The 144179-nt window shown below is 41.9% G+C and overlaps 3 protein-coding genes across 4 annotated transcripts; 2 read left to right on the top strand and 1 right to left on the bottom strand.

Moving 5' to 3' along the window:
• The first annotated feature begins 7856 nt into the window (after positions 1–7856).
• On the top strand, positions 7857–26546 carry LOC140479655 (coiled-coil domain-containing protein 190). 2 transcript variants are annotated; one of them, XM_072573589.1, is made up of 5 exons: positions 7857–8022; positions 10408–10483; positions 15884–16093; positions 18630–18780; positions 21202–26546. In XM_072573589.1, exons 3-5 carry the CDS (start codon positions 15898–15900, stop codon positions 21872–21874), a joined length of 1020 nt encoding a protein of 339 aa, XP_072429690.1. In that variant the 5' UTR covers positions 7857–8022; positions 10408–10483; positions 15884–15897; the 3' UTR covers positions 21875–26546. The 2 variants fall into 2 exon arrangements, with proteins under 2 accessions (XP_072429690.1, XP_072429689.1); XM_072573588.1 differs by lacking the exon at positions 10408–10483.
• A 25233-nt stretch (positions 26547–51779) lies between these two features.
• mgst3a (microsomal glutathione S-transferase 3a) lies at positions 51780–76662 on the top strand. Its single transcript, XM_072573587.1, has 6 exons — positions 51780–51918; positions 59209–59335; positions 64919–64992; positions 71153–71210; positions 72719–72791; positions 76387–76662. The coding sequence occupies exons 2-6, from the start codon at positions 59219–59221 to the stop codon at positions 76521–76523; spliced, it is 459 nt and encodes a 152-aa protein (XP_072429688.1). The 5' UTR covers positions 51780–51918; positions 59209–59218; the 3' UTR covers positions 76524–76662.
• A 1108-nt stretch (positions 76663–77770) lies between these two features.
• On the bottom strand, positions 77771–135710 carry aldh9a1a.1 (aldehyde dehydrogenase 9 family, member A1a, tandem duplicate 1). The gene is made up of 11 exons (XM_072573586.1): positions 135354–135710; positions 118398–118543; positions 100461–100590; positions 94950–95084; positions 91997–92193; positions 90395–90535; positions 87380–87568; positions 86148–86235; positions 83050–83191; positions 78180–78292; positions 77771–78072 (listed from the first exon to the last, which is right to left on the bottom strand). Exons 1-11 carry the CDS (start codon positions 135517–135519, stop codon positions 77978–77980), a joined length of 1542 nt encoding a protein of 513 aa, XP_072429687.1. The 5' UTR covers positions 135520–135710; the 3' UTR covers positions 77771–77977.
• Between the last annotated feature and the right edge of the window lie 8469 nt (positions 135711–144179).

Raw genomic sequence — 144179 nt, 5'->3', positions numbered from 1 at the left:
GAGAAAATTCATAAAGCCAACGAAGGGATCTTGCTAGTCCAGGATTCTCTAATGGTTAACTTGCAGGTTGATTCCATGATTAAGAAAGCCAATGTAATGTCACATTTCTCAAGATGTTTGGAATATAAAAGCAGCGATGTGCTTCTGAGACTTTATAAAGCTCTAGTTAGGCCCCACTTGGAATACTGTGTCCAATTTTGGGCCCCACACCTCAGGAAGGACATACTGGCACTGGAACTTGTCCAGCAGAGATTCATACGGATGGTCCCTGGAATGGTAGGCCTAACATATGATGAGTGGCTGAGGATTCTGGGATTGTATTCATTAGAGTTTAGAAGGTTGAGAGGAGATCTAATAGAAATTTACAAGATAATACATGACTTAGAAAGGGTGGACGCTGGGAAGTTCTGTCCGTCAGGCAGGGAGACTAAGACCCATGGGCACAGCCTTAGAATTAGATGGGGTCAATTTAGAACGGAAATAAGGAGACATTTCTTCAGCCAGAGAGTGGTGGGCCTGCGGAATTCATTGTCACAGAGCGCAGTGGAGGTCAGGACGTTAAATGTCTTCAAGGCAGCGATTGATTAATTATTGATCTTGCAAGGAATTAAGGGCTACAGGGAGAGTGTGGGTAAATGGAGTTGAAATGCCTATCAGCCATGATTAAATGGCGGAGTGGACACGATGGGCTAAATGCCTTACATCCACTCCTATGTCTTCTGGTCTTATAAGATGGTCCCACACACTTGGTATCTGCCCAGTGGATTTTCGCTTGACTAACTGGTACAATTACAACATTTCGAAGGCATCTGGATGAGTATATGAATAGGAAGGGTTTAGAGGGAAATGGGCCACTGCTGGCAAATGGGATTAGATTAATTTAGGATATCTGGTCATCATGGACGAGTTGGTCCGATGGGTCAGTTTCCATGCTGTACATCTCTATGACTCTATGACTCCAATGCTAGGATATTCTTTCTTAGATCAGGGGCCCAAAATGGTTCACAGCACTCAGGATGTTGTGAAACCTAAAAAAGGTTCAGAAAGGTTTTACAAGGATGTTGCCAGGGTTGGAGGGTTTGAGCTATAGGGAGAGGCTGAATAGGTTAAAGCTGTCTTTCCGGGAGCGTTGGAGGCTGAGAGGTGACCTTGTAGAAGTTTATAAAATCATAAGGGGCATGAATAGGGTATATAGGCCCTAGTGTGGGGAGTCCAAAACTAGAGGGCATATGTTTAAGGTCAGAGGGAAATATGTAAAAGGGACCTAAGGAAGGGTCACACAGAAGGTGGTGAGTGGATGGAATGAGCTGCCAGAGGAAGTGGTGGAGGCTGGTATCAATACAACATTTAAAAGGTATCTGGATGGGTAAATGAACAGGAAGGGTTTAAGAGGGATATGGGCCAAGTGCTTGCATATGGGACTAGATTTTTTTAGGATATCTGGTTGGCATGGACGAGTTGGACCAAAGGGTCTGTTTTGTGCTGTGTGAGTCATAAAGTCACACAATACAGAAACAGACCCTTTGGTTCAAACAGTCCATGCCAAATATAATCCCAAACTAAACTAGTCCCACCTGCCTGCTCCTGACCTATATCCCCTCAAACCTTTCCTATTCATATATTCATCCATTGTCTTTTAAACTGCATCCACCACTTCCTCAGGAAGTTCATTCCACACTCGAACTACCCACTGTGTAAAAAAAAAAGTTTCTTATGTCTTTTTTAAGTCTCTCTCCTCCTCTCATGTTAAAAATATTCCCCCAGTCTTGAAATTCCCCATTTTAGGGAAAAGACAATTACCATCAACTCTATCTATACCTTGCATTATATTATGAACTTCTTTCAGGTCACCTCTTAACTTCCTACGTTCCAGTGAAAAACGTCCCAGCCTTTACTTATAACTCAAAACTTCTATACCCAGCAACATCTTGATAAATCTCACTGAACCCTCTCCAGATTGACAATATCCTTCCTATAACTGGGCGACCAGAGTTGGACACAGTATTCCAGAAGAGGCCTCATTGGTGTCCCGTAACATCCCTCAAGAGGCCTCAAGATAACATCCCAACTCCTATAGTCAAAGGACTGAGCAATGAAGGCAAGTGTGTCAAATGCCTTTTTAACCACTCTGTCTATATGTGACACAAACTTTAAATAATTATGTCCCTGAACCCCTAGGTCCCTCTGTTCTACAACACTACCAAGGCCCTACCATTTATTGTATAAGCCCTACCCTTGTTTGTTGTATCAAAATGCAATGTCTTGCATTTATCCAGATTGAACTCCGTCTGCTATTTTTCAGCTCATTGACCCATTTGGTCAAGATCCCTTTGTAATCTTAGAAAACCATCTTTGCTGTCAACTATGTCACCAAGTTGGTGTCATCCACAAACTTATTAACCATGCCTTCTATATTCTCATCCAAATCATTTATATAAATAACTAACAAAAGAGGACCCAGAACCAATCCCTGCGGAACACCACTAGTCACAGGGCTCCATTCCGATAAGGACTCCTACATCATTGCTGGGATTCACTTGAGTATGTTTGACAATGTTTGTACACTTGGTTAATGTTTATATCAAATTATTTGAACAGCTTATTCTCTTGGTCTCTACTTTGTTGCATCCCCCATTCTCCCAGGACAATATCCTTCAGGTGAATGGTTATGGTTAGACTTATAACAGGAAGAAAGGTTGGGAATGTTCCAGTGGGATTTTTGACTATGCAATGAACTGTTTTGAGGAGAGAACCAGTGAGTTTATGATTATGCTGTCAAATGGCCTTATACACTCAGATGAACTCAAGTGCGCATCAGTTCCTTCCAGGAGTCATTGGCCAGGCCATCAGGGAATAGCCCTTGTCCCCATGGAGCCAGCCATTCTCACTATGTGGTAGTCCAAGAATCTGTGGGATATGACTAAAATCATTCAGAACTGGAACTAGGGAGTTATTATATTTTTCATCACATTCAACAGTATAATCTTATAAAGCAAGTTGATACTGGCCTGAACTTAACTGGGTCACAACATAACGAATCCAGTGCATAGGTTAGTGGGTGTGACAAAGAAATACCTTTATGAACTTGCCTTTTGCTGCTTGCCAAGATTATCCAGGCTTTGAGTCATTAAACAAGTACAGACTCTTCTTACTTTCAAGGCTATTGAATTTCAATTGATAAACTTGCTCCTGTACTAACAATTCCTTCTTGAGCAAGGCAATGTCACTTCTCTGAAGAATAACAATAGACTAGGTCTACTACCCTCTTGCCAGTGTGACTATATTATTACTAAATAGTACACAACAGCCCTGTTTTTAAATGATATTTCATAATAGAAGAAAGTCTGCAGTGAGAGATTGACAGTTCTATTGTTTTTAACACAACCTGGAAAAGTTCTCTGTGTGTCTGTGTGTTACAACATCAGGTATTGCTTATCTGCTGGCACACTTCCACTGCATTAGCTGTGTGATTTTTGATCTCATCAAAGCTAATGTGTAATAGCTATGAAATTCTGAAAATTTTGTTGAGTTCTCTTTGTACCACTATAATGGAAATAAGTATTTAATTTCATTTTGTTCAATGGTAGGGAGAATACAGTCAAGAACCATTTGAATATGATCTGAAACTTTCATGAAATTCCTGCTTTGTGTACACTCCTGATAGGGCAAGCCCAAGGTTTTTGGTTGAACTATGGGAGGCATCATATAGGGGTCTGAGTAACTTGGGCTATGTTGTGATTTGTGGTAGAATCAGACTGAAATTGCAGCAAGGCACATGTCAAATATGGTAGCATCTTGCATATCTTTAATGCTTTTGATGATTGCTGTGGCGAGATTCTCACTAGGCAATGGTAAGTTGCCATTTAAAGTGGATTATAACTTGTTAACTATTTTTTATAAGTGCCTATTAATGACCCAATCTGCCTCACTAATATTCAGCTTCCTATTTTACCAACTGCGCCAAATATGTTAGGCGTCAAAAAACATCAACATGAAATCAGAGCAGGTACATAGCAACTTCAGTTCACCACTTGGTCCAAAGAACATTCATGTTAGACAGTGGGCATCAACATCTCAGGGCATGTTCCATGGGCACCAGCCACATATAAGCCACACCCATAAGACTATAAGACCATAAGACATAGGAGTGGAAATAAGGCCATTTGGCCTATCGAGTCCACTCTGCCATTTAATCATGGTTGATTGGCATTTCAACTCCATATGTATTGTGGGCTGGTTTCCCCCTCGGAACAAGAGAATATCACAGAAAATGAATGTGGGGGGCACACCCACTGCATTCAATGCAAATGAGGAGGTGTGCCAAGCAAATAAGTAGTCAGCAGAGAGGGCATGCAGGATTAGTGATATCGGGGTTGAATTGGGTGAGAGTGAGTTTAAAGATCTTGTTGACAATAGGGAAAGGGGCAAAACATGAGCCTTGTGGGACTGAGTACAGAGTGAGGGTGATGTTTTGAAGAGAAGAAGGTGACACTCGTGCTTGTGGACTGGTCTACTCCCTGTATTGATGTGCGTTCCTCCAAATGCTAAGTCTGAACTGAGCTGGGAGGCAACCTCAGACCAGGTCGATATGGCCTCTTTTACGGGTCCTGGGGAAAGAGAATATGCTGCCTGTTCATCTCCCCTGCCCAGCAGAACCTCAAGGCTTCCGATCACAAAGTGGGCCACACATTTCCCTTACCTGACATGTCAGGGAGCACTTGTCAAGAACTATGGAGGGCAGCTCTGGATAAATAGCATTTGTCTAAGCGCACGACAGCCTTTTAAAGGTGGTGCTGGTACCAGTCAGATCCAGCATATCAGGGTAGCACATTGTTGTCCCAGGAGTAGTGCACAGTAAGGAAGAACTAGAATCAGATGAGAGAGATGCGGTAGGGGTGGGGTATGTAGTTAATGAGATCAGCTTGATAAGATATGGGGAGAAACCTTGCTCAGTGAAAACCCCTCTAACAATCCTAGATACAATGGACAATAGAAAATAGGTGCAGGAGTAGGCCATTCGGCCTTTCGAGCCAGCACCACCATTCATTATGATCATAGCTGATCATCTACAATCAGTATCCTGTTCCTGCCTTATCCCCATAACCCTTGATTCCACTATCTCTAAGAGCTCTATCCATCTCTTTCTTGAAGGTATCCAGAGACTCGGCCTCTACTGCCTTCTGTGATAGGGCTTTCCATATATCCACTACTCTCTGGGTGAAGACGTTTCCCCTCAACTCTGTTCTAAATAGCCTACCCTTTATCCTTAAACTGTGTCCTCTGGTTCCTGACTCACCAATCAGCAGAAACATGCTTCCTGCCTCCAGAGTGTCCAATCCATTAGTAATTTTATACGTCTTAATCAGATCCCCTCTGAAGAACACTTAGATTTCATTGTACCTAACTTGATTCCATTTAGGTAGTAATCTGCCTTCCTGTTCTTGCCAACAAAGTGGATAACCACAGATTTATCCACATTAAACTGCATCTGACATGCATCAGTCCACTCACATAGCCTGTCCAAGTCACCCTGTATTCTCATAACACCCTCCTCACATTTCACCCTGCCACCCAGCTTTGTGTCATCAGCAAAATTGCTAATATTACTTTTAATGCCTTCATCCATATCATTAATGTATATTGCAACCAGCTGCGGTCCCAGCACCGAACCTTGTGGTCACCAAAAAACATCAAGTTCAGCCCCCTTCATCACTCCATAGATGCTGCCAAACTTGCTGAACATTTTCTGCTTGTGTTTAAAATATGATTCACTGGGAACTACACCATAAACCTGCTTAGCCCAAACACTACCCATTATTCTTTGTTCCTTATCCCTCTGCTAATTTTGGACCTAAGTTGCCCCTGTCCCTTTTATAACTTCCCTCAAATCTGTTGTGGCAGCACTGTATTGAAGGCCTTTTGAGAGTCTATGTACACCACAAATTATAGACTTTCCCTCGTCAATTCTCCCCGTTAGTTCTTCAAAAAACTCCAGCAAGTTGGTTAGGTACAATTCCTCGTTAAGAAATCCATGTTGACTCTTCCAAATTAATCCACGTCTTTCCATGGACCCTATGTTCTATCCTAAATAATTGCTTCCAGAATTTATCCGACTATCAAAGTTGAACTGATTGGTCTGTAGCTGCTGAAAGGATCTTTACAAAATGTTTTGAAGTAGAGCGTAATGGAAAGGTCCCTTTCATCAAAATGAAGATGTGACTTTCCCTTTTAGGGATATTTCCTTTCCAAACAGTAGTGCAGCAGCAAATTATGGAAAGGAATTCCTGGCTCTTGGCATTTGAAGTGGTGTGCAGTTGTGATTTAATTAGGGACCAGCAACATGAGCGTCACACTGCTGCCTCTGTTGCTGCCTGATGGGATGGGAAGGACACTGTAGAGCCTGGATGCACATTTAATCAGGTGAACAGGAGAAGATCTTGTCAGAAAAGTCACTTTGAGCCAGGATGGAAACCCTCCATTAAACTCCCCTAAAATAACACTTAACATAAAAATGATAAGATCCAGATCGACATCCAAAGCTGCATAACTATGGGTGAGACAGCTTGGGCTGAGATGTTTGTATAAGGTAACAGTTCTGGATGTAATTTCACATTGGCTCCACTCATTCTGCTAATGTCACACACAGTCTGTGGGTGGAGACAAAGAAATCTGGATTTTGGAATGGCAGATGTTTCTGCACCAGCTCCCAAAAGGGGCTAATATGCAACAAACCATCAGTTCTGAGGAACAGTCACCGGACCCAAATGTCACCTCTGGTTTCTCTCCACAGTTGCTGCCAGACCTGCTGAGCTTTTTCCAGTCCAGCAATTTCTGTTTTGATTTCTGATTTCCAGCATCTGCAGTTCTTTCAGTTTTTGTTCAATGAACCGTCTCGTTATCTAAGCACAGTGCCTCTGCTGTAGATATTCTATAGTGGTCTATCCTCTATTACTAATCGCAAGTGACAGAACAAAGGCAATGAGGAATGATGGCAGTGAACGACCCCTTACTCAGCTCCACATAAAGACAGACAAGCACGAGGCTGGAAGGACACTGCAAACCAGGCAGCATCAGGAGGGAGAGGAATCAAAAAATAATGCAGATGCTGGAATCCAAAGTAAACAAGCAGCAGGCTGGAAGAACACAGCAGCATCAGGAAGTGGAGAATTCACAGTGGTTAGCACTGCTGCCTCACAGCGCCAGTGACCCGGGTTCAGTTCCCGCCTCAGGTGACTGACTGTATGGAGTTTGCACATTCTCCCCGTGTCTGCGTGGGTTTCCTCCGGGTGCTCCGGTTTCCTCCCACAGTCCAAAGATGTGCAGGTCAGGTGAATTGGCCATGCTAAATTGCCCGTAGTGTTAGGTAAGGGGTAAATGTAAGGGTACGGGTGGGTTGCGCTTCGGCGGGGCAGTGTGGACTTGTTGGGCCGAAGGGCCTGTTTCCACACTGTAAGTAATCTAATCTAATCTAATCTAATCAACTTGACTTCTCCACCTCCTGATGCTGCTGTGTTCTTCCAGCCTCCCGCTTGTTTACTTTGGATTCAAGCATCTGCATTTTTTTTATCACTTGAAGGTAGAACAGGCAAATACTGAGCGAGATCATATGGGGAAAGTACTATAAACATTGACTTCACTCTCCAGACAATTTTTCCTAACCATTTTTTTCTTACTTAAATAAGAACTCTTGTTGTCATGACTTGTTTATTCAACAAAAGTTCCTTTCATACTCCCTCATACCACAGGTCTATTTACTTTCACAAAGGGGAGGCGGGGGCTGGTGACACAATTTGACAGACAGCTCATTCCCGGTGGCAATGCAAAATCAAAAGACCAGCGGCCATTCAGTGAGCTGCAGATTTATACGGGGAACTGGGACCAGCAGCAGCGGCTCCTTGCTAGTGAGCAGGGATAGACAGGTCAGCTCCAGCCTTTCTACTGCTCACCCGCTGAAGGTGACCCACAACATCAGCCGCAGCTCCCCAAGTCATCGACTCGCTTTTCTCTTTCTTTCTCAGAGTGGTAAGTAACTTCCACTGTGCATTACAATTGGTGCAAGGGACATGAGACAGCCAGATTGGAAAGGAAGGTAAAAGAAACATAGCGGTCACGCAGGAGTGAGATGGAATGGTTTCAATGCATTGTCTGTACTCCATTAATCCCCTGGATGTGCAATTATTGCACATCGTTTACTAACCTTTCTGTGCGCCCCTGTTTATTTTCTCGTTAAATTGTTTATTACCAACTTTGAATGTTTTGCACTCACCTTATACGAACTTTGCTGTCAGTATTTCAGTCTAAATGCTGTTTATCTGACTGCATGTTGTGTTAATTTTTATTTTAAAAATCACACACAATCAATGCAGGGAAAGTAAGCTGCAGTGTGATAATAACCGGGACACTGCCCAACTTTTCTTCAGTTAACAGCGTGGGCTCATGTTCAGATGCCGAGAAGGGAGGTGGGTCCTTGGTTGAATAACGTGAAGGATTGTACCTCCTATGGTGTTATCCTCCCTCAGTATCATACTCTCCAATGTCAGCGTTGATTTGGGGTTCACAACTTTGGAGTGGGACCAGGACCCGCAGTCTGAGTCACTGCAGAGAACAAATCAGATCTTGAGTATTGCAGGGCATTTATGACTGAACAGCCAGCCTGTCTCGCCAGGAGAATGGACAGAAATTATTCTGTCACAGTGGTTGAGGTTGAGCTCACTCCTTTCCAGCTAACTGGGTAAGACAAAGGTTTTATTTGGATCAGCAACAGGAAACTGGTAAGCTGCTGAGAAACACTCATAAGTATATTAGTGTGGCACAGTGTCAGGGATCCAGGGGTTTGCCCAGGTTTCTTCCCACAGTCCAACCATGTGCAGGTTAGGTGGATTGGCCGTGCTAAATTGCTCATAATGTGCAGGCTAAACGGATTAGCCAAAGGAAATGCAGGGATAGGGTAATCGGGGGGGTGCATGGTCTAGTGGGATGCTCTTCGGAGGGTCAGTGTGCACTCAGTGGGCTAATACAGAGTATCTTTGCTTTCATTAAAAAAAAATTGACGTCTGTGTACAAACGAGGACAAACCCGAGAAACCATGCTTTCACATATTTAAAATGTTTTTAGGCAGATTGTAGACAAATTTCATTGTTGTACTGTCAAGGATAATTTGTGTTCATTTTTACGATGAATTATCAAGATGCTTGTATCTAAGGGTTAGGGCTGGGAGAGGGGAGTACATCATGGTCCAACGTCCGGGGTTAAGTAGCCTCCATTATACTTGGATCGGGGGCTAGTCCAAGCCAGGTGCAGCACCTAGGCCCTTGATTTCTGAGCCGGCACTGCTAAGGGGTGTCCATTTTCTTACCTTTGGAATAATTGTCCCAATTAAATAGTTTCCAGTGGCCAATTTGAATTTTTTTAAGCAAGGTTGTTTATTACCACATACATGCCTCATATGTTTAGAAAGCTGGTGCCTCACTCACTTGAATCACACACAGTGTCATGCACACAAAAAAAATAAACAGATAAAGAAAAAAAGTACATTGTAATTGCTTAAGTGCCTCAGTTTCTTTAATGGCAGGACTATAGTTTATTAGATGAGTTTATGCTTTAGTTGGAATGAATGTCTTGTAAAGCAAGTGACTATTAGTAAACTGTGAGGCTTCCTGCAGTTGAATTTCCAGGACGCGGGTTCTCAGGTGAATGTGAAGTTAGAAAGTTGGGAGGGAAATCTCCCTCCTACTCCCAAGGTACTTGTGTTTATTAACTTGGCTACTCAGTCAGTTTAATGGCTTCCTAATAGAACTCTGTCTGCAAGCAGCTTCTTGTTGAATTTTAGTAGCAGACAGAAACTATGGCCACCTCACCATGTGCCCTCCACCACTTCAAGAAGTTTTTCTAAGTAAGGTGAGGATTAGGTCAATTTAGCCTTTGCTGTAACATTCACATCTTGAGAGTTAAAATACTCATGATCTTTGCATTCAATTTCAATTTGCCTTTTGATTTAGTTTCACGGAAAGGTCTGTAGTCAACATCAGTCTGAACGTTTCAATTTTTACAGACTATGTGAGGTGATACTCTCCACAAAATAAGACAGCTGCTCTTGAGTTAACAAATCAGGATTGATTTTGTTCAAGCATCAGATGAAAACTGCTAATGCATATACAAAAAAAAGACAGCTGGATGGGTTTATGCATAGGAAGGGTTTAGAGGGATATGGGCCAAGGGCTGGCAAATGGGACTAGATTAGGTTAGGATATCTGGTTGACATGGACGAGTTAGACCAAAGGGTCTGTTTCTGTGCTTTACTTCTCTATGACCTTAAACTCCAAAACTTTCTTTAGTTCCTGATGCTGGATAGAGAGCTTTGTATAATCTCGCGAAGATAATTTTCAATTCTGACTGTCTTTTTATCAGATTTGGCGTGAACCACTTCAATCACAGTGAAATTCAGATGCTCCTTCTACAGCCAGCTTTCTTGCAGTCTTTCTTGGTCAGTATTTGAAGATCTTTAGAGTTCAGATGATACATAAGCATGACAATGCGTAAATCCTGGATACATAAACATAGTTAACATAAAAGATTTCAATATTGCTTACAATGGACATCCAATTATTGAAGCTTATAGCCAAGCAACCACAAACAAAGACAAGTTTTTATGGAACTGATATTACAAACATTAGTGAATGTTACCATTGTTGTAGCAACATGACTACCCCAATCTTAAGATTCTGAATTATAGGGTGAATGAAAAAAATTCTTTTATAAGATTAATTTATACCAAAGCTACACCTCCAGATTAAAAAGCCTGAATCCTGAATCTTTTGCTGACAAATTCTTTAGATCATTGGAAAGGGAAGTGTTGAAAAGTCATACACAGCAAATGCTTCCAAGTTGTAGAGTGATGGACATCTCCTCAAAGCAAAAAGAGCAACATGTGCTATCAGGAGGTAAACTTAAAGTGGCATGTCAGACAATTTATTTTTGTAAGAGACAGAATTTTTGGTGTTAACTTAGTAACACTTTGTAAGTGAGCTGCTTGCCTTTTCTTATTCCCAAGGTTCTAATTCTGCCTGATAATTCAAACACAATGAGGGAAGGTCTTTTCTGGGCACTATGTAATCCTAAATGTTTTTCTGAAAAACAAAGGAAAATTGCCCCGCCTCACTACAGTGTGCAATCTGAATACATTTACAAGCTTTCCAAAAAGAAAAAAAATGCAAAGAAACTGTGAAACAGAAACATTTTGCTCAAAGCTGCTTGTTCATTGTATATCAAATGTCTAGTTGTTATAGGAACTGGGAGGTCATCTTGTAGCTGTACAGGAATTGGTTAGGCCACTTTTGGAACACTATATTCAATTCTGATCTTCCTGCTATAGGAAAGAAGTTGTGGAACTTGAAAGAGTTCAGAAAAGGTCTACCAGTATGTTACCAGGGTTGGAGGCTTTGAGCTATAGGGAGGGGCTGAATAAGCTGGGGCTATTTTCCCTGGAGCATTGGAGGCTGAAGGGTGATCTTAAACATATTTATAAAATCATAAGGGGCATAAATAAGGTGAATAGTCAGGGGCTTTACCACAGGGTAGGGGAGTCCAAAACTGGAGGGTGTAGGTTTAAGGTGAGAGGGGAAAGATTTAGAAAGGACCTAAGGGGCAATTTTTTTCACACAGAAGCTGGTGTGTCAATGGAATAAGCTGCCAGAGGAAGTGGTGGAGGCTGGTACAATTACAACATTTAAAATGCATTTGGATGGATATATGAATAGGAAAGGTTTAGAAAGATATGGGCCAAATGCTGGCAAATGGGACAAGATTAATTTGGAATATCTGGTTGGCATAGATGTGTTGGACTGCAGGTACATCTGTACCATACAGTACATCTCTGACTCTGTATGCAATTGCAGAGTAGTTCACGTGAGAGCACAAAGACCAGGAGGCCTGGGTCAAGTCCTACCTATTCCAGATGTGTGCAGGAACATCTGAACAAGTTGATTAGAAAATAGGTTACTCTTTTAAAAATGTTAGGGGCATTTATAGTAACTTGGGCTATAGTAGAGGTAGGAGCCGTACTCCTGAGCAGCTTGACTGGCCTTGATAATGTAATATTAATGTCTAAGTATCTCTATTATGATCAATTCTATATTTCCGTTTAAAACTTTATCATATCTCAGCTTCCACCTTAATTCCTTGTGTAAGCCCCAATCATTTGTTTTATTTAACACTCATTTTTAAAGTTCAGTGCATCTGTGCATTTTACTTCCTGCTTTGGTGTCTGTGAGAATATTTCACCGTGAACGGCTGCTTGTCCTGCTTGATGACATCATTGTTGCTAGGCACCTAGTGATCCCCTTGATTTAGTGCCAGATTCAATTTGACATCTCGAAAGGGTGAACCATGCCACAGAGACACTAGGTCTTTGTGGGCAGTTTTGTTCAAGATCACTGGTAAGCACTGATTGTGTAATCCATGGCATTGAGTAATAAATCCATTGTGTAATAAATGGAGGTGGAAGAAAGATCAATCATAATTAATTAAGCTGTGAGAAATGCCATAGGATTTTGATGGCTCTTTTCACAGAAATCTGGCCCTACGTTTCTCTGAAACTACGATAAAGTATTGTGACTGCTATGACTGGCAACATTCACACTGCCATAAAGAGATTTGACGTGAAGGTGCCGGTGTTGGACCGGGGTGGACAAAGTTAAAAATCACACAACACCAGGTTATAGTCCAACAGGTTTATTTGGAAGTACAAGCTTTTGGAGCACTGCTCCTTCATCAGGTAGCTATAAAGTGATTTGAACAGCAACCGTTCCACAATACTCATTCTCTATCTCTGAGTTAACAGATAAAGATCGATTTTGTTCAATTCCTAACATCAACGAGCATCAGGTGAAAATTGCTAAAGCATATATGATACTCTACCAATTGACTGTAAACTTCAAAACTTTCTAGAGTTCCTGTTGCCAGGATCTCGCTAAGATCATTTTCAATTCTGGCCGTCCGTTTAGCAGCTATGACCCTGAACCACTTCAATCACAATAAAGTTTAGATTGCCAAACTAGTATTCAAATCAGCCTGCCATCATTCTTTCTTTCTCTCTTCGGAACGAACATTCTCAAAACTGTCCATGATACAGTTTTCCCAGTCCCTTCCCCCAGCTAAAAATCTTACTCTAAATATTTACTGATGGCTATAATATGCCAATTGGAATGTTGTTCTTTGTCCCCAAAGGGGACTGGAATACACAGTGATTGAAGTCATGCAATAGTGTTTGCCCTGTTTAGACCCAACTCAGAGTACTTCGTTCAGCCCGGACGTCTTCCTACAGGGAAGAGACATAAGACAGGATGCAGAATAGATTTACCAGAGGGTTAATTTCTAAGAATAGGTTGCCTTGACTAGGTTGTTTCCTTACCTACAGATATGACTAAGGGATGTTCTGTTTGATTATATGAGTTGTTAAGACTGATAACTGTTACGACACGGGGTAAACCTTTCTCCTTAATTTGAAACCAGCAACACAGAAAAGATTTATCCCATGCAGTAATCTGTAAAAATTAGAGTGGTCAAAAACTATTTAAAATAAAAATTAACAACTTTACTTCTTAAAGTATAACAGAGAATAATTAACTATCAACTATTCACAAGTCCTTACTCTAACCTGTCTTTTACCTTCCCTTCTAAATTGCTAGTCCAATAGAACTTTCAATTAAGATTTACAAAACAAAACTTCTTATCTCAAAACCAGGCAGCTTTTGGTTCTTCTATTTGGATCTTCCTGTGTCTTCTTTTCTCCTTCTTAGGCATTCTGTGTCACAGGTTACTGATCGGTAAGAGAGCTATTTTTCAGGCAGTCTGTTTACATGTTGGGGCTTGGCAGTTCTTCTCCTAACTGTTCATTTTTTCTCCCCCTGGTCTTATACCCCAGAGCATCGGATTGTGTCATTGGCTTTTAAGATCGTCAGTATACTCAATTCAAACTTGATTGAAATTTGGTATTTTTGGGGTATTATTTAAACTGATTGGCCTAATTTAAATCGTTTTTTTGTCATTTTCCAGGCAACTAGCTACTCCAGTAGCTGAAGCACATGTTACATTGTGTCTTATTGAGAACACTTGGTGCTGACATTGCTAGCTTTTACTCTCTTAAAGGTATAGTTCCCACATCTTCATAGCAAGAAGAAACTATATCCTTCAGTGGAGGAACTTCAACAAGGGAGCATAGACCTTAAAGTTACTGTGACACAGCTAATGGTGACAGCAAGGAGTAGTTGTTCATGAAAAGGGCAGTGGAAATCTACCACTCTCCCAAAAGGCTGTTGTGACTGGATAATTAGAAACCATTCAAACTGATTTTAGTTGACGGGCTTTTAATTGGCTTTTAATGTTTACAGAGACAAGATCAATCAAAAGAGCTGTTACAGATCAACCATGTTTCAAATGAATGACTGAACAGGCTCAAGGAACTGTATGAAAATTACTCCTGTTCCTATCTTCCTTCCTTTCTAACTTCTAAACAGACTGAAAAACCTTCAAATATCTCTAATTCTGCAAATGACACTCAAAATTGTTCTCCGTGTTGTGTTAATAATGAGATTTACCTGTTACGGCATAGAGACGAAACATTTCTGTTAAATAAACTAAATGCCCAGAAAAGTTCGCCTCACCTCAAAATCTGTTAAAATATGATTGACAGAGATCTCCTCAATTCCACTATTTAAAGAAATAACATCAATTTACTTTCTCACTCTAAAATTGTACATTAAACCAAAAACTATTCACAAATCTATGCCTCCCTTTCCCTTAACTGCTTACTGCCTGACTCCAGCTCTATGGCAATAATTGGTCCAATAAGACACTAATTAAAATTAGATTAACTTAATCGCAAAACCACACAGTCTCTGTCTTCTTCATGTCTTCACTCTTCTAGCTGCTGATCTCTCTGGGTCATCATCTTTCTTTTTACTGTGAGTATGTTTCACATGAAAATGTACCTTTTGATAGAGAGTGTTTTCTAATTTCTTTGAGAGCAAGATGTTAGATTGGCGGTTAGTTCTCCAGCAGTTTCTCTCTCTTTGGCAGTTGCTCTCTGACCAATTTTCAAAATGTCCGTATTCTTATATCCCCATACATCGGATCGTCTGATTGGTTCAATGTTGGCAAACCAATAAATTCAAATGCAATTGGGTTTTAGTATCCTGGGGCATAATTAAAACTGATTGGTTAAACTCGGATTGTTTGTTAAAACAACAACCAACAAAGGAGATAGAAATGGATATATGTGGGAATGGCAGGAGGTAGTTCATGGAACGAACAATGGAAATCTACCATACTCTCCCAAAAGCCTGTTGTGACTGGGTCAATAGAAACCATTCAAACTGGTTTTGGTAGACAGGGGTATTAACATTTACAGAGACAAGATCAATCAACAGAGATGTTACATCAACTATGTACCAAATGAATGAGAGAACGGACTCAAGGAACTTTATGAAAACACGGAGATTAGGTATATTTAAGACGGAGATAAATGGGTTCTTGATTGTATAGGGGTTCATGGGTTACGGGGAGAAAGTGGGAGAATGGGGTTGAGAAACTTATCGGCCATGATTGAATGGCTTAATGGCTTAATTTCTGCTCCTATGTCTATTGGTCTAAATTCAGGTATCCATTTCACAGCCAAATGTTACATATTTTCAATTTTCTACTATGCTCTGGGACCTAGTCATATACACAGGTGTTTGTAATCTCTCAGTTCTGAACAGCATTCTCTCTCTCTTAAAAAGTACAATACATGCCTTCAACTTCATAACAATCCTAATACAGGCAGGATTGTCTTTGCCAGAGTATCAATGTACAGAATGGCTGGTAACGTGAAACGTTTGCCTTGCAGTTTCCACCAAGAAAATGCAACGCCTCAGGTCACACACTTTCGAAGGAGATAGAACAAGGCGGCTGGATGTAGAGATGCGTGCGTCCAAGCGTGCAGAAGCCAGGCTCCAGAATGGACTAAACAATTTGGAGGAGGCAAGATTTTATTGCATTGATAGAATGATCAAAGAACAAAGGCAGATCCAGAGAGACCTGATAAGAATAAAAAATGGTGAGTAACACACACACACACACACAGAATGATGATGGACAGTCTGGGGAGTAGAATACTGATATCCTCAGAGTTCAGCTGTTTCACAGTTTGATGCAAGGTCAATCTCCTTAAATGGAAGTTATCCTGAAAGTCAATTGTTTAGCACAACCTCCATGCAGTCTCCGTGCATTGCTTCCCTTTCTTTCAAAAGGGTTGTCACCATAGGAAAAACAATGGAGTGAAGGAAAATCACCTGAGAATCTCCTGGAAAATATCAACAGGCCTATAACTTAAATGTGTCAATTTCCCTGAGGAAATTCGTGCAGAAGTAAACTTCTTCAGTTGAATTGCCACTCATGAATTTCCTGGGTGATTTCTCTGAGAGGGAGTCATAAAGTCATTTGACACGGAAACAGACAAAAAAAAAAGACATTTTGCTTTAGATAAGTCCTCCCTCCATATTTCCTGCTTCTTTTCTGAAGCAATGTAGATTAATCCAGGGATCCACAGGAGAGGGTCTTCATGGAAAGCATGCATCTTTTTATTCATTCACAGGATGTGGGTGTCACTGGCAAAATTAGCATTTATTGCCTATGCCTAATTGCCCTTGAGAAAGTGGTGGTGAACCACTGCAGTCCTTAAAGTATAGGGATACCCACAGTGCTGTAAGGGAGGACCTTTCTGGCTTTTGACCCAGTGGCAGTAAAGAGATGGACATACATTTTCGCTATGGTATTTGGCTTGCAGGCAAATTTGCAGGCGGTGTATTTCCACGCACCTGTGACCCTTATACTTCTAGGTGGTAGAATGTGGGTTTGGAAGGTATTGTGATTGAAATTTGGTAAATTACTGCAGTGTATCTTGGAACTGGTACACAGTAGTGCCACTGTGATTTGGTGTAAAGGGAGTCAAAGTGGTGAATTGCAGGTGGGGGTGCTAATCATGCAGACTGCTTTGTTCTGAATGGTGTCAAACTTCTTGACAGTTAACCAGGCATGTGGGGCGTATTCCATCACACTCTTGACTTGTGCCTTGTAAATAGTGGACAGGCTTTGGGGCTGCAAGATCTGAGTACTTGCCACAAAGATCCTAGTCTCTGCCTGGGCAGTGGTAACCCTCTACATTTCCTCTAAGTCACCGCACACCATCTTGGAAGTACCGCCCATGCTGATTGACATGGAGGTCTGTGCAATAGGATAAATAGTTAGAGGGGCCATTGCCCGGGATATTGAGGGGTTCGGTAACAGTCATGCCATTGAACATAATGGGATGATGTTTAGGTTCGCTCTTAATGGAGATGGTCATTGCATGGCATGAGTGTTACTTGCCATTTATCAGCCAAAATCTTTTCACAAGTAAGTATCATATTCCATAATTTAAAGGGCGTGCAAACTTCTGAGAGATGTTAAGTATGTGGGTTTCAGTGTGGTAGATAAGGAGAGTGCAAGGGGTAAGGTGACAGGTGAGTGAGGGTTTTAGGGTGGCACATGGCTGAAGGAGAGTGAGTGAGTGAGAGCTTATGCTTGATTGAGAGATTGGATTGGGGATGCGGGGGCGAGGAGGGTGAGCTTTGTTGGATTCAGTGAGGCCAGGCTCTGGGTGAATGTGAGGCTGAGGGGGGAAGAGGGTCTGTGGAGGTCAGTAGGGTGTAGTGAGAGTCTCATGCCCTGTGCTGTGGGTCGGCTGGAGGGATTGGGACATTTATTCGAGAGAGGGCTCGTGTCAGCATCTGCTGGATCCAGGGATGGCGGGGATTGAGGGGGTGATGTTCAGTGGTGGGATCAAGTTAATAGTTACCCAGGACTTGCATCAGGTTTGAATCCACAAATACTCTTATAAAAATGAAATACTGCAAATGCTGGAAACCTGAAAAGAAATAGAAAGTGCTGGAGAAACTCAGCAGGTTTGACAGCATCTGCAGACAGAGAAACAGAAACTGGGAATTCTAAGGAATCCTTGTGTACTCATCTCCACACACCCTTCCAGATCTGATATCTACCTTGTGTCTCTTTGACACAACTTGACACAATATTTAAAGTCGGATCTGATCAGGGTCTCTATTTCAGTGTGTCCCAGGCTGTTTTAGATTTTTTGCAATCTCTCAGTGAGCTGGATGGTAGAGAGGCAAGGTGGAGTAAGACCTGATTCTGCTGGGTGGAGCGGAGGTGGAGTACTATGAGAGTGGGTGCCTGTGAGATCAGGATGTCAATTGAAGACGTGGTGGCCATTGCTGACTCAGAGGTCACGACCCCAAAATTGTAGCTTGCCATCCCTTTGGGGGATTCTGACCTTTTGACCACTTTGGGAAGCTCTGACGTGGTTTGATCATAGATAAGTTTGACTTTTCGTCCACTGTTTTTGATGGGAAATTCAATATTCCTTTGAATTTTCTGATGGCTGATCTGGATGTGTTCAACATTAAGTCTGTTGAGACTCTGCTCTCACTGAGCTTCAAACCTAGCTCCTTCAACACGGTTCCTAATGCTGTTGTGTTATTAAGTTTTACTTCCTATCTGAAGTTCTGGCTCACGGATCTAACACTCCCAACCTCTAGGTTATTCCAAGAAGACATTAGGAAATCTCAGAATGCTGCATCCAGATAATAGCACTTCAACCAGAGGAAAGTCTGGCTTGAGCAACCTCATTTTACCCAGCATTCCGGGTGTGAAGAATCACGCTGTCATACTGGAGACAGGAAGAATCAGGTAACAAAATACTTACCTGCATTTGTGTCAACCTAGAGACCCTAACAGTAATCCATGGTAGTTGCACAACATTAAATGTGAAGAAGAAACCTCAGTGATCATGAGAACTTTATTTTACCTTCAGGTCCAAGTGGTTCAGTCAGAGAGTCAAAGTTGTCCAAATTGCTGTGGCAATATATTCATTGGATAATGATGATAAAAGCTCCAATGTACTTGCCAACAGATTTCATCTACCCTTACCATCTTCCACTGGTATTCTATTAGAATAATTTGCAATGTGTTTGATCATGTTATGAAGGCCCTTTCCTTGACTGTCAAAGGATTGGGACTTGAACACAGAGCTTCTGGTTCAGAAACAGGGACTCTGCCCACAACACCACAAGACCTTCACTGAGTGGATGGGATAAAGATCAAAGGAACTTATTAAAAAGGGACTTCCTAGTCTCGTTATCTGGCGGAGAAAATCATAAGAACATAAAACATAGGAGCACAAGTAGGTCATTCAGCCCATTGTCTGCTCCTCCATTCAATGGACTCATGGCTGATCTGATCATCCTCAACTCTCCTTTCCTGCCTTTTCCCCATAACCCTTGATTCCCTTATTGATTAAAAATCTGTCTATCTCTGCCTTGCGTATACTTAACACTCCAGGCTTGAAAGCCCTCTGTGGTAAAATGTTCCACAGATTCACTACCCTTCTCCTCATCTCTGTCTTAAGTATGTGACCCATTATTCTGACTTTATGCCGTGTGGTCCTAGTGTCTCCCACACATGGGAAAAAAAACCTCTCTACATCTATCATGTCAAGTCCCCTAAGAATCTTGTATGTTTCAATAACGTTCCCTCTCATTCTTCTAAATTCCAATGTGTACAAGTCCAGCTTACTCAACGTCTCCTCATAAGACATCCCCTCTAAACCTGGTATCAGCCTACTGAATACTCTCTGGACTGCCTCCAATGTCAGGATAAGTTTCCTTTGACAAGTGGCCCACAACAGTTCACAATGTTTCAACTGTGGTCTCTGAAAATACCTTGTGTAGTTTTAATAAAACCTTCCTACGTCTACACTGCATCCCCTTTGAAATAAATTCCAACATTCCATTTGCCTTTCCTTATTTCCCACCAAGCTTGGACGTTTATGATTCATGGATAAGGACTAACAAATCCCTCTGTTGTGCAGTCTTTCTCCATTGAAATAATATTCAGCTCCTGTATTCCTCCTGCCGAAATACGTAACCTCACATTTTCCCACATTATATTCCATCTGCCAAGTCTTTGCCCACTTGCCTGACTTGTCCATATCCTTCTGCAGACTGAGTTATTGTCAGTAGTTGCCTTTCCATCTATTTTTTGTCAGCTGCAAATTTGTCTGGAATTCCCCCCTGCCCCGCCCCCGCCATCTCACCACCCACAACCTGCCTCATTCTCCACACTCAGGCTGGTTAGTATCATTGATGGTCAAGATCAAACTTCAATTAGCATGTGTAAGTTAGGACCCTACTAGCTTTGAACATGCAAAGTAGCTGTCTATCGAGGAACCTCACTTAAGTGATTCAGAGAGTTTAACTACCTGTTCAGTTTCCAATGGGGTGATCGGGACAAAGTAATTACACTGCACCCCTGGCCAATATTTTCAGCTCTTCCAGCACCACTAATCCAATATTTTCAGAGCAGCATTTCTAATCTCTGATGCTGCAGCTTTTCACAGATCTACCTATTTTCAACAGAGAAAGTTCTTCAGCTCAGAAATCAGCTGATTTTTAGTTTTGACAAATTCCACCCGTCCAAAAAAAATCTATATTCTTCATTTGTAAGTAGGAGCTAAGAACTCGATGTTCTCACTTCCTAATCACCACCCACCCCCCCATCCATGCCAAATGCCAGCCCATTGTGTGCTATTTAAATTAGCGAGAACGCAGATTCATGAAACAGGGAGAAAGTGAGGACTACAGAGGCTGGAGATCAGAGGCAAACATTCTGGTGTTGGAAAAGCACAGCCAGTCAGGCAGCAGGAGAGTCGATGTTTCGGGCATAAGCCCATCATCAGGAATGTGCTTGAAAATGTTGATCACCCTGGGTTGAGATAGTGCGTGCGTGCGTGTGTGTATATACATACGTATTTTCAAAGTGCTCAGGAAATGCTGCCTATGTGTAGAATCTGGTGTGATTTGGGCTTAATCTTTTTAAGAACCAACGTTTCTTGCTGAAACTGTTCAGGCTATGAAACTCTTGAGTTATCCCTGTTTGCCCACTTCAGTCAGTCCAGTGGGAGCATATTTGAAATGGTTTAGGGATATGGCATGACTGGCATTTTCAGTCTCAAACCAAGTTTAAAGTGCCAGCTTGGACTGGAGCCAACAAGCAAAAGAACATGCCATGATTTTGCAGCTCAAAATGTTTTGTTTTGCTTTACAATTTTAGGACACAAAGCTGTTACCCTGCAAAGGTTGGCAGGATTGGGATGCCACCCAGTGCCTCTCTCGCTTTGCAGACACAGATAAATGACTTCCTCAACGGGTTGAGCAGCAAACAGGAGAAGTCTGATGGGCACTCAGGCGCAGAACAGACCCAGCCTGGCACGCCATCTGGCAAGCTCAAAACCGAACCCTCAATCAACAGCATCAAGTTGTCCTCCCTGAAGCACCCCGATGCCAAGCACGTGAGTGTTCCTGAGAAGCCAGCAGTCCTGGATGAAGCCAGTGGGAGAGAAAACCAAAGGGCACGTGGCCAAACAGAGCAGGAAGCTAGCAACGTTGAGACAGATGGCAGCGATCAGGCCCAAGGGCAAATCAGATCCAGGGAGTCCATGAGCAGCCCACAGCTGTCAGCTTGCGATGGAAATCCCGGATACGATTCAGAGTTTTACGCTCCGGATGGGTTGCCCAGAACCATGCACACCATGCCCAGTTTTCTGGAGGCCTTTGCCGAAGCGAAGAAAGCGAGGTACATCAGGCACCGGGTCAAAACCGAAGATGAGAGGGAACTCTCGATCAGCGAAATCTTTGCGAAGAGAAAGGTCCTTGGTCGACATAACGCTGTCAAAGAGGTGGAAACCAACAAGGAAAAGCTCTTCCCAGGAATCCATGCAGCTTAAAAGAACACTCAAGGATCTATTAAAAGAAATGAAAATAAATTCCCTGCCATAATGACAACATCCTCCTTTTGTGAGATAGTCCCAAAATATGCATGGGTTTCCATTGCAGTGGTTTCTTGACCTTGCAAAGGGCATGGGAGGGCATCTTGTTAGCTTGGCACTGGCAGGTAGAAATATGACCAGACACCCCAAATGAAAGGTGTCAAGTAAAGTTCCCTTTTGACCCATGCACTGGTTCAATCATCCCCAACCAAAAGGATCGATTTGTGTTTCATAGAGTGAAAAAAATTGCTCAGTTGAGCCTCTATATGTGCCTTTATGGAGTATATGTATAGCTTACCTCATTGAACTTGCGGGCTACACTGCAGCATTGCTGTCACACACCCTTTAGATGTTGTACTCAAGTGAATATCAATACATTATACTGAAGGAAAGTCACACAGGACTTGAAACATTAACTCCATTTCTGTCCTCACAGATGCCTGATGAAGGGCTTATGCCTGAAACGTCAATTCTCTTGCTTCTTGGATGCTGCCTGACTGGCTGTGCTTTTCCACCACCACACTCTTCAACTCCAGCATCTGCGGTCCTCATTTTCTCCTCACAGATGCAGCCAGACCTTCTGAGTTTCTCCTGCATTCTCAGTTTGTTTGATTTCCAGCATCCACAGTGTTTTGCTTTTTTTTATAGATATTTTTATTAGAAATTTAACATTTTTACAAGTTTACAAAAATAAACAAAACTCTCATATACAAACATTGATATACAATTAAATCAAATATACAATAGCCAAAATTTAACAAAAGAAAAAAATACCGAAAAAGTAAAGAAAAACAAAACTCAGCTGTCTACTAATCTAACCTACAACTAACCAGAGTGTATATTTAAATCTCTTGCATGCTCGGAATGTGTTAACATCAGATGTAATAAAACCCGTATTTGTGCGGGATTCCTCTCCTAAGGAGCCCCGGACCAGCCAGGTTTGTAATCTCAATTAAATAAAAGCCCTTGTTAAGATAGCCGAAATATCTGTATTTACGTAATTCAAGAAGGGCTGCCATATTTTAGAAAATAATTCGGTCTTTCGGTGCACCATATTTGTAAGGAAGTCAAGGGGAATACATTCCATAATTAATCTGTGCCAATTTGAAAGTCCAGGGGGGCCCTCGGCCACCCAGTTCACCAAAATATTTTTCCTTGCACAGAAAGATAGAATAGAAAATAGTCTCTTCTCGTACATGTCCAGGGAGGGAAAGTTCGAAAAGCCCAAAAGGAGAGATACAGGGTCCACTTTAATTTCCGTTCCTAAAATTTCTGTCAGGGTACTTGCTACTTTAGTCCAATATCTACGGATATTATGACAAGTCCATAGGCAATGTACAAGAGTGCCCACCTTTATTTTGTATTTGGGACACATTGGAGATGTTCCTGCCTTAAATTTTGCCAATCGAACTGATGCTATATGGGCCCTATGAAGTATCTTCAGCTGGATAGCCTGGGTTCTGTTACAGATAGTAATTCTTCTAGCATTTTCCCAAATATCATTCCACGTTTCTATAGAGATTTCTAGTCCGTGTTTTGCTTTTTAATATGTGATACCTATCGCTGTCCGTCTTGAAAGTTGAAAGTGACCTAGTATCTAGAGAAAGAGAATTCTAAATTCCTATTCCCCATTTCACAAGAAACTACTTCCTGATTTTGCCACTGAGCTACCTAGTTTTTGATTCAGCAAATTAAATAGTCTCTCTATTTTAATCCTGTAATATCCTGCAAGTCCAAAAGTGTGGTGCTGGAAAAGCACAGTAGGTCAGGCAGCGTTCAAGGAGCAGGAGAATTGATGTTTTGGGCATAAACCCTTCATCAGGAAAGGTGTGGGAAGGGGGATGAGAGATAAATAGAGGGGTTGGGGTTGAGCTGAGGGGAAGGTAGCTGGGAAGGTGATAGGTGGATGCAGGTGGGGGTGATGGTGACAGGTCAGTGGAGAGGGTGGAGATGGACAGGTCAAGAGGGCAGTGCCAAGTTGGATGGTTAGTTGGAGGGATGAGGTGGGGGGAGGGGAGGTTTGAAAACTAGTGAAGTCAATGTTGATGCCAGGTATCATTTGCGTAAAATAAAGAAGCGTTACTGGACTCGAAATGTTAATGCTGTTTTCTCTCTACAGATGTTTCTAGACCTGCTGAGTTGCTCCAAGTTTGTATCATTCTGGTAAATCTATCCTGCATTCCCTCAAGGGTGGTGCTTCTTAGCTGAGGTGCAGTGACCAGAGCAGATAACACCAAAATTGGAGGTGTAGTGGACAGCGAAGAGGTTTACCTCAGATTACAACAGGATCTGGACCAGATGGGCCAATGGGCTGAGAAGTGGCAGATGGAGTTTAATTCAGATAAATGTGAGGTGCTGCATTTTGCATTTTGGGAAAGTAAATCTTAGCAGGACTTATACACTTAATGGTAAGGTCCTAGAGAGTGTTGCTAAACAAAGAGACCTTGGCGTGCAGGTTCATAACTCCTTGGTCATGTTGTAGCTGTACAGGACATTGGTTAGGGTCTAGATTAGAGTGGTGCTGGAAAAGCACAGCAGTTCAGGCAGCATCCAAGGAGCAGTAAAATCGACGTTTCGGGCAAAAGCCCTTCATCAGGAATACTGATGAACGGCTTTTGCCCGAAACGTCAATTTTACTGCTCCTTGGATGCTGCCTGAACTGCTGTGTTTTTCCAGCACCACACTAATCTTGACTCTGGTTTCCAGCATCTGCACTCATTGTTTTTACCTAGGACATTGGTTAGGCCACTGTTGGAATATTGCATGCAATTCTGGTCTCCTCCCTATCGGAAAGATGTCGTGAAACTTGAAAGGGTTCAGAAAAGATTTACAAGGATGTTGCCAGGGTTGGAAGGTTTGAGCTACAGGGAGAGGCTGAACAGGCTGGAGCTGTTTTACCTGGAGCGTTGGAGGCTGAGGGGTGACCTTTATAGAGGTTTACAAAATTATGAGGCGCATGGATGGGGCAAATAGGCAAAGTCTTTTCCCTGTGGTCAGGGAGTCCAGAACTAGAGAGCGTAGGTTTAGGGTGAGAGGGGAAAGATATAAAAGAGATCTACGGGGCAACTTTTTCACACAGAGAGTGGTATGTGTATGGAATGAGCTGCCAGAGGAAGTGGTGGAGGCTGGTACAATTGCAACATTTTAGAGGCTTTTGTATGGGTATATGAATAGGAAGGGTTTGGAGGGATATGGGCCGGGTGCTGGCAGGTGGGACTAGATTGGGATGGGATATCTGGTTGGCTTGGACAGGTTGGAACGAAGGGTCTATTTCCATGCTGTACATCTCTATGACTCTAGTGTTGGAAGAAATGGAGTCCTCCTCCCTGAACACTCATCACTTTAAAAATTGGTCAGAGCCACGCTCACTTGTCGGAGCACAAATACACAGAGGTTATTCGTCACTGACCTGGGTACATAGATGTCAGTAACTTCTATTCCTGGCCATATTCCCACAGGCCGAGACCATTAACTGCAATGTAGATTCACCTTTAAGTTATACTCTCCAGACAGCTAAACAGAAAGCTCATTTCTTTAAAGAAAAGGTGAAACTCTAAGGTTCGCGAACTCTAAGGTTCTCTAGTTCTGGACTCTCCAACCACAGGGAAAAGACTTTGCCTATTTACCCTATCCATGCCCCTCATAAAGGGACTAGGTTGCCAGAATATCGAGTTTAATGTGTATGCTATTCATAACGTATGTCATTCAGCAATTTATGGTGAGACAGAAATAATCCATGAATTGTGAACATATGGATAATTGGAACCAGTACATCTGTCCACATAAGGGAAATTTCATACCTGTCCATTTCCATTTCTGCCCCAAAACTCTTTGATAGAGAAGACATAGACAGTGTAACAGTAAACTGAAACTAAAGAGAAAATGCAGATTAAAAGACATCTAAGCTTAACCTATTAGTGAAGCTTATTACATAGTGGACTAATAAGTAATGCTGATAAATTGCAACATTAATTCTCTATTTCTCATTTTTACCATCAATGTTAATGAAAATACTTCTTTAAAATAGTTAGGTATGCCAATTATACTTCTAGTTGAAACCTTTAAGTCTAAGTTGCAAAATATAGGTATTGCAAGTCAAAATAGTGGTCTACACCATGAAGTAGCATCAAGTAACATGTATATAAAAACCTGTGGTAGAATAGACTACATCTAACATTTATATTCCAAGTTGGATCCTGCAAATTAAATGCATTATTATAATATCCTATTTTTGTACTTTAAGTCTTTTGAAAATTCACAGCTTCTACTTTTAAACTGTGAGTGGCACAATTTATTAGCAGATCATTTCTCTGGTCTCATACAACTGTGAGATCTTATGCTATAATATGTTGCTATTTAGTTGTGAATTATTTTACTGAGACACTGAGATATATTCAATTTTCTTACTTACATGAACTAAAACCAAAATGAGATGTTTCACTTCTCTCACTGTCATCGTGATAACTTATGAAGTCATGGCGTGTATGAAATAAGGTCATTTTTTTCCAAATTGGGAAATGTAAAAGTGATGAATATAATTCTACTTTCTAAATCTGCACATTATGAAACAAATCATTTGAAATTTCTCATCACAGTTGAAAACTATGTTAAATAAAGTCTTAAGTCTAAATGTGCAAGAGTTTATTATTTTAGTACTCCTCCCTAGAGCACTTACATAGAATAACACACAAAATTACTAAGTACAATTTGCTCTTATATTAACTTGCTTCCCTCCAGCCCTATATATCAGCAACTCTTTTGAAATAAAACCTTTCCTATTCTCTTTCTGTTAACTCAAGAAGTGATAATCTTATATTGGTCATTCCCTCATGACTGATTGTGCAGGCAGAGGAGTAACTCTAATTGACCCATTCAAAACCCTTGACAATTCCAATGAAAGCAGCAGAAATATCTTAAAGGGCAGGATGGGACATAATGACTCATGAAGTGAATGGGTTATAGATTGCTATGTGATAAGTTATGAGGACTGCATAATCACTACCATTGATCTTATTCTCGACATGAGACTCTATATTCTGCAAGTAAGTCCATAGCTGTTGCTGTTTTGTTTATGTTGGATGAAATTCTTCCATGTTTATTGAAATTGGAGTCTCAACACTGAGCAACAGTTTTTCTATGTTATTTCATTGAGAACATGTTGCTCGGTAAGGATACCTTTGTCTGTGCAGCTTGTGCTCATCTGAGAGATACCGTGGGTTGCCATCTGTAATAATGCAAACAGGTTCCTTTTTATGCACTTAACTTAAGGCTGTCCCACAAGCCTTAACACACCATCCAACATGCAACCCATGTCTACCTCATTCCTCCTGTTCCAGTTCCATTTATTCCCAAGAATGGGACAAAACCAGTTCTGTCAGTGCATATTTACAATATTTATAATGTGTGCAATTTAAAAACAAATGGATTGATATAAGAACATTTCTAGAAACCACAGTTTGACTGTGGTAATATATCAGACATCACTTGTTTTTTATTTCACCTTGTGCCCCTGCTCCTTCAGCTCTTGCAAATGACAAATTGTATTACTGCTTTCCACTGTAAAACTAGCTGTGTCCTTGTGGATATGTTACAATTGTCTACTACTTTATTCAATACATGAGCTGTTTTCTTCTTTGTAAATTACATTGCAGAGTCCAAGGCAGAACAAACACTGCCTGTTCCAACATTGATTGGAATGTTTAGGATATTGGCAATTTTTTTAAAGCAGAACGTAAAAGTCATAATTATGTCTCTAAGGGTACATTAGAATGTAAGACATAGGAGTAGGCCATTCAGTCCTTCAATCCTATTTACACGTGTGTACATTTTGTGCATTATAATGTTTATGATTGTGTGTATGCTAGAGACGTATAGATCTGTTTATATATGCATTAGATATATAGTGTATAGTTATATTTGTACATGGTTTCAAAGCCTATAAAGTAATAATGTCCCCAAAGACCATGATGAGAGTTCACCCAAACACAGTGGACAACACAGGCTGTGACTGCAATAGCTTCCAAATTTCAAAGTAACAGAATCTGCTAAAGAACTTAAACGGGAACAAAATTTAACTTTTTTTTTCAAAGAATCTTTTTAACATCTCACAATTGCAGCAAGAAGACTGCATCCAGGACACTAGAACAACTCACTACCTGAGACAATCAATTACTGATACTGGGCAATAGAGTACAAGACCCAGGAAGTTGTGCTCAACCTATATAAAACACCATTTTTTGCCCAAGCTGCAATGTTGTGTCCAGTTTTGGATATCACACTATAGGAACGAGGGAAGAGTTTAAGAAAGTCTCAAGAAGCGATTTACTAGAACATTCCATGGATGAGAGGTCACCATTATATGGTTGGAACACCGAAGGAGACCATTTATTCTATAAAGTCAGTGCCAGGTATTTTGAAGAGTAATCCTGCTAGTTCCAATCCTTTGTTCTTCCCCTAGACCTCTACAATTCTATTTCTCCCTCAAGTATCTATGCAATTCCTTCTGAAGGTTGCTATTAAGCCTATATCTACCATCCTATCAGACAGTGCAATTCAAAACTTAGCGACTTGTTGCATAAAAATATTTTTCCTCATGTCACTTTTTTTGACCAAAGTAAAACTATTCCCTCTCACTAACATCCCTGCATTGATTGAAGCTACTTTCTCTTTATGTACGCTATTTAAACACCTCTACCAAACTTCCCCTTTCAAAATCTCTGTGGAAAACACCATTTGATCCAGTCTGCCAACATAATGGTGACCTCATCCATGGAACCATTCTAGTAAATTGTGTTTTATACAGGTTTAGCGCAACTTCTTGGGTTTTGCACTCTATTTATAAACCTCAGGATCCTAAATGCTTTAGTAACTACTCTGGGAACTTGTACAGATGATAGACAGGATTCGGTGAGTCAGGAGGTGAGCTATCCGCCATAGAATTCCCAGTCTCGGGCTTGCTTTTCGAGTCACGGTATTTATATAATAAGTTAGTTCAGTTTCTGATCAATAGTAACCCTATTACACAGAAACACGCATCCCCCTTTAAGCAGCCTGAATTAGCTTCTTTTGTCCATTCTCATTCTTATTAGCAAAATGTTCATCTGGTAATTTCCTGGATTGAATTTTGTCATTGTCCATCCGTCCCACCACTTGCTTTCCTGCAACACCACAATTAGACAGGTCTCATATCAAATAGAAATTCAAGATGCTCTGTGTCTCCAAGTGTAACTCATTAATCCACACTCACGAGCAATAGTCTGAGTACTGAACCTTGGGGAACATTACTCAACAGGCAGAAATTCATTGCAACACTACAGCCTGGATCTCCCATGGAGTATCCATCGTCATCAGTTTCCAACACTGCTTGAAGTTTTTCTGAACTTGGCATTGCTGTATGTTACTTCCAAAACCTTCTGAGCTTGGGTTTCCAAAAATGTGGAATATAGCATCCAACAAAGAACTCCATCAGAGTAGGGTACACGCAGGGGAAGACAGGCATCAGGCTATTCAAAGGTAAGTCAACATATCAGGACTTCTGCAAGGTCCCAAAGGACATCTTCAGTTATATGGCACTATGATCTCTATCCCTTAGACAGTTTGTATCAATGCTTCTACTGTTTTTTAGCCATGGGTTTTTATTTTGTTAAGAAGCCTATTACATGGCACTTTATCAAATGCTTTTTAAATGTCTACCCAGGTATAAACTACACAGCTCACATCCACTCACTTTGTTACTTCATCAAAAATTTCAATTTATTATAGTCAACACAATTTGATTTTAAGAAATTGGTGTTTGTCTGTTCTTATGAGGTCACAATTCGATCAATCATAAAGCAGATGCTGCAAATTAATACATTTAAGACTGTGCAAGCATATTAGTTATTATAAATTTGGAAGTGGGGATGTTTGGTGATTGTTCAGTCCCATTCACAACTCCACAGATACTGAAGCAGTCCAGGTCTAAATGCAGCAAGACTTGGACAAAATGCAGATTTGGGTTTACAAGTGGCAAATTACTTTCATGCCATACCAATGCCAGGCAATGATAATCTCCAACAAGGAAGAATCTAACCATCACTCCTTGATATTTCAATCACTGAATCCCCCACTAACAATATCTTTGGGGTTACTATTGACCAGAAACTGAACTAACTTATTACATAAATACCATGGCTCAAAAAGCAAGTTCGAGACTGGGAATCCTATGGTGGGTAGCTCACCTCCTGACTCACTGAATCCTGTCTATCATCTATAAGTCACAAGTCAGGAATATGATGGAATACTATCCACTTGTCAGGTGGGATGCAGCTTTAACAACACTCAAGAAGCTTGACACCATTCAGGTGACCTGCTTGACTGGGTCCACATCCACATTCACTTGCTCCACTACTGACACACAGTACCAGCAGTGTGTATCATCTACAACCTACACTGCAGAAATTCAGCAAGGGTCATTAGACAGTACCTTCCAAATCTAGCACTACTACCATTAGGACAACAGCAGCAGATTTGTGGCAACACCAGTTTCCAAGGTCCCTTTCCATTTTGACTTGGAAATATATTGCTGTTGCTTCAGTGCCACTTGGTCAAAATCCTGGAACTCCCTCACTAAGGGCATTGTGGGTCTACCTACAGCACATGGACTGCAGCAGTTCAAGAAGGCAGCTCACTGCCGCCCTCTCAAGGTAAGGAGGAATGGGCAGTAAAGCTAGCCCAGCCAGCATCAGCCATTGCCCATGAATGATTTTTTTCTCTAAAAGTGCTGTCAACCATCATCATAAAATTACACGAAAAGACAAAGCATTGAATCAGTAAATTTGTCTCGCTGATCACTCACCAACAAATCTCTGAATGTGCAGAGTCGTGCACCACTAGTACAGAATGCAGAGAAAGAAGTTAATAAATTAATGGAGCTGGGTAGAAGTTATGGATAAGGAAAGATGATGAAAGTTAGAAGTGCAAAGTAGAATGCATGTTTGTGTTTGAAGAGGGCTAACATCGGTCAGTGCAGTCTCTCTGGGTTACAATGTCAAGGTTTATTGAGGTGTTTGAAGATGTGAGGATGTGGACTTGTGATTGCGTAAGAGTCAAGATGTCACAGTGATGTAGGATCAATATTGGGTCACAGATCGTAATGTGGGCTGTTGGCCAAAATGTGGCATTTACCAGGCTGATTCTGGGCATGGAATGGAGCGCCAGCCAGTCTACCTACAATGTAAGCTGCTAATTGGTGACTCCAGCCAAACATGCTATCTCAAGACCTCTGAAAAGTTCTCTGATTGCTCAAAAGATGGTGGAAAGAACATCAAAAATGTAAGATGATGATGGTTGGAACATTTTAAGTAGAATTCCAAGACTTGAGGCATTCATACCAAAACTCATTATAGAGCAACATTTTTTTTAAATTGTTCTGTTTAGATTTGGAATAACTCCTAAACTACAGCGAGAAGGCAAAACATTTGGTCAGTACATGTGAGGTTTCAGCAGATAGTGGAGCAATTGCCCTTTGCCGTACTGTGATCCTGTTTTTAACTTTGGTTTCTGACTGCCAGTTCTCTCTGGAAATAGTGTTGGAAACAACTCTCTCAAGTCAGCAATGCACCACCAGTGCACCCTGAGGCATTGAGCATTTCAGTGAGGAGGTTTTTCCCTAATCATTAGATGGCAGAAATAAACTGTAGCTACTACCAACACTTACTGTGGCTCTGAAATATTGCTTCTGACCACACAAACTAGTGAAAGCAATTTCACCACAGACCCTGTGTGCTCCTTTGCTCACATCGAAGCTTCCAGCCATAATGTCAATATACTGTTGGTTGATTTTGTATCAGTTGTGCATGTGAAAGGTTTGCTCATTGAAATTTTCTGTGGTTACTTTATGAAAATGCAGCATGAAATAGTTATTAGAGTTATGTAGCATTTGTAACACCAGATCCTGCTTCATCCAACCTCACTAGTATCTTCTGTTCATTTTTCCCCTGCATGTAGGTATCTCCCTTCCTCTTATGATAGTATATGGTTATAACATTGCATTTATCTGATGCACTTCCGTGACAGGACCTAAATATTAGTCTGCACAAGATGCTCGAAGTAAAAAGAGGTGTTTCATGGTCTTGCCACTGGTCAGCATGTTTCAGACAATTGTGGACAAATAAACAGTGAGTTCAGTTGGCTGTTTGGCTAGTTTGTAGTGCAGAATGATGCCAGCGGTGTGGATTTAATTCCTGTATTTGCTGAGGTTACAATGAAGGACTCTCCTTCTCAAATTCCCCCCTCACCTGAGGCATGGTGAAATTTATACCACTACCAATCATCTCTCTCTCTAACCTGGAACTGTAGCAAATTTACTTTTAATACTGACAGAACATAACTTCCAACACCAATTGGCTTAGAAACATGTGAAACTCAAAGTAAACCACTGCACTAATGTAAAAGCCCAACAGTTTCTAAAGAAAAAAAATCATTCCTTTCTTACCCCAAGTTGCAACTCTACACCAACTTTGGTATCTCTCCTCTTTCCAAGGCACTCAGAAATAGCAATTCAAGGAAAATTCTGACACCATCCCAGAACAACTTGGGAAGCAGCAACTATAATTGTCAGTAATACCTTAATCCTGAAAATGAATTTGAAATGTATGGAAAATAATATCCCGTGGTCAGAACTGTTTGTTAATGGACTCTAATGTATTCAAGGAAGGTGAAATCTCGTTTGGTAATATCTGGGGCCATCATGTGGTACTTAATAAGTGTTCAGCTGCTGGATCTGGCAACAAACGACATAGTTTGAGATGAGACACATTTCATGTGGAGACTTATTTCAACAAGTCTGTGATGGGAAAATATGCAAATGAGAAAAGAGCACACAACAGAAATGTCTGAGAGTTTTATTTTTAAAAAGTGGAAGTTGCATGAAATCACGAAGAGAAATTCCATTAACAGCACACAATTAGAGTATGCTGGGAAACTGATGAAATAATAATGTTTGATATATTGTCGTGTGTATTTTGATACAAAATACAGCGAAGAGTGTTGGATAGTGTTACCAATTTCTGGCACCATCTTAAAACACAAACCTGGACCAAAATGTAGAAATCAAGTCCAATTTTACAGTCCTCCTCCATGAATCATGGTTGTTGACGGCCAGGCATAGCTCTCCTTCACTTTTGCCGATGGAACAAGAGTTGCCACTCTTCCATGCCATCTTGTCTAAACCGACTCCCTCACCACTGGTTCCTTGCCAATGCAGACGCCACTCATTGGGTACTGCATCGGCGTTGCGTCCACTTAGGGCCAATGCAGCCGCTGCTGTTGTTGCCGGCTTTTTGTACTGGGCTCAACTCACCGCCACAGCCACCCCCATGAACCTGCGCTGGAAGACCACCTCGCTGGCACCCAAACCTGGTCTCTGTCACAGCAGTTGAAAATGTGTTGCTGGAAAAGCACAGCAGGTCAGGCAGCATCCAAGGAACAGGAGAATCGACGTTTCGGGCATAAGCCCTTCTTCAGGAATGAGGAAAGTGTGTCCAGCAGGCTAAGATAAAAGGTGGGGAGGAGGGACTTGGGGGAGGGGCATTGGAAATGCGATAGGTGGAAGGAGGTTAAGGTGAGGGTGATAGGCAGGAGTGGGAGCGGGGGCAGAGAGGTCAGGAAGAAGATTGCAGGTTAAGAAGGTGGTGCTGAGTTCGAGGGTTGGGACTGAGACAAGGTGAGGGGAGGGGAAATGAGGAAACTGGAGAAATCTGAGTTCATCCCTTGTGGTTGGAGGGTTCCTAGACGGAAGATGAGGCGTTTTTCCTCCAACCGTCGTGTGGCTATGGTCTGGCGATGGACGAATCCAAGGACCTGCATGTCCTTGGTGGAGTGGGAGGGGGAGTTGAAGTGTTGAGCTACAGGGTGGTTGGGTTGGCTGGTCCGGGTGTCCCAGAGGTGTTCTCTGAAACGTTCCGCAAGTAGCCACCCAACCACCCCGCAACAAGCGATCTTCAACAAGAGCTAAGCTGGAAAGAGAAAGAAACGAAAAGTAAATTGAATGGAGCGGATGAGCCATGGGCTGAACATAAATCGAAACTCCACAAGCAATGAATAATCAAAAACAAAAGGAAGAACAGTCGGCTCAAATGGAGCTCTATAATCTAACCCTTTGAATTAGATAAATTCTGAGTATTGTAAAATAAACCCGTTAAGTGTCTGACACTGCTTTTCAATTGATCTATCCCCTCATCTAGGATCCTAGTTCACTCCAGCTAGCTCGGCTTTCCCGTCCACAGGGAGACAGTGAGGACTGCAGATGCTGGAGATCAGAGTTGAGAGTGTGTTGCTGGAAAAGCACAGCAGGTCAGGCAGCATCCAAGGAGCAGGAGAATCGACGTTTCGGGCATAAGCCCTTCATCAGATTCCTGCTGAGGGGTTCTGACCCGAAACGTCAATTTTCTTGCTCCTCGGATGCTGCCTGACCTGCTGTGCTTTTCCAGCAACACACTTTCCCGTCCACAGAGTTGCCCTTATTTAAGTTTAAAATATTCGTCTCTGACCCACTCTTTTCTCCCTTTTCAAACTGAATGAAAATTAAATTACAATTACCGTTTCCTCAGTGCCTTTACTCTACGATCATTAATCCGAGCACATTTACAAAATTCAAGTATGAAATACTCTCTTCTTCCCCAGCTGCTGTTCGAAGCAACTAATTTGCATGCGTTCTGACACTCCTGTTCCAGATTACCAGCGCCAATTTGATTTTGCAGTTTATGAAGAGACTAAAATAACAAATAATTATTGTTGTCCGTTTAGCACAATCATCCAATATATTTTATTATCAACTCAAGCTTGCCCTTTCAGCCCAATTGCTTAGTTTAAAGTCCGCTCTACTTCCCATGTGATACAATTACCTAGAATTCTAGTCCTAGCACTGTTCAGATGCAAATGTTCCCACAATGAAGTTCTGAAAAGTAAATTCAAATTTACAGCAAACAGAAATTGATTGTATTTAATAGACACCAATCAACAGTGCTAAGCCTATTTGATTATTCACCTCTTTGTGGGTTTTATTTTCGCAATTACCTTTCTCTGCATTGCACAATTTTTGCTTGAGACATTTCTGCTTTCTTGCTTGTCAGAAAACTGATGCTGGTCTACAGAACATAGATTTGGCAATGTAAATGCTGAGCAGCTGGCTTACCAATCTCTGGGAAATCCAAGTTATAAGAAAGATATAAAAGGAAATTATGATTCTTTATTCCACAATTTGCTGTTGCAGACTGTTTTGTTTGTGCACTCAGTTGATTCATCTAAAGACTGAAGAGTAGATTTTCACTGATTTGCCAGGGTCCATATCTAGCACTGGGATTCTGTCATCTGTCATGCAAGCTCCCCAATTTATGGATTACATTGGCTGTCAGTAATGAGATGCCAACTTGCAACACCTACACCGAGGAATTAACTATTCCATTGTTCTCCCCTCACAATTAAAGAATGTCATATAAAGGTATAAACTAGAGGATATACCAGATGGAACATTTCACGATTCAGTGCCTGCCTTTCTTTTGCAGATTACTTTTTTTTCATGTTTTACCATTCTTGCAGTAGCATCCATAATTCCACACCCTGATTCCTTCATTGCAATTTTCACTTGGGCTTAGCAAAAGGGAGAATGTCCCAGTTGGTGAAATTTAAGGTTTTCCCTCACTTTCCCTGAAGAAATATCAGGAACCCAGACTGCCTGGCTCAGATTCACAAATAGAGGCTGGATTTCAATAACATACACAAACATGAGAAGTTATGTCCAGGCCGCCTTAAACCAGTAAAACCTGACCAATACCTCTCAAAAGAAATGCTAACACTGTCCCAGAAAACTCAATAGCTAAAAAAGCAATCCAAGATACTAACCCACAAAGAGTCAGAGTCTTACACCATGGAAATAGGCCCTTTGGCCCAAACTGGTTCATGCAACCAAAATATCCATCCACACTAACCCTGCACTTGGCCCATATCTTTCTAAACCTTTCCTATCCATGTATTTGTCCAAATGCCTTTTAAATGTTGTTAATATATCTGTCTCAGCCACTTCTGTTGGCAACTCATTCCATATGCATGCCACCTACTGTGTAAAAAAAAAGTTGCCCCTCAGGTTCCCTTCTATTCTTTCCCCTCTAACCTTAAACTGATGCCCTCTAGACCTCAATTCCCCAACCTAGATAAAAAGACTGAGTGCATTCACTCTATCTATGCCTCTCATGATCTTTATACATTTCTATAAGATTGTCCCTCTGTCTCCTACATTCTAAAGAAAAATGTCCTAACTTGTGTAACCTCTCCCTATAACTTAAACCATTGAGTCCAGGCAACATCCTTGTAAATTTCTTCTGCACTCTTTCCAGCTTAATAGCATCCTTCCTATCACAAGATGACCAAAACTGAACACAATACCCCAAGCCTCACCAATGTCCTGTATAACTGTAATATAACTTCCCAACTTCTATAATCAAGGCCATTGTGCCAAAAGCTCACAAAGCCATGCTGACTACTCCTAATCAAACCTTGTCTTTCCAAATGTCTGTACACCTTATCCTTCAGAATTTTCTCAAGTAACGCACCCAACAATGATGTTAAGCTTCCTTGTCAATAGTTCCAATTTTTTTCTTTGCAGCCCTTCTTGAATAGGGGCACAACATTTGCTACTCTCCAGTCTTCTGGGACCTCACCTGTGGCTAACAATAATGCAGAAATATCAGCCAGGGGCTGTTAGGTTCCCTTCTTGAGATTCTCACATGCTTGACACAACTGCAGTACGCCAACTTCTGTGAACAGCCACAATTTATTTCTGCAAATACAAGCTTTTGGAGGATCACTTGCTTGTCAAGCAAGACTCCCTGAACAAAGGAACTATCCTCCCTTTATACAGGATTTTACATCAGTCAGTCTGTCATGCACAACACAACCCTCTGCCTCTCCCCTGTAGTCACATGCCATCCAAAAGCAATGTAAAGTGATTAGATTATTCCTTAAAACAGTGTGTGATCAGGTTATTCCTCAATCTGCAGCATACAGTGTATGATTAGTCACATCCTGCCTGCAAGACAGAAAAACGCCCCCACAGGACATCCAGTTTGTTACATGTCAGCATAACCAAATAGCCCTTTAATATCTCGGACCCTGCATTTTCTTCTCTAGTGTCTTGCAGTGTTCTTGGATATACCTGGTCCGGACCAGGAGATTAAGCCACCTTCATACATTCTAATATGTCCAACACCCCCTCTGTTGTGATATTAGCACTAACTTTCCCAAGTCTTCATGTCTTTCTCCATGGTAAAGACAGGAGTAATATTCATTGAGAACCTCACCCATCTCCTGCGGTTCTATACGTGTCCACTTTGGTCCTTGAAGGGTCTTATTCTCTCTCTAGTTATTTTTGTTCCTTTAATGTGCTTAAAGAACCTCTTTGGATTCACCCTAATCTTCTCAGCCAAGGCTATCACGTGCCCCCCTTTCGCCCTCCTGATTTCCTTCTTCAGTAAACTCCTGTATCCCTCCAGGGATTCCCTTGATCCCAGCTGCCTGTATCTGAGCAATGCCTCATTTTTTTCTGGTCAAAGCCTCAATATCTCTTGTAATCCAGGGTTCCCTATTCCTGCCAATCTTGCCCTTCACCCTCACAAGAACATATTAATCTTGAACTCTAGCTATCTCACTTTTAAAGGTCGCCCACTTGCCAGAGGTCCCTTTGCCTCCAAAACCATCTACTCCAATCAACCCCTGCAAGCTCCTATCTAATTCCATCAAAATTCACCTTGCCCCATTTTAGAATTTGAACCTGTGGACCAGTTTTGTCCCTCTCTATAACTATTTTAAAATCAATAGAACTATGGTCACTGGTCCCGAAGTGCACCCCCACTCTCAACTCTGTCACCTGTCCTGCCCTATTTCCCAAGAGAGGTCGAGTTTTGCCCTTTCCCCGAGTAGGACCCTCAATTTACTACTTGAGGAAACTTTCCAGAATGCATTTGACAAATTCCACCCCTTCTAAGCCCTTAACACTCTGGCAGTTTCAGTCTATGTTAGGAAAATTAAAATCCCCTACTATGACAAACCTATTGCTCCTGTAAGTCTCCCCAAACTCCCTGCATATTTATTCCTCTAATTCACGTTGACTGTTTGGGGGCCTGCATTACAACCCTAATAACGTCACCATCCCCTTCATATTTCTTCGTTCCAGCCACAAAGCTTCACTGGATGATCCTATAGTTATTTAGGGTTAGTCTATAAACTGCAGAAGGATATGATATATTTGTGGTATGTGGTGGTATAAAGGATAGTATGAGTCAGAGGGATAGATGCTGTTCACTGCAGCCCTGACTGGGAGCTCTGAAGCGTGTACTGCTGAAGTTAGAGACATCTGCTTGTGGTTGGAGTAGGATGGTGGGGAAGGTCTAGTTGCTGTTTTTTTATCCCTACAGGAACCAACAGCATAGCTAGAGGGAGGAATGACATTATGCTGAGGGAATTTAAGAAATTAACATCGATATTAAAATGCAAAAGTAATAATCTCTCAGCAATGCAGCAGTTGCACAGGATTTAGCAGATTAGAGAGTTAAATGCATGGCTCAAGGGTGGTCATAGAATCATGCATAATGGAATCAGACCCTTCAGTCCATGCTGACCAAGTTTCCCAAACTAAACTAATCCTATTGTCTGTGTTTGCTCCATATCTCTTTAAACATTTCCTATTCACAAACCTTTCCAAATATCTTTTTAAATGTAGGCACTGTGCCTGCATCTACCACTTCCTCTGGTAGTTCATTCCATAATGAACCATCCTCTCTGTGAAAATGTTGCCCCTCATGTCCCTCTTAAATCTTTCTTCCCTCACCTTCAAAAATTATGCCCTCTAGTTTGAACTGACTGACCTAGGAAAAAGACCCCTTAAGGTTTTACAAACCTCTATATGGTCACCTCCTATGCTCCAAACAAGTGAAACAAGTCCCAGCCTATCTAGCTGCTCCTTATAACTCAAACCCTTCAGTCCTGGTAACATCCTTGTAAATCTTTTCTGCACCTTCTCCAATTTAATAACATCCTTCCTATAGGAGGGTGATGAGAACTGTACACAGTACTCCAAAAAGGGCCTCAGCAACATCCTGTACAACCTCAACATGACATCCCAACGCCTATCTTCAATGGTCTGAGCAATGAAGACAAGTGCGCCAAATGCTTCTTTATCTTTTTATCTACCTGTGACACAACTTCCCAGGAATTATGAACCTGCACCTCTAAATCTCTCTGTTCTGCAACACTGCCCTGGGCCCTGTGTAAGTCCTGCCCATCAAAAAGCAAAGCTATGCCTCTCATTTATTTAGACTAAACTCCATCTGCCACTTGATCCAATTGTACGCACCAACATCTTCATTTTGGAAACCCCTGATGATCCTAGTCGAGTTTATCCCATATCTAGCAAGTGGAGCGCGAAGAAGGAATTCCAATCGAAGGAATGTCTGAAGTGAATGGTAAGAATACATTCCAAGAGACGCCAGACAAACATAGGATGGGCAGGAATAGATGGTTATGCTAAAGGATTTGGCTGAGGAAATATGGGATGAGGTTTCAGTAAATCATAAGCACAAGCATAGTCTGATTGGGCTGAATTTTTTTTTAGATTAGATTAGATTCCCTACAGCATGGAAACAGGCCCTTTGGCCCAAGTCCACACCGACCCTCCGAAGAGTAACCCACCCAGACCCATTTTCCTCTGACTAATGCAGCTAACATTATGGGCAACTTAGCATGGTCAATTCATCTGACCTGCACATCTTTGGGCTGTGGAAGGAAACCGGAGCACCTGGAGGAAACCCACACAAACACAGGGAGAATGTGCAAACTCCACACAGACAGTCACCCAAGGCTAGAATCAAACCTGGGACCGTGGTGCTTTGAGGCAGCAGTGCTAACCACTGAGCCACCGTGCTGCCCCAGAATGGCATGTATATTTTACATAGTCCAATGGAATCCGATGATTCAAGGATAGTAATGGTACCATCATCAGGAAGAGTCTTTCCCAAAGGTCAACATCCATACCCTTGCCACGACAATCCATTGTTTCCAATTATTATAGCTGTGGATGCTTTATCTACATGCATTAAAGCAGTATCCTTTTGAGAGCAACTAGGTGAATATCAAACAATGGTGCAATACAGTCCATTGTCCAACGTAGAGACATGCATTTCTGAAGAAGTGTCATACCAGACTTGAAATATTAACTCTGTTCCTCTCTCCGCAGATGCTGAGTTTCCCTAGCATTCTGTTTGTTATGGAGACACACCAAACAGTTACAGAGAAAAGAGACTGTCTTGGTCACACAGATGTGTGAGACATTTTCAGATGATCTCCTTGGCCATCACACTGATAGACTACAAATTCTGGTCTCCATGTTAGAGAATGTGCTGTGAAGGATGTCTCCATGGATACCAAGATTTTGACTCTACCCTGTGGAGCTTACCTATGAGAACAAAATACAGATGACAGTGGATGCAACAATAGACACTTACTGCAAACAATGGGGAATTTGCTTGTGAAATTGAGGATATTCAGGACACAGTAATACAGTAGCTAGCAAGCCAGAACAGACTTAATCAAACACAATCAGGAACAAAAGAAAAATCTGAGAATACAGTCCCACCTCTCATCTGATGATAAGTGTTGGCCTGACCAAAAGCTCAATGGATTGACCATGAAGATCTCTTTTTGAGGATATGCAGGTTTTTGAGATTTGTGGGTGATCTACTTATGTTTCCTTGAAACACTGTGCATACCAGCTTTATTTTGGGGAGATATGGTAGAGGTCATAGAGATAGTTGAGGATCACTAAGTGCAGAATCAGTTCTCAATTGTTACTATGGTAGCCAGTGATGTCAAGAGATTCAGCATCTCATTACTACCTGTGAACCCTCCAGTCTGAGCTGCTGACACTCAACACTTTATATGTTGACTCAGGCTTTATATGTTGACTCTATGCAACCCCTCATTTCCAGTGATTATATTAATTTTCACCATTTGCTTATTTGGTTCTTCAATGGCTAAATCTAGGAAGCACACTTCTATCCTTTACTTTAAAAAGTGTAAATTCAGATAGGAAATCGGTGGCCTCCCAATTCATGCTAGAGAATTTGGTAATTCTTTTTCTGATGTTCCCACTCTTTTCTTAAAAAAAACACTATTAATGTGCAAGGGATTTTATATTAGTGAGAGTATAAGGCTGAAGATTCAGCTATGCATCTGCTATGATGTTTTTGCACCTTTTTTTTGAAAAATGTTTTTTTCCATTAGTGGCAGTTGCTCAAGCATTTTTCTTTCATGTATTAGTTTCCTTTTTTGCATAGGAATAGCATCTAAATTTGTTTTGATGGCCCTGTAGCACTTACAAACCAGTTCGGAACCAATTCACCATCCATAATGATCACTGATCTAGCCACCTCACAAATTAAGTGCTCACTGTTCAGTCAGTGCATTCCTCTCGGGACTTTTTTCTTCCCCTTCTGGGCTCCTGGAGAAAATATCACTCTGTGATGTTCTATCCCTTTTCTGAAGTTCTTTCCTGTGGTTTTTCAAGTTCGCATCACTGCATGTGTGTTTAAGAAAACGCAACACTAATCAGTATCACTTTTTTTCGTTAATCGCACCAGTCGCCATTTACTTTACAATCTCTAACAGGTGTGAGGTATTATATTATAGGTTATCTTTATTAACTCGCTCACGAGCTCGCTATATTCATTAATACTTGGTTCCTGTTTGTTCATTCATTCATAACTCTTTATGAACCTGTTATTTACTAAAGCACTTTTATTCATTCATAAAACTGCGGTTCTGTAGTATATTTTACTATGACAAGATAGACCAAATTAAAACAACCCTTTTCAACCATTGCTGCTTTTTCACACCGTCAATTCCTATCAGCCCTTGCTACAAGCAGTGTTTAGACCTATTTACTTTTGAATAAGTGTAGCATATTCAGAACAATATTAACCTTGCCATCACACCTCCACGAAAGATTATAATATTAATCCGCCATTACCAACCGTCTCTCGGACCTGAATAGATTACAGAACACCAGTTTCCCCAATTAGTTTGTATCTGCTAAATACCTTTTAAGTGAACCACTATCCCTTTAAAGAAACTAACTGTCAAAGCAGTGCTTATGAGAAATTGCATGAATGAATGAAACTCATACCAGCGAGCAGTAGGAGCCCTTGTAAGAACTGTATTTCGGGATTCTATTGGCGCCTCGACCTTGTGCTACTGTGGTAGCTGAATAAAGACGCTGTTTTTGCCATTCACCGATTTTGGTTGTTATTTGAACCCTATCCCACTTAGGCAAGATGTTAACTTGCAGTTTAGAGCAACTTATGTATACATCCAGGCGACTCAGTGGTTAGCACTGCTGCCTCACAGTGCCAGGGATCTGGATTCAATTTCACCCTCAGGACTGCCTGTCTGTGTGGAGTTTGCACATTCTCCTCATGTCTGCATGAGTTTCCTCCAAGTGCTCTGGTTTCCTCCCACAACCTAAAGATGTGCAGGTTAGGTGGATTAGTTAAGGGAAATCTGGGGTTACCGTGATATGGGGTGCTCTTCAGAGGATCAGCGTGAAGCCGATGGACAGAATGGTCTGCTTCCACACAGTAGTGATTCTATGATTCTATTCTAGTTTCTTAATCTAATATGCTGCTGCAATTTGGACTCTTGATGGGTACTGGTCATCTGTCATCTTCCACTTTGGCTCAGTGGCATACTTGGCTCTTAAAGCTGTAGAACCACCACATTGTGTTGCAGCTGTCTGAAGAATTTTGTTCCAATTAAGCATTTGTTTCCACATTCCTCCAGAAGAACAAACCCCTTCTAAAATGACTGGTAGTACGATTTGGGAGCTTTGGGAGCTCAACTAATGACATGGGCTTTTTTCCCCACTTTTCGTCGCCTGTCAGGTTTACCCTGGATAACAATAACTCAAGGCATTACCAACAACAAAATATACTCAGAGTTCTTATATTAAATAAATTACACAACGAAACATCCTTCAAGAATCTTACCCGCACAAAGCTCACAATCACAAGAGAACCCTTGTCTGAAGATTAGACCAGAATAGGTGATCAGCCTGTTGTGTTCCAACTTCTAGCCATTGATCAAATAACCTCCTCAACTAGCTAATTGCACATAAGGCAAGCTTTCCCTGTATTTTCAAAATTGACATTGACCAGTCTCCAGCAAATGATCAGTTTGACCCCTGGCAAACATCACAAACACATCATCTACCATAACCAGCTTCATCATTTAATTCATTCTGACATGCTTGTGTCTTCATGGAAAGAGGTTTATCTCTTTCTTTTCATCAGTTTTATATCATCTAATCAACCATTTGATAGTTACACAGCACAGTTCTGTGACAACCTGTCACATTGTCACATCTGATTCATTGTTTTTAAACAAAACTGAAAAAGCTGAAGAGTAACTGTGACAGTTCAATCCATTACTGTTGGATTATAATACAGGTACACAACCCTTTATCAGAAACCTTTGGGGCCAGTTTTTTTTTGGAATTCGGAATTTTTTGGATTTCGGAATAAATGACATTTTTGACAGTGAAATATATTTAAAATTTACTGACAACAAACTCACGTGTGACTAGTATGTGCGCTGAGACACAACTGATGCCTGGCAGTGCTGGGCCATGCCACCACGTCACATCTGAGTGATGTGGGTCAAGTGGATGTGGAGTAGGGTTACCTGTTCGCACACCAAACACCAAAAACTTCGGATTTCGGATAAAAGATTGTGTACCTGTACTTGAAGTAAACATACATTCCATCAGCAAAACACAGTAATACTTAAAAACCTTTTCTAATCATTAGGTCATCTCCAGCCTTAATGTTTTCTCAACTTCATTCAATTTAATTTAACTACATTTCAGGTAACCCAGCAAATTTTCGGTTAATATGTACACATTGAGACAGAGGTGTGTCTGGTAGAAACCACCTGCTTGAGTAGGTTCCATAACTAGGTCAGGTATTCAAACTATATGTTATTGACCCATGTTTGAACAATATTTCTGACATCACCAGGCAACATGAAAGTGGTTTGTGATTGTACCTTTAAACACTCAAAAAGAAGTACTTGTATTGATATCATGCTTTTCATTAGTCAACATGTCCCACTTTGTTTCCAGCTAAGTCCTTGTGAAATATAGTCACTGTTGTAATGTAGCAAATGGATCAGCCAATTTGCGTACAGCAAGCTCCCACAAAGGTCAGTCAGATAAATGACCAGATCAGATGCTGGTTACAAAGTCAGAGTTATACAGCATGGAAACAGGCCCTTTGGCCTGACATGTCCATGCTAACCTTATATTCTAAATAAATCTAGTCCCATTTGAGCCGGATCCTTCTAAATTTTACCTATGCATGTACCCATCCAGATACCTTTTAAATGTTGTAGTTCTATCAGCCTTCATCACTTCCTCTGGCAGCTCAATCCATATACTCACCACCCTAAGTGTGGAAAATGTTGCTCCTCATGTCCCTTTTAAATCATACCTCCCCACTAGTTTTGCACTCCCCCTACCTTGGTGAAAAAAAAACCTTGTCTATTCACGCTATCAAAGCTGCTCATGATTTTATAAACCTCTATAAGGTTACCCCCTCAGCTTCTGATGCTCCAGGGAAAGCAGCCCAGCCTATTCAGCCTCTCCCAATATCTCAAACCTTCCAATCCCAGCAACATGCTTTTGCTGAACCCTCTCAATTTTAACAACATCCTTCCTGTAGCAAGGAAACCAGAACTGAATTGCAATATTTCAAAAGTGACCTAACCAATGTCTTATAGAGCCACAACATAACATCTCAACTCCTATACTCAAAGTTCTGACCAATGAAGGCAAACACCTTCTTCACCACCCTGTCTACCTGTGACTCCATTTTCAAGGAACTATAAACCTGCACTCCAAAGTCTTTTTGTTTTGCAACACTCCCCAGGACACTACCATTAAGTATATAAGTTTTGTCCTGACCTGCCTTATGAAAATGCAACACCTCAGATTTATCTAAATTAAACTCCATTCTGCAATTCCTCGAACTATCAGTCCATCTGATCATGGTCCTGTTGTACTCCGAGATAAATTTCTTCTCTACCCAAGTCACAGAATTCTCTGCTCTTTTTCCAACTCTACATTCCCCAGTATTTTGGTCAATAAAGCACTTAGATGTTCTCACAAATTCCTCTTGACAAAACAATTAACTAATCATAAACTGAAAAAAATCAACATTACATAAGGTAGCATTTCTCCCCATTTCAACCTCATTTGAATTCAACAGTTGTGTTCCCTAGTACTTAGTGAATCCTCAAATGTAAAATTGACCCTTACTTTCTCCCTTGCTGTATTTTATTTTTCACAGAACCTCCTTGGGAACATCTATGGGGATTCCCCTCTCTTACCAATTCTGGCTCTCTGTTTTGCTCCCTTGTTGGTCACAGAAAAAATAAATTTGTTTACACTTTACTCTTCCTCTGAATCCAAGGTTTCTTTTCCTTGATTTCCATACCTGATTTAAGTCTTTCTTTCTTTTCTAGTTTATCTAGTAGCTTCTTATTCCTCTCTCTGCTATTTTTCTAATTTCTTAAAACTCATCAGTTAAGGAAATGAACTGTTGGACTTGTTTTTCAATGCAATCCCAAATGTCCTGTTTTCTTTACTGTGCTACTGATAATACACACTTGCAGAACTTTTGTGGGGAAAGTTTTAAAATCTAAACATACGCAAACAAATGTTGGAATAATGAGACAGACCATGTGAAATCTTACATTGGCAAAAGCCTTTTCATTCACTCTAATTTTCACTATGCCTATGTGGCATGTATGTATGCAGAACAGTCCTGCACTGCTGCAATTAACCATGTTTTGAAAAAGCAATTCACTTTGTTGAGCCCAGTTCATTCCAGTAACTTAGTGGCTCTAAAGATAATCTTGCTATCTCTTGTTGATTATCCCTCACCATATCCCCAAATGACATAACTCTGCACCTCCTGTGTAAAAGCTCCAACAGTAAGGACCTTAAAATAGATAAAACAGCGAGAACATTTTCATGCTCTGTCTAAACGGAAGTCTATTTTCTTTGAGCATATCTTTCAAAATCCCTGACGTTCAATCCTTTCCAGTTGCAATCACTGAAAATTGTTGGCAATTTTATTTTGAAAAAATTCAGATTTCAATTTCAATCAAAACTCTAGGCAACAGTTATTGTCTTATTAATTTTAATTATTAATTTACTCATGGTTTTATTACACTATCATTTGAACCTCAATTGTTTAAACATTTCCTTTAAAATTAAGTATTAATGACATACTTTAGTTGTGAGTAATTTTTTGTGATTAACTACAATAATATTGGCCAATCGGATTGTCAAACCAAAAACAAAGGTCATGACAACAATCAAATATAATGTGCACCACCCATTGAACAGGTGCTGGTGACAATGTATTTCCCAACGTCAATCTTTGAGCATCACAAAAGTTGCAACTTGCACACCAAGATTTTTTTGAATTGGAATGTTTACCTTTGTACAGTCAAATAAAATATAGTAATCAGCACAAGGCTGTGCAAAGCAGAAAATTATATTGGATCAGCAAATAACATTTATAACAGGTTGACCTTCCATGCTTTACATATCAGGAGTTGAGACCATAGCACAATGTTCAGATCAAGCAAGAGTTAAAAGGGCAACGATGGAACTGAAATACAGTGATAAAAGAGAACAAGCAGTATGGGAAGAAAGATTTGAAAAGGGGAGGAGGTGATAAAGAAGATCCAAAATTCTTCTCCCATACCCTATCTCCACCAGACACCATTCACTCCATCACTATTATTCTGTGGTCTACATTGGCACCTGATCTCCCAAGACCTCAGAGTTCAGCATATTATTTTAGTTAAAATCCTCCATGGCCATCTCCCCACCTGTCCCTGTGAGCTCTGCCAAACTGGAACTCTGAACTCCCATTCCTCTGTGTAGCACCTTTATCCTATCATTTCTGACTATATTTAACCATTATCGGGCATCAGCCTCCTAAATTTGTTGTCTTTTCATATCCTCCTTATACAGTCATAGAGTCATAAAGCACGTTAACAGACCCTTCAGTCCAAACTGTCCATGCCGACTAGATATTCTAATCTAACCTAGTCCCATTTGCCAGAATTTGGTCCATATCACTCTAAACTTTTCCTAATCGTGTAGCCATCCAGATACCTCATAAATGTTGTAATTGTACCAGCCTCTACCACTTCTTCTGGCAGCGCATTTCATACACATGCCACCCTCTGGGTGAAAAAAGTTGCCCCTTAAGTCCCTTTTATATCTTTCCCCTCTCACCTTAAACCTGTACTGTCTAATTTTTAACTTCACCACTCTAGGAGAAAGATCTCATGATTTTATAAACGTCGATAAAGTCTTCAGATTTTTGTCACTTCTTCCAATCTATCTTTTTTTTCATCATAAAGTGACTTGGACCTACTTGCATCTCATAAGTACAAGTTATTGTTGCTCCCAAATGTGAACGGGTAATGGAAGTGGGTAGGGCAGTAAGAGGAAAGAGACGGGGGCATGATACTAGGGGATCAAAATGGAGACTGTAACATGCAGAGCAGGCTGGGAGAAATGGGGAAAATTATTTCATTTAGGGATAGCCCTTAAACCTGTTCTGCCACGGATAAATATGTACATGTAAGACATTCATAACGAGGGTGGGGTTGAAAAGACAATTACAGTTGCTAAAGATTTTTGGTTTCAAAATCAATTTAAACAAAACCATTAGAAAAACAGGAAGAGAGCAATAATTTAAATTGCAAAAGGAAAATATATTTTAAGTCCAATATATTATTTCCAAAAGGTCCAAAACACTAGCTTTCATTGGAATCCTTTACGTGCCATTTTAACTATTAATAAGGAACCTCAAACCTGAAATTGACATTGCATTGGCATGAAGGAAGTTCTTTGTTCTTTGGTTCAAATTCCACAAGATCTGACCATGGCTTTTTTTTAATCATTATTTCTTTAGCTTTCATATTACAGGCCAACCAATGTTGAACTTTACTGTCTGTGATCAAGCAACAAGTTGCAATAAGGGTATATAAAGAGTCATAGAGATGTACAGCACGGAAACAGACCCTTCGGTTCAACTCGTCCATGCTGACCAGATATCCTATATACATATCTAGTTCCATTTGCAGCACTTTTCTCACATCCCTCTAAACCATTCCAATTCATATACCCATCCACATGCATTTTAACAGTTGTAGTTGTATCAGCGTCCACCACTTCGTCTAGCAGCTCATTCCATACACACACCACCCTCCGTGTGAAAAAGTTTGCCCTTAGGACCCTTTTATATCTTTCTCTTGTCATCTTAAACCTACGCCTTCTAGTTTTGGACTCCCCCAGCCTGGGGAAAAAGACCTTATCTATTTACCCTTCCATGCTCCTCATGATTTTATAAACCTCTATAATGAAATCATTGGCATCAAGGTATTCCTGGTGAAATTGACCAAGGATTACGTTGTTGATCTCCCCCATAGACTGGTCTTTTTGTGTCTTTATGCACATTTGTAAATTCTGCGTTTCTCTATCTCTGTCCTCTTCTATATATCACATGACTTCTGCATCACCACTGGGGGCTATTACGTCAGCTGTCTACGCCTGAAATCTCCTGAAATCTCTCTCTCAGTTGTCTCTCCTGAAATCTCTGTGTCTCTACCTTTATTTAACTTCTTGTTTAAAACCTATATCTTTGACGAAGCACTTAGACACTTGTCCTCAAGTCCCTATCCATGACTTTGTGTCCAATCTTTATTTCTGGTTTAAATTCTCTCCAGTGCCATCACATCCTTCCTAAAGTTTGATACCCAGAACTGGATACTATTCCAGCTGAGACAATTGACAACAGGCTCAAGTCAAAATCTAAAAAGGAGATTATTTCGTGGTATGATCTTTTCACAGAGTCTGATTGACTGCCGAACTGTGGGTAATTTAGCTGTATTAATGTTGCTGTACAAATGCAACTTATAATTGTTGTTTAATGTGACATTTACTGTACATGTATGATTAGTCTGAGGTTTGGGGTCTTTTGGCACCATAGGAGTATCACTATCTCTGAGCCAGGAGGCCTGTGTTCAACTCCCACAGCTCCTGAAGTGTGTCAAAACATCTCTGAACAGGCCGATTAGAAAATATCTTAATATAATCTACTGTGTGTCCCATATATAACACGGTCACAAAATAATTGAAATTCACTTTAATTTTTCTCAATTTCAATACTGAACCCAACTAAGTCCAAAGGTTAACTGACAAAACAGCATAGAATAGATCAGCAGCAGCAGATTTTAGTGAAGCTCTGAAATCCAACTAATTTCAGGACTGGAATACCAGGGGCACAACAGCTAGGTTTTAGCAACAGTCAGATGACTCAAGTAAAATGGTCACTAAAACTGCTGAATAAAATAACAGAATTACAGCATTATTAAAGTGCAGAAGGAACCTACTTGGTTCATTGATTCTCCAAATGATCTTTTCATCCTCTTGCATTATTCCCATAAATTCTTCCCCTTTCTGTCCAATTTCCTTTTGAATGTTTTTAGCTTGTCTCCACTACACTATTTTATATTTCATTCACAGGGTGAGGGCAGTGCTGGCTAGACCAACATTTGTTGCTCATCCCTACTTACAGTGGTGCACTGCCTTAACAGGAATTCCCTCCCTAAAGGTATTGTCGGTCAACCTGCAGCAGAAGGACTGCAGCGGTTCAAGAAGGGAGCTCACCACCACCTTCTCAAGGGCAGCTAGGGACAAGCAACAAATGCTGATCAGCCAACAATGCCCAAATCTCACAACTGAGTTTTTAAAACGTCTGAAGGCATGCATAATACTGTTGGGAAGGATTTTGACCCAGTGACAGTGAAGTAACAGTGATATTGCTCCAAGTCAGGGTGATGTGTGCTTTACAGGGGTAATTTGCAGATGGTGGTGTTCCCTTGTACCTGCTGCCCTCATCTTTCTAGATGGTAGAGATTGCAGTTTTGGAAGGTGCTATCAAAGGAGCCTTGGATATGCTTCTAAAGTGCATCATGTGGATGATACACACAGCTCCACAAAAGAGGTTGAAAGAGGTGTATTAGATGCTATGGACTATGTCAAGTCTTCAGTGCCATTGGAACTACACTTCTCCAGGCAATGGGGAAGTATTCCTTCACACTCTGACCTGTATCTTTGGCTAGTGTTCAGGCATTAGGAAGATAGGAGGCGAGCTTCTCAATAGAGAATTCCTAGAATGTGACCTGCTTTTGCAGCCACAGTACTTATATGGCTGGTCCAGTTCAGTTTCAGTTTAATAATAACCCCAAGTATGGATATAGTAGGGGATTCAGCGATGGTAATGTCCTTGGATGTCAAGGGGTGATCGTCAGATTCTGTCTTGTGATTGCACTTGTGTGGTGTGAACCCAAGCCCCAACATTGTCCAGGTCTCACTGTATTTAGACACAGATTATTTCAGTCTCTGAGGAGTCGCAAATGATGAAGCAACTGAAGTTGGTTTGGCCTAGGACACTGAAGAAGGCCTTATGCCCGAAACGTCGATTCTCCTGTTCCTTTGATGCTGCCTGACCTGCTGCACTTTTTCAGCAACACATTTTTAACCTAGGACACTGTTGTCAGGGGATTTCCCACAGAAAGTGCATCTCAGATTGCAACATGTGTCGCATGAAAAAATCTTTTCCTCATATCACTTTTGCTTATTTTGGCAACAACTTTAATCAAGTGTATTCTCATTCTTGATCCTCCCATGAATGGGAAGTCTTTCCCTTAGCACTCTTTTTAGACCTCTCATGAATTGGAATACCACAATCCAATTTCCTATTTCCCTTCTCTCTTCCAAAGAAAACCATCCCAGCTTCTCCAATCCACGAAATTCTGCATGCTGGAGCCATTCTGGTGAATTTTGTTTTACACTGTCTTCAATGTCTTCACATTCCTTCCAAATATGCAGCTCCCAGAACCATACAGTACAAAAGAGGCCCATCAGCCCATCAAAGTCTGTACCAGCTACATTCAATCCAAACTAGTCCCAGCTGAGGCCATGAGTGGTGCAAGTGACAGTCAATCAAGGGAACTCCTTTTGGCGTGTGCTTTATTTTTCCCCTCAGGATCAATCTGACTTACAGTTCTGGTTGTCAGATTATAGGAAGGATGCGGAAGCATTGGAAAGGGTGCAGAGGAGATTAAACAGGATGTTGCCTGGTATGGAGGGAAAGTCTTATGAGGAAAGGCTAAGGGACTTTGTTAGGAAGAAGAAGGTTGAAAGGTGACTTAATAGAGACATACAAGATGATCAGAGGATTAGGTACGGTGGACAGTGAGAGCATTTGTCCTTGGATGGTAATGGCTAGCGTGAGGGGACATAGCCTTAAATTAGGGGGTGGGGGGGGGGGGGGGTGATCGACATAGGTAGGTTCTTAGCCCAGAAGTAATAAGGGTGTGGAATGCCCTGTCTGCAACAGTAGTAGACTTGCCAACTTTAAGGGCATTTAAATAGTCATTGTATAAACATATGAATGATAATGGAACAGTGTAGGTTAGATGGGCTTCAGATTAGTTTCACAGGTCAGTGGAACATTGAGGGCTGAAGGGCCTGTACTGTGCTGTAATGTTCTAAATGGGATTAGATTAATTTAGGATATGTGATCGGCATGGTTGAGATGGACTTAATGGTCTGTTCCGGTGCTGTACATCTCTATGACTCTATGATCCTCTGGTACATATTCTTGCAGAGTTCGTGCGCCACTCTCCCGCACTCCGCAATCCGCCTTTTCCAAACCACCCTTGTGCTGTGTCTGTGTGAACGCCCGGCTTTGTAATTGATTGACTCGTGTGAGTGGAGACTCGGGCTAAGACAAAGGCAGGAGTAGGAGCACCTCGCAGTAACTCGGGTACGTACGCTTATATTTGGGGGTGTTAGGAGGAGAAGGGATGAGCAGTAGCTGAAAACTGGGCTATTACAGGATTGAATTGACTCGAAGACAGACAAGGTCAGACTGGGGCGAAGCTGCCATACACATGAAGCGGTGCAACTCTCTCTCTCTCTCTCTCTCTGTCATAAGGCTTGGGTGGTTGATGCTGGGGATTTTGCTGTCATTCTGTTGGGGAAATGTTCGTAAACTGTCTCTCACGCCCTCCCGCAAACCCAAGGTCAAAATGTTGATTTTTAAATTAGGCTTTTATTGCCCACTAGCTCTTGATACTCCCTTTTCTTACATTGAATGCACCATCAGGCCCTTTGAAGCGGATTGTTTATGCCCGGCTTTACCCTCCGCCCTCTCCCATCCCATTCCAACTGTCCCCTTCACCAGAACCCTTTGTGCTTGACCATTTTATTTGGTTCTTCTTTAGGGTGTTGTTAACAGGGTGATTTGGGTTTGGGAGTAATTGGATTTTTTTTTAAAAAGGGCCTCCCACAAATTAAGGATTGTGGGAGATAATTCAGCAGGGATTCAAGACTATCTAAAACGCAGAATAAGAATGAACATTTAAGCGGTTGGGGAGCCTTATCTTGGCTCCGATTGTAATGAGTTTGGGTTCGACCACACCTGTAAGTTCAATGTGTAGTTTTGGACTCTTCGCTTCAGGAAGGTTGTGTACCTTAAGAGGTGGGGCAACAAATGTTGATTCGGATTGATTTTTGTTTTGAGGGCTGTCTTGAGTTGAAGGTTAAGTATGGAATGGGCCTGCATTCACCTCCGTTTGGAAGAATGAGGAATAGTGCCATGTTGTGTAAATTCAGAAAGGTATTTGACCTGGCGGATGCTGAGAGGCTGGTTTCAATGTCAAGAGATTGTAGAGCTAGGCATTATAGTGTTAAAGTAGCTGGCTGCTAATTACAGACTGATACAAGCTCAGCTCAGAGAGACATGGATGCTCTATGCTGACTATGTTCAGGACAGAAGTAGATTTAAATGGTTGGGCACAATGGGAATAGGGTTGGGAAAATGGAGTTGATGCAGCCATGGTTAATGCTGAAACAGGCTTGTTGGCAGTTGAGTGTTGTGCTGGAAAAGCACAGCAGGACAGACAGCAGCCTTTATCAGAAGGGCTTACACCTGAAATGTCTATTCTGCAGGTGCTGTGTGACCTGCTGTGCTTTTCCAGCACTACACTTTCAACTCTGATCTCCAACATCTGCAGTCCTCACTTTCACCTAGTTGATGGCAGTCTAGTCTATTCCTGCTTCTATTTCTTAGATTTGTATTGATCACTCATTCTCATCTAGCTCCCCCGAATCATGTGTTATTTGCTTCGGTCACTGGATTTGATAGTGAGGTCTACAATCTTTAAAGTAAGGAAATGCCTTCTGCACTTATTAGTGACTTTTCTGGCTTGTACTTATAACCCTGGCTTTTGAATTCCCCCGCATGTGGAAATATGTTTGTGTTTCCAAATCCTTTGTTTTCTAAAGACAGAATTCTTTAAAAACTATCCTAGCCTGAACTTGGTTATTACAGACTGAAATTTCATAGTCATACAGATCCTTTGGTCCACCTTGTCCTTGCTAACCAGATATCCTAAATTAATCTAATCCCATTTGCCAGCATTTGGCCCATATTCCTCTAAACCCTTCATATTCATATACACATCCATATGCCTTTTAAATGTTATAGTTGTACCGGCCTACATCACTTCCTGTGGCAGCTCATTTTATGCACACACCACACTCTGTGTGGAAAAAGTTGCCCCTTTGGTCTCTTTTTTTTAAAAATATATATCTTTCCCTTATCATCTTAAATCTATGCCCTCTAGTTTTGGACTTCCCCTACCCTGGGAAAAGACCTTAGCTATTCACCCTATCCATGCCCCTCATGATTTTATAAACCTCTATAATGTCACCTCTCAGCCTCTGATGCTAAAGGGAAAACAGCCCCAGCCTATTCAGCCTCCCCCCTATAGCTCAAACCCTCCAGCCCTGGCAACATTCTTATAAATCTTTTCTGAACCCTTTCAAGTTTCACAACATTCTTCCTATAGCAGGGAGACCAGAATTGAATGCAGTATTTCAAAAGTAGCCTAACCAATGTCCTGCAACATGACATCCCGAGTCTGATACTCAATGCACTGACAAATAAAGGCAAGCACACCAAACACTTCCTTCCTTCACTATCCCGTCTAGCTGCGACTCCACTTTCAGGGAAATATGAACCTGCACTCCAAGGTCTTTTTGTTTGGCAACACTCCCCAGGAACTTACTGTTAAGTGTATATTCTATCCAGATTTGCCTTTCCGAAATGCTGAGGACAGACAAGGTCAGAGTGGGGTGCAACTGTCATATATGGAAGCAGGGCTGTAACTAACTTGCCTTCTAAAGCCATAAGGCTTGAGTGGTTGATGCTGGGATTTTGCTATCATTCTGTTGAGGAAATGGTTCATGAACTGTCTCTGCCACCCTTCTGCAAACCCCAACTCAAAAGCCTGTTCTGCCATTCAATGAGATCATGGCCGAATTCCACAGACCTGCCTTTGGCCCATATCCCTTAATACATTTTGAAGAAAAATGTATTGATCTCAGATTTAAAACAACTGATCTTGCATCCACTGCCATTTGTGGAAGAGTTCCAAGCCTTTCCCACCTTTTTGTGTGTAGCTGTGCTTCCTGAATTATCAGACGCTAATTCTCAGACAATGCCTCGAATTCTAGAATTCCCCAACCAGTGGGAATAGTCTATCTTTATCTTCACTGTCTTTTTGTTAATGTCTTGATGAATTCAATCAGATAACTGAACCTTTTTTTAAAATTCTAGAGAACCAGGCCTAAGTGTATAATCTCTCGTCATGACCCCTAAGATTCAGGCATCATTCTTGCAAACCTATGTTGTACTCCCTCCAATATTATCCTTCCTAAGGTGTGCTGCCCAGATCTGCTCAAAGCACTCCAAGTGGGCTCTAATCACACCTTTTGTATAACTGCAGCTTAACTTCTGCATTCCTGTACTCCAGTCCCCCTGATATGAATGATAATAGGTTTCTTGATTATTTTCTGCATGAGTTATACTTGAGACTTTTGTAAATGGATAGTTTCCACCCAGTTTTCCTGTGTGAGTGGACAAATTCCAGTCTCCTTTCACTCAACCATTTTGTATAAAGCTAATGCTTGACTTGAGATAAGAATTGAGTTAAGATTATCTCTGAGTTACTTGGTCATTGATAATGTTGTCTGTACTTTGCACAGCTCCCCTCCCTCCTTTTCTGTGTGGCTTGAAACACTTTTTAGAGGTAACAAAATGAACAAATTTTGATTGTTTTACTCACTTCCTCAATAAAAGTAATGATTTCATTTCGTTAAGTATGCTATGGGCTAGGGTATGATGCATTTAATGGAGTATATGACAATTTGCCTTCTCCATGGAAATTGAGATTTTTAAATATAAGTCTCATCTCTATCTCTTTCCACAACATACCTGTCACCTTTTATCCACTTCAGAGTTCGTCATGTTCTGCTTCCTTTCTCCCCTTCCCACTATTAATCCTATAATCCACCACAGAACACACCAGATGGCCTCCTTCTTTAGAGACCGCAGTTTCCCTTCCCACATGGATGAAGATGCCCTCCAACACATCTCATCCACATCCTGCACCTCCGCCCTCAAACCCCACCCCTCCAACAAGGACAGAACCCCACTGGTCCTCACCTTCCATCCTACCAACCTTCGCATAAACCGCATTGTCCGCCGACATTTCTGCCACCTTCAAACGGACCCCACCATCAGAGATATATTCCCTTCCCACTCCTTTCTGCAAAGACTGTTCCCTCTGTGACTACCTGGTAAGGTCCACCACCCACCCCCCCCCCCCCCCCCTTCCCCTTCCCCTGCCACTACAGGAATTGCAAAACCTGCGCCCATACCTCCTCCCTCACCTCCATCCAAGGCCCCAAAGGAGCCTTCCACATCCTCCACCAATATCATTTATTGTATTTGTTGCTCCCGATACGGTCTTCTCTAGATTGGGGAGACTGGACGCTGCATCGCAGAGCACTTTTAGGGAACATCTCTGTGATACCCGCACCAATCAACCCCACCGCCCTGCGGCCCAATACTTCATCTTCTCCTCTTTTTCCTCCTCCCCCCCCCCCCCCCCTCCAAACTCTGCCGAGGGCATGTAGGTCTTGGGCCTCCTCTCTCACCACCCAACTCCTGGAGGAAGAACGCCTTATCTTCTGCCTCGGAACATTTCATACCCCAGGGCATCAATGTAGACTTCACCAGTTTCCTCATTTCCCCTCCCCTTGCCCCCCCACCTCACCCCAGCTCCAACCTTCCAGCTCAGTACCATCCTCATGACCTGTCTAACCTGCCATTCTTCCTTCCCACCTATCTGCTCCACCCTCCCTTCGGACCTATCACCTTCATCCCCACCCCCATTCACCTATTGTACTCTTTGCTACCTTCTCCCCAGCACCCCCCGCCACCCCCCCCCGCCTCCATTCCTGATGAAGTGCTTTTGCCTGAAACATCGATTTTCATGCTCCTTGGATGTTGCCTGACCTGCTGTGCTTTTCCAGCACCACTCTGATCTAGACATGATTAATCCCATGCCCATCACAATTTTCTGCCCAAGATTTCCTTCCTTCCCTCAGCTTTTACAATGAGTCAGTCTGTAGCCTCTATTGTTACTCAAAGTTGGCCTCCATGCAATTCACTTTCCCAGTCCTCTGATTTTTCACTGTTGTCCTGTCCTTCTTGATCTGTTCTCCCTGTACTAACCCTGTCAACTTCACTCTTTTGTGTGACCCTCCATCCCATACCCTTAACAACAGATCTGATCATCTCTGACCACATCTTTGTACATCTCAACATTTGCATCTTGTCTTTAAACCCCACCTGCTACTGTGCTTAATGTGGGGGGGGCTGGGGGGGGAATTCATCTCCTTCAATTCTGTGTCAATTGTTAAAGTCTTCAGCCATCGTGCATACAGCTTTGAATGTGCCATGAAACATCTGCAGCTGCTAATTGGTTTGGTGGTATCTACCCTTTGATGTGCCTTGTTCCCAGTTAAAGGTTCACAGTTCCCCATCTTATTCATTCTTCCCACAAATATAAGAGGTGAAGACTTCAAAGTGTCCAGTGCACTGTTGGTTTAGACGCATACTAACCGATTTGGCAGGTCAATATGCCCATCAGTTTAATTTTTAATCTTTGATCACTAGCAAGCCTGGTGCTGAAATATTGTTGACCTTTAATTGTCATCGGAAGTTGGAGATACAGTTTGGTTTTAAAGAATAATCGATCAGTCTAAATGTCACTTTAATGGGGAGTTCAAAGTCTGCAACATACTTATAGATATTTTTTTTCCCCTGGTGGCCAGGGTTGGTGGCTCCATCAGAAATTCAGTTTGTGTATTTTTAAAAAATCTTTTGATCATCTGTCAGCACCCTTCAAATTCTATCAAGAATTTATTTGTGTGCCCCCTCTCCCCATATTCATCATTCCAACGCCTATTTTAAAAATCAGATGATATCAGTTTATCAATGTTCCAAGCAGAATCCCCCCCCCCGCTGGTAATTGCCTTAATGCATTGAGAGCTCCCTCTAATAGTTTTCCTTCTTGTCCCTGTTTATTACCGGGTATAGCTGCTATCCTAACCTCACTATGTAATTTTTCCTTACATTCATTCCATTTTGGCTGACATTCCTGTTCCAAAGCTTTGAATTTTATTTCCATTTTGTTTTTTTGCCTCTTTAGGCCTCCTACTGTTCTTCTTCTTCTTCACACATCTTTTTGTTTTTCCCATTTCAGGAGATCTGGCTCAGTTTTGTTTGTACCACAAGCTGTGTGTGTATTCCTTGATCATAGTTTTTCCTGCTGCCATCCTGGACTTGACCTCCTCTTGGATGGTTCTACAGCTATTGTCTGTGACTTTCTTGGTATTCTCTCAAGGGACCCTAGCTCTTTATCAGCAAAAACACAAACTGTCCCATTCTATTCTTACTTGCCTTCCCTACTTGACGTTTATTTTCCCCTTCTCCTTTCTATCCTGTTCATTCTTCTCAAAATTGACCCAGTGGACTCTGCCAGTGGATTATCTGGCAACCTCTTTCCATTCATTTCCTCCTAGAACGTCTGCTTACCTATGAACAAGACCTATGTTGCCATTCAAAAATTCATTCCAAATAACTGGATTCAACATTGATGGAAGTTTGACTGACTGACTGGTAGTCTCTCCTTTCTTCCCCCTTAATTTGTCTTCCCTCTGTCTGCTCAGTTGTTAGCACTCTTGGCTCTGGGTTAAATCTCCAAGTTTCACAATCAAAACCATCTGAAGAAAAAAACAAAGCCCAACCTGTGGTGCAACGCTGAGGGAGTGTTACACTGTCAGAGATGCTATCTTCTAGATGAAATCTGGTCCATTTAAATGGGTAGTTATTGCAGCGGTATCTGGGTGTCCAGGTAAGTGGGTCAAAGTTAATATGCAGGTACAGCAAGTGATTTGGAGGGCAAATTGAATGTTGGTATTTATTGCAAAGGGAATGAAATGTAAAAGTATTGAAATTCTACTGCAGCTGTATAGAGCCTTGGTGAGACTGTGTATCTGGAATACCATGTACAGTTTTGATCTTCATCCTCATCCACTTTTCATGGAAGAAGCAATCTGGGAGGGAAAAGTTCATTTCACCCATTTCGGGGATGTATACTTACCTTATGAAGAGGAGTTGAATTTACCCATTGGAGTTTAGAATGAGAGATGATCTTATTGAAGTATATAAAATCCCAACAGGATTTGATGGGTGGATGCTCGGAGGATGTTTCACAGATGGGGAGAGTAGGACTGGTGGACATAATTTTTAGAAAAAGAGACCTCTTATTTTTAAGATGGTGATGGGAAATCTTTTATCCGAGAGTCCTTTAGTCGGTGGAATTCTCATCTTATGGAAAAGTAGCCTTAAGAATGCCTCATCTGATTGAGCTTGTTCTGCCATCCAATAAGAACACAATGAGTCAAAGGGTTTGCTCCTGCTCTGAAGTCCTCAGTTACTAAACTGATGAGGAAGACTCTGGTTTCTGAGAGGAATTGTAGTATTTTGGCTGTTTTGCCTTTTGAAGGTCTTGTTGAAAGCCTAATTTAATTGTGAGGGGGCAGGACATGGACATAATTGGGACAATTGGTAAGATATATATTTATCGCCAGAACAAAATATATGTTTTTTTCCCTCTTCTCTTGTTTTTCTTTCAAGGGCCAAAAAAATGGTGGTACTTTCCAAAGAGTATGGAGCTGTGGTGCTGACTGGCGCTGCCAGTTTTGTCATGGTCAGTTACCTTGCTTTCAAAGTTTCGGCAGCGCGCAAGAAGTACAAAGTGGAGGTGAGTTTATGCCAAGGAGCATTACAGGCTGGAGTTACCTGTGGTTCCTACTGAAAAAGCAATTTCTGTCAATGAAGATATGTTTGATACATTGTCTGCTATACCTTTCCTCGGTATGTCTTAAGATGTCCGACAAAGTAAGAGAGGCCGTTTGAAAGCCTTTCAGGTCTGATGTAAGAGTGGTATAAGTGGTGTGTGCTGCATGGCTTGGCAAAGATGAAATGACAAATTGAAGCCTATCCTGTTTAATTTCGAAAACCTTTCACCTAATTTTACTCTGAACAATTCCTTTATTCTTCGATACTCCAAGATATCTTCCAACTGCTCTCTGAATTCCAGTGGCTAACTGAGTTATTGACTAGTTCAAGTGTAGGATATTTGAACAAGCCGTATGATGTGAAGATTTACAAGACTTGACAAATTTTAATTAATTACATTTTTTTAGTCAAATTGCACATTTAGCTATGCCATTCATCTTTGATCAGTTGACTTTCTTGTGTGTGATCTGTAATGTCACCTGGCTTTTCCACTCAGCCTTTTCACAGTAACACTTCTTAACCTTGGTTACATTTTTGTATTGTGGTTTCTCAACAGTGATTTTGAAACCTTGGTGTATAATTGTAAGCTGTGTCATTTATAATTGGACCCTCTGATCTTTCAATCTTGTTTGCTTTGCTTGACTTGTAGCTCACTGACTGCCAACAAAGTTAGACGATGCACCAGTGGGAAAGGGAGGGTGAGCAAGAATAACCAGCATATTGCCTCATCTCACTCCCATCCTTTTAGGAATTCTACAAACTGTGTTGGAATTCAGTCCTGAGAAGCTAAAGGCAATCTGTGATCGGTCTTGTTTAACAAAGGGGCACAATCACCCGATGAAGGAACAGTGCTCCGAAAGTTAGTGCTTCCAAATAAACCTGTTGGACTATAAGTTGGTGGTGTGTGTACACCCCAGTCCAATACCGACACCTCCAAATCATTATCTAATTGGTTTACCTCCCAGTAGTTAGCCACTATATCCTGACCTCATGTGGGATGTCTCTAGCTCAGGAGTGTTGTACTGCTTGGGTTTTTGCTTTCTGTAGTTGTCTAGCTCTAGTCTCACTCGAACACCCATATTTCTCAAGGAGAGGGAGAACAGCCAGGGAATTCCTAGAGGCATGGCACTCATCCACAGATTCAATCAATAAGCACATCGACCTGGACCCAATATACCGGCCACTGCAACGGACAGCTGGAACTGACAACTGGAAGCGGCAGATTCAAACCACTACAAATGTCGGAGGAAAGATCACAGAAGTGCTTCACAGGAGGCTCCCAAGCACTGAGGATGTCACCTAGACAGGGGACGAAACGTCTGCAACACAAATTCCTGGCTCGGTGAACAGAACCACAACAACGAGCACCCGAGCTACAAATCTTCTCCCAAACTGAGAGGGAGAAAAGCCTTAAAAGAATATACTGTAGCTACAGCTTTCTACATCCTTAGATTCCAGTGGCAAATCTACTTTGTAAGAAGATTATGTGCTGGGAATGATTATTCTGTGAATCCCAGATGTTGTAATACAGAAGTCTCAACTTAGTCATACTTTGTGTATCAACATCAAACACGCAGAAATACTTAAAAACAGGTTGGTTCAATGTTTCCTGAGCCAAATAGAGCATTTGATTTGTGTGTGAATAAACTTTTTAGTGACAGTGAGTGATGTCCATACTGTTTTTATGCAAAAGAAAATGCTCTATTTGCATAAACTGATACATGTTTGGCTAAGAAGAACTCATCTTTTGAATTTGCCTGGAAAGTTTGAACTTCTACTTGAAACTTAATCCTGATTTGATTGATAAACCTGGGACCCTTCCTGTCAATTTAGAAACTATGGGGAAAGGATTGGAATAGAGCATTGCTTCAACTTTTTTTAGAAAAACTCCTACATGTTTATCTTTCTGTCTGGGTGTGAGAATGAATATGTAATGTAAATTTGAATGTGACTTGGAAGAAGAGTGGAAAACATTTCCTGTTATGGTGCACACTTCATACTGTGACAACATGAGATGAATCAGCAAGGTGCGAATTGAGGTGAGGTTTCATGAGGTAGGACTTTGTTAGCTGTAAAGGTAGGAAAAGCAGTTGGAAGAGGCCGAACTGCATAAGGCTGTCGCAGAACTTAAATTTCAGATGTTCCAAAGCTTGGTTTGAGTAGTGATAACTATCCCTGTTTTATCTCAGCCTTGACTATACTTAACAACCAAGCCTCAATAGCCTTCTGCAGGATTGATTGATTGAGATTGATTTCAGAGAAGAAAATTCCTCCTCATCTCTGACATAAATTGTGAGGTTCTGCACTCTCTTACAAAGAATAGAGGTGTATACCATTTTCTAAATGGGGACATGTTTCAGAAATCTGAAGTATAAAGGGAATGGGAGTCCAAGTTCAAAATTTTCTTAAGGTAAACTTGCAAGTTCATTTAGGAAGGCAAATGCAGTGTTAGCATTTATTTTGAGGACTAGAATACAAGAACAGGAATGTAATGCTTGGCTGTACAAGGTTCTGGTCAGACTGCATTTGGAATATTGTAAGCCCTGCATCTAAGGAAAGATGTGCAGGTCTAGGAGCTTTACAAGAATGATCCTGACAATGAATGCTTGTCATTATGAGGAGCAGGTGAGGACTCTGGATTATAGAAGATGAGGGGTGATCTCAATGAGAATTTGCAGAATACAGAGAGGCCTGGATAGAGTGGATGTGTTTCCACTTGTAGGACAGACGAGGACTCAAGAGTACATCCTCAAATGTAATGATCTTTTAGAACTGAGATGACTAATTTCTTCAGCCAGAAGATGGTGAATCTGTGGAAGTCATTGCCATAGAAGGCTGTGGAGGCCAAGTCATTGAGTCTGTTGAAGACAGAGAGGTTCTTGATTAGTAAGGGGATCAAGGGTTACAGAGGAAAGGCAGGAGAATAGGGTTGAGAAACATATCAGTCATAGTGGAGCAGACTTCGATGGACTGACTTGCCTGATTCTGCTCTTATATTTTATGGTCTTAAATGGGTGATCCCTTACGCTGAGATTAGGCCATCTGGTCCTAGACAATCCCACAAGAGGAAGCATATGTAGCCCATATGAGGGAGTTAGAAAACAAACAAATGAACCACGTGAACATGCTCAGCAACGTTTGTTACTTGCATACTAGCCCTTCAGTTACAATGAGCCAGAGTTTGCAGAAAGAATGATTACATTATAAATATACAAATCAGTTAGTAACTTGTAGTGAGTGAGGTAAAGGTGCCAGACACATTGCCAAATCAGTACTTTGCTATTATCTTCTCTATGACTGTGTCATGATGTCATTGCTTTTACAAATTAATGACCCACTACACTTGTCACAAAAGGTAAGCTAGGTAATTTTGGGGTGCTGGTGGCATTCTGGCTAGTGATCCAGAATCTGAGGCCAATGTTCCAGGGACCTGTGTTCAAATCCTACCATAGCAGATGGTGGAATTCCAAATTCAATAAAAGTCTGCCCAAAAACAAAAGTAGTGATTGTTTGCCTAATGGTGACCATGTAACCACTGGCAATTGTTATAAAAGCCCCTTTGGTTCACCAATAAACTCCCCAAGTTTTACAACATGGAGAGAGGCTGTTTGGCCCATCATGTCTATGGCAGTCACCAGCACCTACTACTCTGCTCCTATTTTCCAGCACTTTGCCCATAGCCTTGCCTGCTGTGCCTCTTCGAGTGACAATCTAAATTATTTTTAAATGGCATGATGGTTCTGCCTCTACCCACTTTCAGAAAAGATTCTTCCTTTAACTTCCAACCCTGTCCTCGTCTTAAATGTTTCTTCCTATCTATGCCTGTAATAATTTTGTACACTTCAATCAGGTCCCTCCCTCTCTGCTCTACAGAAACTACCCTAACCTATCTAGTCTCTCTACAAAGCTGAACCACTTTAGCAAAGGTAACGTTCCTGATGAATCTCTTTTGCACCTTCTCCAATGCAATCGTGTCCTTCCTGTAGTGTGGTGACCAGAATGGTTCACAGTATTCCAGCTATTGTCTAACCAAGATCTAATACAGCTCTGCCTTTGCATTCAATGCCTTTCATAATAAAGGAAAGAATCCCAAATGCCATCTTGTCTATCTGACCTGTTACCTTCAAGGATATTGTGCTCTAATCCTTTGTGCTTCCTCAGGTCCTACTGTTCACTGCGTATTTCCTTGCCTTGCTCGTCCGCCCAAAAATGTCCTGTTTTAGATTAGGAAATTTGCCATCCTTACTCTGTCTAACATCTGACTCCAGATCCACAGCTCTGTGATAGAGCCTTAACTGCTCTTTGGGCAACTAAGGATGGACAATAAATGCTGGCTCAGCCATCACTACCCACATCCCATAAACGAATCAAAAAGTAAATAAAGGCCAGATTTATTTCCTGTAAAACGTCTTTTTTTTTAATTGGTATAGACTTGTCACAGTGTTTCTGCATGTTTGGGTGCAACAATAAGTCTAATAAAATCCCAATTGAAAATTCACTCCAGGTCCAGTTTCCTCCCACTGTCTAAAGATGTGCAGGTTAGGAGGACTGGCCATACTGAAACTGCCTGTAGTGTTCAGGGATATGTTAGCCAGGTGGTTAGCCATGGTAAATGTGGGTTGGTGGCGATTCGCCACGGCAAATTTGCTGCCGATGATTAGCCTCTGCCAGTTCTCCTCCAGCGTTTTTTTCCACTGGGGTCGTTTGACCTCTGGAGACTATTCGCCGCTGGAAGTATATATATATGTATTGATTGTTTTCCCTCCCGCCTGTTCTTTCATAATTCTCAGTCCCCTTTATTTATACAACTACATACAACATATTGATTTTTTTTTAAAAAAGGTAAAATAAATCATTGGTTTACATACAAAAATGAGTTACAAACTTTAACCAGAAAAAGGAAATATATTTTAAAAATCTTTATAATGGCAGTAAAATCTCACCTTAATATTAAACAATGAAATTTTAGTTCATTTGATAGTTATGCGCTATTCCTCTAATATATTCCAAACAATTTCTTTCACTATATTCAAGAACCATTTTTTAAAAATTCTATCGTCTGCGTCTCTTTTTTTTAGCTTTGTGATCGATTCTGCTAAATGTATACAAAATTCCCTACCAAATATTATACGATTACTTCCTTGACCACTATCCGCCAAAAGAAATTATTCTTCTGCTCCGTTACCCGATTTATATACTAATGGTTATTAAAACAAGTAAACGCTACCACCAATATTCAAAATATAAGACTTATTCGCAGTGGTGAATCATCTTCAGTGGCCAATGGGCGGTGGCTAATCGGTGGTGATGAATGATCCCATGCCAGGTCAATGAAGGGATATGGGATAGGGTAAGGGACTGGATTTGGGTGGTATGCTTTTTGGAGGGCTGGTAAGTACTCAATGAGCCAAACGGCCTCCTCCCACACTGAGGTGTTTTATGGTCATGTTAGATGCAGTTTGGTTGTGTATGGTCTCTCCTGCGCTAAATAGCAACGTTTGAGGATCCTCTGTTCTAACAATGTACGTTATTTTTCTTTATTAAGTATCCTGTGATGTACAGTGACGATCCAGAAAATGGACACTTATTCAACTGTATCCAACGTGCTCACCAAAATACGTAAGTGTGATTGAATCAGCGGTAATTTACACACGCTCAGTTCCCACAATTTTGCATCTGTTCTTTTTATATCTCAAAAGGGCAATTAAAAGTTCCCAGCTGAAGGTCAAACCCTGGGAAGAAGTTGCTTAATTGTGTTTATAATTTATACAATGTTTAAGATTTGTGCAATTTTTAAACTGATTTTTGTTTTGTTGTTGGCTAGGTATGAGTTGCATGAAGGTCTTTCTTCTTTGAAGGATTTTCACCATGTGGCCTAGTGAATTTTCCTCACCAAATTTGCCACATTGACTCTCCACACTGCCCATGTAGTGCCCCTTGTGTCTAATTCTGGCACCATCTTGTCCCATACCATTCCCCAAAAGCCACTCTCCCGTCCTCTGAAATGGAGGAGAAACCCTGGCACTCAGGCCATCTTTGAAAGACTGCCACGCACCATACCAAGCGATCCAGATTTGCCCTTCACTGTAATATTGCACAGAGCTCATATGATTGATGGTCCCTGCACATACAAACCCCAATCTCTCAACCTTTCACTCTTTAAACCATTACAGTTTACCTGTCCATAGCTCCATGATTGTGAATGCTCTCTCTAAATCACCACCATCTAAAGCTACATGGTCAAGTGGGGAAATGTCACATCCATGCAAGCAACTAGACAAATTCAACATGTGCTTTACAGTGGGCACCATCAAATGGTTGCCAGTGCCTCACGTCCCAGTGCCTTCATGTCCCTGTTTCATCTTGCACCATCCCAACAGCACATTTCCAAACATCATGTCTCTTGCCTCCAGCCCCCTCCCCAAAACATGAAGACCACACTGAACTTTATCCATGACTGTCCTCCATTTCTCCTGGTAGAACAGCGCAATGACACTCCCCTCGATCCTATATGGTACCCTTTTAGAAGGCACAATGGCTGTCATTTTCACTGCACTCCTCTCCCATGGCCTGCCATTCTGAAAACTTCAACCTCTTTTCTCCCCACAATATCCCCTCCAAATTCACCTGCCATTAAGCCCATCCCATCTCTAGCCCAACCAGTCATCATTCTTTCCCCAGCTCTGCAAATGCCTCGTTTTCACACCCTCTTTCTCCTCCTCCCACCCACCCATGTTTATTGAGACATGGAGTCTCAATAAACAGTAACCACCCTTGACTGGACTGGGAACTAGCTCCCTCCAGTTTCTGAAGGGACCATGTGGTTGAATTATACATGCAGTGTATTTACGGTTGGCACGTGGTGTCAGTGTTAGATTGACATGTACGAGTGCCTATGTGAAGCTGTTTATCCCACCCCAGGACAAATTCCTATCAAAGTTAAGCAGCAGGTCTGTATGCCTGTGCAAAACAGCACATTGGTAGAGCAATCTGATAGTATTTTGGCCCAAAGTGCCCAAGGTATGATACAGAGCCTAGCAAACTGGATTCAAAATTGGCTTGAAGGTAGGAGACAGAGTAATAATGAAAGGTTTTCTTTTCCCGGACCAGAGGCTTGTGGCCAGTGGTGTGCCACAAGGATTGCTACTGAGTTCACTGATTGTCATCATTTGTATAAATGTCCTGGATGTCAATATGTGAGGTATGGTTGGTAAGTTTGTATATGACACCAAAATTGGTGGTGTAGTGGATAGTAAAGAAGGTTATCTCAGTGTCCAATGGGACTGTGATCAGTTGGGCCAGTGGGCCAAGGAGTGGCAGATGACATTTAATTTAGATAAATGTAAGGCGCTGCATTTTGGTAAGGCAAGCCATAGCAGGACTTATACACTTAATGATCAGGCTCTAGTGAGTGTTGCTGAACAAGGAGACCAAGGGTGCAGGTTCAGTGTTACTTGAAAATGGAGTATTAGGTAGACAGGGTGGTAAAGGTAATGCTTGCCTTTATCGGTCAGTGCATTGAGTACAGGACATTGGTGAGGCCACTTTTCAGAGTTCAGTCTGGTCTCCCTACTATAAGGAAGATGTTAATCTTGAAAGGGTTCAGAAAAGATTTACAAGCATGTTCTTGAGATTGGTGGGTTTGAGCTATAGGGAGAAGCTGAATAGGCTGGAGCTGTTTTCCCCTGGTGAATCGGAGGCTAAGGAGTGACCTTATGGAGGTTTTTAAAATCATGAAGGGCATGGATAGGGTGAATAGCCAAGATTTTTTTCCCAGGTTAGGAAAACTGGAGGGATAGGTTTAAGGTGAGGGGGAAAAGGGACAACATTTTACACAGAAGGTGATGTGTGTATGGAACAGAGGAGGTGGAGATTGATACAATTACACCATTTAAAAGGCATCTGGATGGGTACATGAATAGGAAGGGTTTAGAGGGAATGTGGGCCAAATGGGATTAGATTAGTTTAGGATGCCTGGTCAGTGCAGACAAGCTGGACTAAAGGCACTCTTTCTGTGCTGTATAAGTAGGCAGGAATGCTACTACATTTACAAGCACAAAGAGAACAAGCAAGTCCTGAGTTACAGCCTGGTTCAATCCATAAACTAGGTTCCTGTTCCTACACGCAATGTTAGCTGCCAGTGTAATGTAAACATGTATTCAGCAAGTAGATCAGAGGGGTGCTAATGTGTTCATGATGTATTCACAAATGCCAATGGACGAGGGATGTGTGCAGCTTGTACTTGTGGACCCGTGATGCTGTTTGGTCACACACAAAGGGCAGTCATTAGGGACAAGTGCTGGGCTGAATTCACTAGGTACCCAATCTAGCTTTTCAACATTTACCCTGTTTGGTAAGCCAGGAAGCTGAATATTAATTAAGCGAAATAAAAACCAAAAGAACTGTGGATGCTGTAAATCAGAAACAAAAACAGAAGTTGCTACAAAAGCTCAGTAGGTCTTACAGCATGTGCGAAGAGAAATCGGTGTTAACATTTCTGGTGTGGTGACCTTTCCTTAGCTGAGAATGGGTCACCAGACCTAAAACGTTAAAACTGATTTTCTTTCACAGATACTGCCAGACCTGCTGAGCTTTTGCAGCAATTTCTGTTTATATTAATAAAGCGAGTTGAGCAATAGCTAACAAGAACCCCCTTGATTGACAACTCATCCTGCATAGTGAGAACCCTCAAAGCATAAGAGTCAGTGGGATGCTCCTGTAGTGGAGACTGTAGCAGGCTTGCCAACCTTCTCTTCCAAATTTGCCACAAATCTCTCCATCGCCCACACCTCTACAAGACTCCTCCCCATGTAATTCAACTGTTTTAAGTTGATCTGTAAGAACAGCAAAATTCTTGAAGGTTAAGAATTGCTCCCTTTTAGTTGTTATAAACTAACTTTGTCAACTAGTGACCATGCATTATTGTGTTTGTTTAGCACTCCACATGACCATGAAGGCAGTGTCACCAAGTAATTCAAGTTTCAGGAACATGTAGTGATGGGACATTCAACTTTAGTGAGCACACCGGTGAAGAATCTGTTGGCTAGTAGTGTTTGGAAGTGGAAGAATGTTACAGTCTTAGCAATGGCCCACATAAGGTAGAAATGTAAGCCTGGGGAAATCAACGTGAACAGTAAAGTTGCATTGTAGTAATAACCTGAGCAGCCGTAGAGACTAAATGGCACCAAATGTTCTTGGCAGTACTTATGACGTTGTATTTGATGTGAATTTTTGTTGAGGTGTTAATAATGGCATTGTATTTAGTGACTATATGGATTTCAAAACTCTGTTTGAAGTATCACACTTGTTAAGTGTTGATGCCTACACATTTAAGGGAAAACACAATTACCAAAGGATCTCAAACCAATTGGAGTTGAATTTTTTTTTTTGTTTTGAACCTCTTGGCTGTTTTCAGTATTGACTGCGCTGTTTTTGAGTACTGGATTTAGAGGCTACAATATTAAAACTTTAAGATGAAAGACATGAGGAAAATAGCAACAGGCTTCAGAAAGATATTTGTCTCATGGAAAGGGAGCTGAAGTTCCAAAATAAGAAAGGGAGGTGAGCCATTTTGTTGGAAAGATGGTCAAAAGTCTAGTACCGGGGAACTATTTGAAGAGCTACAGCAAGGTCTGGAACTAGATTGAAGTGGGAGGCAAAACAAGAGTTTTTGTATCGTCCAGAATTGATAAATATTGAACATTGTAAAAGATGAGGGGTCAGTAAACAAAGAGCACAGATTTACAGAGAAACACTTATGATCGACTAACAATCAGCAATCATATGGTGGGGCACAACCTTTTTTGACGCAATGAATGGTTAGGGGTTTGGTTTGCACTGCCTTTTAAACTGACCAAGAGATAAACTGGGGAAAAAAATTTTGTGAAAGAGCAGAAGGTTGGGCTTTGCATTGCTGTTTGATCAAGTTATTAACTTATCCATTAAAAATAATAATCCATTAAAAATAAACACCCCTCCAGGGCAGGTGGGATTTGAACCCAGTCCTTCTGATCCAGAGGTAGTGTCCCTACCACTGTCTCATGAGCCTCAAAAACAGGAAAGCAGACAAACGTGGTTAGCAGGATTCAAACCTGAGCAGAGCCACCTCTAATTTTGGGTGTGTTGCCTTAACCACTCGGTCACAACTGCACATCACCTAGTTTTTAACCTGACTGACTGGCTTTCTCCTCCGCTGTATTATTTTTAATTAGGATTAAAAAAGGGAATGCAGTAAAGTAGACTACAAGTCTTCCTACCCTATCTTTGTTGTTGGGGGGAGGGAGAGGTGGCATACATTTTTACTTCACCAAATGTTTAAACTAGAGACGTAGGCAATTTGGTGGTAGATTAATTGAAATAAATGTTTTAAAAAAAAAAAAAATTTTTTAATAAAAAGGAATGGAGGTTCTTGTTGCATGGTGAGTGTCTCTATCTCTGAGCTCCTTGCTCAAACATTCAAGTCAGATGTGTGTAATAACATCTCTAAACAGATTGATCACACATATGTAGACTACAAATTGTTTATACTTAAGTGACTGCAATGGATAAATACTTGACATTCCTGCCTAGTGTTATAACAAAGACCTGCTGAGTTTCTCCAGCACTTATTTCAGACATCCAACACCTGCAGTTTTTTTCTCCTTTATATGCTACTGTAACAAAGCTGCTGCTTTTTTAAAAAAGACTCCATTTATTCTTTAGCCTGCATGAAACTAAGGTTCAACTAATGAACGGCTAACCTAGACTTTGTTCCAAAATTGAACAGATTCTTTTTTGTCCTTAAAATTTCAACTTCTATTTGGAGCGTGAAATTCCAGCAAGTGGTGTAATTTTATCAGGAAAAAAAGCAAAAAAGTGAGGTTTTTATTTCAAATCTAGTATGCTGGAGATATAAAGACTGGATTTTTGAGTTTGATATGACTTTGTCAGAACTCTGAAAATATCAGACTCTCAACATTAACTGTTTCTCTCTGCAGATGATGCTGTCGGACCTCCTGAGTTTCTCCAGTGTTTGTTGACACCTTCAATATTCTAGAACTCCGTTTACATTAATGTCTTCAGGCACTAAATATTGCTTTTTAATGCAATTGCCTCCCTTTTCTACATAGCTGGTATGCAAGGCTTGACTAAACTATTGAGGTCAGTTAGCATTTATTTCTTGTTTAACATCTCCCAGTGGGGGATTGTAACAAAATACAAATGAGTAGCTGACAAATTAATTTTAAGGAAATGGAAACTTACTAAATTCAAATAATGGTGGTGATACACCATAGCCCCTACTAGTCTCTGAAGATCTCTACTCTGCCAGGGAGCACCCAAGTGGGACATGACTGCAAAAGAGGTGCAGACTGCATACCTGATCAAGAGCTTATGCTCGAAACGTCAATTCTTCCGCTCCTTGGATGCTGCTTGACCAGCTGTGCTTTTCCAGTACCACATTCTGACTTCGACCTCCAACATCTGCATTCCTCACTTTTTCTCCCTGTCAGGTGCAACAATCCCCTACACGACCGTTACCTGCCACTTTAGCCAGACCTAGGAGCAGGCCCTCTGACCTGCCTGTCCCTCCCCACACAGGATGCCTGTAGATAGAGATTACAGGAAATTCCATCTGGTTAACTGTTTGAATTTAGCTCCATCTATAAGTTGAGTGATCTTTTGTTTGAGAGTTGATGCAATTAGTCACTTTCAAACATTTTACCTGTGTCTGACTTTTACTTTGTAAAAGATGGAATGGAATCAACTGTAATAAGTTCTTCTCTCTTGTTAAATATTTTAGACTAGAAGCATATCCAGCATTCCTATTCTTTCTGGCAGTCGGTGGAATACACCGTCCAGTAAGTAACATTACAATTTCTTAAATGATGATCAAAAGAAAACTTTTCCTCACATGCATGGTTTTGAAAAATGCATCTTGCTAAGTAACCTTCATTGTTTAAACAAAGGTGCTAAGCTGATAAGAGCTAATGTTCCTGTTTCCCAATTAATTATAAATAAACAGAAAATCTGACAGAAGGTTTTCACATCAAAAAAATTGTATTTTTAATCTGATCATGTATGGATATTTTAAATTAGACCAACAATCTATTTTGATTCTTCAATTTTACAATGTTTAAACAATACAATAATGCATTACCAAAACAGAGTTAGATTTTCCTCTTATTAACCATTGTGTTGTGCAAGGGAATCTGACCAAATCCTTAAAATAACTTACTGTAGAGAAATTGAATGTTCTTTCGAGCAGTTTCCTCTGTACATGGAACCTCTGTCGCAGTTTTAAAGCCTATCCACCATGTACAAAGAACAAATCAGGAGCATGACGGAGTACTCCCCTTGCCTGGGTGGGTGCAGCTCCTGTACCACTCAAGAAACTTGACTCCATCCAGGATAAAGCAGCCCATTTCTTGGGCATCACATCCACTCCCTCCACCACTGACACTCTGCTGTTACTACTTTCTAAAACATACACTACAGAATTTTACCAAGGATCCTTAGACAGCACCTTCTAAATGCAGGACCACTTCCATCTTAGAAGGATAAGAGCAAGAGGTACACTGGGAACACCACCATCTGCAAGTTCCCCTTCAAACAACTCACCACCCTGGCTTGGAAATATCACAGATCGCAGAGTCAAGATCTTGGAATTCCATCCCTAAGGGCATTGTGGGTTAACCTACAGCATGTGGTCTGTACAGGTTCAAGAAGGCAGCTCACCACCACCTTGAAGGGCAACTAGAGACCAGCAATAAATGCTGGCCGGCTAGCAATGCCCGAGTCTCAAATGAATAAGAACTTTGCTTAAGAGACTTGCATTTGCTAAATAAACAAATATAGTCAAAAATCTCTACTGTGCTACACACTGCCACACCTAGCTACAAATGGCAATCCAGAATAGAGAATCTTGTTAATGTATACAGGGAATATTAGATGAAATCAAACGAAGAATCTCAAACACAAAACTGAGGTCACAGTTAATTGAGCTACAGTAGCCCTCTTGCTCCCCATGCTAGACTTTCTTTTTTCCCCCCAAAATATTTCTGAATCTGTCATCAGGATAGCTACTACCACAAGATACCTCAAAAAGCAAATGTACAACTAAAGAAGTTAATTCATGGTTTTGGCTAAAGAGGGAATATTGGTGAAGAAAGTAGGAGACCTATCACCAGTGGACCTATTTTGACCATCTCTCTGGTCAATGTCTCAAATTAACACGAGGCTAATAAAGTGCACCCTTTCCTACTTTATAAGCAGTAACTTTACATGTGCTTGTCTGTAGTCCAGTCCTGTCAAGTATTCCAAGTTCAGGGAATCTTACCAATGGTGTTTTTGTATTTTTTTTAAAAAGCGACTGGCAAGTACACTCGGTGGAATTTGGATAATTGGAAGACTTGTTTATGCACATGGCTATTCCAGTGGAGGTAAATACTTTATCCTAAATCAAAGTGTATAAAACAAACTGCTTTCATTTCTGCATCATTTTGAAATGTAGACATTTACTAATCATGCTCAACAGGATGAAATGACAACTTGCACTTTGATTTCCTAATAATTGTCTTATTTGGGTTTAACATTAAGGGAAGCTAAAAAGTTAGCAATTCTCCTGAACGAAGTTAACTTTTTTTTTAGCAGCATAAGGTAAAATCGGCTGAAGAAACAACTCAGTGTTAACTCTTTTAAAAGTAAAAATACACTTTAATGAGGACATCTACAATGGTTTTAATTTGCTTTTATTTTCAAAACTGTATATTTAAGGTACTGCTTAAAATACACTGGGATTAATTTTAACTGCTAAAGCAAGTGCTTATCTAGATCAGAGGTTTAAAATGGAGAAGAAAAGTCAATCTGATCTCAACCCAGGAGCAGGAGGCAGGTGAAGGGATACAGATTGGTAATTTAAATATCAAAGACTGGCAGCCTCCAATTTAACTTTCAATGACATGGCTAGGTTTCTCAGGCTCAAAGCTTGGGAGTATATAGAAGAATGGTGGTTATACCACTGGCACCTACAGTGTGTGTGCCCTGCCTCACCTGGAGGTAGGCTGACTTCAAGGTGGGGGGTGAGACATGGAGAACTCCCACACGTTCTCCATTTGAGTCTCCCACACATTCCTGCTGAAGCCGTTGTGTATCTACCTTGTGTCAAACTGAGCAAATATGAAGAGCTAACCTAGAGCCAGGTTGAACAACTTAAAGTTCGCCTTCATTGGCCTTTCCTAACTGGTTTCAATTGGAATACAATCTCTTCCTCTAATTTTCAGTCTCCATCCATTCAGTGGCTTTGCTTCCTCTTTCAAAAAACTTCACATCCAAAATTTTTACGTCTTTAATAACTAACCAATTAATTTTCAGTAGGAAACAAAAGGACCTTCATCAGAGACAGTTTCAAAAGCCTCTCTGAAATAGCACATTGGTCAATCTGGGCCTGATTAAGGTTTTGCACTGAACTGCATGCACCTAAAATCCCACTTTTTTTTTTTCTCTAACACTTCATAATATTGCTCATTAATTTATAGACTAATATGCAGTTTTTTTTTTCTTGATGCTTTTTCCCTGAAGGGTTGTAGGAATATGGAGCACTCCATAGACACTGCAACTGAAGATCTGGATTCCAGGTGGGACCCCTTGGCCTTGACATCGGTCAAAGAATCAACAGAATGCAGTCTGTATAAAGCAAGGTTATCAGTTTAATAAAGTAAGGCAGCCTGACAATTCTGTCCAGCAACACACGGGTTAAAGCTTCTGTGCTCAGTGATGAAATTGCACAATAAGCAATTTTTGTTTTTCAAGTATCAGTGCAGCCTTAATTACAAAAGAAGTCCAATCAACTATAATTGAGTCAGATGTACAGCATGGAAACAGACCCTTCAGTCCAACCCGTCCATGCTGACCAGACATCCCAACCCAATCTAGTCCCAATTTGGAGATGCCGGTGTTGGACTGGGGTGTACAAAGTTAAAAATCACACAACACCAGGTTATAGTCCAACAGTTTTAATTGGAAGCTAGTGTGCTTCCAATTAAACCTGTTAGACTATAACCTGGTGTTGTGTGATTTTTAAAATAGTGGTGCTGGAAAAGCACAGCAGTTCAGGCAGCAACTGAGGAGCAGGAAAATCAATGTTTCTGGCAAAAGCCCTTCATCAGGAAAACAGGCAGAGTGCCTGAAGAGTGGAGAGAAATGGAAGGAGGGTGGGGAGAAAGTCGCATAATTTTCCTGCTCCTCGGATGCTGCCTGTACTGCTGTGCTTTTCCAGCACCACTCTATTCCAGAATCTGGTTTCCAGCATCTGCAGTCATTGTTAAAAATCACAACGAGGTTAAAAACAATCTAGTCCCACCAGCCAGCACCCAGCCCATATCCCTCCAAACCCTTTCCATCCAAATGCGTCTTAAATGTTGCAATTGTACCAGCCTCCACCACATCCTCTGGAAACTCATTCCATACATGTACCACCCTCTGCATGAAAAAGTTGCCCCATGAGTCTCTTTTATATCTTTCCCCTCTCACCCTAAACCTATGCCCTCTAGTTCTGGACTCCCCACCCTCCAGGGAAGAGACTTTGCATATTTACCCTATCCATGCCCCCCATAATTTTGTAAACCTCTATACACTCCTCAGCCTCCGCTCCAGGGAAAATGTCAACAATATTTCCTGGGAAACAGTTCTTGTTTTACTCTATCATCCCATGCTAGCAGTTCAAGGTTAGTTTGAGTGGTCAATTAATGATTCATAATTCATTTTATGAAAACTCTATTGTTTGCCTTATCTTCTATTACAGCTAATTCAGCAAAGCAGCAGTGTAGGTGCACAGTCAAATCATAACTTGCAGCCATTTTGTTGTCATTAAAAACCTAAAATTTTTGAATCCTTATTTGCCCCCTTTGATCATTCTATGATCACATCATAAATGTGAAGGCATGGATCAAATTAATCCAATTCGATGGCAGCCAAAGAATGCTATACTTCCTCTTCCTCCAAAATGGTTGCAAGTTATGATTTGACTTTGCGAACCTACATTGCTGCTTTGCTGAATTAGCTGTAATAGAAAAGGCAAACAATAGAGTTTTCATAAAATGAATTATGAATCATTAATTGACCACTCGAACTAACCTTGAACTGCTAGCATGGGATGATAGAGTAAAACAAGAACAGTTTCCCAGGAAACATCGTTGACATTAGGCTAATCCAATCATGTCGCCTTAATTACAAAAAAAGTCCAAACAACTATAATAAAGGCTGTACTGATTTTTGAAAAACATAATTGCTTATTGTGCAATTTCATATAGCACAGAAGCTTTAACCTGTGTGTTGCTGGACAGAATTGAGTCAGGCTGCCTTACTTTATTAAATTAACTTTGCTTTACACAGACTGAATTCTGTTGATTCTTTGACTGATCCCGAAGCAGAGGAGTCCCGTCTGGGATCCCAATCTTCACAATTGTCCAAGTTAAACAGAATTTGCTAGTTTGCCAATGCAAAATCCAACAAAGGTTAGGAGCTTTTAAGACATCCTGTGTTTACAGGGGCTTTCAAGCATTATTGGGCTGATGGCATATCTGTTTTAGTGCACTAAGGGATTTTCAAACATCCGGGTTGAATATCTGTCACATTTTATAATTTCAGAGTGCTAAGAAATGTTTTACCTCTTACAACATCTGCTCCAATCAATCACTCTCCTCCTCAAAGTATAACACACGGACCAAGCTTTTCTGTCTTAATATCAAATGTGCCCAAGATTGCTAATTTACACTCCTCCCATGTTGCAATTTGATTTATAGGGTTAAAAGCATTCTGTAGACCCTATAAAGCTCTTCTGCCCTAATCTTTGGTTTCACAACTTGAAGGGTGTTTGTATTTCTAGACCAGTAGTTGCGTGTCCCTAAATTGCCTTTGTCTAATGGTCAACTAGTCATCATTCAACATTGAAGGTTAAGCCAGCATTTTTCTTTTAATAACTTTTGTATTATATTTTTATTAACTGAAATTCATAATTCCTTTGTGTTCCCTCTTTAGATCCTAGCAAGAGAAGATATGGTAACTTTAGTTCAATAGCACTGCTGGGACTCATGGGGACTGCAGTAGCATTTGGATTTCACCAACTGGGATGGCACAGATCTTGCTATGGGAAGCCTATGAAAGTTAATTTATAACCTTAATGAGCATACACTCCGTACACTCCTAGCAAAATCACTTGGCAGTAACTTTATCTCTAATAGCAACCACTTGCTTCTGATGTTTGTATGGTGGACCTTTTTATAAACTGAGAATAAAGTTCTTGCATAATGGTAATTGTTTTGTTAAATTATGAAGCAGTATTCTTCCATACATTTTTATTTTTTACATTTTGGAAAATGTAAGTGTTCCTTAAACTAAGCATCTCACCTTATTCAGTCACTAGAAGGTTGAACAGGACAAGCTCCAGACTGCAATTCAAATATCAGCCACAATTACATAATCTATTTTTTTTTCCTGCCCTTCTGGAAAAGGGCAGAAGTTGAGAATGGGAAAATAAGGTTAATTATCAGCTTGGCTCTATTGTAGCATTCTTACCCAAATGAGTGAGAGGTTAAAGCCTCATCCAAGGAATTTTGCCTTTACTCACAAGATGACGTGTTATACTAACACGTCATCCTCAGCAATGCACTGAAACCGCATCTGCCTGTTTTAGTAAACATAGCATCTGTCTCAGCAGCAGCTCAACGGCACTGTGAAAACAGCAACTAGTTCTTCAAAGTGTAGTAATATAAACAAAAAACACTACGTAACATCAATTCTCAGTTTATTTCCACAAGGTCCTTTTTTTTTGAAAGCTGGTGTATTCTTCAGTCATTAAGAAATTCAGTTGTTGGAAATTGGCAAAGTAACATTAATGAACATGTTGCATAGAAATAACAGTTTACTCATTCTGTCCTGAAAAAATTTACAAACCTTTTAAACTAAGTGCAAAGTAGTTTATCTGCAGTTTACACAGAACTGAATCCATGATTTAAAACAAAACTGAATTTGCTAATTATTTTTGTAATTTACCTTTCCACCCATTTGAAAATGGCAAGTCTCCATTTGCCAAGCAACATGTTAATCTTCTGCTTTTACACATCAAAAGTCAGTAAGAACTTTAATACAGATTAGTGGTATCAAAATCCAATTTATTGTATAGCTACATATCCACCTTGGGATTCCCTATTTAAATTTCAGCAGGCAAAATTTAACAGAGGGTTACCTTTCTTTCAAGCAAGAGATGAAGGGGTAGAGGCTACAATGACGTTCAGTAGTTTAGGTCAAAACTTCCATCAATACAAAAGCATTTTTGTTAGAAATTGGTCAAAGCACTCTGCTTCAATCCAACCTGAAGTTACACCAACTCCTGCAAGAATAAGTTACTACTGAAAACACTGAAGCCATTTCTATGATTTTATTAAGAAGCAAGGCAATCAAGTTTAATGAAGGACAGCATAGCAAAAATAATTTTACAGACACTCAATGGTGATAGTGAGCTTTCGGATTACAGAATGGCAATGGACAGTTTTCAGATTCAAATGTCCAATTGCTGTTACAAACTAACCTGAAACAATGGATCGCATTTAGGCATGAACAGTATTGGAGTTTAGAAAGAACATTCTGGATCTCCCATTTCCACATAAACGCTTTTCAGTTGTGTATAATATTCAATCGTCACTGTTCCATTTTCTTTTCCGAACCCTGCAACAGTTGAGATTTCTTTTTTAGTTATCTGCAAGTTTACTTACTCTGGAAATTAATGAGGTTTTTTTTCCTTCCCCACTCCAAATTACAGAATGGATTTGTACCTGACATTTTATATCCTCCAAAAGGTATTTCAATGGGAGAGACATTGTAGTTGTTTATAAAACACGTCCCTGCCTCAAGAGCAGCTGCCATCCGATGAGCTCGAGTCAGATCTCTGGAAATAAAATCATCACATACTTGTTAAATGCCTCCAGCAAATCTATAGTGAACACAAACAAACATCCCCTTCCACCTTCTCCTTAATTCACAGTTGTCCAATAAATGTGGCATTTCTCACAATCGTTCATCACTTGAAGGTAGTCAATTTGGAAAGACCGTATAGTTTTTTTATTTTTCTGATTGCGGACAGAAGTATGTAAATGAACTGTTAAGAACCAAGGATTGTGGAATGGATTGCTGCCCTCCCTCCCTCCCTCCACCAAGAAAAGCAAGCTGCTGACACTTATTGTTAGTGCTGTGGCTTTTAATCAAAAAGTCAGACTTTTAAATTGTGAACCAGTCACACTGTTTCCTGCAAGTATAACAGAAGGACCTGGAGAAGATGCATTGAGTAGCCAAAAGCATCATCTCAGCAACTGATAGACAGGAACTAGTGATCTGCCTTCCCAGTCTTTCCCATCACCCACAAAAATGTTTTCTTGTGTGTGCCAGTCTGCATGGATGTGTAAAGGGAGCTTTATAAAGGGGGTTAGAGTTTTAATTTATAGCATTATTTATTGACAGTTTCTAATTGTTTACCTGTAGCTAAAATCTAATTACAGCATGGAAACATATCCTTCGCTCCAACCAGTCAATAATCCCAGATTAAACTAGTCCCCACCTGCTTGTGCTTGGCTCATATCCCTCCAAACATTTCTTATTCGTGTATTTATCCAAAATGTCTTTTAAAGTGTTGTAACTGTACCTACATCCACCACTTCTTCTGGAAATTCATTCCATACATGAACCACTGTATTAAAAAAAACGTGCCCCTCCTGTCTTTAAAATCTTTCTCCCCTCACCTTAAAAATATGCCTCTAGTCTTGAAATCCTCAACTCTAGAGAAAAGACACCTGCTATTTACGTTCTCTATACCCCTCATGATTTTATAAACCTCTAAGGTCACCCCTCAAATTCCTACACTGTTGTGAGAAAAGTTCCAACATATCCAGCCCATTTTTATCGCTCAAACGCTCAATTCCCCACAACATCCTGGTAAATCTCTTCTGAACCCTCTTCAGCTTAATGAAATACTTCCTATAATGCTTATCAAGTACCGGGACCCAGTCCGAGTTTTTAATCTTACTCTAGGACCAAATACAGTTAAATTAACATACTTTGAAAAAATGTTAACTTTTGTGACAACTCTAGGAATAGCTGGGTTGATTTCCAGCATGTGACCCAGTGAGGTATAAGAAATTGTCTAGACTATCCCTCAAAAGTCCAACCTTGCAGAATATGGGCTTGCATACTGCTAGTTGAAGTCACAATCAGTAGAATTGGTAAATGGTGAACATTGCCTCAGCTTTGGATGTAAACTTAAAAGTTTTCATTAGCTAAATATCAGCATTAAGTGCGCACAAGAGTAGGCCACTTGGCCCTTCTAGCCTGCTCTGCCATTCAATAAGATCATGGCTGATCTGAATATTACCTCAACTCCACCTTTACAGACAAGGCCAGATCCCTTCAAAATATTTTCAGGAAGTAGCCCAGACCCTAACTTTGCTAGTTGTTTTAAGCAAGTGTACCGTGGAAATTCCAGGAGGGATGCAGTCACAAAACAAAAGAGAACAGAATTCTGACTAACATATCCTATCCAAAAACCCAACAGATCATCCCATCTTAATGATGCTGTTTCAAATACTTGCAACAATCTCCATAAACACTCCTTGGCATAAAAGGTAAAAATCAAACATGGAGAAATGTCAGAGAGGGAGGAGGATCAGCCAGGACCTACTTCTTTGGGTCTAGTACCTTTTCGGCTGCCTCACTGCTTTCAGTGAATAGCCAGACTGCCAAAAGCCCAACCAAACCAGAGAAAAGCTGGGCTGGGAGAACTGGCCACTCCCCTTTCATTATACAAGTGTTTTTTTTAATTTGAAAGCCTTTTCCCTGAGGGAGTATCTGTCAGTTATAAAGAAATTGGCCCTAAAATCCTTCAAATTTAGACGTTTCAGATTCTGTGTCTTTTACAAACTCTCTGAAACAAAAAAGAACGACAACATAACCTTGTGAAAGGAGCAGCATCATCCCACCATATTCCTGCAAATCCCTGATAATCTATTCCTGCCTTAAAAATATTTAAAGATTCTTGCATCCATTGCCATTTGAGGAAGGGATTGCCCATAACACTTAACCCTCAAAAGGGAAAAACGTTCCCAGATTTGTTTTAAGTGGGCGTCCCTTTACTTTTAAATTGTGGCCTATAAACTAGGACTACAAAGCATTGAAATAAAATAAAGAATTGTGAATGGAGGAAATCTGAAACAAAGAAAAATCAGAAATTGCTGGAGGGCCTCAACAGGTTTGGCAGCATCTCCTGGCGAGAAAATAGAGTTAACATGTGAAGTTTACTGACCTTTCTTCAGAAGTTTCTAGATTATAAATGTTAGGGGCACTCGACTTGAAATGTTAAATGGCAATGGCCTGGTGTTATTGCTCGACCTATTAATCCAGAGACACAGATAATATCCCGAGGATGCAGGTTCAAATCCTGCTGATGGCATGTGGTGGAATTTAGTTTCAGGTTTTAATGAAAGTCAAGCATTTCATGACGGTCAAGAAAACACTGTCGACTCTCAGTAAACCCACCTGATTCACTGATGTCCTGTAGGGAAGGAAACTATCATCCTTACCCAGTCTGGTCTGCATGCAACTCCAGACCCAAATAATGTGGTTGACTCTTAACTGCCCTCTGAACAATTATGGATGGACAATAAATCCTGGCCTAGCCAGTGACGCTCACATCCCATGAATGAACAACAAAAAAAAAAGAATCCTAACCTCTGGGAATTTTCTGCAACTTGCTTTAGCAACATTTAACCATGGCAACAGAGATCAAAAATGTGACCAAAACTGGAGCACATTTTAAACCAGGGCAAATTCAAATCACTACGTCCAAAGATGTGCAGATGAGGTGGATCAGCCATGCTAAATTGCCCGTCATGTCCAGGGATGCACAAGTTAGGTGGATTAGCCATACGTGTTGAGGGACGTGCTGAAGCTTGGGGCAGCTGCCGCCAAGGCGCGGTGGGGAAAGACCACCGTGTAACATCTGCCTGTCTAAGAAGAACAGGGGCCCCCCTGCAGTCATTTGGGCTCTGCTGACACCTCAGCTAAATATGTAATCGTACAGACCTGTATATATGAATGATTACTCTCTCTGTATACCAAGAAATGGAATGTTTACAGATGTATGGCATGAGCAACTGTACAGACCATCAAATTATTTTAGGAATAAAGTATATTTTTGAAATATAAAAAAAAATCTGGGTCTCTGGATTAACAGCCCAGCAATAATAACACTAGGCCATCGGCTCCTTCTAACTTCAGTACTTCATTATCATTCCTTCCTACACGTGTCTTTATGTTTCAGTATGTATAGTGTGCTCTCAACTAATAGGCATTTGTTCACTTTCCCACACATTAACCACTCTCCCTCCTCTTTGGTTTACAGCAGGAACCAAATGTTCACATGTATGCAAATTTATACTGTCCCCACCCCCACACCCGATTCAAACAATTAGACAATAAATAGCTTGCTTTACACAACTGGATCACTCAGGCCATTAAACAGATGGTCCAAATCAGTAAAAGCGATTAATTTACAAACTGGAAGAACTGCGGATGCTGGAAATCAGAAGCTAAACAAAAACATTGCTGGAAAAGCTCAGCAGCCCTGAGTTCGGAGGAAGGGTCACCTCAAGTGTCTTTTTCCAAGGGTGGGAGATTTCAAAAATTTTTTAAAATTGGGAAGAGAAAGATTCACAAAAAGACAGGAGGGGCTTTTTTTTTAAAGAACAACGCAGAGTGGTTCATGTGTGGGGTGAACTTCCAGAGGAAGTAGAGGATGTGGGTACAGTTACAACATTTGAAAGACATTTCGATAAGTGCATGAACAAGAAAAGGTTTGGACAGATAAGGGCCAAAATGCAGGCAACTGGGACTTGTTGAGTTTGGGATTATGGTCAGCATGGACAGGTTGGACTGAAGGGTCTATGTCCATATTATATGACTATGACCTGAAACGTTAACTCCGATTTCTCTCGACAGATGCTGCCAGACCTGCTGAGCTATTCCAGCAGTGTGTGTTTTGGAACCGATTAATGTGACCGATTCTGTTTCAACATTTCAATAGGATGCCATGTTGAGAGCTCAATTATCTGACAAAATGCCACATTTGAGAGCTTTGACACCAGAGACAATCACATGATGGAGGATTTAACTATTCAGTTTAGAAAATAAATATATTGTCATCCAGCAAGCAAAGCTAGACAGAAGACTACATGTAAGTGGTCTTAAAGATTGAAATATCTATAAGTAGAGAACACAGAGGCTTTATTACATCATACCATTGCTGTTTTCCTGAAATTATAGAGACACGAAAAGGTACAACCACCCTCTGAGCACTGGTATCAATGTTCTGGACCATATTCTCCCGAGGATTAATTCTTTTTGTTAGGAAAAAATACATCCATATGAATGCTCAGTGTATAACCAGATATAATATGGGAAAGTTATCCTATTGCAACTCCCTAACGGTCAGGGCTGGTCTCATCAGTAAGCACCATGTAGTGGTAAAGATTGAACATTCTAGCCAGTGTTTCGCTTCTCAACCCAGATCATCATCCTGGTTGACAGCATCTAACTAGGTCCACACAACAGGAAAAACACACCTGTTCTCAGTAAGTATTAAATGAACAACCACTGTACCTGGTGAACACTCCAGCTGCCAAACCAAGGTCGGTGTTATTTGCTCTCTCTATAGCCTCCTCCTCTGTATCGAATGCCAACACTGACATGACAGGCCCAAATATCTCCTCCTTAACACAGGTCATCTCATCGTTGCAATTTCCTGCACACACAGATCATTACTTATTGATGCCATAGATCCCCAACACAAAACAGGAAATGAAGCTTTTAACTCCTCTGCTGCATTTAGCATCTCCACAGTATCAGAGGCAACGTACAATTCAGAGGGGTCAGGCGCTCTCAGGCCTAACACCGATTCATGTAAGGACAGATCTAATGGGGCTTATTCCATGAAATGTTTCTTCCATCTAACTATACTTCTTGACCAGAATGGCCCGAGAGCAGGAACTCATTACCAATGGGTGTGAATCAGTGTACTTCAGCTATACATTTCATGTTACAACACCTCAAAAAATAAAATCACTCAACCAGGCCTGACAGACACTGCAGAAATCAATCCTGCTTCAAGTTAGAACATTTTTACATTTGTTGAAGGAAAATCTAGCGAAAACACTGCATCAGGATTTTTTAAAAAAAAGATAATATTTTTTATAAAGCCTTTGATTTTAAAGAAAATGACGTTCCTAACTAATATATCTGGGTGGCTCAGTGGTTAGCATTGCTGCCTCAGTGCCAGGGACCCAGTTTGATTCCACCCACTGCATGGTTTTTCTAGTTTTCTCCCACAGACCAAAGGTGTGCAGGATAAGGTGAACTGGCCATTCTAAATTGCCCAAAAAGTGTCCAATGATGTGTAGGTTAGGTGGAATAGCCATGAAAAATGCAGGGTTATAGTGATATGGTAGGCGATGGGGCTGGGTGGGATGCTCTTTGGAGGGTCAGTGTGGACTTGATGGGCCGAATGGTCTACTTCCACCCTGTAGGAATTCTATGGAAAAGACAGGGATTCTTGCATTTCTATAGCACCTTTCATGACCTCAGGGCACCCTGTGCACTTTAGAGACCATAAAATACTTTCGAAGTATAGTGATGTGACAAAATAGAGTGTCTAGGACCAGAAGGCATAAAGATCAGGAGGCATTTCCTCTCTCAGAAGGTAGTGAATCGGAGGACCTCTCTACCACAAAGAGCTGTCTAGATCATCTGGGAAATACAACAGCTAATTTCAACATGGCAAGATCCCACAATCAGCTAATGACCCGACAATCTTTTTTTAAAAAGCGATCTAGTTAAGGGTTAAACCTTACCCACATGTCAGAGAGAGTGCTCTGTTGCTCTTCCAGATTTGAACCCACAACCTTATGACTCAGAGGTATGTATGTTCCCACATTCATGAGTCACAGCTGACACCTAAAGGACAGCAGATAACGGTGGACCGGAGGGGAGTTGGGTTACATTAAAACGTCCAACCCATAATTGGAGGGCAGCAGCTTGTTTCAAATGATAGCCAAACTGCTCATCAATTATTTCCAGAATTAAGACCTCCAGAGGTAAATTATTCCCCAGACAATATGTGCAACATGAAGGCAGACTCATTAACATTAATAGGGACCCTCACTGAGGCATCCTGCTGGGAAAGGCATTGTTGTCTTAAACTAGCACCAACCTGCAACATCAAATTTCCCTTAGCATAAAAGGCCATCAGACTGACTCGACACACCATCTCTCAGCGAAAGGGAATACTGCAGATGCTGGAGATTAGAATTAAGAGAATGTGGTGCTGGAAAGGCATAGCACGTAAGGCAGCTTCCGAGGAGCAGGAAAATCGATGTTTTGTCAGGAATGAGGCTGGGAGCCTCGGGGATGGACAGATAAGTGGGGGGGGGGGGGGGAAGGAGGGGAGAATGCAATAGGTAGCTGAGCTTGCTAACAATGCCTACAATTCAAACTGTTTCTGAATCACTATACTGTAGTGAGAAATAATTTTGTTATTGCCAAGGTGAGAATATATGTAAAATGCTCATCAATTAATGCGATTAAGAGAACTCATGTAGAAAATCCACATTAGTACAGTCTTTGAAAAGTGGTCAAAAGCAATAAAGAGTTGGGCAATTTATTGCTGTTTCTATTGAATTTAATCAGTTCTCAAGACTTGATGATGGCATTTTTAAAATATATTCTGCCCCAACATGTTGACATCACTGGCTATGCCAGCATTTATAATTCATTCTCAATTGCCTTCAAGGTGGTGATAGCTCACCTCCACGGCAAGGCTGTAGTCCATGTATAAGTATTGTAAGGAATGGGGTTCCAGGATTTTGTAAAAGAAAGCTACACAGTTCCACGTCAGGATGGTGTGGGGCTTGGACATAAACCAGAATGTATTGTTGTCCCAATGGATTTCCAACCCTTTGTGGCAGAGGTCATGGGCTTGGAAGGTGCAATCAAATGAACCTGGATGAGTTCATTTTGTGTATGTGCATGCTCTGAGGGAATGAAGGTTTACGGTAGTTAATGGCATGTTAGCTGCGAGGGCTGTTCAAGGGTTGTTGGAGCTGCACTCATCCAGAGAGTTGCAGAGTACTCCATCACACTACTGACCTGTGCATTGTAGATAGTGGGCAAGGTTTGGGGAGTCAGGTGGTGGGTTACTTGCTGTAGGAGTCCTAGCCTCTGACCTGCTCTTGTTGCCACAGTATTAATATGGATTGTCCAGTTCAGTTTCTGGTCAATGGTAAACCCCCTCCCACAGGATGGTGATATGGGAAAAAAAAAGTCATGGCTTATCCTGATATACATGGTAGGTAGTGCAGCATGAATAAGATTTCAGGAGTTGGTGTGTTCAACACTAAATTTACCAGAAAGTTAGAGACAACAGCCTGCTGATGGAAGTGGCTTTTTGAAGTGAGATGTATAGATTGTTAGAGAACATCAATTGCAACTTTATATATTCTAAATACATCCTCAGATAAATAATTGTTTCACTTAAGTTTAGCAGGTGAAGAATTGCATATTACGTATTTATAGCGCCTTGATGATTGTTAAGGCTGTGAAAATATCACTTTATACCAACTGAAATCAAATATTTTAGAAGAACTTGTCTTCTAGCAAGCTTGACTCAAATTTGACATCTTATTTGTAAGATTGAACAACAATACCTAGAATACATGGTTTCATGAAATATCCATCTTTCAATTTCGGATCATTAGGAACAAAACGATCTCCACCACAAAGCACAGTTGCACCCTGCAAACAAGGAACATAGTCACATCAGTCTCATGTCAGCCAACGCTATTGAAATGCATCAGTAACAATGTGTACTTGTACAGCAGTGCTCACACGGAGTGTCTTTGCACAGATGTGGAAAGCAATACACTGCTCACTGGACATTGGAAGGAATTACAAAAGGAGAAATGGGGCAGAATTGCTCAGACAGCCAGTGCAGTCTTAATGGACCAAACAACCTCCTTTTGTCCTGGAGACGTTCTGTGATCTTTTGACTGCGTCCTTGATTTCTCCAATCTAAAAAAGACAGGCTTTAAGGATGGCAGTGTGAGAGAAGGCAGAGTGCGAGTTGTGGAGGATCATAATTTGAGAAAGAACATTTGCCAGAAAGGGGGAGTGTGTACAGGGAGGGTGTTTGATGAACAGAGGATGTGTACAGCAATGCAACGTGGAGGGGATATCTTAAAGATGGCTTAGGGAAACACCATGCAGAAATTCGAGAGGAGGTAACAGATATGTCAGAACAGCTCAAAACAGATAGGAAAATGAAAATGTTGACTATGACGCATTAAATGAGTTGAAGCTCAAAGCTGAAAATAACTAACAAGAGGCAATGGAAAAAAACTAAGCACCGACATCAACAAAATGATTAGGGCTTTGACATCCGATGGGGGGAACCCGAAACTCTCAGGCAACAATGCAGGTGCTGGAGAAAGTAATTTCCACGTGGAATAGGTGTGGTGGAAGCAGAAACACGGTGAAGCAAGTTCCCCTCCTAGCCACCCACCATCTTTACTTGGAAATGTCAGTGTCAATGGATCAAAATCCTGGAACTCACTCCCTAATGTCATAGTGGGTCTACCAACACCAAATAGTGCAATAGTTCCAGAAGGTACCCACCACCACCACCACCTTCTTAAGGGAAACTAAGCCAGCATTTTTGCCGATATTAATCTGACACACCATCACTTAGATTTATTATTTTAATTTATAATGTGCTGAGGAGCTATACGAATCTCCAATGCAGCAGACAAACTAAAACCATGTAAGGCCACCCAGTCTGCAAACGAGTTTTCACTGCTTCAGACCACACCATAAATTCACGTGACAAACAATGTTTAGATAAAATAATTAGTATAGCAAATTTAGACCAACCAAAACTAACCTGTTCCTCGGCTTGCTTCACATAAGACAACACTCGGTCCAAGTGTGGGCGACTGATGAGCCCTCCCATTTGAGTATCTTCGAATAGTGGATCTCCTACTTTTATTGCTTTTGTCTTTGCCACCACTTTTTCCACAAATTTTGACATTACGTCTTTCTGTACAAACACCCTGGTACCATTACTGCACACCTGAAATGAAAATATGAAAAAAGGTGTATTACCACATACGTTTACCTCAAATAATTATATCACATGCAATAGACAATGAACATGATGTGTCAGCTCTGGTTTAATGGTAGGATTCTTGTCTAAGGCAAAACAATCAAGTTGTAACCTCAGAGCAGGAACTGAGCTCATTCAAAGTTCAACCTGCTTCTCAGTTGTAAATTCAGAGGGAAAGTGAGGAAATAAATAAGGAGGAACAAAGAGAATAAGAGAAGCGACTAAAGCAATAGATTTTCTACATGTATATGAGAAGGTTATAAAGGAGGAGAACCAATTAGGAACCAAAATAGGAGTAATGCATAGGTGAAGACAACACTAAACGAATATTCAGGATCTATCTTTGCCAAGGAAGATGCAGCCAAAGTCATTGTGACAGCTGACTCAGCTTTTCTTTCATTCACTCACAGAATGTCACAGCATCACTGGCTAGGTCAGCATTTATTGCCCATCTCTAATTGCCCAGAGGGCAGTTAAGAATCAATCATACTGCTGTAATGTCTGGAGTCACGCGTAGGCCAAACCAGGTAAGGATGACATTTCCTTCCCTAAAGAACATTAGTGAGCCAAATGGGTTTTCCTGACAATCGGCAATGGTTTCGTGGTTGCCATTAGACCCTCAATTCCAGATCCTTTTATCAAATTCAAATTCCACAACCTGCCATGGCAGAATTTGAACCCAGGTCACCAGAATATTAGCCAAGTTTCTGGATTAATACTCTAGTGATAATACCACTAGGCCATTGTCTCCCCATTGCTGACATACTGCTTGGAGTAAAAATTGATAGTCTTTGGCTAGGGTGATTGTGCTTAAAGTTGGCAACCCACATGGGTTGAGATGGATTTAAGAACACCAAGGAATGCAAGGGATGAAATTTCAGAGACACTGGTGGCAATCTTTCAACCCTACTCGAATACAGACACTGGGAGGGGGTGCAGCTTGCAATTGAGAACTTTCAGATGTTACATTCTTCTTCAAAGAGGGTGCAGGGAAAACTTCAGCTGTTACAGGGCAGTCAGGTTCACTTCCGTGGTGGGAAAACATTCAGAGCAGAAAATCTGGGACAAAATTCAACACACTTGGACCAATGTGAATTAATTAAGGAAAGGCAGCATGGGCTTGCTAACCCAACTTGATTGGGCTTTCTGATGAGGAGCTGAGGGGGCTGATTTGGGGTACTGCAGTTCATGTGAAGGACATGGACTTCCAAACTGCGTTAGAAGACAATAAAACAAAAAAAAATTACTAAACAGACTAGTCTCTTCGATTAAGAAGGGCAGTGATAATGTGGATATAAACCTTGGCTGAGTGACAGGAAACAGAAACAGGGAATCAATGTTTGACAGATTACAACAACATACAGCATGGGGCTTCCAGGAGTCAGTCCTAGGATAATTGCTTTTTCTGGATCCATGCTGTTGGTCTAGACTGTAGTGTGGAGAACACAATATCAAAGTTTGAAAAACCTGTAAAATATTGTCAACTATAACAAGGTTAGTAACCTACATCAAGAGAATACAGACAGGGTGGTGGTATGTGTAGATATATAGAGTTATAGAGTCACAGAGCTGTACAACATGGAAACAAATCCTTAAGTCCAACTCATCCATGCCAACCAGATATCCTAAATTACTCTAGTTCTATTTGCCAGCATATGGTCCATTTCCCTCTAAACCCTTCCTAGTCATGAACCCATCCAGATGCCTTTTAAATGTTGTTATGGTACCAACCTCCATTTCCTCTGGCACCTCATTCCATACACTCACCACCCTCTGCTTGAAAAAGTTGCCCCTTAGGTCCCTTTTAAATCTTTCCTTTCTCACCTTAAACCTATGCCCTCTAATTGTGGACTCCTCCACCCTGGGAAAAAGCTATTTACCCTATCCACACCCCTCATGATTTTATAAATCTCTATAAAGGTCACCCCTCCACCTCTGACCCTCCAGGAAAAAACAGCCCCGGCCTATTCAGCCTCTCCCTGAAGCTGAAATCCTCCAACCCTGGCAACATCCTTATATATCTTTTCTGACCTTTTTCAAGTTTCACAACAGCTTTCCTACAGCAGGGAGACAGAATTGCACACAGTATTACAGAAGCTTTAATCAGAGAATTGTGAAGTGACTCATTTTAGTAGGAAGAATGAGAAAAGGCCAGTGGTGAAGGTCTGACAATTATAGAATCATAGGTTCCCTACAGTGTGGAAACAGGCCATTTGGCCTCATTGGGTCCACACCCACCCTCTGTACAGCATCCCATGAAGGGACTTTCAGTGGGTGAGGCACACGACTTGGCAATTTGAGTGGGGAAGGATGAGGGTCACAGGGCACAAAGTGCAAATAAATAAATGGAGACACGCCCAAAAGGACGGAGGTGGATCTTTTGAACAACATGGTACTCAGCCACATCTGTGGCCACTTCTGATCTGCTTCTGGAGGGGTGGCAGGTCCAAATCCATTCCACACCCACATCACTGATGTCAAAACAGAGTCTGATGGGGCATTTTCTACAGTGGTCCCAACTCCGACTACCCAACGCAAAGACAAACATCCAGGCCTTAAAATGTGCGATGTAGTGCTTGGTGCTCGGTCAATCAAAACAAAGCTGTTTGCTGACAAAAGGACAGAATGTTCTGGAAACACTGAAATCAAACGGTAAATTGTTTTACGCAGAACTGAACTAAGAAACTAACTGAGGGTTTGTTGGTCACCATGTCGACAGTGCAGGAAACTGAAGTGGCTTAAAAACAATAACTGGTTGCTTATATGCAAATCACAGTGGTTTTGTTTCCATACCTCTCCCTGACTGAGGAAGTTCGCCAGCATTGCACCTCTCACTGCATTCTCCAAATCGCAATCAGAGAAAATGACAAGTGGAGATTTCCCTCCAAGTTCAAGAGTAACATGTTTGACGTTTTTTGCTGCAGTTTCCATGATCTGGAGAGGAAGAGCACAGACAGAACATTTGTTCAATCCCATGCATATTTGGGATCTGGAGCCTCCAGAAAATTCCAAGACAAAACACCTATTAATACATTTCCCAGAGAATAATTCCACTGCTGTTACTTTTGGACTTGATAAGCAGAGAGAATCTATACTTAAGAGTCATAGAGATGTACAGTACAGAAACAGACCCTTCGGTCCAACTCATTCATACCAACTAGACATCCTAACCCAATCTAGTCCCATTTACCAGCACTTAGCCCATATCCCTCTAAACCCTTCCTATTCATATACTTATCCACCACTTCCTCTGACAGCTCATTCTATAGACCCACCACCCTCTGCCTGAAAATGTTTCCCATTAAGTCATTTTAAGTCTTTCCCCTCTCACTTTAAACCTATGCCCTCTAGTTGGGGACTCCCCCACCCCAGGGAAAAGACCTTGTCTATTTACTCTAACAATGTCCTACATGATTTTATAATTAAATGCTGCACACAATCTCTCTGAGGTACGTTTCACAATACCAACACGCAACAAGCTGCTGATTGATGAGATGAGCACAACAGCTATAAAGCTCAAAGTCAAAACCCTCAGACAAAAACAAAGGGGTCAAAGGTGAAGACTTGAAAATCATGGCATTTCCTATTTGGAGAGGGGGTAGAAAACATGATAAATTTCCTTCTTAACACAAAGACTTTCTCTCCTCCCTTTTGGCTCCTAACGCCCAGAAATAAAAGCAAGACACATGGTGCAAACCCTCCAAAAGGGAAAGTGACCAGACCATATGGGGAGAAAAAAACCAGATCATGCAACCTCTTTCAGCTTATTCCAAAAGGATGACAGCCTACTTTGAGTCACTCCCTGCCTTTGTCGCTGGCTCCTACCCACGGAATCTCCATCCTAGAACCAGTGTCCTGCCACCCAATGATTGCCGCTTAGCCATGGGATCCAGCAATGAACCTAGGTCTCAGGTGAGGGGTGTTTGTACATGCTGCAACCACCACCTCCGAGGGCGGGAGTGATGCCAGTCTCCGATTGGGGGGGGCTGCTTCAGGTGGGCAGTCCTCCCCCCAATCAGGGGTCTCCATAAATGGTGAGGTGGTGTCCAGCCCCATTCCTGAAGTTAACCTGACCCCTCCTTCCCAAACTATATTGGCCCTGCTCTGAAATGGATCACTCAGACCTGCATCACAAGCAACCAATCTCCCAAACAAGGACTGAGTTGAGCTCGGAACGTGTGACAGAACTAGAGCCGTTTGCCAATGACTTTCTTCATTTTACCCCAAGGTACTCTAGATACACGGTTGTAGAGAGGTATCCAACTGACATCTCCTGCTCCATCCCTAATGGCCAAAGCTCAATCCTGAGAGGTTTGGTTAAATGAAGGGCAGCTCTGTAGGTTCAACAAAACATTTCCATACTATTTTCCCTTGTCGCCCCAACCATGCAGTTACCTTGATTCCAGTAGGCACGCTACCAGTGAAAGAAACCTTTGCCACACCTCTGTGTTTACATAAGAAATTTCCAGTCTCCACAGCCCCTTGAAGCACATTGAACAAGCCTTTCGGGGCCCCAGCTTGTGTGTAGATCTCTGCAAGCATCACGGCAGTCAGAGGGGTCAAAGGTGAAGGCTTGAAAATCATGGCATTTCCTGTTTGGAGAGGGGGTAGAAAACATAATATTTTAAGATAATTTTCCTTCTTAACACAAAGACTTTCTCTCCTCCCTCTTGGCTCCTAACGCCCAGAGATAAAAGCAAGACACATGGTGCTAAACATGGTGAAAAATACTCACTTGTCAGCATCAGCTGGGATGCTTAATCAGGCTTGGGCCAGAGGATACAGTCATCTGCTACAGTGTGATCCTAATAGGTTGGTTATTGCAAAGGGAATGCAACTAAATTTATATCACAAAAATATACCAACAGCTTCCTCAGAAGATAAATCCTGTCCTGGAGACACACCATTCCGAACCATCACACTACAGATGTTAGTGAACACTGACGTACACATTTTAACCCATCTAACTCCTTGACCAGATAATAATTAAACTCCGCTTGGCCAGAGATTATCAAGATAACATATCGTAATTTAATTTTACGTTAAACACTTGCGGTGAAAAGAGATGTTAAAATATTCTGAAAAATATTTTAAAATGTGAAAATTAGCTTTAAAAAGACTGTTAGCTAATCACTTTGTGCTGGTCAAAATCAAACATGCAATAAATGGTGCAAACTTAAAAAAATTGTCTCAGTTCAGCTTTTATTGTGGAATCATGCTGAGAAGGGGAAATATTGTTTTAAAATGATGGATATATTTTATACACTAACAATATATGTTGTGACAAGCTTGGGCAAACAAATTTGGGCTGAATTTTGAAAGATGTAGGAGGTCTTTTTCTTTTATAGGCCCTACTTTTGTTTTGCTCAAATTTTATTAGTCACATTTCCATTAAAAGCCCAGTTACAGAAAAGTGAACAGCATGCAACTTTTTAATGTACAATTGAACAGTGATTAAGGAATCCTCACCAGTTGAGATGACTGGCAACCCTGGGTGATTGTAACATCAAGCTTTTCAGACTAATTCACACATTCCCTAAAACTGCGGCCAGTTCCTGAAGGGTAATGATGGTCAATACCAAAGGTTCTTGCTCCACTCCCCCACCATGCACTAGGCCCCGGCAAAGTTCAGCCCGACGGGTTACAGAGCAAGAATAACACATGCATCCACATAAAGAAAGTGTTTCCTTCTTTGTACCACAAACATCACTGTGAAAGCTCCACTAGCAGGCAGCACAGTGACTAGTGGTTAGCACGGCTGGCTCACAGTAACAGGGTTCGATTCCAGCCTCAGGCGACTATCTGTGTGGATTTCCTCTGGGTGCTCGGGTTTCCTCCCACATGTGCAGGTTAGGTGGATTGGCCATGCTAAAATATCCATAGTGACCAGGCTAGATGGATTAGCCATAGGAAATGCAGGGTTACTGAGATAGGGTAGGGGATGTGTCTTGATAGCATGGATGTTTCTTTTGGAGAGTCAGTATGGAATCGATGGTGGGAAGGCTTGCTTCCACACTATTGGGATTCTATGACTCTATTCTATGACAGCAGACTTTTTTAAAAATTCACATATCATTCTTTACATGCATGTATTCAATTAATTCACACTGTGCTTTGCTTGAGCAGAACTAAAAAAAGTTGAGTGCAGGATGCTGGAAAAGCACAGCAGGTCAGGCAGCACCAGAGGAGCAGGAGCAGAAGGGCTTATGCCCGAAACGTCGATTCTCCCGCTCCTCTGTTGCTGTCTGACCTGCTGTCCTTTTCCAGCATCACACCCTTATCTCTGATGTCTAGCATCTACAGTCCTCACTTTCTCCCAGAACTGAAAAAAAAACAGTTTATCTGCAGTATAGTGCTTGAAGCTACCTAGAGCAAAGCCTAGAGGGATAGTAGTGGCAGGCACAACCTTAGGCTGTAGAAATTGCGCCAAATATTACATCACGTACTGATGTGTGCTGTACACAATCTTAAACAAGGTTTGCACCAAAACCCACTTTATATCCAACGTGAAGAACTTCTTAAATAGGATAGATTTGCGGAAACAAACAAAATAAAAATTGGCTAAAAGCATTCTGCCTGTGGCAATCGAACAATTGTCTTGATCATCTGCCAACCAAAAAATAAGTTATTTCTGAAAACAGCTGGAATTTAACTTAAATGCTGTTAACTGCTTGACTAGTTTTCCATAATCAGCACCAAAGCTATTTCAAGCTGACCAAAACTACCAGGGAGTAAGCAATCATATAAATTTACAAGAAAAGGAAAACACGGTAGGAAAGATTTTTAAAAATAAATCCCAGATTCAATGTGTTTGCAGCATCATGTCTAGACATCACTGACATACACATCCATACCACACAGCAGAATGAGATCGCTTTCGTAAAGGCAAAAATCCCAATGGCAAAAGTTTTGGAAAATTCCTCTCCAACATTCTGAAGGGATCAAGAACTTGGTGTAATTTAACCTTATATAAAATAATTAAAAATTGGGACATACACACGTAGTGAAGCTAATCCTGAAAAATACTCTTTCAAATGTAAAAATGAACTTAGAAAGATTGGTGGTTAATCACTTAATGAAAGTATAGTCAAAACTCAAATATGCTTCTGAAATAAATGGTGCAAACTTAAACAATGGTCTCAGTTGAATCTTTTTTGTGGTGTCATGAGTAGAATGGAAACATTGCTTTTGAAAGTAGTATGTATTTTAGACACTCTCCATTATATCTTGTGACAAGCTTGGGCTAACAGGAAAATACAAAGACCTTTAAGCTGATCGAAAAGGATTTCTTTATATAAAAAGAAAATATATTTTTTGCCACACGATGAAAGCACTGTACAATTCTCACCACAAGCCAGAGCTGGAGCTGACTTCCAGCAGGCTATCTGGAATGGGTAGTTCCAAGCCCCAATTCCCACACACACACCAAGGGGCTCTCTCCTTGTGTAAGCAAATGATCCTCCAGACAGCTGAATGTGTTGGCCTGTGCACAGAGACAAAGGAAAGAGATTTAGTGCGAGTTTCAGGATACATACAATTGATCTACAGAAACCGTCACTTAGTGGTTAGCACTGCTGCCTCACAGCACCAGGGACCCAAGTTCAATTCCAGCCTTGAGCAGATGTCTGTGTGGAGTTTGCACATTCTCCCAGTGTCTGCGTGAGTTTCCTCCAGGTGCTCCAGTTTCCTCCCACAGTCCAAAGATGTGTCAGTCAGGTGAATTGGCCATGCTAAACTGCCCAGTGTTAGGTGCATTAGTCAGAGGGAAATGGATCTGGGTGGGTTACTCTTCGGAGGGTCGGTGTGGACTTGTTGGGCTGAAGGGCCTGTTTACACACTGTAGGGAATCTAATCTAATCAAACAAACAGCAGAGACTGAGGGAATGATGTGTCAGGGCCATTCAGGTCAGGATATCCCTAGCAACACAATCCAGTCAGTCCATCAGATGCTGGATCAGCTTCCTCAGTGTAAGAATGACGTCAGTAAAGATCAATAAATGCATGCACAGTTCTGCCAACAAACTAAACAGACCTTCATCCATGGAGTCAAGCACTAATCCATTGTCAACTAGGTAAGATGGTCCTGACAATGTTGCTTACTGGTATTTTAACGTCATTTTAGGGTTCCTTGATTTTAATTCCCATCTTATTTATTTACTGAACATCTTGACATTTGCATTACAAAGAGAGAAAAAAATGCTCAAGTCCTACGCTGTACAGCTGCTAATCTTGCAAACATAAAGGTTCATAGTCCTATTATTACTATTCCAACGAAAAGGCTACATGTTTGACACAAAATCGAATTCTAATACTCTCCCAGGATAAGACCGACGTGTTCAGCATTTCCACATATTTTTAGATTTGACAATATTTGTGCAACAAGGAATAAACAGATGGTGGAATACGGTGTAACAAAAGTGTGAACTCTCCAAGAAAATACAAGTTTCTTTTAGTGTGATGAGTCAGAGAGAGATTTATTGCCTCATAGTGCTTTACGATTACTGCTACAATTGGGATGGAAATCAGTTAGCTCAGTTGGGTGGATAGTTGATTTGTAATGCAGAGGGTTGGTGATGTTCAGGTTAAACCACTACTAGTCTTCTCTATCTCTAATGATGCAGTGGGACTACATTCCTCAGGGACTATGGTGATTTTATCCCTCTAGTTCTAAACTCTCCCACATGTGGAGAGGGAGAACAAACACTCTGCATCAGCTGTTTCAAACCCTTCAAGAACATGGTAGGTTTCCACTCATTCTCCTAAAGGTCTCCTCTCATTCTTCTAAACTCCAACAAATACAAGCCAACCTACTCAACCTCCTTTTTGGAAGAAAATCTCTCAAAAACTGGCAAAAGCAAAATGAATGGGCTAAAACGGTGATTCAGTGGTTAGCATGCTGCCTCTCAGCACCAGGGACCTGGGTTCAATTCCAGCTTCAGGCAACTGTCTGTGTAGAATTTGTACATTGTCCCTGTTGGTTTCCTCTGGGTGCCCCACTTTCCTCCCACAGTCCAAAGATGTGTAGGTTAGGGTGACTGGCCAAGCTAAATTGCCTGTAGTGTACAGGACTGTGCAGGCTAGGTAGGTTAGCCATGGGAAATGCAGGGTTACAGGGATAGGGTCGGGGGGTTGGTCTGGGTTAGATGCTCTTCAGAGGCTTGATGTGAACTCTATGGGCTAAATGGCCTGATTCTGGACTGCTTTCAATGCCAGTGTATCTTTCCTTGGATAAAGGGGAACAAAACTGTTCACAATATTCCAGGTGGAACCTGGCAACTGCCTTGTTAAGTTTTTGCAAGACCTCCCTACTTTTATACTCTATCCCATTTGATATGAAGGCTAATGTCCCATTTGCTTTCCTCATCATGCACTGAACTTGATTGCTAACTTTTTGTGACTCATGCACAAGGACCCTAAAATCCCACTGTGCTGCAGATCTCTGCAACTTCTCCTCGTTTAAAATAATATTCAGCTCTTCTAATCTCCCTGTTAAAGTGCATAACCTCCCATTTGCCCCACATTGCATTCCATCTGCCAAACTTTCTCCATTCGCCTAACCTGTAGAAATCCCTCTGTCGATTATGCGTCTTCATCACCTTCCGCCTATTACTGCACTGTCTGCAAATTTATGATAATACAATGACTTCTGTCATCCAAGTTATTTCTTTGTAAAAACATGCAGTCCCAGCATTGATCTCGGTGATACACAACTAGTTCCAGCTATTGAAAGTACCCCTCCTTTTCTAATTGTCTGTTTTCTAATAGACTATCCCTTAAAAATAATACATTGTCAAAGCAGTGGAGCCAAATCTTTTGGTGGTGAAATTAAGAAACATTTCTACACAGAGTGGTGATCCTCATCAAAGGAAGGACATAAACAGACTGGAATCAGTTCAGAGGTTTACTAGACTAATAGCTGGAATAGGCCAGTTGAGAGGCAACTTGATTGAAGCACAAGGTTCTGAGGTGCCTTGACAGGATGAATATGGAAAGGTCATTCCCACCTTTGGGAGAACCTCGGACCGAAGGGGGGTCACTGGTTTAAAATAAGTGATCATCCATTTAAGATAGGAGAGGAACAGCATTTTCATTTTCTCCCCACAGAAGGGAGTGTGTCCTGGGAAGTCTATTCACTAAAAAGGTGGTGGAAGCAAGATCTGAAGATTTCTAAGGCAGATGTACACTGCATGCAATTCTGGCCTCCTTCCTATCAGGAGGATGTGAAACATAATAGGGTTCAGAAAAGATTTACAAGGATGTTGCCAGAGTTGGAGGATTTGAGCTATAGGAAGAGGCTGAACAGGCTGGGGCTGTTTTCCCTGGAGTGTTGGAGGCTGAGGGGTGACCTTATAGAGGTTTACAAAATTATGAGGGGCATGGATAGGGTAAATAGACAAGGTATTTTCCCTGGAGTGGGGAAGTCCAGAACTAGAGGGGTTTAGGGTGAGAGGGGAAAGATATAAAAGGGACCTAAAGGGCACCTTTTTCATACAGAGGCTGGTGTGTGTGTGGAATGAGTTTTACAAAGGAAGTGGTGAAGGGCTGGTACAGTTGCAGCATTTAAAAGGCAACTGGATGGATATATGAATAGGAAGGGTTTAGAGGGATATGGGCCAAGTGCTGACAAATGGGACTAGATTAGGTTGGGATATCTGGTCAGCATGGATGAGTTGAACCAAAGGGTCTGTTTCCTTGCTGGACATCTCTCTGACTGTGACTCTCTGTCGATAAAATACTGCTAAATAAGGAGATGAAGGGTTCTCAGGGTTACACAGGACTGTGAAGTAATCAGATTGGCTACCGCCTTATTGAATGGCAGATCAAGGTGGAGGGGCTGAGTGGGCTACTTGCATTCCCATTTCTTAGGTGCGCAAAAGTTCAGACTTGATGACAGAACAATTGTTAAATACCTTCATCTCTGAAGGTGGGCTGAGGTAAGGTTTCCACCCATTAGTTTATCTGGGAACAATACACATCAAAAATGAATCAATAGGTTTCAAAGATATCTGGCACACAGATATGGAATGGCCCCAAGGAATATGTAACCAAATCAATGCCTCTACTATCTCTGCAGCCTTTTAACACTCTAGGATACACACCATCTGGTTCTGGGAACTTGTTAGCCTTTAGGTCTAATAGCTTTCCCAGCACTATTTCCCCAGCAATGGTGATTGTTTTAAGTCCTTCCTCCTTTTCACTACTTAATTTCAAGTATCCTTGGCAAGTTTTCCAAGTCTCCTCTACTAAAAACAGACTAAACATGCTTCAAAATCTTCACTATTTCTTGTTTACTGATTCCCCAGATTCACTGCATAATGTACTAACACTAGCTTTAGCCATGCTTTTCTCAGTTAACTATCTGCAGAAACGCTTATTAGGATAAAATGACTTTAAGCTCTGAGGACTGTTTTATTTTAAATGTTGTTGATGCTTTGCAAATGTTGGGGATTACCTCAGCTGATGCGGGATAATTTGTCACAGCTGTCAAAACATGGACAGAGTTTTGAAAGCAGGTTGTTCGATGTGGATTGGGTTCCTCAGCAAGGTTGATGCTCTTAATTAAGAGCAATCTCAACTTTGCAGTTTCAGAGCATCAAGGAGGTTGGCAAAAGCATTAAGGCAGAGCTGCACAATTGTAATAAAGTTGACTTAACACAACAGAGACATGCACTGGGCTGAGTAGCCTTTTTACTTGGTTTTAAAACAGAAATGGACAGAACTTTACTGGTCAAAAATATTATGGCATTACATTTATGCCTTATGAAGGCAGGGATATGGAGTTACTTTTCGGATCTGTCATGATTTGATTGAATGGCAGGACATGTTCAAGAAACTGAGTAGCCTTATCCTGTTTCTATATTCCACAGTCCTCATACCCTTGCTCAACAAACAACAGACCCCAGACTCGTCACAAAACATCCTAGCTAGCAAGCTGGGTTTTGTTTTGGGGTGGGGGTGGGGGTGGAAGTGGAAGTGGAGAGCATAATAATCAAAAACTTGGCTTAAAGATCATAGTAAAGATTACAGGTATTACTTTTCTAGAAAATAGCTCACTTGATACATAAACCATGTCATTTGGGATATGTTACATCCCAACTAGCCTGAACTAGGAAGAGAAAAAGACTGTATTGAAATTAAATTTTGCTCTCATGTGGACAGCCAGTATAGACTATCCAGCCAAAAGACCACTTGTTGGCCTGGAAAATCCATTCCTCTCACCAGTGAGTCGGCCACATGAAGCAGTAAATTTCAGGCAATGTAGCAGAGAGATATTGGTTTACTTTTCCTTAATACTTGATGCAAACATTAATTTACCACCTTATATGGAAGAACTGGACAAATAGGAGAAGTGGGTTGATTACAAACATGCTGTTTTAGCAAAGGAAGTCAGCTTATTGGATTGAAGTTTGCAGAATGCCTCCTAGTTTCACTGGGGAAATCTCTGAAAGGACTGCTAAATGTCAAGGTAATGATTACAGTTTGGTGCCACTGTGTGGTTAAATACTGTGCTGCATATGAGGGGAAAATTCAGAAAAAGCAATACAGTAATGGGATCAACAACATGTATTGATATTGCAACTGGAGAACATTACATTACAATGTGCTTCAGATACGTCAAGGAACAAAATTTGATACTCAGTTATATTTCAATGAACATCTTTAATGAGAAAAAAGGATTAGGAAGGAAATTCCAGGGCCTTGGCAACAAAAAGGACGGTTGTCAATTTCAGAGTGAAGAAAAATTTGGAATTCAACCATGGTCTTACAAGACTTTATGTGAAGTTGCCCTGACTTTCACTGATCAGGGCTTTGTTTAATGCTGTATCATGTTCATTCAGTTTTGAAAGTTTGTCCTTACCAGCCAGAGTCCCAGCAATGCCAGCATAATATTCCACAGCCTGCCATGCAGTGTCCACATCAACTCTGGACTCAGTGATGGGTTTTCCAGTATTAATGGATTCTACAATTGCAATATCTTCTCTCTGTTCCTATGTTGGATTAAGACAAATAGGTTGGTGCTTTGTACAACTATTGACAGGAGAAGAGAATTTTTTTTTCACTTAATATATTGATGTTAACTCATCACCACCCCACACCAACTCTTTTAGCTGTAACCATCTGACCACCACAGAACCACGAGAGTGATCAGTTTGCTTTATTCTCAAATGCCTCTCCACCACCTTGTTTTATATGGCCCTTGAGCGTGCCCTATATTTCCATCCCAACCCTTCCCGAAAATTAGTACAAGGTTCCCTCACAGTCACCTTCCACAACAGCAGGCTCGGTATTCACTGGATCATTCTCTAACATTTCTGTACGCAATGTCACCAAATACTTTCAGCCCTGATGAAGAGTCACCGGACTCTAAACGGGAACCCTGTTTGCTTCCCACAGACGCTACCAGTCCAGGTGAAGATTTCAGATCTGCAGTTCTTCAGTTTTATTTCTATCCCGTCCTGATCTCCGTTCACCATTCTGAAGATATTGCTCCCTTTTGACAGACCCTGGTCTTCCTCAGTCACCCCAGCACCGCCTCCCTTTGGTGTCATATGTCTCTGCACTTGCGTATAGAGAAGGAACAACTGGGATCTTCACTTCTGGCTGTCAAAAACCACCAGGTCAAACAGGGATTTATTTGAACTTGAGTTTAGCATATTCAAAAGCTTCAGTCGACCCATTTCTGGCAGGAAGGACTTACTTTATGAAGAGAGGTTGAACCTGAGGGGGTGGGGGGGGGGGGGTGAAAAAGAGAGAGGGGGTGTGCATGGTGGCTCAGTGGTTAGCACTGCTGCCTTGCAGCACCAGGGACCCAGGTTCGATTCCAGCCTTGGGAGACGGCCTGTCTGTTCCTCCAGGTGCTCTGGTTTCCTCCCACAAACCAAAGATGTGCACCAGGTGGATTAGCTATGCTGAATTGCCCAAAAGAGAGTGTCCAGGGATGTGTAGGCTAGGTAGATTAGCCATGGGAAACACAGGGATAGGGGAGGGGTGAGTCTGGGTGCGATGCTCTTCGGAGAGGCAGTGTGGATGGGCTGAATGGCCTGCTTCCACAGTGTAGGCATTCTAGGATTCTATGAGGGGATTATCTGAAACCCAAAATCTTGAGGGGGCTGGATACCCAGGTAGTTTCCCAAGAGGAGTGCCAATCTAGGGTTTAAAAATACTCTTAAAAGACAGAGGAGGAAAGTGCTTTTCTCTTAGTGGGGGATAGCTGACATGTGGAATTTCACCTCCCAAAGAGTAATGATAGTCAGGCCCTTTAATGCATTCAAGGCAAAGTTGCATAAATTTTGAATGGACAGAGATTTTAGGGTTAAGTGGGGGGAGAGACAGAAAAGTGAAGCAGAGACCAAAACCAGATCAAGCTATAATCTTATTGAATGGTGGAGCAGACTCAAAAGCCAAATGGCCTATTCTTGTTATGAAATGCTTTTCCTATTGTATTCAATGCTCAATGTGCTACTCTTTCTACACTGGGAGACCAAACTGTAGATTGGTCCACCTGTTTAGAGAATATCTCTATTCCGACTATAAGTATGGCCATCACCTTTTGCCTTCTCCATCACCCTTAAGCTTCTCGGCACCTGGTATTTAGAATCGTCGACCTGCTGTCACTGAGCTCTCTGCTCTTTACCTCCAGAAATGAACTGAGTGCACGTTTGAGAATCCACCTCTCATTCTTCAACTCGACATTCTACTATCGCCTGGATGTAACTTTAGGTTCAACAACAGTAGACCGCGACCATCCCTTTCCTCTTTGCTAGTGTCGGATTTGCACTCATTGTTGCTTTCCGATGGCAAGTGTTCATGTTCTCACCATTCACACCTCCTCCAGACCCATCTTTTGTTTCCTTGTCCCGTTTCCGGTGCCTTCGGCATTGCATCATGAAACTTACAACAAGCTTCACTTTAACCGGCGCACTCAATAGACTGACAAAAATTATGCACCTTAAATACCACAAAAGTTTACTGTAATATTGCAATCTCTATGTGAGAATGCCCTCTGCTGGTAGGTTTTATTTAAATAACAATGTAATTTTGTAGTAAGTGATTGATACCATAAACAAAGTAGAACAGTGATGTGTACACCCCTGCATTACATTTCTCGAATTAGAATGCATTGTTACGTAGATTATGTGGATCTCGTGATCAACTGAAATATTTGATCAACCAGCACACTCCAAAGTCCCATAGATGCCAGCTCGTAAAAAGTTTGCTGTATTTTATCATTTAACTTCTCCTGCCTTTCTTCCCTTGCACAAACTTTCATTTTGGTCTATTTCCCCTCCCTCTCCTCTTTTATTTGCTAACTTTCTTCCTTTTCCTAGTTCTGATGAAAAGTCTTTATTAACTTTGCCTTTTTTTCCCCATGAATGCAGCCAGCAAGTTCTATATTGACTTTCTCTTGTTTTCAATGTATTCACAAGTTAACTACCCAAACAGATACTTACCGTACATACTCAGTCAAAAGTGTAACTTTTTACACTTTTTTTAAGGTTATATTTATGGGGTCAACTATTACTACCTTTGAGGGGCTGAAATGCATGCTACGGTGCAAAATACCATATTATTAGTTGAAGTCCAATTGATCTCAAAACAAATGAAGAAAAAAAATGCTGATGTTACCTGGAAAGAACTAGGGTCAACTTTTACAGGAGATATATGGAAAATTCCAGAACTGTCGGTCAAAAATACAAGGTCAACTTATACAGTATATCTTTAATTTGATAAAACCAAATTGATTGGCATGGAGAAGTTGGAACAAAGGGTCCATTTCTGTACTGTACATCTCTATGACTACAACATGAGGCCACTTCAGAGGGCAGCTAAAGAATGAGTTACATTGCTGCGGTTCTAGAGTCAGATCAGGTAAGGATGTCAGGTTCCCTTCCCTAGTGAACCAGATGGAATTTTACAATAATTCCATAGTCACCGTTACTGACCAAAGCTTTTCAATCCAGTTTGCTGGAATTTAAATTCTCCAGTTCTCACGATAAGATGCTTCTGGATCATGGATCCAATAACAGAAGCACTAAGCTATTGTATATGATAAGTGTCCGTAACGGACCTTCACCCACAAGTTCAGAAATATCCACACAGATAAGATGACACCAGGGAAAAAACATGCATTTATAGACGGCCTTTTAAAGTCCCCATGATGCATAAAGCACTCCACAGCTAAGAAAGTGCTTACTTAGAAACGCAGTCATTGCTACAATGTGGGGAAACTCAGCCATCAATTTGTACACAAAGATTCCATAAACAGCGACAAGATAATGGCCAGATATTTAACTATTGGAGCTGAGGACTAAATATTGTCCATAACACCAGGAAAGAAATATTGGGCATTTTTTTAAAAATAGAATCATGTGCACTGTTTTAAGCTAGCCTTGCTATGTCAGTGAGTCACAGATAAGGAGCACAGGTAAACATTCTTTATGTTCCGAACCCCTCAAATTGTCTGCAATATCAGAAGAAAATTTGAACCACAGAAAGGCTCCCCATAAAAAGCCAAAATACTCAAAATGCGAGGCATCCGAGGAATAGCTGGAAACATCCAGCAGGTCAAACAACATCCACAGGGAGAAGAGACAGCCGTATGTTTCAGGCAGGAGGCAGTTCATAGAACCTTCAGTGTGGAAACAGGCCATTTGGCTCACTGAGTCCACATCGACCCTCGAAAAAGCATCCTACACAGACCCAACATCCTAGCCTATCCCCGTAACACTGCATTTCCCATGGCCAATCCACCTAGTCTGCACATCTTTGGAACAAAGAACATTTACAGCCCAGGAGAGGCCCTTCGGCCCTCCAAACCTGAGCTGATCCAAATCCACTGTCTAAACCTATCGCCCAATTCCTAAGCATCTGTATCCCTCTGCTCCCCACCAACTCATGCATCTGTCCAGACGCATCTTAAATGAACCTACCATGCCTGCCGCTACTACCTCTGCTGGCAACGCGTTCCAGGCACCTACCACACTGTGTGTGAAGTACTTTCCACGTATATCCCCCTTAAACGTTTCACCTCTCACCTCGAAAGCGTGACCTCTCGTTATTGAATCCCTCACCCTGGGAAAAAGCTTATCTCTATCCACCCTGTCTGTACCCTTCATGATTTTGTAGACTTCAATTAGGTTCCCCCCCTCAAGCTCCTTTTTTCTAATGAAAACAATCATAACCTACTCAACACCTCTTCATAACTAGCACCTTCCAAACCAGGCAACATCCGTGTAAACCTTCTCTGCACCCTCTCCAAAGTGTCCACATCCTTTTGGTAATGTGGAGACCAGAACTGTACACAGTATTCTAAATGCGGCCAAACCAAAGTCTTGTACTATTTTAACATGACCTACCAGCTCTTATACTCAATACTCTGTCCGATGAAGGCAAGCATACCATATACCTTCTTGACCACTCTATCCACCTGTGCAGCCACCTTCAGGGTACAATGGAACTGAACTCCCAGATCTGTCTGCTCATCAACTTTTCCCAAGGATCTTCAGTTTACTATATATTTCGCTCTAGAATTAGCCTTCCCAAAATGCAGCACCTCACATTTGCCTGGATTGAACTCCATCTGCCACTTCTCCACCCAACTCTCCAGTCTATCTATATTCTCCTGTATTCTTTGACAGTCCTCCATGTTTTCTGCTACTCCACCAATCTTTGTGTCATCTGCAAACTTACTGATCAGACCAATAGTGCCCTCTTCTAGATCATTTATGTCTATTACAAACAACAGTGGCCTCAGCACTGATCCCTGTGGAACATCACTGGTCACCTTTCGCCATTTTGAGAAACTCCCTTCAATCACTCCTCTGTCTGTCTCCAGTTGCTCAACCAGTTCTTTATCCACCTAGCCAGAACACCCTGCACACCATGTGACTTCACTTTCTCCATTAGTTTACCCTAGGGAACCTTATCAAATGCCTTAATAAAGCCCATGTATGTGACATCTACAACCCTTCCATCTATTAGGTTCGTAAGGCACAATCTACCCCATACAAAACCATGTTGCATATCACTGATAAGCCCATTCTTTCCAAATATAAATACATTTTATCCCTCAGTATCTTCTCCAGCAAATTTCCCACCACTGACATCAGGCTCACTGGTCTGTAGTTACCTGGAATATCCCTACTACCCTTCTTGTACAGGGGGACACATCATGAGCAACCCTCCAGTCCTCCGGCACCTCACCTGTGTTTAAGGATGCTACAAAGATATCTGTCAGGACCCCAGCTGTTTTCTCTCTCACCTCCCTTGGCCACCTGGGATAGATCCCATCCGGTCCTGGGGATTTGTCAACCTTAATAACCTTTAGCCTCCACAATACATCATCTCTCCTTATGTTAATGTGATCCAGAGTAAACAAACTTCTATCTCTAATCTCAGCATTCATCACCTCCTGTTCGTCAGTGAACATTGATACAAAGTAATCATTGAGAATCTCACCCATTTTCTCAGGTTCGACACACAAGCTTCCTTTCTTATCCTTTAGTGGAACAACCCTTTCTCTGGTTACCCTCTTGCTTCTTATATAAGAATAAGAGGCCTTGGGATTCTCCTTAATTCTGCTCATTAACATTATCTCATGACCCCTTTTCACCCACTTGATTCCTCGTTTAAGACTGGTCCTACTCTCCCAATATTCCTCCAAGGCCCATTCTGTTCTTAGCTGCCTGGACCTTATGTATGCTTCCCTTTCCCTCTTGGCTAGTCGCACGACTTCTCCTGTCATCTTGCCTTTCCTATCCCTTGTTTTCAAAAGGGACATGCCTAATCTGCACTATCTTTGAAAGCCTTCACATATCAAACATGGACTTACCTCCAAATAGCTGTGTCCAATCCACATTTCCCAGTTCCTGTCTAAATATTGATATAATTGGCCTTGGCCCAGTTTAGTACTCTTCCATCAGGTAAAAACAATGACCGCAGATGCTGGAAACCAGATTCTGGATTAGGGGTGCTGGAAGAGCACAGCAATTCAGGCAGCATCCAAGGAGCAGTGAAATCGACGTTTCAGGCAAAAGCCCTTCATCCTGATGAAGGGCTTTTGCCTGAAACATCAATTCCGCTGCTCCTTGGATGCTGCCTGAACTGCTGTGCTCTTCCAGCACCATTAGTCCAGATACTCTTCCATCAGGACCACACCCATCTTTGTCTAAGAGTATTCGAAAACTTACAGAATTGTGGTCACTATTTCCAAAGAAATCCCCCACTGCAACTTCTACCACCTGGCTCATTCCTCAACATCAGGTACAATATGGCCCCTTCCCTTGTCAGGCTATTGACATACTGCTCTAGAAAACTCTCCTGGACGCTCCTTACAAATTCTGCCCCATCCAGACCCCTTATTTCTCAGCTCCACCCATAATGCCTCACTGCTCAAGCCCTCCATAATACCCTCCTTTAGCACAGCTATGATATCATTCCTGACCAGCAACGCAACTGCTCCCCTACTTTACTTCCCTCCCTGTCCTGTCTGAAGCATCTATATCCTGGAACATTTAGTTGCCAATCATGTTTTTCCTTCAACCAAGTCTCTGTGATCGCAATAATGTCATACTCCCAGGTACCAAGCTAAGCCCGAAGTTCATCTGCCTTACCCACTATACTCCTTGCATTAAAGTATATGCACTTCAGGCTGCCAGTTCTTTTGCGTTCATCTGCTCTCTGCCTACTCTTCCCCTTGGTAATGCTAACTTTGTGATCATTACAGTCTCCAGTTTCCACCTCACTGTCTAGTAGTCTTATCTTCTGGCTCCCAGCCCCCAGCCATATTCGTTTAAAACTTCCCCAACAGCAGAGGCAAAAACTCCCCAAAGGACATTTGTTCCAGTCTGGTTCAGGTGTAGACTGTCCTATTTGTAATAGTCCCACCTTCCCCAGAACCGGTCCCAATGTCCTACAAATCTAAACCCCCTCTCCTACACCATCCCTCAAGTCATATGCTCATCCTGCCTATTCTTTAATTTCTACCCTGGCTAACACGTGGCACTGGTAGCAATCCAGAGATCACTACCTTTGAGGTCCTCCTCTTTAACTTCTCTCCTAGCTCCCGGAATTCTGTTTTCAGGACGTCATCTCATTTTTTTCTTGTCTTGGTGTACATAGGCACCAACAATATAACTATGTTCACCCTCTCTTTTCAGAATGCTCTGCAGCCGATCAGTGACATCCCTGAACTCGAGCATCTGGGAGGCAACATACCATCCAGGAGTCTCGTTTTCGGCCACAGAACTGCCTATCTACTCCCCTTACAATAGAATCTCCTATGACTATGGCCCTACGAATCTTTTTCCCGCCCTTCTGAACAGCAGTGCCCGCCATGGTGCCATGATCCTGGCAACTGCTGCCCTCCCCTGGTGAGTCATCTCCCCCAACAGTATCCAAAACGGTATACCTGTTTTGGAGGGAGATGACCGCAGGGGACACCTGCTCTACCTTCCTACCTTTTCTCTGCCTTTTAGTCACCCATTCACTGTCTCCCTCAGCAATCCTAATCTGCGGTGTGACCAATTCATTAAACGTGCTATCCTCCTCACAACCTCCTCAGCATCGCGGTTGCTCTGCAGTGAGTCCATCCGCAGCTCCAGAGCCGTCATGCGGTCAAACAACAGCTGCAGCTGGACTCACGTCTTGCAAGTGTAAGAGTCAGGGACGTCCGCCGCTTCCCTGAGCTTTCACATCAGACAAGAGGAACATGCCATGGGTCTGAGGTCCCCTGCCATTTTAAACCTAAGCTTTATATTGACTGACTAAAACCAAACAACGCACTTAAATATATGAAAGAAAATAAAGAAAAAAAACTTTACTTTACAGAGTCCGTTTTCTTCTGGTTAGAGGAGGGTGGGCAGGAGGGAGATACTACACGTGTAGTATCTCGGGTTTAGCTGCTGCCCAAACTGAAACTAAGTCCTTACCTTCCCGGCAACCTCCTTGTCTCCAACGTCACCTCTGCTCTGTCACCCACTGGTCCTGGACAGGAAAAAAAGGATTGGGACTGTGGGGGGAAACTGCAGCACCCACAGAGGAAACCCACAGAGACACTGAGAATGTGCCACTGAGTTACATCAACCTATTGCTTCTCTCAGTGTACCTGGATGGTCTTCCATAAGGTTCCAGGTTGGCTTTGTTTCCATCACAGAAAATAATTTTAAAAAAAGGGCTAATCTTCAGACAGTCAGATTATCAACCATGCAACAACCTTCACTGAACTGTTCTGCTCTCTGGGCAAGGAGCGTGGCGTGGGTGAAATTTAAATTTTAAACAAATGGCATCAAATAGCTGAGGATATAGCAGTTGAACTCAGTCAGTGGAAAGATGGCAACTTTATAAATGACAGACCATCCAAGGATAGTTGCTTTACAATGTCTTGGCAGTACTGAAGTGGGGGTAATAGAACATTTAAATGGCAAGGAATGTACCAGTGATGGTACAAAACAGTAAAAAGAAAACTCAAGTTTATTCTTCCAACAAAACATTTCTGGAACCATGGTGACCATACTTGGAAACAAGTGGCATGCACTTAAAAAAAAAGCCTATACTATAGCCAGAGGAGAAATTCAAAGATGTTAAGTGAGATCATTTACATTCATTTCTAAATTTCTTCCTCTGTCTGAAGGATCAATTTCCTTCATTCTTTGAAATGTTTACATACCAGTTCCCAGTTAAAAGGGCCGAGGGGGGATTTGGTCCCACATAGTAACTTACTATGTCCCACTCAGTACAACAGCTGGTGGGAACCTCAGCCATGCCAAAGCTGCCTTTGGAAAGAAGGACAACAGCTGGACTGTGGAGCTAGTCAGAAAAATCACAGATGTGACTCCAACACCCTGGTGCTTGCCAAGGTGCTGTGCTCACCACCTCTCCCATCTGAAGGCAATGCAGCTTCACTTCATTTCTCAGGGTCTAAGTGTTCGACCACCTGATTCATGACTTGGCCATAGAGCAAGGAGCAAACTGACGCCCTCTGTCATTGATGGGATAGTGGAAGATCAGCCGCAGTTCTGCCCCTAATCGCAGCAAGTACTAGCCCGTTTGTGGATGATGCATACAGTATCAGAAAGGATTTCAGCTACAATGTCCTGAGCAAACATCCTACAATGTAGGAACAAAGGAACAGGAACAGGAGCAGGCCATTCAGCCCCTTGAGCCTGTTCCACCATTCAATTGTGATTTATGCTCCATATACCTGATTTTGGCCTATATCTCTCAACACCTTTGCTGAACAAAACTTTAATCAATCTCAGATTTAAAACTAACAAATGATCTAGCATCCACTGCTATCTGTGGAAGAGAATCCCAAATCTCTACTATGTGTAGAAGCTTCCTAACATCTCTCCTGAATGGGCTGGCCCAACTTTTAGACTATACCTCCTGGTTCTAGAACACCCGACCCATGAAAAGTATATTTATCCACCGTATCTTTTTCTGCTAAGACTTCAATCAGATTACTCCTTAACTTTCTAAATTCTAGAGAAAACAGGCCAAAGTCATAGAATCGTACAGCACAGCAACAGGCCCTTTGGTCCAACCAGTCTATGCCAATCATAACCCCAAACTAAACCAGTCCCACCTGCCATCACTTGGCTCATATCCCTTCAAATGTTTCTTAGTCATGTATTTATCTAAATGCCTTTTAAATGTTGTAACTGTACCTGCATCCATGAATAATCGCCCCTCAAAACTTAACCCCTGAAGTACAGGCATCATTCTTGTAAACCTGTACTGTATTCACTCCTAGACCAATCTATCGTTGCTAAGGAGTGATGCCCACAGCGGATCACGGTACTCCAAGTGGAGTCCGACAATGCTTTGTATAACTGCAACATAACAACATACGTCATCTTAGAAAGCAAGGTATCAGAAGAATTACAAGCAGATGCTCTGGCAAAGTATAGAAAATCTGGGACAAGTCCAATCAGGTGTAATCTCACCACCTCCCTATTTTTTCTCAGCTATGTGCATTATAATGTATGACAATATTCTGATAATGAATCCACAAAGTGTTTCATTCTAAGGATTATGCACTTTTCTGCCCTCAATTTTGTCCCCTCACTGGGAGGGAGAAGGAACTTAGCGTAACTTACTTTGTTTCTGTGTACGAAACTAAAAGTATTGTTCATCACAAATTAAAGTGAGTTGCAAGCTATATAATTCAGAATTGGATTTGAATTTGACTGCAACAAATGCACAGAAGTAAACACAACAATCAGAATTTATGCTAATGGCAGGGTAAGAGAAGATACTGTGCAGTGTAGCACAGAGCCACGTAACAAAGCAAGGTCCTGGTCTCAAATCTCTCATTCTGTCCTGAGTCAGCTGGTTATAGTCAGGGCTGCAGTGAGATGTGAATACTGTAGTGTAGTCATTATATCATTGGATCAGTAAATTGGAGCGCTGGAAATCCAGAGAATGGGAGTCCAAACCCCAGCTTGTAAGTAAGTGAGTTTAAAAAAAAATCTGGAAATTAAAATGACAAGATCATAAAAACAAGAACAAAAAACACGTCATTGGCTTCCTATTTTTAATAAAGGCCACAGTTGTTTGGAAAGAAGAAAACCAACCATCTTTGCATGGTTTGGTCTGTATGTGACTTCAGTCAGTATTCTTAACTGCCCTCCACAAATCTTCTGTGCTACTGGTGGCTCATGTAGATCAACACAAGCTTCGCACAACAACTGGGAGCTTTATCTCACTGTTCACTGGGCTGTATCAATTCCCAAACCCAATAGTGTTCGTCTTTCTCTCTAATCTTTGCTATAATCTATTTGCTATAAATTCTGGGTCTTATTATCCTGCTTCACAGCTACCTGTCAAAAGAGCAACTCTCCGAAACCAGTTGGACTATAACCTGGTGTTATGTAATTTTTAACCTTTGTCCACCCCAGTCAAACACCAATGCCTCCACATCATCTCTAATCTCAGCTGTTCCAACACCGTCCCGTCCCCCCCATCGGAGATATCCCTGTTCCTGATTCTGGCCTCTTGTGTATAGCCAATTTTACACCCCCATCCACTCTGCCATCAGTTAGCTCCAAGAAATGAAGGCTGGCATCTATTGCCTAGTCATCTCAAAAGCTTCCATTTACATAACACCTTTAACTCAGTAAGTCTCTCATCGCTCACTAAATTTCTCCACAACTCTCCTCCTTTATGATGCTCCTTAAAAATTTACCTCTTCAACCAATCTTCGGGTCATGTGCCCCAATGGCTGCTGATGTGGCTTGGTATCAAAGTTTGCTTGATATTGTTCCTGCAAAACACCTTGGGATTTTTATACAGCAAACACACTTTGTAAATGAAAGCCGCTGTGGTCAACTGGACAATAAACAGCAGGGATCCCTACTGGCCTGGTGCACAAGTGCATCACCTAGTGCGATATAGAAGCTCACCTACAGGTAGTTCTCCTATAACATGGTAGTTGCGTTCCAGCATAACCTCGCTTAATAGAAAATCACTTAGTAGAAAAAATGAGCACTATGGGAAAAGTGGGGTTGGGACAAACTAGCAAAAATAATTACTCGCGATTGCTCAAAAGTCACTCAAATGTCTAACGCAAAGTATAGCACAGCCTGAATGAAGGTTGAAATCATATTTATTAATGAAACAAAAGTAAATTTAACATAGTACATTTAAAAAATATAAGAAAGCTGCTCTCTGTACACAGTAAGCTGGCCTGTCGCCAGCTGACATTGGTGCACGCACAGAACAAAGTGCACAAACTGATCCCCACTGGAATCGTGCTATTGCCAGAGGTCAATGTTTCCCAACATACCATTCCCTAGCTATAGCCAAATTGCACTGCCTAAAACACGCGTTATCCCAGAACTGCCTGTACGTGAAGTGTCCCTAATTTGGTCAGAGCTGGCAATCCTCTTGTGGGTATGATTAAGTGCCCTATAAAAACCCACTCACGTTCCCATTCTGGAAACTGCGCATGCGAAGATGGAAGGGATAAAGTGACATCGATCTGCAATACTCAATGGCTCAACATAACCTAAAGAAAACAGTTGCAATCAATACAAGTGACAACTTTATTCATCAACTTGAAAAGAGCATGTGATTTGGTAAATTGCAAAACTCTGTGGATTGCACTCCAAATGATTTGTACACCTAAGATACTTCTGGGCAAATCTGTATTTCTCCTTTTTCTTTTAGTTCATTCATAGGATGGGAGGGGTCACTGGTTAAGCCAGCCTCTCCGTAATTGCCCAGAGGACAGTTGACAGTCAACTACATTGCTGTCAGTCTGAAGTCACATGTAGGTTAGACCAAGTAAGGATATCAGATTTATTTTGCTCAAGAGCATTAAGTGAAACAGATGACTTCTTAATGTCAATCAACAATGGTTACACATTTACCATTTACTATAGATCTTTGCTGAGTTCAAATTTCACTATCTGTCACTTTGTCCTCAAAACAATAGCCCAGGGTTCTAGAATACTGGTCCAGAACCAATACTTGTGGAATATGTTGCCACTACTCTCCCATAATTCATAACTGCAGTTTTCTTGAGGGGGAGATCTGAAACAGACACCTTCAAAGTCCAGACCAGAGTCAAGCAAGATCCTTAGTCTCCAGACCGTTTACAATCTTTGTCTGTCTGGCTGGTTTGCAATGCCAACATCGAGTGTTCAATTCCCACACCATCTGAGCTCACTGTAGAACATTACAGCACAGTACAGGCCCTTCAGCTCTATATTTTACGCAGACCTGATGAACAAATCTGAAGCCCATCTAACCTACACTATTCCAATATCATCCATATGCTCATCCAATGAACATTTAAATGCCCTTAAAGTTGTTCAGTTTATTATAGTTGTAAGCAGGGCATCCCATTCCCTTACTACTCTCTGAGCAAAGAACCTACCTCTGTCTTATCTATCACCCCACTGAGGACAACACAACCCATTTGATCGCCATCCCATCCAACACCGTTCACATTTACTCCTTTCACCAATGTAGTGAAAGCAGTGTTTATCAGGAAGGATTGTCCTTCTGCACCTCTCCCCTTGCCCAATGCCTGGTGACCCTCAGGTTAAATCACCACTAGCTTTCTACCTCTAACGAGAGAGCAGCCCTCTGGTTCAAACTGACTGCGGCAACTTTTACATTTTATAATTACAACTTATGCAACAGTAGCTATTCACCTCAAAGATCAACTTCCCTCTGGTGGCAGTACATTCCATCGACTGTCTAGATGGATAACCGTAACCTCAGTTGCTCTGTCAAATCTGACAACAGACATGCATGGTCTACAGTTTGCAACAATGGCCATATCGTTGCCCATTTGATGACAGATTTGCAAGCCACTCTCAATCTCTTTATTCTACATGCAAGAAACTCTGCATATTCTTGGATTTTAAAAAACAAAATTCATTCATGGGATGTGGATATTTCTGGCTGGGCCAATATTTACTTATCCACCTGCAGCTGTTCTTGAGAAGGTTGCAGCAAATGCTTTGAGGAAGGATATTCTGGGATTCTGAGCAGAATGCTGCCAAAACAAAACTCACATGAACGAAAATCCATTCAGCCAAACATTCCACGTTGGAAGTCACTCTGGTGTAGGGTGAGCAACTTCCATAACTAAACAATCATGCTCTCGAAAGGCCATTATTTATAAAGGAAAACCAACCAATCATCAACAGCAGCAAATGCTGGACAAAAAAAAAGCCTCCAAAAGCCAACTTAAGTCCTGGTGTACAGAGCAGTTATTGTTACTGCATTCCAGCACAGCACAGAGACTTCGACTGTGTTATCAGTGACACACAAAAACATGACAGAAATTCCTTTAGAAACATTCCTACCACAGCCTCCGGATTCAAAGGAGACCTGTCAAAAAAAAAGTGCTACTGTCTTTAGTGAAATGAGCATTTAGGCAAAGTTCTTGCAAAATTAACTTCGATGGTGTGAAAACTGTTCAAATGGTTGAAATGTCTCTCTCCTGAAAGGTTCTGTTTCCTCAACTTTCCAAACATGGACAAAGAAAAAAAAACGACACTCCACAGTTCTCCAAGACACCACAGTATTGGTGTCAAGGATTGGGAGAAACTCACTACCAAATAATTGAAAAATCACTATAACTTGCCCATCAAGCTAAATCATCCTTAGAGTCATGATGTCTGAATGACGAGGCAGAATGGTGGCAGAGAAGAAAGGAAATGGATGCAAGTTCTATACTTTGGATCTCATCACTTCCTGGGATATTTTGCTTCACGAGCCCATAGACCTATAGGTCGAGAAACGGTCTGACCAGTCCCATGAAGAATCACGGCAGAAATCTGCAACCTCGAGTAGACATCACCCTTGAATCAAGGGACAATAATCAACAATGACGGTATCAAGCGAATGGATATCTGTGGAACTTTATCTCAGAGTCTGCACTTCATGAAGTGGCAGTAAATGAGGGGAACCAAAGTGAAAACCAATAACCAAAAGAAAAAACAAAAACATTTCTCACCCCAACTCCAATTTCCCTGCACAGGAGTCTAACCTGTGCTTTTCTTTTTAAGAATATATATCCATACTCGTCTGACCTTCAATTAGTCTCCTTTATATAATTTAAATGGAATACAACTAATACTAGTTGCCTTGATTTCTAACTGGTAACACTACATAAAAATTGAACTTAATGCAGATCATACTTATTAAGAATTAAAACACACCAATGAGGATCACCATCAAGCAAAAAATCCTCCAATAGTTATCAATTCCCAAACTTATTAGTTGGCTTATCCACACTTCTGATATTTTCAGACTTGACTAACCAATGCTCTCCTGGCCTACCTTCCCATCTACCACCCTCTGAACTTGAAATGCACCCAAAATTCTCTGGCCAGTATTCTGAATCAAGAGTAATTCCCACTCAACCACTGTCCCTGTGTTTGCTGACCTACGTTAGATTCTGGCCCAGTAAAGTTAAAATACTCATTTTCCCACTATTCAAAACCCTTGACGGCCTGTTAAAAAAAATCACACACCAGGTTACTGTCCAACGAATAAACCTGTAGGACAATAACCTGATGTCGTGTGATTTTTAATTTTATCCACCCCAGCCCAACACCTGCACCTCAACATCATCACTCGTGTAAGTGTGAGCGTAAATCCCCATTATTAAAACACATCAACAAGACCATGGATTTTGGGCAGATTCCTGGACTTTCAAAACTACTAAAACTGAAAATGAAAGCTGGAATGAGTCAGTGAGAAATACACAACCTGCAGGCCTGGGAATGGAAATATGCCATCTGGGACTATTGTTCAGCCTGGAATTCCAATTTACACTTCCTCTCTAAAAGAACAATCGCCCAAAACCAACAGACCCTAGCCTGAAACAGCTTTAACACTTCAAACTACACAGCGCAGACAGTATGGAGCCTACAGAGATATTGGAAATTCAATCTCAATTAAAACCCATTCGCACATACACTAACCATCGGAAAGCCAATCAATCTCAGATGTGAACATCAAGAGCTCAATGAAAACTACAGATGAGGGGAGATAACGGGCCCCACAGTCAGTTTAACTACCCCAGTGCGGCCTTTTCCAACAACAAGCTTCTGCATAAACAGCTTCCCCACAGGCTTCCACTCCCAGCGACCGGCTTCTGAAAGCAAGAGCCAAGAGAAGCCAGATTGAGAGACAGAACAGAGAAGCTGAACTGGGGAGCATCATTGGAACAGTGGGCATCTGACAGGTGGGGGGGGGGGGGGGGGGGGGGGAAAGGAGGGCGCGCAGGACAGAAGCCAACCAAGCACTATCCAAACAAGAGCTTCCAGACACAGGCCTGTTTCAAGAGAACCCGACTGCAAAGTACCTCAGCAACTAGGTGCACTTCAAAACCGCGTTTGAGTGGTAAGCATGAATGCCCGAGACCCCTAAGTTCCAACCTGGCTAGCAGGGAGGGGGAAGGCAGGTGATGATAGAACATTGGAATCCCAAAGGTAGGAATTCTGATTAGAGTCTGAAATCAAACACTAATTGTTTCCTGTGTGTCAGTAGAATAGGGTTCTTATATGGTCATGTAGTTACTAGTGTATTTAAAGCACTACGGTGCATCAATCATGTATACACTCCTGTGTATTGATTGCGTCAATTTCCTTGACTGATTGACTGTAATTATAATACAAGAAAATAGGTAATACAGAGTCTTAGAGATGTACAGCATGGAAACAGACCCTTCGGCCCAAATAGTTCCATGCCAAATAGTTATCCCAACCCATTCTACTCCCATCTGCCAGCAACTGCCCCATATCCCTCCAAACTCTTCCCATCCAGATGCCTTTTAAATGTTGCAATTGTACTAGCCTCCACCACTCCCTCTGGCAGCTCATTCCATACACATACCACCCTCTGCGTGAAAGAGTTGCCCCTTAGGTTTAGGGCGAGAGGGGAAAAGATATGAAAGAGACCTATCTCCTCTAGTTCTGGACTCCCACACCCCACCCCCTTGTCTATTTATCCTATCCATGCCCTTCATGATTTTATAAACCTGTATCAGGTCACCCCTCAGCCTCCAACGCTCCAGGGAAAGCAGCCCCAGCCTATTCAACCTCTCCTCATAGCTCAAATTCTCCAATCTTGGCAACATCCTTGTAAACCTTTTCTGAACCCTTTCAAGTTTCGATAGGAAGAAGACCAGAATTGCATGCAATGTTCCAAAAGTGGTCTAACTATTGTCTTGTACAGCCGCAACATGACCTCCCACTCCTTTACTCAAAACTTTAACCTTTAACCAATAAAGGAAAGTATACCAAACGCATTTTTCACTATCCTATCCACCTGTGACTCCACTTTCAAGGAGCTATGAACCTGCACTCCAAGGTCTCTTTGTTCAGCAGCACTCCCCGGGACCTTACCATTAAGTGTATAAGTCCTGCTAAGATTTGCTTTCTCAAAATGCATAACGTTGCATTTATCTGAATTAAACTCCATCTGCCACTTCTCAGCTCATTGGCCCCTCTGATTAATATCCCATTGTAATCGGAGGTAACCATCTTCGCTGTCCACTACACTTGCAATTTTGGTGTCATCTGCAAACTTACTAACCATACCTCTCATGCTCCCATCCAAATCATTTAGATAAATCACAAAGTAGTGGACCCTGTCTTCTACCTTTGAGCCAGTTCTGTATCCAAATGGAGAGTTCTCCCTGTATTCCATGAGATCTAACCTTGCTAACCAGTCTCCCATGAGGAACCTTGTCAAACACCTTACTGAAGAACTTCCCGTAGAACTCTAGGCTACAGAGTACTAGGCTTTTGTATTTTAAATAAACGTAAAGATTCCTTTGATTTGAAACAACTGTCTACTGCCTTTTCACTTTACATTCCCTAAATAAGTCCAGAATTCAAAACCAGGGGTCCAGGAGCAATTCAAACCACTTAAAGATCAGAAAATAACCAATTGCAAATCTTACACTCCTCCCATTCAACTTCTGCCAGTCTTACAACATTCAGATAGCTCAATGCTCCAATTCTGGACTCTAGCACATACCCAAGTTCCTTCAGCTTTCTACTGATGGCCCCAGTCTCAGCCATTAAGGCCCTAAACTCTGGATTTTGCAACTTGCCCCCTCTGCATATCTACAGCTCTCTATCTTGAAGACGCTCTTTAAAACCCTGTTCTTGACCTCGCTTTTGGCCACCTGTCCAAATAGCTCCTTGCGTAGCAAGTGTCAAATTTCATCTGACAACTTCCTGCAAAACCTTTACCAATAGTTTATTAAGTTAATGGAGATATAGAAATGTTGTTATTTCAGTGAAACATATCTCCCTCTTACTCTTATAAGCCTTGCAGCCTCAAGTAAGATGCGACCTCTTTCCAATCCAGACAGTTTACTCCAGTATCTGTACGCTTCCTTCGCGCTCTGCACTGCTAGATCGACTTCCTTTTGGTTTGAACAAACAAAGTCACATATCACACGCCCTAAAAAAGAAAAAGGAAACCGTTAAGTGCTAAAGTACGGGTATCAAACACTCCAAAAGATGAGTGAAGTAGTTCAATGTTTCTAACAAACAAATTTGTTCTAACATACACACACACACACACACACACACACACACAATGTTGGAACTGTGCTCTTCAAAAATCGCTAAATTTGATCCCTGGCCCACACTTGACTTATTCAAGTAGTCATGATGTGGAGGAACTTCCAAATAAACCTGTTAGACTACAACCTGGCGTTGTGATTTATTTTAATTTCATTCAAATAGGGCACTGTCTACAAGACTAAATCATCTCAGCAACGAAACAGATATACTGCAGATGTTGTGATCATTACATGAAAACACTCAGCAAATCAGGCAGCATCTGTGGAAGGCAGACTTGCATTTAAGTAGCAACCTTCATGACCTCAAAGCACTCTCCAGCCAATTTAAAATACTGTAATATGGGGGTGAAAACTGAGATGATGTCACAGGTCAAGGAACCCTTTACTCAAAATATTCTAATGACAGTTACTAGACATGAAAAGTAAATTCTGTTTCTCTGAACTACTCAGCATTGTCATGGCCACCTTTACTTGAATAATTTCGTTGTATCAGAAGCCAGGTCTTGTTTCAAGTGAAGAGGTGAGGAGCGTGACCACCATTACATCAAGGCATCAATTAAGCACATGTGGCATCAAAGAACCAAGCAAAACGAGAATCAAGGGAAAACCTTCCACTGGTTAGACTTCTACCTAACCATGAGGAAAAGGATTTCAGTTGTTGGGAGACCAATCATCTCAGTCACAGGATATCGCTGTCAGAATTCCTCAGGGAAATATCTGAGGTGCAACTATTTTCAACTGCTTTATCAAAAGCCATCCCTGACCCCATTATAAAGAAGTGGGGATGTTCACCAATGCTTGCACAATGTTCAAGGGCAACGAGAGATGGGCAACAAATGTCCCAGGTATCGACACCCATATGCCTTGAGCAAATAAATAGAAAGAAAACTTACCATTTGTGACTTTTCAGATTCTGAAGATCCATATCATTGTATAGCAAGACATGGATAATATCCAGTCTGTGACCAATAAACAGCAATTAGTATTCACCTGACAAAACAGCCAGATAATTGCCATCTGTAACAAGAGAGAATCTAACTACCTCCCCATGCCATTCAATGCCTACACCATCATCAAATCCCCCACTATCACCCTGGGGTGTTATCGTCAGTTAGAAACTCAACTGGACTAGCCACACGAACACTTGCTACAAAAGGCAATCAGAAGGTAAGGATACTCCACCAAGTAACTCACACCCTGACTCCCCAAAGCCTGTCCATCATCGACAAGGCACAAGCCAGTGATGCATACTTCCACTCGCCTTGCAGCTCGAAGAAGAGAGAAGAAAGCAATCTGCTTAAGGAGCACTTCATTCACCATCTCAAACATTCATTCCCTCCATGACTGATATGGATTTGCAACAGCGTGTACTGTCTACAAGATGCACTGCAGTAACTCACCAAGGTTCTTTTTGGGAAAAAAAAAGCACCTTCCAAACCCATGCCCTCTCCCACCTAGGAACGATAAGGGCAGCAGAAAACTTCAGAAAACTTCAAGAAAACTTCAGCAAGATCCCCTCTAAGTCACACATCATCCTGACCTGTAACCAGAATCAATATTTCTTTACTGTCAGAAAAAGCCCGGTAGATATATCTGCACCCCGTGTACTTCTGTACTAAAGACAACAGCTCACTATTCCTTTCTAATGAACAATTAGGGATGGGCTACAAATGGATAAGATAGATCCCTACAGTGTGCAAACAGGCCTTTCAACCCAACAAGTCCACACTGACCCTCCAAAGAGTATCCCACCAAAACCTACTCCTCTACCCCATTACTCTACATTTATCCTGACTAATGCAGCTAACCGACACACCCCTGATCACTGTGGGGCAATTTGGCATGGCAAATCCACCTAACCTGCACATCTTTGGATTGTGGAAGGAAACAGGAGCACCCGGAGGAAACCCACGCAGACACAGGGAGAATGTGCGGATTTGCACAGAGTCACCCAAGGCTAGAATCGAACCTGGATTCCTGGTGCTGTGAGGTAGCAGTGCTAACAACTGAGCCACTGTGCCACCCCAAATGCTGGCTTTGTTTAAAAAATTTAAGAAATCAAACTAGGGAATTCATAGCTCAGCAGGGCAACAATAAGTTGAAAATAGCACCTTTAGTCCCTGGACGGATTGGACAGCTTTCACAAGAATATCATGTATTATACTAATTTCAGAGAGGGTTAATTAAATAACTATTAACAGTAGTGGTTAGCCCAGAAGAGAAGGGAAAAAAAGTGGACAAGCTGTTTCAATTTGTTCTTAGGTTTAACACAAGTATCTTCTCACCTCTTTTTCATGTAACTCATATTTCTCCATTCTTTGACACCTTCACATTTATCTAGCTTCAAATCAAAAGAAATCCAGGCCACATACCTCAACCACACCAAGTGAAAAGTCAGTCCAGGCTCTAATCACTGTCTGCGTGGACAGACTTCCTGAATTCTCAAAAGGATTTACTTATGATCTTGTTTTGGGCTTTAGTAACACTGACCAGAGGCAAGAGGCAAACGATTAATTTCCCTTGTGAATCCAATTCGCAACATGGAAATAGACATATAATACCTCAAAGTTACCTCGGTAACTTTGGGACCAAGGCTATGCTGGATTGGAGGTATCATGTCGGATCTCAGAGTAGGCAGCTCAGGTTGAACCTAACAGTTGACAGTTAGGAAGGCAAATGCAATGTTACCATTCATTTCAAGACGGCTAGAATACAAGAGCAGAGATGTACTGCTGAGGCTGAATAAGGTACTGGGCAGACTCCATTTGGAACACAGAGCAGTTTTGGGCCCTGTGTCTATAGAAGGATGGACTTGACCTTCAAGAGGGTCCAGAGGAGGTTTACAAGAATGAACCTGTGAATGAATGACTAGTCAATAAGCAATTGAGGATGCTGGGTCTTACTTTATGGAGTTCTCAAGAATGGGGGTGGGTTTTCTCATTGAAACTTACAGAATTCTGAGAGGCCTGGATAGAGTGGATCTGGAGACAACGTTTCCACTAGTAAAAGTAACTAAGATCCAAGGGTACAGTCAGAGAGTGAAGGGACAACCCTTTAGAAGTGAAAGAAGGAGGAATTTCTTCAGCCAGAGGGCTGTTAATCTATGAAACAGATTGCTGCAGAAGGCTGGTAGATGTCAGGTCATTCAGTGTATTCAAGACAGAGACAGATAAGTTGTTTATAAGTAAGAAGATCAAGCTTTATGGGGAGAAGGCAGGTGAATGCAGTTGAGAAACGTATCAGCCATGATCGAGTAGCGTTGCAGATTTGATGGGCCAAATGCTCCTATATTTAGTCTTATGGAGCCAGTTTAGGTGGTGCCAAAGCTTGCAGTCTGGACCAGTACACAAACAGGTGATGAAGATAACAGGTTTGGAGCTACAACCCTTCAAGGTAACCAAATTGCCCAAGTGAGTATTTTTCCACATAGGGAGAAGCTGAATAGGCTGAAGGTATTTTCCCTGGAGATTTGGAGGCTGAGGGGTGACCATATAGAGGTTTATAAAATCATGAGGGGCATGAAGATGATGAATAGTCAAGCTCTTTTTCTCAGGGTAAAGGAGTCCAAAACCAGAGGACATAGGTTTACAGTGAGAAGGGAAGGGTTTAAAAGGAGACCGGAGGGACAACTTTTTCACACAGAGGTTGGTATGTGTATAGAATGAGCAGCCAGAGGAAGTAGTGGACGCTGGTCCAATTAAAACATTTAAAAGGCATCTGGATGGGTATACGAATAGGGAGGGTTTGCAGAGATATGGATCAACTGCTGGTAAATGGGAATAGATTAGTTTAGGATATCTGGTCGGCACAGACGAGTTGGACCAAAGGTTCTGTTTTCATGAAGTATGACTTCATGACGCAAAAAGTGTCCAGTTTTCAAACAACTGAATTGAGATTCTATGCTATTGCACATAGATAAATGAATAAAGTGTGCACTGGTGTTATTGATCTGACAGTCCAGACAGCAGAACCTATAAATGGCAATACATTTTACTCCCAATGTGCACCTCACCTGTTTTAAACAGGTCTATGTTCACCTACTGCCAGCTATTATAGACTCTTTTGACCTCAATCTTGCCCGAGATGACTAATGGATAAATTGTAGAATCTACTTCCTGGCATACAACACTGCCTTCACAAGAAGAAGGGATAAAGTTGAGAAAATTAAACATACAAATAGGCAGTCTAAAAGACAAAAATAACCTACATCCACATAGTGCCTTTCATGTCCTCAGAATTTTCCGAACGTGCTGCGTGGTCAATGAAGGATTTTGTTTCTGAGTTGCAGTCACTTGTTGGAAGGTAGGAAATGCTGTTACTGATGCTGCACCATACAAAAAGCATACACAAGGCAAGACCTCTCTGCCACCCACCATTACTTACATCACATAGTCCTCCTGTAAAACATATGCAATTACAGTGATTTCCCCTCCCACACCCATGGGGGTTATGTTCCAGGGATGCAATTGCAACATCTAAAAGGCATTTGGATGGCTACATGAATAGGAAGGGTTGAGGGGGATATGGGCCAAGTGCTGGCAAATAGAATTAATTTAGGATATCTGTTTGGCATGGATGAGTTGGACCAAAGGGTTTGTTGTTTCTGTGCTGTACATCTCTTATGACCTACCATGGAAGGCTGAAACCGTGGATCGGTGTGAACTCATTCATTTAAATGGTAAATGTAACTTCCCGGCATCCTCCTAGTCCCTGGTGCCAAACGTTCCCTTTTATATTATTTTGAGCGTGGTAAACCACGGTTAAATGAAACTGTGGTAACTGGACCTGCAGATACAGGGGTCACCCTGTAGCACATGCAGCCACCTTACTGTTGCAGTCCTTTCCAACCCATGTGACTGACTGTCATTTTCTCAATCCAGCTATTGTAATGACTGCTTTCTCTCACGTCCATCTACGATTGGATCTATCAGTAAGGTGCGCATGAATGAGGCATGATTTCTAAGGCATTACTGCTATTATATCTTCACTAATGTTCATTCTATTATTCTGAAGTCATTCAAACTACCATAAAATACAAATTTGATAATAAAATAATCCAACAACAGCACAAAATGAAATAAAGCTACATTTGGAAACTCTGCCTACTGGCTGCTTCCTTTGCTGGCTTCTGCTATTCCACCTTGGAATACTTCAACCCCAGGGCATCAATGTGGACTTCACCAGTTTCCTCATTTCCCCTCCCCCCCCAACCTTACCCCAGTTCCAACCTGCCAGCTCAGCACCATCCTCATGACCTGACCCACCTGCCAATCTTCCTTCCCACCTATCCACTACACCCTCCCCTCCGCTCCATCACCTTCATCCCCACCTCCATCCACCTATTGTACTCTTCTCCCTTCTCCCCAGCACCACCCCTCTCCAATTTAGCTCTCCACCCCGGAGGCTCCCAGCCTCATTCCTGAGGAAGGGCTTTTGCCCAAAACATCGATTTTCCTATTCCTCGGATGCTGCCTGACCTGCTGCACTTTTCCAGCACCACACTAATCTAGACTTCTGCTATTCCAGTAGAGTCTTTCTTCCTTTTTTCCTTAGAAACCAAGATCCCATAGCTTCAACCAACACTCCTTCCAACCTTCTACACTGCCCCACCTCCAAAACCTTAGCATGCATAAGCATGCATGGGCCGTTCCTATAGATGCAACACAAAACACACTAAAATACTGTATTTTAAAGATCAGAGTGTATCATTGATTTGTCTTCCGATCTGAGCCAAAGATTAAGGGAAAATCTGCTTTCTCACGTCGAGGTCAGATTCGGAGAAGACCCTTTGGCCCTGTCCCTGCACTGACCAGTTTCTGCTTGGATAAAAGTCTTCCACGGGCCTGAATCTTCATCCCCAGTCAGGGGGCTACGCTCCTCTAGTTGCCTCCCCAAGCACGTGCCCATTTCCACAACATTGACATGCTCGGAACTCTGACGATTTCTTACCCCGTACCACAGTGCTGAAATACTTGCAATCAAAGTTACACATCACGTCTGCCTACAACTGAAGTCAGGCTCCACATAGAATCATAGAAATGTACAGCATGGAAACAGACCCTTCGGTCCAACCTGTCCACCCCGACCAGATATCCCAACCCAATCTAGTCCCACCTGCCAGCACGCAGCTTCGAAATCGACATTTCGGGCAAAAACCCTTCATCAGGGATAAAGGCAGTGAGCCTGAAGCATGCAGTTAGTGGAGGGTGGGGGTGGGGAGAAAGTAGCATAGAGTACAATGGGTGAGTGGGGGAGGGGATGAAGGTGATAGGTCAGGGAGGAGAGGGTGGAGTGGATAGATGGAAAAGGAGATAGGCAGGTAGGACAAGTCTGGACAAGTCATGGGGACAGTGCTGAGCTGGAAGTTTGGAACTAGGGGGAGGTGGGGGAAGGGGAAATGAGGAAACTGTTGAAGTCCACATTGATGCCCTGGGGTTGAAACGTTCCAAGGCGGAATTTGAGGCATTCTTCCTCCAGGCGTCTGGTGGTGAGGGAGTGGCGGTGAAGGAGGCCCAGGACCTCCATGCCCTCAGCAGAGTGGGAGGGGGAGTTGAAATGTTGGGCCACAGGGCGGTGTGGTTGATTGGTGCGGGTGTCCCGGAGATGTTCCCTCAAGCGCTCTGCTAGGAGGCGCCCAGTCTCCCCAATGTAGAGGAGACCGTATCGGGAGCAACGGATACAATAGTTCCAACATGACCTCCATTCCTGATGAAGGGCTTTTGCTAGAAATGTCGAATTTGCCTGCTCCGCTGTGTTTTTCCAGCACCACTCTAAACTCTGGTTTCCAGCATCTGCAGTCCTCACTTTTGCCCCCAACATGACCTCCCTGCTCTTATAACCAATGCCATGACTGATATAGGTAAGCATCCCACATAGTTTCTTAACTACCCTATTGACCAGTCAAGGAACTTTCAGGGATTTGTGGACAAGCACCCCAAGATCCTGCTGGTTTCGAGTTTCCAGGTCATAGATATGTACTGAAAGGAAACATACCCATTGGTCCAAATCGTCCATGCCGACCAGATATCTTAACCTAATCTAGTCCCACTTGCCAGCACTTGGCCCATATCCCTCTAAACTGTACTATTCATATATCCATCCAGATGCCTTTTAAACTCTGTAATTGTCCCAGCCTCCAACGCTTCCTCTGGCAACTCACTCCACACATGCACCAACATTTGTGAAAAAGTTGTCCCTTATGTCCCTTTTAAATTTTTCCCCTCTCACCCTAAACCTATGCCCTCCAGTTCTGAACTCCCCCACCCCATGAAAAAGACAGTCTATTTACCCTATCTGTGCCCCTCACGATTTTACAAACCTCTATAATGTCACCCCTCAGCCTCCGAAGCTGCAGAGAAAACAGCCCCAGCCTATTCAGCTTCTCCCTATATCTCAAATCTTCCAACCCTGGCAACATCCTTGTAAATCTTTTCTGAGCTCTTGCAAGTTTCACAACCTCGTTCCGATAGGAGGGAGACCAGAATTGTATGGAGTACTCCAAAAGTGGCCTAACCAAAGTCCAGTACAGCCACAACAGGACTTCCCAACTCCTATACTCAATGGTCTGACCAATAAAGGAAAGCATACCAAACGTCTTCTTCACTATCCTATCTACCTGCGACTCCACTTTCAAGGGAACTATGATCCTGCACTCCAAACTCTCTTTGTTCAGCAACACTCCGCAGGACCTGATGATTAAGCGTGCAAGTCCTGCCCTGATTTGTCTTTCCAAAATGCAGCACCTCGCATTTATCAAAATTAAACTCCACCTGCCACTCCTCAGCCCCTTGGCCCATCTGATCAAGAGCCTGTTGTACCCTAAGGTAACCTTCTTCACTGTCTACAACACCTCCAAAGTTGGTGTCATCTGCAAACCTACTAACCATACCTCCCATGTTCATATCCAAGTCATTTATATAAATGACGAAAAGCAATGGACCAAGCATCAAACCTTGTGGCACTCCACTGGTCACAGGCCTCCAGTCTGAAAAGCAACCGTCCACCACCACCACCATCCTCTGTCTTCTACCTTTGAGCCAGTTCTGTATCCAAATGGCTAGTTCTCCCTGTATTCCATATGATCTAACCTTGCTAACCAGTCTCCCATGGGGAACCTTGTCAAATGCCTTGCTGAAGTCTATATAGATCACATCCACTGCTCTGCCCTCATCAATCCTCTTCGTTATTTCTTCAATTAACTCAATCAAGTTTGTGAGATATGATTTCTCACGCACAAAGCCATGTTGACTGTCCCTAATCAGTCCTTGCCTTTCCAAATATACGTACATCCTGTCCCTCAGCGTTCCCTCCAACAACTTGCCCACTACCAACATCAGCCTCACTGGTCTATAGTTCCCTGGCTTTTCCTTAACACCTTTCTTAAATAGTAGCAACATGATAGTCAAGCTCTGGTCTTCTGGCACCTCAATTGTGACTATCCAGGATACAAATATCACAGCCAGGGACACAGCAATCACTTCCCTAGCTTTCCTCAGTTTCAGCATGCACTTGATTAGGTCCTGGGGATTTATTCAATTTTATGTGTTCAAGACATCCAGCACTTCCTCCTCTGTAATATTGACAGTTTGCAAGATGTCACCATTTATCTCCTCACACTCTGTATCTTCCATGTCCTTCTCCATAGCAAACACTGATGCAAAATATTCATTTAGTATCTCCCCCATCTCTTGTTGCTTTGTTAATCTTTGAGGGGCACTATTCTCTCTGTAGTTATCCTTTTGTCCTTAATGTATTTATAACATTCATTTGGATTCTCCTTAACCTGATTTGCCAAAGCTAACTCATGTCTCCTTTCTGCCCTCCTTATTTCTCTCAAGTATACTCCTTTATACTCTAAGGACTTACTTGATCTATTCTGTCTATACCTGACATGTATTTGGAACGGCAAGAACTGATGAGGGATAGTCAACATGGCTTTGAATTAACTTCTTTAGTCATCCAGCATTCCTTAGACCTACCAGCCTTCTCTTTCACCCTAACAGGAATATATTGTCTCTGCACTCGCTCTCGTTATCTCATTTCTGAAGGCTTCCCATTTTCCAGCTGTCCCTTTGCCTGCGAACATCTGCCCCCAAACAGCTTTTGAAAGTTCTTGCCTAATACCATCAAAATTGGCCTTCCTCCAATTTAGAACTTCAACTTTTAGATCCGGTTTATCCTTTTCCATCACTATTTTAAAACTAATAGAATTGTAGTCATTGGCCCCAAAGTGCTCCTCCACTGACACCTCAGTCACTTGACCTACTCTTGGGAAATAAGGCAGGGCAAGTTTTGCATCTTCTCTGGTAGGTACATCCACAAACTGAATCAGAACATTTTCTTGTACACGCTTGATAAACTCCTCTCCATCTAAACCCTCAACACTATAGCAGTCCCAGTCTATGTTGGAAAGTCAAATTCCCCTGCCATAACCACCCTGTTGTTCTTACAGATAACTGAAATCTCCTTACAACTTTGTTTCTCAATTTCCTGCTGACTAAAAAGGGACCTATGATACAATCCCAATAAGTTGATCATCCCTTTCTTATTTCTCAGTTCCACCCAAATAACTTCCCTGGATGTATTCCCAGGAATATCATCCCTAAGTACAGCAGCAATGCTAACCCTTTGCAAAAATGCCACTCCCCCTTCTCACTTGTTCCCCTTTCTATCCTTCCTATAGGATTTGTATCGGGGAACAAATGCTGCCAGTCCTGTCCATTCCTGAGCCATGTCTCTGTAATTGCTATGATATGCCAGTCCCATGTTACTTACCATGCCCTGAGTTTATCTGCCTTCTCTGTTGGGCCTTTTGAATTGAAATAACTGCAGTTTAACTTATTCGTCCCATGTTCTTCTCTGCTTTGTTCCTGTCTGCCCTGACTGTTTATAGATTCAGAGTCATAGAGATGTACAGCACAGACACAGACCCTTTGGCCCAACCCATCCATGTCGACCAGATATCCCAACCCAATCTAGCCCCACCTGCCAGCACCCAGCCCATATCCTTCTAAGCCCTTCCTATTCATATGCCCATCCAAATGCCTCTTAAATGTTGCAATTGTACTAGCCTCCACCACTTCCTCTGGCAGCTCATTCCATACATGTACAACCCTCTGCGTGAAAAAGTTGCCCGTCAAGTCTCTTTTATATCTTTCCCCTCTAGATTAGATTAGATTCCCTACAGTGTGGAAACAGGCCCTTCGGCCCAACAAGTCCACATTGACCCTCCGAAGAGTAACCTACCCAGACCCATTTCCCTTTGGGCAGCACGGTGGCACAGTGGTTAGCACTGTTGCCTCACAGCGCCAGAGACCTGGGTTCAATTCCTGCCTCAGGCGACTGACTGTGTGGAGTTTGCACGTTCTCCCCGTGTCTGCGTGGGTTTCCTCGGGGTGCTCCGGTTTCCTCCCAAGTCCAAAGATGTGCAGATCAGGTGAATTGACCATGCTAAATTGCCCGTAGTGTTAGGTAAGGGGTAAATGTAGGGGTATGTGTGGGTTGCGCTTCGGTGGGTCGGTGTGGACTTGTTGGGCCGAAGGGCCTGTTTCCACACTGTAATGTAATCTAATTAACACTATGGGCAATTTAGCATGGCCAATTCACCTGACCTGCACATCTTTGGACGGTGGGAGGAAGCTGAAGCACCCAGAGGAAACCCACACAGACATGGAGGGAATGTGCAAACTCTACACAGACAGTCGCCCAAGGATGGAATTGAACCTGGGATCTTGGTGCTGTGAGGCAGTAGTGCTAACCACTGAGCCACCGTGCCACCCCTAAAGTTCTGGACTCCCTCACCCCAGGGAAAAAATTTTATCTATTTATCCTATCCATGCCCCTCATAATTTTGTATACCTCTATAAGGTCACCCCTCAGCCTCCAACGCTCCAGGGAAAACAGCCCCAGCCTGTTCAGCCTCTCCCTATACCTCAAATCCTCCAACCCTGGCAACATCCTTGTAAATCTTTTCTGAACCCTTTCAAGTTTCACAACATCTTTCCGATAGGAAGGAGACCAGAATTGCACGCAATAGTTTAGGGTGTAGGTTTGCTTGCTGAGCTGTGGGTTTGATATCTAGACGTTTCATTACCTGGCTCGGTAACATCAGTGGCGACCTCCAAGTGAAGCAAAGAAGTTGTCTCCTGCTTTCTATTTATATCTTTCTGCTGGATGGGGTTCCTGGGATTTGTGGTGATATAATTTCCTGTTCGTTTTTTGAGGGGTTGATAGATGGCATCTAGATCTATGTGTTTGTTTATGGCATTGTGGTTGGAGCGCCAGGCCTCTAGGAATTCTCTGGCATGTCTTTGCTTAGCCTGTCCCAGGATAGATGTGATGTCCCAGTCGTAATGGTGGTGTTTTTCATTCGTGTGAGGGGCTACCAGGAGAAAGATATAAATAGAAAGCAGGAGACAACAGCTTCGCTTCACTTGCAGGTCGCCACTGATGATGTTACCTAGCCAGGTAATGAAACGTCTGGATATCAAACCTACAGCTCAGTGAGCAAACCTACACCCTAAACCTCAACCTGAGCTACAAACCTTCACAAACCTTGCAAATTCCAATAGTGGCCTAACTGATGTCCTGTACAGCTGCAACATGACCTCCCAACTCCTGTACTCAATACTCTGGCCGATAAAGGAAAGCATACCAAACACCTTCTTCACTATCCTATCTACCTGCGACTCCACTTTCAAGGAGCTATGAACCTGCACTCCAAGGTCTCTTTATTCAGCAACACTCCCCAGGACCTTACCATTAAATCCTACTAAGATTTGTTTTCCCAAAATGCAACAGCTCGCATTTATCCGAATTAAACTCCATCTGCCATTTCTCAGCCCTTTGGCCCATCTGATCAAGATCCCATTGTAATCGAAGGTAACCTTTTTTACTGTCCACTGCACCTCAAGTTTTGGTGTCATCTGCAAACTTACTAACTATACCTGTCCAAATCATTTATTTAAATGATGAAAAGTAGTGGACCCAGCACCGATTCTTGTGGCACTCCACTGGTCACAGGCCTCCAGTCTGAAAAACAACCCTCCACCACCACCCTCTGTCTTCTACCTTTGAGCCAGTTCTGTATCCAAATGGCTAGTTCTCCCTGTATTCCATGTGATCTAACCTTGCTAACCAGTCTCCCATGGGGAGCCTTGTCAAACACCTTACTGAAGTCCATATAGATCACATCTACCGCTCTGCCCTCATCAATCCTCTTCGTTAATTCTTCAAATAACTCAATCATGTTTGATATTCCTGTTGGACTCGCTCCTTTTCTCAACTGTACCAGTCTCAGATTGATCTCTTTCTTCACTATTTCCCTGGGTCCCAATCCCCCTTACTAGTTTTTAATCCTCACAAGCAGCTCTCGTAAATTCCTGCCAGTATATTAGTCCCCTTCCAACTCAGGTACAATCCATCCTTCTTGTACAGGTCACTTCTACACCCGAAGAGATTCCAATGATCCAAAAAAAACGTGAACTCTTCTCCCCTGCACAAGCTCCTCAGTGACGGACTCATCTGCTCCATTCTCCTATTGCTACCCTCGCTAGCTCATACCACCGGGAGTAATCCAGATATTACTACTCTCTATGACCTGCTTTTTAAATTCCTGCCTAACTTTCTATATTCTCCCTTCAGAATTTCAACAATTTCCCTTCCTATGTCATTAGTTCCAATGTGTACAATGGCCTCCTGCTGCTCCCACTCCCCTTTGAGAACATTCTGCACCTTCTCAGGGATATCCTTGATCTTGGCACCAGGGAAGCAACACACCATTCTGATTTTTCACTGCTGGCCACAGGAATGTCTGTCTGTGCCTTTGACTACAGAGTCCTCATTCATAATCTATCGCTTGGAACTCAACATACCCCTCATTACATTAGAGCCATTTTCGTTACAAGAAACTTGGCTGTTTGTGCTACGTTCTCCTGAGAATCCATCACCCCCCAAAACTTTTCAAAACAGCATATTTGTTTGAGATGGGAATAGCCACAGGAGATTCTTGCACTACCTGCCTCCCTCTCCTACTCTTCCTGGAAGTAACCCATCTACCTGACTGGATCTTTTATTAATCTCCCTTCCCACAACTGCCATCCATCACACACACTAGGTCCAGTAAAGTCCTTATTGCCTCTAACTGCTACTCCAACTGATCCAGGTAACAGGATAGGATTCACAACCAAACACACTTACTGTAGACATAATCATCAGTAAAATGGAAACTCTCCCTAAACTCCCACATCCGACAGGAAAGGCACATCACTCTACTAAAGGCCATCTTTGTTCCTTCACAGTCTACAGACCCAGAAAATAGTTCCAACGTATTATTCTAAAAAAAGTGCTCCAGACTTACTTAGTACTTATGGTTTATATTTTTTAAATTTAATGAAGAGACAGATCTCAATACAACATATAATCAAGAGAGAACCCACTCTACTAACTACTGTAGACTTACAGCAAGATTACACTTAAAAACTATGCACTTATCCATTCCTGTGCTGTGAGCTCTCCCACACAGGTTCCTCCAAGGTCAGCTGTGAATTTCGTTGTTTGTTAATTTTTTTCTAGACTCACTCCAATGTCCAGAAATACATCAACTCAAAACAGCAAAGACAGTAACTGTAGATTCACTGCTGTGTCAGACAGCAATGTAGGTTTCTTTCTCTCTCTCTCCCCCTCACTCACCATGTGGTTGTTGCCTTTTTCTGTCTTCTTCCTTTTAAAAGTGTCATTGCTTTGATCTTTTCTCCCCCAAAGTTCCAAAACAATGCAACAGCATATAAAACAGTAATTGCTGCTCCTGGAATTTGAGGAAGTCACCTCCAACACCTAAAATACCTCAAAAGAAAAAAAGAGCAACTCTTATAGCCACAATTTTTTTGCATCCTCTATCTTGGATTACCCAGAATCCTATTGTCTTGCCATTTATTGAATATTCCATTGTCTTGTTCCTTCTTCTAAAGTGCACACTCACATTTTTCAGGGCTAAATTCCACCTGCTTCTGATCAGCCCATCTGATCAATCAATTGATATCCTCCTTAAACCTTCCTGCTCACTGTCAACCACTCAGTAAATCTTTGTGTCACCTGCAAACTTATTTATCCCCCAACATTCTCATCTCCATCATTTGTGAATATTACAATCAGGGTTCCAGCACTGATCCCTGTGGTACACCACTACACATTGGATCCAGTCACACAAATAGCTTTAACCACAACCTTGCTTCGTCACTAAGCCAATTTTTGATCTATCTTGCCAATTACCCTGGACCCCAGATCCCATGAGTTTTTACCTTCTTTATCAATTTCACACGTGGGACCTTGTCAAAGGCCTTACTTAGACCCATACAAACTATACCAACTGACCTTTCCTCATCCAAACACTTGGCCATCTCATGGAAAAATTCCACCAGATTTGTTACGCATGACCTTCCTCATCCAAACACTTGGCCATCTCATGGAAAAATTCCACCAGATTTGTTACGCATGACCTCCCTCCGACAAAGCCATGCTGACTATTCTTAATCCAACTTTGCCTCTCTATATGGAGATAAATTTTCTCCTACACTGTTTTCTCCAATTGTTTCCCTACCACTGACGTTAGTTCCTTAGTCTATTGACCAGTGAGTCTATATCACCATTCATGTTAAGTGGAACCACATTAGCTATCCTCCAGTCCTCTGACACCCGCCCCGTGATCTTTTCTCCACAGATGAGCTGTTGTGGCTGACAGGGGAAATAGTGAAGGTTGGTACAATTACAATATTTAAAAAGCATCTGGATGAATAGAAAGGCTTTAGAGGGATAAGGGCCAGGTGCTGGCAAATGTGACTAGGTTAATTTAGGGTATCTGGTCAGCATGGACAAGTTGGACCGAAGGGTCTGTTTCCATGCTGTACATCTCTCTGACTCTAAGTTACACTGGAGGCTTATCTGTTCTACCACTAATGAAATGGCAGTGCTCTCAGTCTTGACCGAGTTTAAACTCTTCGGGCAACAGGTTTTTCACCACAAAAAAACATGGAACCGACTGCTCCTGCACCAAATCTTGTAGGAGCTAGGTCTGCTCAGAAACTCAATACCAAACATCAGGATGACTTATTGAATATCATAGTTATATTTTAGATGCTGGTAAAAGCAGTACCTGTCACCAGAGCAAGTCAAATGTATCTGGGTTATGTCAGTATCACTGTCCTGGTCTGTGGGCAGTAGAATCCACAGCTACATACACACATGCTCAAACTATATACACAGAACACACTGCAACATTAGCTTATATCTATAATTAAATCAACTTGCACAAGAGCATTATACAGCCAAGTATGAGCCACAGAGGAGATAATAGGTCAGATGGTCAAACGCTTAGTAGGTTTTAAGTACAATAGTATCGCAAATGGAAGTGTAAAGAAAGAATTCAAGAGCCTAGGGCTAAAGCCCTCCAACCTGCTAATCATTAAAGACTAATGTGACTCCCCACTTTACCAAACAAATCCATTTTCATGGTAATTACGTGTTTTCATTTTTTTTAAAACTTGCATCAAACTGTACTTGTGAATTTGCTAAAAAGCCTTTAAAAGTATAAAAATATCTTGTTCGACTACATTATTAGTGTTTACATAACAATTTTGCAGCTCTTAAGGCATTGCATTTCTTAATTAAAGTTTTAAAATGACTCGTTTTAAAATAACTGAACCTGGGCCTAGACAACAGGATGATAAAACAATTAACATAGTGTTGTGCAAGAGGCCAGAAACAGATGAGTGTAATTATCTCAGGACACATATGATGAACTCAATCACCAAGATAAAGAGAGTGGAGGTCATGGACTGTTTTGAAAATAAGGGTGGAAATTTTAAAATCATGATGTTGTACTAATCTTTAGGTCAGAAAACTTTAGAAGTGTTGGTGGAACAGCATTGAAGAGAGTCAACATCTTGAAGGAACTGAAGCTTACAGAGGATACAAATGAGAGACCATTCTCAAATAATCAAGTCCAGAGTATCAAGAGAATAAATGAGGATTTCAGCTGATGTTTTGAGGCAGACAAAAAGTTACAAAGCTGAAAATAGGGCAGTCTTACTGATAGACTGAATAAACATTCAGAAACTAACTTGACCACAACCATCAGGTAGACAAAAGTTAATAAAGCTGAGAATTCAAAAGGTTCTTTGGAATTTTTAAACAAAGTTACAGCCGCAATCCGACCTACTGTAGCATGAAAGCCAGAAGAAAGATATACCTGCTTCTCGGATGCTGCCTGACCTGCTGTGCTTTTCCAGCACCACTCTGATCTAAACTCTAGTTTCCAACATCTGCAGTCCTCACTTTTGCCTACAATGATATCTTGCGACAGGCACAAGATTTTAACCAAAAATCTTAAACTCATGCAAACTTGCCTGAGGTTATAAATGTTGACTAATGCAAACGCAGCGACTTCAAACAAGCAGTGCATGTGCCCCATGGCAAAGTATTTATTGACATTAGGGTTTGGAAGTTAATTGCACCAAGAACTGTTATATTCACAAACTACTGCAACTATAGCATCAGTTTCAAAGTCGAGCAAAGTTCAGTCTGGCGTGCACTCTCTAAACTCTTCACAAAACAAAAACTGTTTCATTTCCAATTGTCAGGGTCAGTGGAACTTCACAGTGAACGTGCTGCGAATCTGCAGGTTCTCTTTACCTGTGGCGGGTTCGTGCACCTTCTCAACCCTGCTGTCCCCATCCCCTCCAGCCGGCTGCACCCGGCCTCCGTGCCGGTAATTCAGCGGCTCCTTGAGTTGGAAAGCGCCGGTGGAGGCGGCACGAAGCAGACAGGGGGAAATGAGACGAGTACCGAGGATCTCCATAGCGGGCCTTCAAACAGGAACCCACCCACCAGTGGTTAAACTACCCCAGCCGCAGACTGTTTATTCAGCAAATGCTTAGGACGAGAGTGCAAACTCTATCAAGGGAACAAAAAAAATTGCAAATATTCAATGAAGCTTGCACCAATATCTCTTAGAAAAGCTGACTTTAGCCTTTTCCTTTCAAGCCGGCCCTCCCCTTTTCTGTGATTGGAGAGAGATTCAGCATGTGCAGTTGTGTGCAGTGCACTTCGGCATTATGTTTAAAAGTCACTGTGGATGATGGAAAAGGATTTTGTTTCACACGTTAAACCACTTGTGTTGCATGTACAAGCCTATCTGTGTTTAGCTTTGGTCCTAAATAATGTTACTCATTTGAATGATTATGTTGTACCTTCTGGTGTCAGAGAAAGAGGATCACAAAGGGCAGGAGGCGACTTGCAAAGTGTGTAAGCACCCCCAAAAAGAATAGTGCAGATATCAAAAGTAATGGGGGGAAAAGGAGAAAACACAGTCGGAGACCAATGTGGTACTGTAGATAGTTCTGGATATTTTCAGTCCTATTCGGGGATGTTATTATATACCTCTGGAGTATATTGGACTTCATGGAATCTCTACACAGTGGGGAAGCAGGCCATTCAGCCCATCGAATCCACACAGACTGTCCAAAAGAGCATCCCCTCCTGACCCACCCTTCAACCCAGCATTTCCCATGGCTAATCCACCTAGCCTACCCATCCCTGAACACTATGGGCAATTTAGCATTGCCAATCCACCCAACCTGCACACCTTTGGACTGTGGGAGGAAACCAGTGCACCCAGAGGGACAAACGTGCAAACTCCAGACAGTTACCTGAGGGAGTAATGGAAGCTAGGTCTCTGGTGCTGTGAGGCAACAGTGCTAACCACTGAGCCACCGTACCAGACTTGAACCTAGGCTATTCTCTGTGACTGGAGAGAGATTCAGGGTGTGCAGTTGTGTGCAATGTACTTGGGCATTACGTTTAAAAGTCACTTTGCATGAGGGAAAAGGATTTAAACATGGGAGATGAGAATTTTAATTTGGAGATATTTTGGAAAGAGGATGTATGGAAAAAAAAGAGCATGAAAGCATGGGAAGGGTTAAAGCATGAAGACCACTGACAACTTGTGATCTGTGAAAGGCAAGATGGATTAAGAATTGTGGAACATTCTTACACCAATTAGCAGAGTAAGGTTAAGGCTAAAAGGCCACTATGGCATGATGAGATAACACAAGTAATAAAGCAAGTTTCTCTGTTAAGTGTTATTATGACAAAACTGGGACAACAAATACTTGGGACATGACATTAAAATATCTAATTAATAGTTAGTAGAGTCAGCTTGAGACAGGATACCATTGTAATAGATGGAATAGCTAAATATCTATCATGACAGGTTAGTCTGGCATGGAAAGATCACTGTAACTGAGTTAGCAATAAATATCTAACCGTGACATTAGAATAACATTAAGTAGAATGTACAACTAAAGAGATAATGGGAACTAACATCACTGGTTTATTGTGTAGCTATAGTGAGGTACTTTGATTAATATAGTTGGACATGCTGATAAGCTTACAGAAACATGATAAGATAAAAATCCACGGACCTTGAGGTTCGTGGGCATTCGAGAATTTGCTTTCTCAGTGTCATAGCTTTTTGTTTGCAAATAAAAGACCTACTTCTTGAAGAACTCTCTGCATCTCCTGATGGTTTTCTATATTTTCTCCACAACAGATACAAGCAAAGTCAAAGAGGTGGAACGGGTTTGCAGAAAAGAAATTGGACTTTAAGGACCCATTCCGATAAGTCATTGGTGGTGGAAAAGGCCTGATGGTCTGAATGGCCTACCCCAAGGCTATTTATTATATTTCTATGGTCAGAGTAAGTATGACTTGATCTGGCCTTGGGGAAATGTACAGAGTGTTGTGTATGAGCTGAGCTCACTGAGGTTGGAGGTCAGGAAGGTGCAAAGAAGAACACTTTAAAAGTCAATGATTGATATTGTGTAAGATTTGGGGAATTGTCTTGTAAGTACTGCATTTAAAATCTGCCTTGGACCAAAGTGGATTAAATGACCAAATGAACGTGATGTACAGGTGGGCTGTCACTGTAACCAGCTGTACATACTATGAGCAGGAGAATTGATGTTTTGGACAAAAGCCCTTCATCAGGAATGAAGGGCTTCTGCCTGAAACATCGATTCTCTTACTCCTTGGATGCTGCCTGATCTGCTGTGCTTTTCCAGCACCACACTCCCAACTCTGATCTCCAGCATCTGCAGTCCTCACTTTCCCCTTGTAAGTACTATGTTCAGAATATAAACTAGCGTGAGAAGCCAAGTACTTTGCTTTTCCTGTGGTGGTAGAGCAGGCAGAGCCTGTCTAAGACCTCATCATTAGTGGTCCCTCGCAGATGATGAATCCCTTCCATTGTCAGGGTTAGTCCATAGGTGGCTGTACTGACCAAAAAGACTACCATAGGCTCTGTTATACTTGGGTCATGGGAAGGGATGGGTGGGGTGTTGGTGTGGCAGCGTGCTCCTTATATTGTTTTTGCCTGGTTTCCACTTTTACCCTATGGCCAGTCTTGAGTTATCCAACACCTTCCTGGATACTCCTCCTTCACTTTGGACGGTGTTGGGCCAGTGATTCCCAGGTGTCTGTGGGAATGCCGTACTTCGCCAGTGAGGCCTTGAAGGTATCACTGAGCTCCCTCTGTCCACCTGGGGCTTGCCTGCCATTTCGGAACTTGGAGTAGAGCACCTGTTTAGGAAGTCTCAAGTCAGTCATAGAACCATAGAGAAATACAACACGGAAACAGGCCCTTTGATCCAACTCGTCCATGCCAACCAGATATCCTAACCTAATCTAGTCCCATTTGCCGGCATTTGGCCCATATCCCTCTAAACACTTCCTATTCATAAACTCGATAAGCTGCCCTTTAAATGCTGTTCCAGCCTCCAACTCTTCGTCTGGCAGCTCATTCCATACACGCACTACCCTTTTTAATCTTTTCACGTACCACCCTCTGAGTGAAAACGTTGCCCCTTAGGTCTCTTTTATATCTTTCCCCTCTCACCCTAAACCTATGCCCTCTAGTTCTGGGCTACCCCACCCCAGGGAAAAGACTTTGTCTATTTATCCTATCCATGCCCCTCATCATTTTATAAACCTCTATAAGGTCACCCCTCAGCCTCCGACCCTCCAGGGAAAACAGCCCCAGCCTATTCAACCTCTCCCTATAGTTCAAATCCTCCAACTCTGACAACATCCTTATAAATATTTTCTGAACCCTTTCAAATTTCACAACATCCTTCTAATAGGAATTGCACGCAATATTCCAAATGTGGACTAATCAATGTCCTGTACACATCATGGGGACAACATGCCCAGCTCATCATAGCTAATCAAGAGTGGTCAGTGTCTTGAAGCGGGGGATGTTGGCCTGATCGAGGACACTGGTGCTGGTGTGTCTTTCCTCCTAGCAGATTCATAGGATCTTGTGCAGGCAGCATTGGCAGTACTGCTCCAGTACTTTGAGGTGTCTGCTGTAGGCATTCCACTTCTCAGAATCATATAGGAGGGCAGGAACTACCACAGCTCTGTATGCCATGATCTTGGTGTCAGATCTGATGTCATTGTCCTCAAACATTCTTTTCCTCAGGCAGCCGACAGGACACATCCGAAGTATTGCAAGTCATCAACGTTCTGTAAGGCCTCCCAGGGACCTTGATGATCGGGGATTTGCTCCACAATTCTAGACCCAGTTGATGAAGATGTTCCAGGTAAGACCCATGTTCTCTTATGCGTTCGTAAAGGTGCTGGTGATGGTATACAGTATGTCCTCAGAGATTGCCTATACATAAGCATCATCTGCGTAGTGCAGCTCCATGACACTAGTTGGGATGAGTTTGTTTTTGGCTTGAAGGCGACAGAGGTTGAATGATTTCCCACTGGTTCTGTACGTTAGCTCCACTCCAGCGGGGAGCTTGTCGGCTGTGAGACGCAGTGAGGCAGAGCAAGAACAGAGTTGGGGCGATGACACTGGTCCAAACGGGGAATAGGTCAGTGGTGAAGTTATTTGTCATTACCATGACTTCCATGTCATTGTGGAGCAGGCAAAGGATGATGTCTAAGGTGAAGTAGATGGACCTGCACCATGGGGCATGGCCCTTTACCATAATTTCTCAATTGAAATACATTATCACAATACTTGCTTCTTAGTTTAACAAGTATGATCCAGATAGTTCCCTGATTTTCACAACTCTTTCTTCCACATTTTGTGTCTTACATCATCTGTAATGTCTGGCCCACTGGCAAATCATGATCTCCATCCTTTTCAAGGTTGATGAGTCTGTTGTAAGTTTTAGTATTTAGTCTGCACAAACTACTCCAAACCTTCTATTGAACTTTAAGCATTGCACAATAAATGTCTATAACAGAATAGAGTCAGAATTTTCTGAAGATATTTCAATAGGTGGCAATGGGACTTAATGTGCAAATATCCTGCATCATTTCTGGGCAAGCTACAACGAACTGTACAGCACAGGAACGAGACCATCAGCACCCCAAACTCATGCCGATACACGACACCTGTATAAACTAAAAAAACACTTATACTTCCACATGGTCTGTATTCCTCTATCCCCTGCCTATTTATCTGTCTATCAAAATACCTCTTAAATGTATGATTTGGAGATGCCGGTGTTGGACTGGGGTGTACAAAGTTAAAAATCACACAACACCAGGTTATAGTTCAACAGGTTTAATTGGAAGCACACTAGCTTTCGGAGCGACGCTCCTTCATCCGGTGATTGTGGAGGGCTCAATCGTTACACAGAATTTATAGCAAAAATTTGCAGTGTGATGTAACTGATATTATACATTGAAAAATCTGTTAAGCCTTTCATCTGTTAGAATACAGTGATAGTTTCACTTCTTTCATGTGTAAATCACAAAACCCTATTATTAAAGTTGCATTCTCGGGTTAGCTGTTAACAATGGTGATAGCTTGACAATATGTTGAAGGTGTTAGCCCTCCTGTGTTCTCTGTCTATGATCTGATGTTTAGATTGATTCTAATCTAAAAAGTAAGATAACAGAGTTTTACATAAATTCATGCTGTTTTTGAGCTCAGAGTTCTACATGAATGTATGCAGTTTTTGAGCAAAGTGTAATGTAATTCTGCAAGTACAAATTCACCACACAAAATATATGTGTGCATATGGGTCTTTGTCTGTCTATGTGTGTGTCTGGGGTGGGGGTTGTGAGTGTGAGAAAGTGTGTGTGTGTAGTGAGTGCAGAGTGTCTTAAGTCTGTGAGGGGGTGCATGTGTGTGGGAGTGTGTGTGTGTCTATAAGGGTGTGTGTGGGTGTCTGTGTGCGCGTCTGTGTGTATCTGTGTCCGTGTGTGTGTGTGTAGGAATATCTGTGTGTGTGTGTAGTGCAATGGTGATCACCTGTAATGTGACATGAACCCAAGGTCCCGGTTGAGGCCCTCCCTATGGGTACCGAACTTAGCTATCAGCCTCTGCTCGGCCACTTTCCCCTGCTGCCTGTCCCGAAGTCCACCTTGGAGGATGGTCACCCAAAGGTCCAAGGCTGAATGTCCTGGACCACTGAAGTGTTCCCCAACTGGGAGGGAACCCTCCTTTTTGTTGATTGTTGTGTGGTGCCCATTCATCCGTTGTCGTAGCCTTTGCTCGGTTTCCCCAATGTACCATGCCTCCGGGCATCCTTGCCTGCAGTGTATAAGATAGACAACGTTGGCTGAGTCACATGAGTACCTGCCATGTGCAAGGTGGGAGGTGTCCCCACGCATAATAGTGGTATCTATGTCCACAATCTGACACGTCTTGCAGCGTCCACCGTGACAGGGTTGTATGGAGTTGTCCTGAGAGCCGGGCAGTTTGCTATGAACAATGATCTGTTTGAGGTTTGGCGATTGTTTAAAGGCAAGTAGTGGAGGTGTGGGGAAGGTCTTGGTGAGGTGCTCATCCTCATTGATAATGTGTTGCAGGTCATGAAGAACATGGCATAATTTTTCAGCACCTGGGAAGTACTGAACAACGAAGGGTACCTTGTCAGTTGCAGCACATATCTGTCTCCTGAGGAGGTCATTACGGTTTCTTGCTGTGGCACGTTGGAACTGGCGGTCGATGAGTTGAGCATCGTACCCCGTTCTTGTGAGGGCATCCTTGAGTACTTCCAGGTGTCCGTCACGAAAGGCTTAACAGACAATCAATTTTTCAATGTATAATTTCAGTTACATCACACTGCAAATTTTTGCTATAAATTCTGCGTTATAATCGAGCCCTCCACAACCACCTGATGAAGGAGCGTCGCTCTGAAAGCTAGTGTGCTTCCAATTAAACCTGTTGGACTATAACCTAATGTTGTATGATTTTTAACTTCTTAAATGTATGTTCTTCACGCCGATACACGACACCTTTCTAAACTAAAAAAAACTTTTACTCACATAGTGTGTATTCCTCTATCCCCTGCCTATTCATCTGTCTATCAAAATGTATGTTTTTCAATTAGGGATTCCCAGGTTCATAGCTCTGTCCCCAATGCTAATCCTCTGTTGCCATGGACTTGGCATGGACCCTGGGGTCCATATATATGGCCATAATGTGGGGATGATGGGGCACCATCAATGTGTACAGGATTTTAATAGTTTGGTGGTCAGATTTCAGTAACTTATCAAACCACAATAACTGGGACCTATTAAAAGCTTCAGCCTTTGCAGCTGGTGTGAGGCACAGATTTCCTTTTCCTGTTCTGCTGTTGAGAATTCTTTGGACTGCAATTTGTCTGGCAACTTCCTCCTGACCCTTGCTGCCAAGTAGGTTGATAGTGTACAATGATAAGTATTCGTTAACTCCCTACTGAGGCAGGGAGCGACCAACCAAAAACTACAAATGTTGCGAAGAAGAATGCTGGCACTTAGGCAGCTAAGCCTGTCACTTTAGCATATTCTTGTAATTTAACATAGGAATAGGAGTAGGCAATTCAGCCCCTTGTAGTAGGGGGATGAGGGTACTCAGTGGTTGCTGGGGATCATCTCTGGTGTGGGACCGAGGTCCTCCATTGAAGCAGTGATAAGGGAGGTCAGTGGTGTGAAGAGGGAGGACATGCGGTGAATAGCGAAATTTAATATGCCAACATGCAGGACTCCTGCATGAATGGAGAGTTATGGATTGAACCATGTGAGAAAAGACAGCTAACATGCATTGCCTTTTGATTTGCAAATACAACGGACACTGGGCTACAGCTTTATATCACCTGAATAATGAGAGTGACAACTCCTTATACCTTGGTCAGCCCACCCTGTCTGAGTTCTGTCCTCAACCTTAGCAAAGACTCCAGTTCACAGGATCAGCATGGTTTTGTAGTCGAAGAATATAACGGTTCACTTATGTGGTCACAAGCAAGTAAGCAAGGTAACTCTGGGACAGGAAAGCAATTCAGGAAATTGAGGACATATTTGTACAAATGTACCATAGATAATGTGAGCAAGGGACCAAAACAACCTGACGTAGATGAGATAGTAGATCAAGGTGCACAGGGAAACACATTATCAGATTAGGTTTGTATAGCGATCTACCCCAATACCCCCAACACGTAATGAAAATATATTTGCAGAACCACAGTTTAATCCTAGAACCCCTACCTATCGGGGTACTCCAGGAGCCGGGCATAGTTACCATAAGAATATCGATCCAGTTGAACGTATCTCTCCCGACCCAATGCCCAAAACCCATAAAGAATCTCTTTGCGTCTTTTGCACAAGATTTGTTGTGACTAAAGCCAACTGTACACCTCCAATGTCAACAGTGAGACAACTGTGACCTATTGATGGCTGCTGGGGCCAGATGTGCAGCAGGAGTTGCCAGAGTCAATTCTGTTGACCTGTTTTCCCTGCAATAGCGGTTAATATGTCTAAAGGGAGAAATAAAGAAGTTAATGAAAGCAGGGTTAGACCACCAACAGAAAATGATTGGCATTGGTACTGAAGATACAAGGATACATATCACAACTATTTATTTGTTGCCAGACACTAAGAAGGCCACTGAGACTATCCACAGAAGAGTCAATAATAATACAAGAACCGCCCAGAAACTGTCTGTGTGTTATAAGGTTAAAAATTACTCAACACCAGGTTGTAGTCCAACAGGTTTATTTGGAAGCACTAGCTTTCGGAGCGCTGCTTTTTCATCAGGTGGTCGTGTCATATTTGCCACCTGTATTCTGACAAGCTACCAAGCTCAAATGACCATACCTCTAAATCACCAACTCTTTCTTGGATCCAAGATGAAGACCTCCATCTGTGGGTTGTGGAAATAAACCCCAGTATCAGAGAGTGGCATAAACTTTTGTTTTTACACGCTATGATGTGCCAGATGTACTTGGGATTGTGTTGAAGGTCCTGGAGTATGCTACCTCATCTTTACCTTTGTTCCATCTCCATGACCTGGGATATTTTAACGGAACAGAACATTGGACTGTCAAGGACCCCAAGGTGGGCAACGAAACAGCATAGACAATTGAAAACAAAGAAAAATGATTGGACTGCGACACATTTTGGATATGTGCAACTGATGGGAATTCCAAAAGCACCCAGTATAGATTCACCATTATA

Source organism: Chiloscyllium punctatum, chromosome 7 (genome assembly GCF_047496795.1).
Source record: "Chiloscyllium punctatum isolate Juve2018m chromosome 7, sChiPun1.3, whole genome shotgun sequence".
NCBI classification, from domain to species: domain Eukaryota; kingdom Metazoa; phylum Chordata; class Chondrichthyes; order Orectolobiformes; family Hemiscylliidae; genus Chiloscyllium; species Chiloscyllium punctatum.
This window is presented reverse-complemented; position numbering and strand designations above follow the sequence as displayed.

Excerpts from the sequence above, each read along its gene's own strand:
- LOC140479655 (XM_072573588.1), top strand. The coding sequence starts at position 15,898 with ATGCAACGCCTCAGGTCACACACTTTCGAAGGAGATAGAACAAGGCGG. Across the intron at positions 16,094-18,629 it reads CCTGATAAGAATAAAAAATG|GTTATTCCAAGAAGACATTA; the intron begins GTGAGTAACACA and ends CCCAACCTCTAG. Across the intron at positions 18,781-21,201 it reads CTGGAGACAGGAAGAATCAG|GACACAAAGCTGTTACCCTG; the intron begins GTAACAAAATAC and ends TTACAATTTTAG.
- mgst3a (XM_072573587.1), top strand. The coding sequence starts at position 59,219 with ATGGTGGTACTTTCCAAAGAGTATGGAGCTGTGGTGCTGACTGGCGCT. Across the intron at positions 71,211-72,718 it reads TCGGTGGAATACACCGTCCA|CGACTGGCAAGTACACTCGG; the intron begins GTAAGTAACATT and ends TTTTTTAAAAAG. Across the intron at positions 72,792-76,386 it reads ACATGGCTATTCCAGTGGAG|ATCCTAGCAAGAGAAGATAT; the intron begins GTAAATACTTTA and ends TTCCCTCTTTAG.
- aldh9a1a.1 (XM_072573586.1), bottom strand. The coding sequence starts at position 135,519 with ATGGAGATCCTCGGTACTCGTCTCATTTCCCCCTGTCTGCTTCGTGCC. Across the intron at positions 100,591-118,397 it reads AGGCTGCAAGGCTTATAAGA|GAACAGAGAGAAGATATTGC; the intron begins GTAAGAGGGAGA and ends AATCCAACATAG. Across the intron at positions 90,536-91,996 it reads GCGTGCCTACTGGAATCAAG|ATCATGGAAACTGCAGCAAA; the intron begins GTAACTGCATGG and ends CTTCCTCTCCAG.